Below are 144,179 nucleotides of genomic sequence, written 5' to 3'. Positions count from 1 at the left end.
TGTGATCAATGCGGGGATCATCACTGGACTCACCTCTTACAGTGAGTGTGATCAATGCGGGGATCATCACTGGACTCACCTCGTACAGTGAGTGTGATCAATGCGGGGATCATCACTGGACTCACCTCGTACAGTGAGTGTGATCAATGCGGGGATCATCACTGGACTCACCTCGTACAGTGAGTGTGATCAATGCAAGGGATCATCACTGGACTCACCTCGTACAGTGAGTGTGATCAATGCAGGGATCATCACTGGACTCACCTCGTACAGTGAGTGTGATCAATGCGGGGATCATCACTGGACTCACCTCGTACAGTGAGTGTGATCAATGCGGGGATCATCACTGGACTCACCTCGTACAGTGAGTGTGATCAATGCAGGGATCATCACTGGACTCACCTGGTACAGTGAGTGTGATCCATGTGGGGATCATCACTGGACTCACCTTGTACAGTGAGTGTGATCAATGCAAGGATCATCAATGGACTCACCTGGTACAGTGAGTGTGATCAATGTGGGGATCATCACTGGACTCACCTCGTACAGTGAGTGTGATCAATGCAGGGATCATCACTAGACTCACCTCATACAGTAAGTGTGATCAATGCAAGGATCATCACTGGACTCACCTCGTACAGTGAGTGTGATCAATGCAAGGATCATCAATGGACTCACCTGGTACAGTGAGTGTGATCAATGTGGGGATCATCACTGGACTCACCTCGTACAGTGAGTGTGATCAATGCAGGGATCATCACTGGACTCACCTGGTACAGTGAGTGTGATCAATGCAAGGATCATCACTGGACTCACCTGGTACAGTGAGTGTGATCAATGCAAGGATCATCACTGGAATTACCTCGTACAGTGAGTGTGATCAATGCGGGGATCATCACTGGACTCACCTTGTACAGTGAGTGTGATCAATGCGGGGATCATCACTGGACTCACCTCGTACAGTGAGTGTGATCAATGCAAGGGATCATCACTGGACTTACCTGGTACAGTGAGTGTGATCAATGCAAGGATCATCAAATGACTCACCTGGTACAGTGAGTGTGATCAATGCGGGGATCATCAATGGACTCACCTGGTACAGTGAGTGTGATCAATGTGGGGATCATCACTGGACTCACCTCGTACAGTGAGTGTGATCAATGCAGGGATCATCACTGGACTCACCTCATACAGTAAGTGTGATCAATGCGGGGATCATCACTGGACTCACCTCGTACAGTGAGTGTGATCAATGCAAGGATCATCAATGGACTCACCTGGTACAGTGAGTGTGATCAATGTGGGGATCATCACTGGACTCACCTCGTACAGTGAGTCTGATCAATGCAAGGATCATCACTGGACTCACCTGGTACAGTGAGTGTGATCAATGCAGGGATCATCACTGGACTCACCTGGTACAGTGAGTGTGATCAATGCAAGGATCATCACTGGACTTTCCTCGTACAGTGAGTGTGATCAATGCGGGGATCATCACTGGACTCACCTGGTACAGTGAGTGTGATCAATGCAAGAATCATCACTGGACTCACCTCGTACAGTGAGTGTGATCAATGCAAGGGATCATCACTGGACTTACCTCGTACATTCAGTGTGATCAATTCAAGGATCATCACTGGACTCACCTGGTACAGTGAGTGTGATCAATGCAAGGATCATCACTGTACTCACCTGGTACAGTGAGTGTGATCAATGCGGGGATCATCACTGGACTCACCTGGTACAGTGAGTGTGATCAATGCGGGGATCATCACTGGACTCAGCTCGTACAGTGAGTGTGATCAATGCAGGGATCATCACTAGACTCACCTCGTACAGTGAGTGTGATCAATGCAGGGATCATCAATGGAATTACCTCGTACAGTGAGTGTGATCAATGCGGGGATCATCAATGGACTCACTTCGTACAGTGAGTGTGATCAATGCGGGGATCATCACTGGACTCACCTCGTACAGTGAGTGTGATCAATGCAGGGATCATCACTAGACTCACCTCGTACAGTGAGTGTGATCAATGCAGGGATCATCAATGGAATCACCTCGTACAGTGAGTGTGATCAATGCGGGGATCATCAATGGACTCACTTCGTACAGTGAGTGTGATCAATGCGGGGATCATCACTGGACTCACCTCGTACAGTGAGTGTGATCAATGCGGGGATCATCACTGGACTCACCTCGTACAGTGAGTGTGATCAATGCGGGGATCATCACTGGACTCACCTCGTACAGTGAGTGTGATCAATGCAGGGATCATCACTGGACTCACCTCGTACAGTGAGTGTGATCAATGCAGGGATCATCACTGGACTCACCTGGTACAGTGAGTGTGATCAATGCAGGGATCATCACTGGACTCACCTCGTACAGTGAGTGTGATCAATGCGGGGATCATCACTGGATTCACCTCGTACAGTGAGTGTGATCAATGCAGGGATCATCACTGGACTCACCTGGTACAGTGAGTGTGATCCATGTGGGGATCATCACTGGACTCACCTTGTACAGTGAGTGTGATCAATGCAAGGATCATCAATGGACTCACCTGGTACAGTGAGTGTGATCAATGTTGGGATCATCACTGGACTCACCTCGTACAGTGAGTGTGATCAATGCAGGGATCATCACTGGACTCACCTCATACAGTGAGTGTGATCAATGCAAGGATCATCACTGGACTCACCTCGTACAGTGAGTGTGATCAATGCAAGGATCATCAATGGACTCACCTGGTACAGTGAGTGTGATCAATGTGGGGATCATCACTGGACTCACCTCGTACAGTGAGTGTGATCAATGCAGGGATCATCACTGGACTCACCTGGCACAGTTTGTGTGATCAATGCAAGGATCATCACTGGACTCACCTGGTACAGTGAGTGTGATCAATGCAAGGATCATCACTGGACTTACCTCGTACAGTGAGTGTGATCAATGCGGGGATCATCACTGGACTCACCTTGTACAATGAGTGTGATCAATGCGGGGATCATCACTGGACTCACCTTGTACAGTGAGTGTGATCAATGCAAGGATCATCACTGGACTCACCTCGTACAGTGAGTGTGATCAATGCAAGGGATCATCACTGGACTTACCTCATACAGTGAGTGTGATCAATGCAAGGATCATCAATGGACTCAACTGGTACAGTGAGTGTGATCAATGCGGGGATCATCAATGGACTCACCTGGTACAGTGAGTGTGATCAATGCGGGGATCATCACTGGACTCACCTCGTACAGTGAGTGTGATCAATGCAAGGATCATCAATGGACTCACCTGGTACAGTGAGTGTGATCAATGCGGGGATCATCACTGGACTCACCTCGTACAGTGAGTGTGATCAATGCAAGGATCATCAATGGACTCAACTGGTAAAGTGAGTGTGATCAATGTGGGGATCATCACTGGACTCACCTCGTACAGTGAGTGTGATCAATGCAGGGATCATCACTGGACTCACCTCATACAGTAAGTGTGATCAATGCGGGGATCATCACTGGACTCACCTCGTACAGTGAGTGTGATCAATGCATGGATCATCACTGGACTCACCTGGTACAGTGAATGTGATCAATGTGGGGATCATCACTGGACTCACCTCGTACAGTAAGTGTGATCAATGTGGGGATCATCACTGGACTCACCTCGTACAGTGAGTGTGATCAATGCGGGGATCATCAATGGACTCACCTGGTACAGTGAGTGTGATCAATGTGGGGATCATCACTGGACTCACCTCGTACAGTGAGTGTGATCAATGCAAGGATCATCACTGGACTCACCTGGTACTGTGAGTGTGATCAATGCAGGGATCATCACTGGACTCACCTGGTACAGTGAGTGTGATCAATGCGGGGATCATCACTGGACTCACCTCGTACAGTGAGTGTGATCAATGCAGGGATCATCACTGGACTCACTTGGTGCAGTGAGTGTGATCAATGCAGGGATCATCACTGGACTCACCTCGTACAGTGAGTGTGATCAATGCGGGGATCATCACTGGACTCACCTGGTACAGTGAGTGTGATCAATGCGGGGATCATCACTGGACTCACCTCGTACAGTGAGTGTGATCATTGCAGGGATCATCACTGGACTCACCTGGTACAGTGAGTGTGATCAATGCGGGGATCATCACTGGACTCAGCTCGTACAGTGAGTGTGATCAATGCAGGGATCATCACTGGACTCACGTGGTACAGTGAGTGTGATCAATGCGCGGATCATCACTGGTCTCACCTGGTACAGTGAGTGTGATCAATGCAAGGATCATCACTGGACTCACCTCGTACAGTGAGTGTGATCAATGCAAGGATCATCACTGGACTCACCTCGTACAGTGAGTGTGATCAATGCAGGGATCATCACTGGACTCACCTCGTACAGTGGGTGTGATCAATGCGGGGATCATCAATGGACTCACCTCTTACAGTGGGTGTGTGATCAATGCGGGGATCATCACTGGACTCACCTCGTACAGTGAGTGTGATCAATGCAAGGATCATCACTGGACTCACCTGGTACAGTGAGTGTGATCAATGCAAGGATCATCACTGGACTCACCTCGTACAGTGAGTGTGATCAATGCGGGGATCATCACTGGACTCACCTCGTACAGTGAGTGTGATCAATGCGGGGATCATCACTGCACTCAGATCGTACAGTGAGTGTGATCAATGCAGGGATCATCACTAGACTCACCTCGTACAGTGAGTGTGATCAATGCGGGGATCATCAATGGACTCACCTCGTACAGTGAGTGTGATCAATGCGGGGATCATCAATGGACTCACCTCGTACAGTGAGTGTGATCAATGCGGGGATCATCACTGGACTCACCTGGTACAGTGAGTGTGATCAATGCGGGGATCATCACTGGACTCACCTCGTACAGTGAGTGTGATCAATGCGGGGATCATCACTGGACTCACCTCGTACAGTGAGTGTGATCAATGCGGGGATCATCACTGGACTCACCTCGTACAGTGAGTGTGATCAATGCGGGGATCATCACTGGACTCACCTCGTACAGTGAGTGTGATCAATGCAGGGATCATCACTGGACTCACCTCGTACAGTGAGTGTGATCAATGCGGGGATCATCAATGGACTCACCTTGTACAGTGAGTGTGATCAATGCAGGGATCATCATTTGACTCACCTGGTACAGTGAGTGTGATCCATGTGGGGATCATCACTGGACTCACCTTGTACAGTGAGTGTGATCAATGCAAGGATCATCAATGGACTCACCTGGTACAGTGAGTGTGATCAATGTGGGGATCATCACTGGACTCACCTGGTACAGTGAGTGTGATCAATGCAGGGATCATCACTGGACTCACCTCATACAGTAAGTGTGATCAATGCAAGGATCATCACTGGACTCACCTCGTACAGTGAGTGTGATCAATGCAAGGATCATCAATGGACTCACCTGGTACAGTGAGTGTGATCAATGTGGGGATCATCACTGGAATCACCTCGTACAGTGAGTGTGATCAATGCGGGGATCATCACTGGACTCACCTCGTACAGTGAGTGTGATCAATGCAGGGATCATCACTGGACTCACCTGGTACTGTGAGTGTGATCAATGCAAGGATCATCACTGGACTCACCTGGTACAGTGAGTGTGATCAATGCAAGGATCATCACTGGACTTACCTCGTACAGTGAGTGTGATCAATGCGGGGATCATCACTGGACTCACCTTGTACAGTGAGTGTGATCAATGCAAGGATCATCACTGGACTCACCTTGTACAGTGAGTGTGATCAATGCAAGGATCATCACTGGACTCACCTGGTAGAGTGAGTGTGATCAATGCAAGGATCATCACTGGACTTACCTCGTACAGTGAGTGTGATCAATGCGGGGATCATCACTGGACTCACCTGGTACAGTGAGTGTGATCAATGCAGGGATCATCACTGGACTCACCTGGTACAGTGAGTGTGATCAATGCAAGGATCATCACTGGACTCACCTTGTACAGTGAGTGTGATCAATGCAGGGATCATCACTGGACTCACCTCGTACAGTGAGTGTGATCAATGCAAGCGATCATCACTGGACTTACCTGGTACAGTGAGTGTGATCAATGCAAGGATCATCAATGGACTCACCTGGTACAGTGAGTGTGATCAATGCAAGGATCATCAATGGACTCACCTGGTACAGTGAGTGTGATCAATGCAAGGATCATCAATGGACTCACCTGGTACAGTGAGTGTGATCAATGTGGGGATCATCACTGGACTCACCTCGTACAGTGAGTGTGATCAATGCGGGGATCATCAATGGACTCACCTGGTACAGTGAGTGTGATCAATGTGGGGATCATCACTGGACTCACCTCGTACAGTGATTGTGATCAATGCGGGGATCATCACTGGACTCACCTCGTACAGTGAGTGTGATCAATGCAAGGATCATCAATGGACTCACCTGGTACAGTGAGTGTGATCAATGCGGGGATCATCACTGGACTCACCTCGTACAGTGAGTGTGATCAATGCAAGGATCATCAATGGACTCAACTGGTAAAGTGAGTGTGATCAATGTGGGGATCATCACTGGACTCACCTCGTACAGTGAGTGTGATCAATGCAGGGATCATCACTGGACTCACCTCATACAGTAAGTGTGATCAATGCGGGGATCATCACTGGACTCACCTCGTACAGTGAGTGTGATCAATGCATGGATCATCACTGGACTCACCTGGTACAGTGAATGTGATCAATGTGGGGATCATCACTGGACTCACCTCGTACAGTAAGTGTGATCAATGTGGGGATCATCACTGGACTCACCTCGTACAGTGAGTGTGATCAATGCGGGGATCATCAATGGACTCACCTGGTACAGTGAGTGTGATCAATGTGGGGATCATCACTGGACTCACCTCGTACAGTGAGTGTGATCAATGCAAGGATCATCACTGGACTCACCTGGTACTGTGAGTGTGATCAATGCAGGGATCATCACTGGACTCACCTGGTACAGTGAGTGTGATCAATGCGGGGATCATCACTGGACTCACCTCGTACAGTGAGTGTGATCAATGCAGGGATCATCACTGGACTCACTTGATGCAGTGAGTGTGATCAATGCAGGGATCATCACTGGACTCACCTCGTACAGTGAGTGTGATCAATGCGGGGATCATCACTGGACTCACCTGGTACAGTGAGTGTGATCAATGCGGGGATCATCACTGGACTCACCTCGTACAGTGAGTGTGATCAATGCAGGGATCATCACTGGACTCACCTGGTACAGTGAGTGTGATCAATGCGGGGATCATCACTGGACTCAGCTCGTACAGTGAGTGTGATCAATGCAGGGATCATCACTGGACTCACGTGGTACAGTGAGTGTGATCAATGCGCGGATCATCACTGGTCTCACCTGGTACAGTGAGTGTGATCAATGCAAGGATCATCACTGGACTCACCTCGTACAGTGAGTGTGATCAATGCAAGGATCATCACTGGACTCACCTCGTACAGTGAGTGTGATCAATGCAGGGATCATCACTGGACTCACCTCGTACAGTGGGTGTGATCAATGCGGGGATCATCAATGGACTCACCTCTTACAGTGGGTGTGTGATCAATGCGGGGATCATCACTGGACTCACCTCGTACAGTGAGTGTGATCAATGCAAGGATCATCACTGGACTCACCTGGTACAGTGAGTGTGATCAATGCAAGGATCATCACTGGACTCACCTCGTACAGTGAGTGTGATCAATGCGGGGATCATCACTGGACTCACCTCGTACAGTGAGTGTGATCAATGCGGGGATCATCACTGCACTCAGATCGTACAGTGAGTGTGATCAATGCAGGGATCATCACTAGACTCACCTCGTACAGTGAGTGTGATCAATGCGGGGATCATCAATGGACTCACCTCGTACAGTGAGTGTGATCAATGCGGGGATCATCAATGGACTCACCTCGTACAGTGAGTGTGATCAATGCGGGGATCATCACTGGACTCACCTGGTACAGTGAGTGTGATCAATGCGGGGATCATCACTGGACTCACCTCGTACAGTGAGTGTGATCAATGCGGGGATCATCACTGGACTCACCTCGTACAGTGAGTGTGATCAATGCGGGGATCATCACTGGACTCACCTCGTACAGTGAGTGTGATCAATGCGGGGATCATCACTGGACTCACCTCGTACAGTGAGTGTGATCAATGCAGGGATCATCACTGGACTCACCTCGTACAGTGAGTGTGATCAATGCGGGGATCATCAATGGACTCACCTTGTACAGTGAGTGTGATCAATGCAGGGATCATCATTTGACTTACCTCGTACAGTGAGTGTGATCAATGCGGGGATCATCACTGGACTCACCTGGTACAGTGAGTGTGATCAATGCAGGGATCATCACTGGACTCACCTGGTACAGTGAGTGTGATCAATGCAAGGATCATCACTGGACTCACCTTGTACAGTGAGTGTGATCAATGCAGGGATCATCACTGGACTCACCTCGTACAGTGAGTGTGATCAATGCAAGGGATCATCACTGGACTTACCTGGTACAGTGAGTGTGATCAATGCAAGGATCATCAATGGACTCACCTGGTACAGTGAGTGTGATCAATGCAAGGATCATCAATGGACTCACCTGGTACAGTGAGTGTGATCAATGCAAGGATCATCAATGGACTCACCTGGTACAGTGAGTGTGATCAATGTGGGGATCATCACTGGACTCACCTCGTACAGTGAGTGTGATCAATGCAGGGATCATCACTGGACTCACCTCATACAGTAAGTGTGATCAATGCGGGGATCATCACTGGACTCACCTCGTACAGTGAGTGTGATCAATGCAAGGATCATCACTGGACTCACCTGGTACAGTGAATGTGATCAATGTGGGGATCATCACTGGACTCACCTCGTACAGTGAGTGTGATCAATGCAAGGATCATCACTGGACTCACCTCGTACAGTGAGTGTGATCAATGCAAGGATCATCACTGGACTTACCTCGTACAGTGAGTGTGATCAATGCAAGGATCATCACTGGACTCACCTCGTACAGTGAGTGTGATCAATGCAAGGGATCATCACTGGACTTACCTTGTACAGTGAGTGTGATCAATGCGGTGATCATCACTGGACTTACCTCGTACAGTGAGTGTGATCAATGCGGGGATCATCACTGGACTCACCTGGTACAGTGAGTGTGATCAATGCAAGGATCATCACTGGACTCACCTCGTACAGTGAGTGTGATCAATGCAAGGGATCATCACTGGACTTACCTCGTACATTGAGTGTGATCAATTCAAGGATCATCACTGGACTCACCTGGTACAGTGAGTGTGATCAATGCAAGGATCATCACTGGACTCACCTGGTACAGTGAGTGTGATCAATGCAAGGATCATCACTGGACTCACCTCGTCCAGTGAGTGTGATCAATGCAAGGGATCATCACTGGACTTACCTCGTACAGTGAGTGTGATCAATGCAAGGATCATCACTGGACTCACCTGGTACATTGAGTGTGATCAATGCAAGGATCATCACTGGACTCACCTGGTACAGTGAGTGTGATCAATGCAAGGGCCAATGCTCCACTCACACACAACAGTGAGTGTCATCAATGGAGGAGCCAATGCTGCACTCACACACAGCAGTGAGTGTGATCAATACAAGGGCCAGTGCTGCACGTGCACACAGCAGTGAGTGTGATCAATACAAGGGTCAATTCAAGGGCCATGTGCCTGGCTACAGGCATGGAGCCGGAGGACTGGAGAACTGCTAACGTTGTACTGTTGTTTAAAAAGGGCGAAAGAGATAGGCCGAGTAATTACAGGCCAGTCAACCTAACCTCGGGGGTCGGTAAATTATTGGAAAAAATTCTGTGGGACAGTATTAATCGTCATTTAGAAAGGCACGTGTTAGTCAAGGAGAGTCAGCATGGGTTTGTTAAAGGAAGGTTGTGTCTGACTAACTTGATTGAATTTTTTTGAGGAGATAACAAGGAGGGTCGATGAGGGTAACGCATTTGATGTTGTCTACCTGGATTTTAGCAAGGCTTTTGACAAGGTCCCACATAGCAGACTGCTCAGAAAAGTAAAAGTCCATGAGTTCCTAGGGATCTCAGGATTACCACCAGTGCCACGTGCTAGTGAGTATAGGAGCAGGAGAATAGACCGGATGAATGTGTGGCTGCAGGGATGGTGTAGGAGGGAGGGATTTAGATTCCTGGGATATTGGGACCGGTTCTGGGGAAGGTGGGACCTGTACAAGCGGGACGGGTTACACCCGAGCAGGACCGGGACAAATGTCCTCGCGGGGGTGTTTGTTAGTACTGTTGGGGAAGGTTTAAACTAGAGTGGCAGGGGGATGGGAACCTGAGCGGGGAGTCAGAAGGAAGTAAAGTTGAGAGCAGTAAGAGAGGGGAAGACCCAGGGGAAATTTAGAATACATATAGTACAAACAGTTGTTCAAGAACAAGTGAAAGGGAAAAGCGTAGAGCAGCAGAAAGAAAGTGTACTTTAGGCACTACAGATAAAGTGAAAACTAGAAGGCGTAAGGCGATTATCCCAGCATCAAAGCTGAAGGTCAGGCGAGGGTGTGTGGCCCAACTAAGAGTTCTATATACAAATGCACGGAGTATAAGGAATAAATTAAATGAACTACAGGTTCAAATTCAAATTGGAGGGTATGACATGATAGCTATTACTGAGACATGGCTGCTGGAGGTCAGGATTGGGAACTAAATATATCGGGTTATAAGGTCTACAGGAGAGAGAGGGAAAATGGAAGAGGGGGAGGAGTAGCCTTAATGATTCGAGATGAAATCACTTCAATGATAAAGGAGGATATAACGAGAGGTAAGCAGCCAACAGAGACCTTATGGGTTGAATTGAGAAATAGGAAAGGATCTAAGATATAGTGGGAGTTGTGAATAGGACCCCTGGCAGCAGCTCTGAAGTGCTAGATTGTATAAATGCAGAGATTAGACAAGCGTGTAAGAAAGGCATAGTGGTCTTAATGGGGGACTTTAACCTTCACATAGATTGGGAAAACCAGTCTAGCAACTGTCAGAAAGGTAGTGAATTTCTTGAGTGTGTCCGGGATAGTTTTCTACAGCAGTATGTCCTAGAGGCAATAAGGGGGCAAGCCATACTAGATTTAGTAATGAGTAATGAACCAGATTTAGTTAACAGTTCAACTGTACGCGAACATCTATCCAATAGCAATCATAACATGATCGAGTTCAATGTAGTGTTTGAAAGGGAAAAAAGTGAATCAGCTGCTAAGATTCTAGACTTGGGCAAGGCCGACTTCAATGGGATGAGACTGAGACTGTCCACAGAAAAACTGGGCAAATCTGTTAATGGGTAAAACGACTGATGATCGGTGGGAAATGTTTAAAGAAACATTTAACGTGATACAGAATTGGTTTATACCCCTGAGGGGCAAGAACTCTACTTGCCAAAAAATACAGCCATGGACAACTAAAGAGGTAAGAGACAGTATAAGACATAAGGAAAGGGCATACAAAAAGGCAAAAAATGGCACAGATCCTGGCGAATGGGAAAGATACAAAGATCAACAAAATTCAACAAAACAGATATTTAGAGCTACAAAAAGAGATTATGAAAAGAAACTTGCACGGGATATCAAAACCAATACGAAGACCTTTTATAGTTACATTAGGAAAAAGAGGGTGGTCAGGAGCAGTGTTGGCCCCTTAAAAACTGAAAGTGGGGATATTGTCATTGACAATGTGGAAATGGCAGACATGTTGAACAATTACTTTGTGTCAGTATTTACAGTCGAAAAAGAGGATAGCATGCCGGAAATCCCAAGAAAACTAATATTGAATCGGGGACAGGGACTCGATAAAATTAATATAAGTAAAGCAACAGTAATGGAGAAAATAATAGCACTAAAGAGTGACAAATCCCTAGGACCAGATGGTTTCCATCCCAGGGTTTTAAAGGAAGTAGGTGAGCACATTGCAGATGCCCTAACTATAATCTTTCAAAGTTCTCTAGATTCAGGAACTGTCCCTCTGGATTGGAAAATTGCACATGTCACTCCGCTTTTTAAGAAAGGAGAGAGAGGGAAATCAAGGAATGATAGACCAGTTAGCCTAACATCTGTTGTGGGGAAAATGCTGGAGTCTATAATTAAGGTGACTGAACACCTCGAGAATTTTCAGTTAATCAGAGAGAGCCAGCATGGATTTGTGAAAGGTCGGTCATGCCTGACAAACCTGATTGAATTTTTTGAAGAGGTGACTAAAGTAGTGGACTGGGGAATGTCAATGGATGTTATTTATATGGACTTCCAGAAGGTATTTGATAAGGTCCCACATAAGAGACTGTTAGCTAAGATAGAAGCCCATGGAATCGAGGGAAAAGTACGGACTTGGTTAGGAAGTTGGCTGAGCGAAAGGCGACAGAGAGTAGGGATAATGGGTAGGTACTCACATTGGCAGGATGTGACTAGTGGAGTCCCACAGGGATCTGTCTTGGGGCCTCAATTATTCACAATATTTATTAACGACTTAGATGAAGGCATAGAAAGTCTCATATCTAAATTTGCCGATGACACAAAGATTGGTGGCATTGTAAGCAGTGTAGATGAAAACATAAAATTACAAAGCGATATTGATAGATTAGGTGAATGGGCAAAACTGTGGCAAATGGAATTCAATGTAGACAAATGTGAGGTCATCCACTTTGGATCAAAAAAGGATAGAACAGGATACTTTCTAAATGGTAAAAAGTTAAAAACAGTGGATGTCCAAAGGGACTTAGGGGTTCAGGTACATAGATCATTGAAGTGTCATGAACAGGTGCAGAAAATAATCAATAAGGCTAATGGAATACTGACCTTTATATCTAGAGGACTAGAGTACAAGAGGGCAGAGATTATGCTGCAGCTATACAAAACCCTGGTTAGACTGCACCTGGAGTACTGTGAGCAGTTCTGGGCACCGCATCTTCAGAAGGACATATTGGCCTTGGAGGAAGTGCAGCGTTGGTTTCTAGAATGTTACCCGGGCTTCAAGGGTTAAGTTACGAGGAGTGATTACGCAAATTGGGGTTGTATTCGCTAGAGTTTCGAAGGTTAAGGGGTGATCTGATCGAAGTTTATAAGATATTAAGAGGAACAGATAGGGTGGATAGAGAGAAACTATTTCCGCTGGTTGGGGATTCTAGGAGTAGGGGGCACAGTCTAAAAATTAGAGCCAGACCTTTCAGGAGCGAGATTAGAAAACATTTCTGCACACAAAGGGTGATAGAAGTTTGGAACTCTCTTCCCAAACGGCAATTGATACTAGCTCAATTGCTAAATTTAAATCTGAGATCGATAGCTTTTTGGCAACCGAAAGTATTAAGGGATATGGGCCAAAGGCAGGTATATGGAGTTCGATCACAGATCAGCTATGCTCTTATCAAATGGCGGAGCAGGCATGAGGGGCTGAATGGCCTACTCCTGTTCCTATGTTCCTATGAAAGTGGCAATTTGGATCCAAAATTGGCTCAGTGGCAGGAAGCAAAGGGTAATGATTGACGGTGCTTTTGTGACTGGAAGGTTGTTTCCAGCAGGGTTCCACAGGGCTCAGTCGTAGGTCCCTTGCTTTTTGTGATATATATCAATGATTTCGACATAAATGTAGGGGACATGATTAAGAAGTTTGCAGATGATACAAAAATTGGCAGTATGGTTAATAGTGTGGAGGAAAGCTGTCGACTGCAGGAAGATACCAATGGACTGTTCAGGTGGGCAGAAAAGTGGCAAATGTAATTCAATCCGGAGAAGTGTGAGATGATGCATTTGGGGAGGACAAACAAGGCAAGGGAGTACACAATAAATGGAAGGATACTGAGAGGTGTAGAAGTATGTGAGAAGAGAATGGTGTCAGTTTGTGGAATGAAGAGAAGAAAGGAAGAGGTAAGTGTGCTTGGATTGAGAAAGAGAGGTGTTGGTGTGTACCCTTCTGATTGTATGCTGAAGGATGTGATGGAGGGGAGGGAATTGTTGAGATTGGTGGGGGAGGGGGTGATAGGAGTGTTGTCAGGGGCTGTTGAGAGAGGTGGAGAGGTGAAGAGTTGTACTCACCCTTGCAGCTCTTGTGAGGTCATGAAACATCTTTCTGCAATTGTGCAATTGTGAAATTGTGCAAGTGGGTTGCCCGATTGCCAACACCATCATTAGCCAAATGTTAAAGTTGCCTTGGCCTCACGCCAACGATGGCAAGGGGACATTATGCACACCCGATTCATGCCCCAAATTAAAATCGGCCCTTACATTTTACGATTTAGCACTACTGATGCAGAGCTTCACGCAACGGGAGTGCATACCACTAATTCAGGCATGGTAGTCAGCATGCACAATTTGCAGCCTGCACGATTCTCTGTCCATTAAACTTAATGACCAGAGAATGTCCCTGGAGGACAATAGTGTAACTTGCAGAGGGTGGCAGCCAGGGTCAACACTGTGTACAGTACTTGTGCGACTTGAGTACAGGTATTGAAGAAAATAGTAGATTTTAAGAAAGCTGCCAAGGTAAGGTTACGCATTAGTACCATGTACCAAGTAGGCATGGCACAAAGTGTTGCCTGCTAACCTGCAACACATTTATTGCTGCCCATGTAAAATTGTCACATAACCCTACACCTCTTTCATTGTGCACCATGAATGCCCATATATAATCAAACTGCAATTTACAGCTAAAACTAACAAACATTAAAGGGTTTTTGACAGCAATTCATGTAATACAACCTAACTGCATGATGCATGTTAACTTACTCACACACACCGGGATGAAAGATAGACACCTGTGTCTATCTATGTACTCTTGAAACTTCCAACATCTCAATAATGCTCCTCTGCTTGCCAGACAAATTGGTTCATGTCAGGAGGAAGCAGATCTGCAAGTGAGGAGGGCCCTGCAATTTCAAGCCCATGTGTCTCTTCAAAGAAGTCACACGGAAAGTACCCTTGATGGCAGGATAGAGGAAATGCGGGAGGGTGAAGCAGGGGACTTCCTTCAATCTCTGGCCTAGTTCCATCCTGCTCTTGTTCTCCTTCCATTCCCACTCGCTCACTTACACCCAGGCATAAACTGAAGCGCACACTCAAGTACAAAACTGTCACACATAATATATTGCACATAAACATTCTTGCAGATGACATATGTTGCTCTTCAGTTTTGGTCAGCCTGGAAGAACACCCAGGCAGCAGTACAAAAGGCACAGAACAAGTCAGCACCTCACTGACTCCTTCCAATAAGAAGGCATTAAGCTGGATAGAAAGAAAAGATGCAAACCATGGGGGGAAAATTGGATAGGGCCTGTTCTTGGGCGGGGGTAGCGCAATCCTCTATCACCCCACGCCCAATGGCCCTTGCGCAGGAAGGACGAGACTTTCAACAGGCCTGAGGACTTACCTGCAATCAGCGTTGAATGAGGATTCCATGCAATTCACACTTTCCACCAGCAGGGGGAGCTCCAATCTCTTATAGGCCAGCTGTCTGTTGTAAATCTCTTAAAGCTAGCTGGTACCTGTTATTTGCTGAAAATAACAGTCTGCTGTCTGCATGGAGTCTGAACAACCTTTGCATATAGAAGCATTTCCTAACTTTACTCCTGCATGTCCTGGCTCTAAATGTTAGGCTATGTCTCCTAGTCCTACTATTCAAGTATAGGAGACCTCCAAAAACAGTTACAAATGTCTCGGCAGCCAAAAGCAATAATCCAGCCACTAACCTGTAAATCCTGCATGGTCCCTTTAAATAGCACTGGTGGGGGTCCTAAGACACGTTCAGATGGTCGGGATTAAGACTGTGTGTTAAGTTGAGCGTTAAGTCCCAAATTGGTGTCTATCACTTTAAATCAGCATTGCACACTGATTGTATTCATTTTCTCCTTACTTTACACGCTTCTGGCGTTCATTGTCTGCGTCTGCGCTAACTCCTATACCAAGGTGGCGTCCGGCGCAGCTATCACGCTGGAAACATCCATGCGCAGCCAAGAAGCCATCTTGGCACTTTGGGAGGCCTCATAGCGGCTAAACAATGGTGCTACACAGCCAATTTAGCGCCCCATGTGTTATAAAAAAGGGAAAACATTGGGACAAGAAACTCTAATCTCTCATACACATGCCACAAATAGGGGAATAAATTGGTTGCACTTTGTTTCAATTTTATGCAGAGAGTTTCATTCTGTTGGAGCACAATAATGTAGCAGCACAACAAAGGATGAACACCCTTGTAATTTGACGTAATGCTGTGGACAATATAGACTGATGGTGTTTTGAGCCATTTGATTGTGTTACACATCTGTGTGTGGACAGGAAAATTAGTTGAAAGAACAACTTAAGCACTTATCTGAAGGTCACTTGAATCAGTGTTTGGGGTACTAGTCTTCCTGGCTGCACAGGTGTTTCTGCAGTGACATCCTTTTGATCAGAATCTACATCCTGCTCTGGTCTTGGTTCAAGATAGCTTCATCCTCTTCCTCCTTGATTTGGCCTCTTTGTAACACAGAGTTGTGCAGCACCTCCATAGTATCCTGGTAGCTGCGTGGGCTTTGTTGGATCTATGCTCAGCTTCTGTCCATGGCTTGCACAAGGTTACCATTAGCCAGGGCCTTGAGCTCTGAAGAGCCATCCTTCAAGTCTGTTTTGCTTCAAATAAACCCAGCACTGATGATTCCCTTAGAATGAAAGCATTGTGACTGCTGACTGGGAAGTGGAAATTTCCCTGCCTGATGTAATGCTCCTTTTCACTGACCAGCTGTGCACTAATGGTGTGGAAGTCCTTTCTTTTCAAATAGGCCATGTGTCTCGTGACCTGCATAGTCACTTAGGTATCATCAAGAAACCTCTAAATTTTGGTATAATGTGGAAAAGTTGGGCTATCGCACATTTTGCTTTTGCTTTGGTGTGACAAAGGAGATGCAAGGGGAAATCTGGAACTCTCTCCCCCAAAAGGCTGGGTCAATTGAAATTTTCAAGACAGAGATTGATAGATTTTTGTTAGGTAAGGGTATCAAGGGTTGTGGAGCAAAGTTGGGTAAATGGAGTTGAGGTACAGACCAGCCATGATCTAAATGAATGGCGGAACAAGCTTAAGGGGCTGAATGGTCTACTCCTGTTCCCATGATAAGTAATGGTCCTGCTAAACAAAGTATCAGTCACCTGCTTGATATCTTTGTAGGCAGAAAATTGGTTATTATCGAAGATGAACCCTAACCTAACCTGAAAGGAGGTGGAAGCATAGCAGCTGAGGGCCTCGGCGACCTTGACTGTGACTGACAGTTCCGTCGCTGTAGTGGAAGCTGTCTGCAAATGTCCTTACAGCAGATGGTACAGCTCTGCAGCTGCCTCCATGCTTAGTCAGAACTTGTGGAGGAGCTCCCCTCGATCATTACCAGGTAGATGTACCAGAGCTTGCTACTATGGTTGGTGGCATAACAGCAGCTATGAACATTCCAGTTCTGGTGTTAGCTGAATTATGTGGCATGCCCTCTTTCATCTTCTAACTGTTCAAGTGTCAAATTCCATAGGGCATTTTAGAAGCAAACTCCATCATTAGTCACAAGTTGACTTGACAAGAATTGCCTTCATACCTTTAAGAGCTCCCTTCCCCATTCAGCTTAACTTTAGTAGTTCTTGTGATGGATGGAATAATCACTGGGCAGGACAGCTGATTGAAGATTGCAAAATCCTGTGTGAAATACCAATGGGCTTGTTTGCCTACCTTATGTAAACATTATTAAGGTTTTGCACATTGTGCACCATCGTCAACAGGCAGCTGGAAAATTGAACATGATGAGTTCAGAGCAGTGACCCAGGTGAGATTACAAATTGCTGTTCAAACAAACAACACCTGTAGGAAGGTTTATTATTAATAAAACTCTATTGTCCACTTCTTTACCTTCTACCTTCTCCTTGGTTCTATCATAACCTACAGAATAGGTCTCACTTGATCTCCAACTTGCCGAGGTGCAGCTGTTGAAGAGATTCATTTATCATCTGTTGTCATGTGACTGTCTTATCCTATGGGTTCTGTCTTCATTTACATGTCAATGTAGCAAATGATGTGCGTTGCACCACGGTGGTGAATTGTCCGAGTCTGTGCTGCCGGTGGGGAGCTTCACCCGCAGGCAGTAGAAGTTGGATATTCAAGCAGGCACTGCCCATGATCTAGGAACATAGGAACAGGAGTAGGCCATTCAGCCCCTCGAGCCTGTTCCGCCATTCAATTAGATCATGGCTGATCTCTACCTCGACTCTATTTACCCGCCTTTGCTCCATATCCATTAATACCTTTACCTAGCAAAATTCTATCTATCTCAGTTTTGAAATTTTCAATTGACCTCGCCTCAACAGCTCTTTGGGAGAGAGAGTTCTAGATTTCCACAATCCTTTATTTGAAGAAGTGCCTCCTGACATCAACCCTGAACGACCTAGCTCTAATTTTAAGGCTATGACCCCTTGTTCTGGACTCCCGCACCAGAGGAAATAGTTTCTCTCTACCCTATCAATTCCCTTAATAATCTTAAACACCTCAATTAGATCACCCCTTAATCTTCTATACTCAAGGGAATTCAAGCCTAGTCTATGCAACCTGTCCTCCTAATTTAGCCCTTTTAGCCTGGGTATCATTCTGGTGAATCTTCATTGCACCCCCTCCAAGGGCCAATCTTCAACCCATTAGGGCAGAAAATGGTGTGCAGTGCATCCCTGAACTTTTGATTTCTGCTGTCAGCACCCCACCAGCAGCAGGGACTCGGAAACTCAGTCTACAAGTTCACCCTGATTTGCAGAAAGCAGATTTAACTTTGGAAACATTGGAGCCGGCTCACCGGTTCCAAGCTCCTGGATTAAGACTTAAAAAGATCAATTGTAAAAGGCCCTTCTGTGACTGCAGGACAGTTTTTGCCACCCAGTTTAACATGGGATAAATGATACAGACTGGCAGAAACTGAATTACATAGAAGCCTGAAATATGAAAGTATCCCATTCCCTAGCACTAACATCTCTCACATAAGAGGAGGGAATAAAATCCCCCGTCTAGGCTGCATTCTCTTCTCCAGTTGTAGATTAATGGCCACTGTCACTGATGTTAGACCCAGCAGAGAACAGGGAGAACTGAGTTACCTGCAATAACTGCTGCTATACATGGAGGTTGGGGTTGTCCTTCGGTCCCAAACGGGAGCTAAGGGCCCAGAATATCCATTGCTGGGCTTTTAGAGGTAACCTGGGGTGGGAAGAAATTTATGCCTGCTCTTGCGAATTGGAACAATATGTTTTAGAATCAACAAGGGATAAAGTCATACCAGATTTAGTGAGGAGTAACAAATCAGAAGTAGTTAACAATCTCTCGGTAAGAGACCATCTTGCAAATAGTGACCATAATATGATTAATTTAATATTAGCTTTGAGAGGGAGAAGGGAGAGTCACAAACCAAGCTTTTAAATTTAAGTAAGGCAAACTTTGAAGGAATGAGAAATAAATTAAACCACAGTAAACTGGGCTGAGCTATTAATGGGCAAACCTACAGACAAACAGTGGAAAGTATTCAAATAAGTTTCTGGTACAATGTAAAACCAGTGCATATCCCTAAAAGGCAAAGGCTCCACATATGTAGATAAGCAATCATGGTCAACAAATGAGGTAAGAGATGGTATCAAGCGAAAAGAAAAGATTTACACAAATGCAAGGAAAAGTGAAAGTCCATCGGACTGTGAGAGCTATAAAAAGCAACAAAGGGATACAAAGAAATTAATGAGAGGTGCAAAAAGGGAATACGAAAAAAACTTGCAAGAGGTATCAAAGCTAACAGTAAAACATTTTATAAATATATTAAGACAAAGAGATTGGCAAGGGGAATGTGGGCCCATTAAAGAATCAGGTGATACTATAATTGATAACAAGCAAATGGCAGACTTGTCAAATGAATACTCTGCATCTGTTTTCACAGTAGAGGAAGAGGACAAATTACTAGGAAATAATAAGGGAATAACTACTATAACTATTACAAGGGTATAACTACTATAAGGGAACCTAAAAGTCACTCATGGGGAGGAACTTATTGGATTTAATATAAGTAAAAAATGGTAATGGAGAAAGTAATGGGACTAAAGATAGACAAATCTCCAAGATCTGATGGTTTCTACCCTAGGGTATTAAAAGAAATGGATGGGGATATTGCAGAATCATTATTCATAATTTTCCAATGCTCTGCTAAATTGGGGAATTGAGCTTTTAGATTGGAAAATTGTAAATATACTCCATTAGTTAAGAAAGGAGGGAGGGAGAATCCAGGAAACTACAGACTTGTCAGTTTAATGTCAGGTGTGGGGAAGTTACTGGAATCTATTATCATTGACAGAGTGACTGAGCATTTGAACAAGTATGAGCTGAGCAAAGAGAGTCAGCTTGGATTTGTGACGGGTAGATCATGTCTGACTAATCTTTTTTTATTATTATTCGTTCATGGGATGTGGGCATCGCTGGCGAGGCCAGCATTTATTGCCCATCCCTAATTGCCTTTGAGAAGGTGGTGGTGAGCCGCCGCCTTGAACCGCAGTGCTGTTAGGTAGGGAGTTCCAGGATTTTGACCCAGCGGCGATGAATCTAGTTGAATTTTATTGAGGAGGTCACTATGATGATGGACAGGGGAGTGTCTATGGATGTTATCTATATGGACATCCAGAAGGCATTTTATAAGATTCCACACAAGAGATTATATGCAAAAATAAAAGTGCCCAGAATTGGAGGTAACCTTGTGACATGGTTTGGTAATTGATTGGGAGGTAGGAGAAGGAGATTAGGGATAAATGAAATGTACTCTGATTGATGAGGTGTGACATGTGGTGCTCCCCAGGGATCTACTGGGGCCTCAGCTTTTCACCTTATAAATGACTTGGATGAAGGAACAGAGAGCTGTATATCCACGTTTGCTGGTGACACTACGTTAGGAGGCACAGTAAGTTGTGCAAATGGGAACAGGAAGTTACAAAGGGATTTAGGCCGATTAAGTGAGTGGACAAAGCTGTGGCAGATGGAGTTCAATATGGGGAAGTGTGAGGTCATCCACTTTGGATCGAAGAAAGACAAATCGAAATATTTTCTTAATGGCAAGAGACTAGGAACTATGGAGGAGCAAAGAGATTTAGGTGTCCATGTACACAAATCACTAAAGGCTAGTGCACACAGGTACAAAAAGCAATCAAAGGGGCTATTGGAATATTGGCCTTTATCTCAAGGGGGCTGGAATAGAACAAGGAGGAAGTTATGCTTCAGTTGTGCAGAGCCTTGGTCAGACCCCATCTGGAGTATTGCATTCAGTTTTGGGCACTGCACCTCAGTTAGGATATATTGGCCTTCGAGGGAGTGCAGCACAGATGCACCAGAATGATACCAGGATTTATAGGGTTAAATTATGAGGACAGGTTGCATAAACTTGATTTGTATTCCCTTCAGTTTAGAAGGTTGAGGGGCCATCTAATTGAGCTGTTTAAAATGATAAAAGGATTCGATAGGGTAGATACAGATAAACTATTTCCTCTGGTGGGGGATTCCAGAACAAGGGGGCAAAATCTTAAAATTAGAGCTAGGCCATTCAGGAATGAAATCAGGAAGCACTTTTTCACACAAAGGGTAGTGGAAATCTAGAATTCCCACCCCTAAAAGGCTATTAATGTTGGGTCATTTGAAATTTTCAAGACTGAGTTCCACAGATTGTTATCAGGTAAAGGTATCACGGAATATGGGTCAAAAGGGGGTAAACTGAGTTGAGGTACAGATCAGCCATGATCTACTGAATGGTGGAACAGGCTCAAGGGGCTGAATAGCCTACTGCTGTTCTTGCATTCCTATGTTAAAATTTTTATAAGAGTGTAATGGTAGAATAGGTTATTTTAAATAGCTCTCATTTCTGTATTCCTATAATAGGGGAATAAGCTTACTGCCCAACTTATTTAAGACTCAGCTTTTAGACGAGATAGTGAATTAGTTTTGCAGAATAACATGAAAGCCACAAAGGAAGCCCAGCACAGTACTCACAGGGTTAATCTCAGTAAGTGTTTCATTCTGACTGAACTTTAGGGAATTTTTGGTCTGTGTAGTTATTCATTCTGATGAATTGTCAGAAAATGGAGAATTGCGAAACACAAAAGTTATTTTTTCTTGGACATCAATGAATTGTTGTTTTTTCTATAAAGCCTGAGCAAAGGATATACTGTTTTCAATCTATAGCCTATTAGCCTTGCATCAACTCTTATCAACAGTACTGCAGGAATGTGACTTAATTTCCTGTCACTCTAATCAAACGGCTGGCACTTTCTCTATCATAAGCTCTGTTTAGTTCCTTGGCTGCTCTTATTCCGGAGCTTGGAAAAATATTTTCTTAAGCAAACAATCACAATCAACTAAACAATAGTGTTTAGTTGTGCAAAACATGCAAGGTTATTGTCACAGAATATGGAATGTTACAATGTGTGAAATACGTTCCAGTAAACTCAAGTCAGCTTTAGGCATTATGGAAAAAAACAATTAACTTGGAAGGAAAATATCCCTATTTAATTCAAATTGGTAACAATTCAACTACAAGGTGTTTGTGAAGTACTTGGTTGATCTGTACCTCTGTGACATGCACTATGACTACGTTGCTGTGTGATGATTCAGATGTATCCTGTTTATGTCCATATCCTAAGTAGAGATTAAGGGATATGTTTTCTAAAACCCAGTGGCAGGGCCTTGCATGAAGTGGGCGGCTTAGTGGAAAATCTTTGGGGGCACTGACTGCGATTTTGCATCTTTTGACCAATGGATGGAGAATCTTGGCCAGTGCACTGCGCGGAGTCTCAGGAAATGATTCTGAAAGCCTAGAAATTGTTGTTTGAACCCTATTCAAGGGTTAATTGAGCATTGCTTAAGTTTTTTGAATATTAGCAGAATTTTGCTGGGTTCAGGAGCTGAGATACGACATGCACTCAAATGCCCCTGAGTTGAACATCACTGAATCCAGCAATTCTTTGCTTACATTAAAAATGTAACAGTCGCTTTAACGTTAGTGAATGGAACCCTGCACGTGCATGAACTTCTGCTTTGCCTGACAAGAATGCCTTGCACAGCTGGCAGAATAACACTGTGCTGTCAGATTATATTGCTTTGAAGCAGGGGCTGGCCTCAAACCATTTTCTGCACCTAATGGCCCCGAATTTCCGCAAGGGCAGAGGTGCGCTCCCGACATAGGTCAAATATATAATAGCCACTGTATTAGCTGACATTTCCTGTTCGGCGAACTCCAATGCAACTATTCTATTATCTAGTGCTGTACATAATGCACCTTCCATGGTGTGCCATCTTTCATTCACAACATTGTAAAAATGGGCGTATCATCCTGCTGTCCAGCATTCATAACTTGAAGTCATGCTTTCCTGGTCTTTGTATCTACCTGTACCTCCAATGCACCTAATGTCTGCTATGCTTATGATCTTATACCAGTCATATCCATATCTCTCAAACTCTGATCCAGGCAATCAGTACCACAGCTCGCAAAAAATCAAGGAGCTAAAAGCCAAATTAGAGACACCATTTTTGTTTTTGTGGTCCATTTTGCATGAATTAATTAACGTGAGTTAAATATTCCAGCAATTCTTTGCTTACGTTAAAAATGTAACAGCCGCTTTAACATTAGTGAATGGAACCCTGCACACGCATGAACTTCTGCTTTGCCTGACAAGAATGCCTTGCACAGCTGGCAGAATAACACAGTGCTGTCAGATTATATTGCTTTGAAGCAGGGGCTGGCCTCAAACCATTTTTTGCACCTAATGGCCCCGAATTTCCGCAAGGGCAGAGGTGCGCTCCCGACATAGATCAACCGGGAATACAGCATACCCATGGGAAATTGGCCAGGACTCGGATCCACATGGTCCCATTCCAGGCTGCAAATGTGCACAAGGGCCTTTCGGGAAGGAGCTTCAGTCTGCCCCAAACATGGCCCCTGATATCAGAGGTACAGAGCTGGGAAAGAGAATTTCAATGCTAGGAATTTCTTCAGCCCTGGCCTCTCTACTGCAAAATGACCTGGATGCCAGGATGAACCTGGTGTACACCCATGCTCATTGGTGCAAGTGGATGATGTCAGTGTTGGGTCCTGGCCCGGACCCTCAATAAAACTGCTGCTGTAGCAATAATATTGGACTCCTTGTAAAGGGTACTAATGGGCCTAATGAAAAACTAACCCTACCAGTGGCATTGGCTGCAGTTCTAGTGCTTTTGCCAGTGCTGCTTTTCCCATGTCCCCGTGCCCATCCTGGCACAGCTGCCCACCAATAGCATTCTAATTAAGTAACCCTGATTCCGGATACTCCAACAGGGCCAGGTGTAGAGATCACCACTGAGCCGCACTTCTACTGATGGAACTTCCGTCCGTCTGTCCATCCATTCATCTATCCATTTGTCTCTTAATATATTTAAAACAGCGTGATAATGCATAATTGCTGTCTGGCAACATGCTCTATGGTCATCCTCTGGTGCAAGTCTTTGATTAAACCTTAAAGAGTAGCGTGTAACATAAAAGTCTTTTATAAACATATAAATAGTAAAAGGAGAGTCAAAAGAAGGGTGGGGCCGATTAGGGACCAAAAAGGAGATCTTCTTGTGGAGACAGAGGGCATGACTGAGGTACTAAATGAGTACTTTGCATCTGTCTTCACTGAAGAAGAGGATGCTGCCAATGTCACAGTAAAGAAAGAGGTAGAAGAGAAATTGGATAGGATAAAAATAGATAAAGAGGAGGTACTTAAAAGATTGGCAGTGCTCAAAGTAGAAAAGTCACCCGGTCCATATAGGATGCATCTAGCCACAATCTTTCTATCCTCCTTGGATATAGGAGTAGTGTCAGAGGACTGGAGGGTTTCAAATGTCCGTGATCACAATTGTCGGGGACTGTCCGCAAGGGTCCCTGGCTGCGGCCTCCTGCCGCCTCTCAATTTGGCCGGCTGCTGGACGGGAAACGGAACAAAAAAATTATAATGAGGCCCTACCGTTAAATCCAGCCATACCTCCGCGCTCCCAACCTTTCCGGGTTTCCACCCTGCTATCGCGCTCCCCTGCACCCTCCCCACCTCCCCATAAATTGTCTCTAGGAAAAACATGGGTTAATAAATGAAAGGCAGCATGGTTTTGTTAAAGGCAAGTCGTGTTTGACTAACTTGATTGAGTTCTTTGATGAAGTAACAGAGAGGGCTCGTGGAGGTAGTGTGGTTGATGAAGTATATATGGACTTTCAAAAGGCATTTGATAAAGTACCACGTAATAGACTTGTTAGTAAATTGAAGCCCATGGGATTAAAGGGGCAGTGGCAGCGTGGATACGAAATTAGCTGAGGGACAGAAAGCAGAGAGTAGTGGTGAACGGTTGTTTTTCAGACTGGAGTGGTGCCCCCAGGATTCAGTATTAGGACCACTGCTCTTTTTTATATATAGTAATGACCTGGACTTTGGTATGCAGGGCATAATTTCACAGTTTGCAGATGACATGAAACTTGGAAATGTGGTAAACAGTGAGGAGTATAGTAGAAGACTTCAGGAGGACACAGACAGGCTGATGAAATGGGCAGACCCCACATGGCAGATGAAATTTAATGCAAAAATGTGTGAAGTGATCCATTTTGGAAGGAAGAATGAGGCGAGGCAATATAAACTAAATGGTACAATTTTAAAGGAGATGCAGCTGGAGTATTGTGTCCAATTCAGGGCACCATACTTTAGGAAGTAATATCAAGGCCTTGGAGAGAGTGCAGAGGAGAATGGCACCAGGGATAAGGGACTTCAGTTATGTGGAGAGACTAGAAAAGCTTATTGTTCTCCTTAGAGCAGAGAAGATTAAAGGGAGATTTAATAGAGGTGTTCAAAATGGTAAGAGGTTTTGATAGAGTAAATAGGAAGAAAGTGTTTCCACTGGCAGGAGGGTCGGTAACTAGAGGAAACAGATTTAAGGTAATTGGCAAAAGAACCAGGGAGGAGATGAGGAAAATTTATTTTACATAGCGAGTTGTTATGATCTGGAATGCATTGCCTGAAAGGGTGGTGGAAGCAGATTCAATAATAACTTTTAAAAGGGAATTGGATAAATAGTTAAAAAAGAAAAATTTGTAGGGCTATGGGGAAGGAGCAGGGGAGTGGGACTAATTCAAAGAGCCGGCACAGGCATGATGGGCCAAATGGCCTCCTTCTGTGCTGTACGATTCTATGAACCGTGTGACTGTGCCAAGGACAGGACAAACAATGCCTGCATAAGTTACTGAAACGGAATTATGTGTCAGGACATGTTTGCTTTTCAGACTGAAGCCTCCTCTCAAGTTAATACTGCAATCCCTCTGTGGAATATTCTTTGTCAAAGAACGTGAAATTTTGTGTCCTTATCAGGTGCTCTGATTTTGGTGAGATTCCAGCAAATCTTTAGCACACATAGTACATTTGAATTTCCCTTTTTTCAAGACAATGTCAGATCCTGATGAGTGTATTCCTGTGTAATGTTCCACTTCCACAACAACAGAACATGGGGATAATCTAGCAATCATGTAAGATGCCCCTGTTACCTTTGTGACGTGCCAGTATATACGTGATCATGTACACGAAGGAAGGATTGGAGGAGACATTAGACTGCAGATTTAGTCCACGATCAGTCACCTCCGGTAGAACAAATTTTACAGCAAAATAAAAAAACAACTTAATAAATCAAACAAAGGATATCTCTATAGTTCCAGTCATAAATCTAATAAACCCTCATGTTAATGTTGTTTGGTCAAATTAATAAAAGATATGTTCAAGCTTGGGAACTTTAAGATCCAACTCAGTGATCCCTGTTGAAATGGTATCAGCATTTGAAATAGGAACATGGGAACAGAAGTAGGGCCATTCAGCCCCTCAAGCCTGTTCTGTCATTCTATTAGATCATGGCTGATCTGTATCTTAATTCCATTTACCCGCCTTTGATCCATACCCCTTGATACCGTCACCTAACAAAAATCTAGCAATTTCCCTCTTGAAAATTTTAATTGATCCAGCATCCACAGCTTTTTGTGAGAGATAAGGAATGGGGGGGGGGGAAAGGGACACAGGCACCATTTTCCCAAGATTTCTTTAAGTGGATGAAAGTTTTCTTTTAGTGCTGGAGTAGATGAAATGGCATGACAGAGCTCGTAAGGACCTACCAGTAGCTGTGTATCTGGAGGTGGCAGTTGTGCATCTGGAATGCCTGGATGATAATCAGAGTAGCTGGCCTCAAGGTTCAAGGCACCCTTTAGGACATGAAAAACAGAAGAGATTGTTTGGTTGTGCACACACTGACAATTCCCCTTGAAGAAATAACAGCTGAGTATAAGGACTTGCAATACTTTGATGAAGCTCAGACTACCTATATTGAGCATTAGCCAACTTTTACCAACCTTCTCCTGCTGCCTCATCTCCAACCTCTCAGTCTCCCGCTGCCTCCTCTGTGTCTGTGTATCGTTTGCAGAGCTTCCTCTTCATGTTGACTCAGGGTTGCCAGCAATGATCTTTATCCCTCTGCTGTATTTCCTTGGCGCTGGTTATGAGCGCCCTTTGCCTTTGCAGGTAGATAACACAATATTAAAGAAATGTGAGTGGTATGCGCACTTCTTTTCCCCCACGTCAGCATATGCATCCCATGATGATGAGACCTGCAGGTGTCTTTAAATCGACTGTCCTTCAGGACCAGCAGAACCCCTTGTGGCAGGCAATGTGATTTCATAGAATGGTTGTGAGTTAACATGGTGCTTCACTGTTTTCAGAGGTTGCTTTTTGTGTAAGTCAGTTTCCCTGGCCCCCAGATGACAACACAGAAAGAGCATGAGAAGTACAGAGGTGAGTGAGGCCTCTATCATTGTTATAGAATGTGCTTTGGAAACAATGCCTTGACTTACCTTGGCCACTCTTGTCAGATCACTGAACCTCTTCCTGCACTGTGTGGCAGTTCTTGAGATGGTGGAGATTGCACTGACTGCTTCAGCAATCTCCCCCATAGCACCTGAACCACCCTCTTATACGATTTCCTGGCCTCAGTCCATTCCTTTCTGGTCCTTACTTCAGCCAGTAAAACATCTACGGATATATCTGAGCATTTTCGAGCCCTTCCTACTGCTGACCCGCCCTCCCTCCTTCACCTGAGCACAAATAGATAGAAATCGGTCCTTAGGTGTGTCACGTGAGCTATGCAGCATTACTTTAGGGAAAATAGGCAGTGCATTTTTTTGTCTTCCTGGAAGAAACATTATCACTGCCAATAAACATAAATGGTCGACATCAGACAGCTCTGCCATTTTTTTTAGCCTCAAGAATCAAGTCTGCTTCTTTTAAAAATGTGATCTTGGGACATGGGCAATGTTGGCAAGGCTGCATTCATTACCAATCCCTAGTTGCCTTGAGAAGATGATGGTTGGCTGCCTTCTTGAACTGGGATAGTCCTTGTGGCGATGGTGCTCCCATGGTGGCATTAGGTACAAAATTCTAGGATATTGACCCGGCAATAGGAACATAGGAATTGCTAGACGAAAATAGACCACACTCCAACTAGTTCACCTTCTACCATCTAGTTGCATGGTATGATGATAATGGAGTTGTTGACTATTCATAGCAATTAATCTCTATCAATTAGTCTACAACAGACCCAGAAATGATACATGAAAAACGCCAGTGGTGGAGAACTTTGGGAACCATAGGTCCAAAGAGACCTGTTCCGCCCAAGCATGTTAAACTTAACACATGTCATATCTCAAATTATTCATAAACTGTATCCTAAAATATTATTTTCGGAAATAAATCTATCTAATTTGCATTTGAATGAACCAATACTATCTGCTTCCACCATCTCCCTAGGGAGTTTGTTCCATAGATTGACCACTCGCTCACTGAAATAACATTTCTGCAGATTAGTCTTGAATTTACTCCCTTTCAAGTGCAGGCCGTGTCCTCTGGTTATACTGTTCTGGACGAGGTGAAATAGCTTGTCATGGTCTACATTACTGAGTCCCTTCAGAATCCTAAAAACAGCAATCTTATCAGCTCTCAACCTTCCGATAATGAAAGAATGACAAAACTTGTCCAAGTAAGGATGTTGCGTGACTTGGAGGGAAACTTGGAGGTGATGATGTTCCCATCACATTACTGGACTTGTCCTTCTCGGTGGCAGAGGTCGTGGACTGGGAGGTGCTGTCGAAATAAGTTTGACGTGTTGCAACACTGCTCCGTGCTGGATGGCAGCACCCATCTTGGTAACTGGTGAGTATTCACACTCCTGACTTGAGATTCGTAGATGTGGAGAGGCTTTGAGGGGTCAGGAGGTGAGCTTCCACGATCTCTCATCTCTGCCGCTCCCCTCTTCCGTCTTCGCTCTCTGAAATCCAAATGGTGCGACCTTGACCGCACCTGCACACACCTTTGCCAGCTATTGCCAGTTTTGTACTTGACCACATCAAGCTCTACCGAGCCTCGCGCTTCTCTGCAAAAACTGCTCATTACTCTAAAATCATCCTGGAGGACAAAGATAATCCCCGGCTTGTTTTCTCTACTATCAACAGTCATTAAACCCCTCTCCCCTGTCCCCTCCACCGTCACCTCGAACAACAAGTGCGAGGAGCTCTTAGATTCCTTCTTCAAGATAGAGACCATCTGCTCAGCTGCCTCTGCTGCTTCCCCTCCTTTCATTTTGCCGACTAAGCTAAACCTTCCCACAGTCCCTTTTCAACCCTTGCTCTGAACCTTGGCAGGTGCTAGTTTCATCCCTATTACCCCCCGCCCTCTCTAAGCTCATCTTGTTCATGAGACCCACCTCCTATTCCCTCAACCTTATTCCCACTAGACTCCTCATGACTTAACTTTCATTCTTGTCCCATGCTAGCTAATATTGTAAATGTTTCCCTCTCTTCTGGTACTGACCCTCCCTTCCAAAGCCACCAACATTGCCCTCCTCAAAAAAACATCCTTATTCCCTCAATTTTCACTAACTACCAGCCTATATCCAATCTTCCTTTCCTCTCCAAGGTTTTTGAATGTGTGGTCCCCTCCCAAATCTGTGCCCTTGTCTTCCTCAGCTCTCCGTTTAAAACCCTCCAACGGAATTTCCACCCCTCTCACAGCACCAAAACGGCCCTAATCAAAGTTAACGGCATTTTCTGTGACTGTCACCACAGTGCATTATCAGTCTTCATCTTCCCCAACCTCTCTACAGCCTTCTGCATGGTCAACTACACCATTATCCTGCAATACCTCTCTTCTAGCTTTAAGGGACTGCTCTCACTTGTTTACACTTTTATCTATCTGATTATTGCCAGAGCATCTTTAGCAATGACTTCTTTTCCCACCCGCACAACGTCACCCCTGGAATCCCCTAACAATGCATCCTTGGCCCGTTCCTCTTTCTCAGTTACATGATGTCCCTTAATGACTTTATCTATATCATACGTTAATGATACTCAGTTCAACCTCCACCACTTCCCTGGACCTCTCCACTACATCTGTGTTGTCAGACTGCATGTCCAACAACCATCTTAGATGAGCCTTAATTTACTCAGACAAAACATTAGAAAGATCGAAGCCATGGTCTTCGGAGTCTGACAAACTCTGTACCCTCGCCATTGGCTCCAGCCCCTTTCTTGCCACTGTCTCATGCTGAACTAGACTGTTCTCAACCGTGGCGTCCTAAACCTGAACTGAACTTCCAATCCTATATCCTCTCCATCACAAAGACTGCTTATTTCCATCTCTGTAATACTGCCTGCCTCTGCTTCTATCTTAGCTAATCCACCACTCAAACCCTTATATATGCCTTTTTCACCTCAAGCCTTGATTAGTCCAAAGCTCTCGTTGTCAGTCTCCCATCCGCTCACCCAAAAGCCCCACTCCTAACCTTATAATGGAGAGAAGTTCATTCATGACATAACTAAAGATTGTAAACAATTTTACAACACCAAGTTATAGTAACTAAAGATGGTTGGGCCAAAGCATCATTGTCCTAAGGAACCCCTGCGGCAGTGTCTTAGTGCTGTGATGATTGGCCTCTGACAAACAAAACCAGCTTCCTTTCAGTAAAGTACCAAGCAGGGAGAAGCTCTCAGTTCACTATACATGTCAACAATGTGGTTTTTGCATTTCCGCCCTGTTACTTACCTTCCTATGACATAGGAAAATCCACGGACAGAAAGTGAAAATTGCAATCTCAACTTTTAAGCAAATACCCACTGCAGTTTGAGTCTTATTTTGCAATCTGTTCCGCAATGGGGCGTATTCCAGACCACTGGGAGCCGAAACATATAGAACTGCTTTCATTCAAAGTGGTCCTTAAATAATGGGTTGGAAACGCTTGCTGTTGTAAGAACAAAATGCCTTTAAATCGTTTGAAGTTTGTGAATATTCATGGAGTTCTGAGGAAATATTTGAGATCACGAAGATAATACAGCATTGTGAATTAATGAACATCACTGCAGGGGGTAAACAGCTTGCCTCCCTGCACTGCCCTGGGCGGGTAGCAGTATAATCAGGGAAAAATGGGTATGAGTATTGTGTGGAAATCTAAAGATGGTTTTATTTTGATGGTGCATCCCTAACAGGAGCTGGGTAGTAGTTTCACTTCCAGAGGCACTCTTTAATAAAAAGGACCCAACTTCCATAATCCAATGGCATTAGGGACCCCCACTTTCAGGGGTCCTGTAAGCTTCCTCCTGCATCTCCAGTTAAAGGTGCAGACATGGATTCCATTCCTGAGAATCGTGAGTCTCTGACCTTGATTTGGAGCAGCGACAGAAAGAAAAGTAAATAAGGGAGTGCAGTGCTGGAAGTCACATTTGAGTGGCACTTTCCTGCAAATGCTCCATACTAACTGCTTTTGTACTGTTCTTGTGCTGTGTTAGTGCTACCCGCTCCTGAAATGCAGGCCTCGAGCAGTCGGCGGCAACACCAGGGTAACCTTGTCAGATTTGCAAAGGCTGCCGGCCGAGAAGCTATGTTTCTTTTCAGTGGTGCTTTTGTGTAGGACACGAGCGGCAGCACAAACACAGAATAAAACAATACCAAAGCAGCTGATACGTAAGAGTACCATAAGCCGCATTTATAATGAACTTGTTTGGGTCAGATTCTTGGAGACTGGTATTGGTAAACTGGCTACTAAAGCCAGCTCCTTTATCCCAGTGAAGGAATCCCAGATCTAGTTTTTGCAGGTGGCCTGGAACACAACCTAAACAGACACCAGTATAATGGTAGTTTTAAATTGTCCTTCCCCCTCCAAAAATGGTTAAAGGGAGAGGGGATGGGAAGCATTTTCAACGTAAGGTACTCCCCACGTAAAGTATGTTAGAAAAATTGTGAAACATCTCTCCTCCCCAAGAGGAAATATTTACACTGACACAGAGCCACAAGCAGCTGATGGTGGCCCGGTTGCCCAAGCAAAGAAACCCACTAGGATACGATATCATTGTGTCCCTCTCCTGCTGACTGCTGTTTAGGAGACTTGGGATGGTGATCCTGACATTCACCCATATATCAAAAGCTCAGTAAGAGCTGGATAATTGATTTTCCACCTAACGTGACTCCATTCATAGCCATGTGTGATTGTGCATCAAAAGATGCTTAAGCAGGGTGTTTGCTAGTGTTTCCTGGTGCAACATTCCTCCCTCAACCAACACCTCCAAACAAAACATAGTAACTGGTTATTGATCAAATTTTCCATGGGTCTTTGCTATGTGCAAATTGGCTGTCGCGCTTGTATATATAACAATAGTGACTGCACTTCAAAAGCAATTCACTTGCTGTGAAGCACTTTGGGACATCCTGAGGACATAATAAGGTGCTACATAAATGCTTTCTAAGCTGTGTGTTCCAAGGTGTATTGAATGAATGGTAAACTGTTACATTTCTGCATATGTACAAAGAACTTCTGTAACATTTAAAACAAGAACAATTTGCATTTATACAGCATTGTTGCAAATTATGAGTTTGCCTTCGTTATTTTCTCAGGATCAGTGGCGACGGTCACTCCCGTAGGCTGAAAATAGAGTTTTTTATTGTAGTGACCATTTAGTTGGATAAAAGAAATGCAGTAGATGTAGCGTAAAAGGATTTTCAGAAGGCATTTAATAAGGTGTCGCACAGGAGGCTTGTTAGAAAAATTACTGTACGTGATATAAGAAGAAATATAACAGCATGAATAGAAAGTTGGTTGATGGACAAGAAATAAAGAGTTAGGGTAAATGGACATTGCTCGGAGAAGGGTTGGAAGTGGTTTACCCCGGGATCAGTGCTGGGTCTACTTTTTTTCTTGGTATATAGAGATGATTGGAATTGGGTATAGGGAACACAATCTCAAATGATGACACAAAAGCAGGAGGGTTAGCAAACAGTGAGGAGATCCGAAAAAGACTTCAGGAAGGCCTAGACAAGTTAATGGAATGGGCGGACAGGTGCCACTTGTAATTTAATGTGGATAAGTTGAAGTAATATATTTTGGGAGAAAAAAACATGAAATGGAAGCATACACTTAATGGAAAAACAATGAAGGGTGAGAATGAATAGAGAGACCTGGGGTTCAAATGCATAGGCCTAGAAATTCAATGGCATCGAGCCTGTTTTTCAGGCACCTAAATGGCACCTAAGCATCCAATATGGCAGGCGGAGCGTGCACACTCTTTATGCGTGGAAGTGCGCCACCCACCATATTGGATCAGGTTGCTCCGTAGACGCCCAGGGGTGCACCAGAATTATTCAAATCGCTGATTAAAATATTTAAATAAGGGTCCTACACTTGTCTTAGTGTGTGCGCAACCATCTCCTGCAAGAAAGAACATAACTACATAAGAGATAGGAGCAGGAGTAGGCCATTCGGCCCTTCGAGCCTGCTCCGCCATTCAATGAGATTATGGTTGATCTGATTTTTACCTCAACTCCACTTTCCCGCTTTTTCCCCATATCCTTTGACTCCCTTCAAAAATTTCTCTAACTCAGCCTTGAATATATTCAATGACTGAGCCTCCACTGCTCTTTGGGGCAAAGAATTCCAAAGGTTCACAACCCTCTGAGAGAAGAAATTTCTCCTCATCTCCATCTTAAATGGGCGACCCCTTATTCTGAGACTATGCCCCCTAATTCTAGATTCCCCTATGAGTGGAAACATCCTCACAGTATTTACCCTGTCAAGCCCCCTGAGAATCTTATATGTTACAATAAGATCTCCTCTCGTTCTTCTAAACTCCAATAAATATAGATCCAACCTGTTCAATCTTTCCTCATAAGAAATCCCTTCCACACTCGGAATCAACGTGGTGAACCTTCTCTGAACCATCTTCAATACAAGTATATCCTTCCTTAAATAAGGGGACCAAAACTGTATGCAGTATTCCAGGTGTGGTCTCACCAGCACCCTGTACAGTTGTAGCAAGAATTCCCTGCTTTTATACTCCATCCCCCTTGAAATAAAGGCCAATATTCCATTTGCCTTTCCAATTACTTGCTGTACGTGTATGCTAACTTTTTGTGTTTCATGTACGAGGACACCCAAATCCCTCTGTACCGCAGCATTCTGTAGTCTTTCTCCATTTATATAATAGTTTGCTTTTTTTATTCTTCCTACCAAAGTGGATGACTTACATTTTCCCACATTATACACCATCTGCCAAATTTTTGCCCACACCCTTAACCTATCTATATCCCTTTGCAGACACTTTGGGGGTGATTTTAAACCCCAAAAACGGGTGGGTTGGGGGCGAGTGGGAGTTGAAAACAGTTGTTTTTTGGGTCATGACCACAACCCAGCTTTATTTCCGGGTTTATCGTCGGTGCGGAAAAGTACAGGCTTCCCACTGGGAATGCCAAGTCCAGAAATTTTGCAACTCCCACCTGCCCCCAACCCACCTATTCTTGGGGTTTAAAATCACCCCCTTTGTGTCCTCCTCACAACTTACTTTTCCACCTATCTTTGTATCATCAGCAAGTTTGGCCACAAGACACTCGCTTCCTTCATCCAAGTCATTGATATAGATTGTAAATAGTTGAGGCCCCAGCACTGATCCCTGCAACACCCCACTAGTTACAAATTGCCATCCTGAAAATGAGCCTTCGACTCTCTGTTTCCTGTTAGTTAGCCAATCCTCTATCCATGCTAATATATTACCCCCAACACCATGAGCTTTTACCTTGTGCAGTAATCTTTTATGTGGCACCTTATCAAATGCCTTTTGGAAATCCAAAAACACTACATCTACTGGTTCCCCTTTATCCACCCTGCCCGATACTTCCTCAAAGAACTCTAATAAATTTGTCAAACACGATTTCCCTTTCATAAAACCAGGTTGACTCTCCTTGATTTTATTTTGAATCTCTAAATGCCCTGCTACTACTTCCTTAATAATCGATTTTAGCATTTTCCCATTGACAGATGTTAGGCTAATTGGCCTTTAGTTACCTGCTTTCTGTCTCACTCCCTCCTTCAATAGGGGTGTTACATTTACGGTTTTCCAATCCACTGGGACCTTTCCAGAATCTAGTGAATTTTGGAAGATTACAACCAATGCATCCACTATCTCTGTAGCCACTTCTTTTAAGATCCTCGGATACAAGCCATTGGGTCCAGGGGACTTGTCAGCCTGCAGACCCATTAGTTTGCCTAGTACTTTTTCTCTAGTGATGGTGATTGTTTTAGAAGAAAGTGTATTAGTGACAGTCTTGTGAGGTGTTTAAAGACTGTGCCTGTCATGGATTGAATAGTTGGTATGCAGTGTTTAAGGTGTGACTTGGAGGGGAACGTGCAGGTGGTGTTGTTCCCATGTTCCTGCTGCTCTTGTCCTTCTAGGTGGTGGAGGTCGCGGGTTTGGGAGGGGCTATCGAGTTGCTGCAGTGCATCCTGTGGATGGTACACACTGCAGCCACAGTGCGCCAGTGGTGAAGGGAGTGAATGTTTAGGGTGGTGGATGGGGTGCCAATCAAGCAGGCTGCTTTGTCCTGGATGATGTTGAGCTTCTTGAGTGTTGTTGGAGCTGCACTCATCCAGGCAAGTGGAGAGTATTCCATCACACTCCTGACTTGTGCCCTGTAGATGGTGGAAAGGCTTTGGGGCGTCAGGAGGTGAGTCACTCGCTGCAGAATACCCAGCCTCTGACCTGCTCTTGTAGCCACAGTATTTATATGGCTGGTCCAGTTAAGTTTCTGGTCAATGGTGACCCCCAGGACGTTGATGGTGGGGGATTCGGCGATGGTAATGCCGTTGAATGCCATGGGGAGGTGGTTAGACTCTCTCTTGTTGGAGATGGTCATTGCCTGGCACTTGTCTGCCGCGAATGTTACTTGCCACTTATCAGCCCAAGCCTGGATGTTGTCCAGGTCTTGCTGCATGCGGGCTCGGACTGCTTCATTATCTGAGGGGTTGCGAATGGAACTGAACACTTTGCAATCATCAGCGAACATCCCCATTTCTGACCTTATGATGGAGGGAAGGTCATTGATGAAGCAGCTGAAGATGGTTGGGCCTTGGACACTGCCCTGAGGAACTCCTGCAGCAATGCCCCGGGGCTGAGATGATTGGCCTACAACAACCACTACCATCTTCCTTTGTGCTAGATATGACTCCAGCCACTGGAGAGTTTTCCCCCTGGTTCCCATTGACTTCAATTTTACGAGGGCTCCTTGGTGCCACACTCGGTCAAATGCTGCCTTGATGTCAAGGGCAGTCACTCTCACCTCACATCTGGAATTCAGCTCTTTTATCCATGTTTGGACCAAGGCTATAATGAGGTCTGGAGCCGAGTGGTCCTGGCGGAACCCAAACTGAGCATCGGTGAGCAGGTTATTGGTGAGTAAGTGCCACTTGATAGCACTATCGACGACACCTTCCATCACTTTGCTGATGATTGAGAGTAGACTGATGGGGCGATAATTGGCCGGATTGGATTTGTCCTGCTTTTTGTGGACAGGACATATCTGGGCAATTTTCCACATTGTCGGGTAGATGCCAGTGTTGTAGCTGTACTGGGACACATTGGCTAGAGGCGCAACTAGTTCTGGAGCAACTTGGATGTACAGAGTATAATTTCAAAGTTTACAGAAGATACGAAACTCAGAAATGTAGTAGATAGTGAGGAGGCTATTAATAGACTTCAGGAGGACGTAGACAGACTGGTGAAATGGACAGACACATGGCAGATGAAATTTTTTGCAGAGAAGTGTGAAGTGATTCATTTTCGTAAGAAGAATGAGGAGAGGCAATATAAACTAAATGGTACAATTTTAAAGGGGGTGAAGGATCAGAGAGACCTGGGGGTGTATGTAAAAAAGTCTTTGTAGGCGGCAGGACAAGTTGAGAAGGCTGTTCAAATGGGATATGTGATCCTTGGCTTTTAAAATAGGGGCATTGGCCATGATTTAGACCCTGAGCCAGGAAGGGGGCGGTCGGGGTTGGGGGGGGGTCAAATTGCGGATGGGAAACTCGGAAGTATGGATTTCTCGGATGTCCTTACGATTTTGACGTAAGGACGTCTTTTATTTTTTTTGTTGGCTTCCCGTCTGACTGGCTGGTCTGATTGACAGGGTGGTCTCAGTCGGACGGGAGATTAACCATGGAGAGGACGTGTTCAGGTGAGTCTTTGTTTGTATGGATGGGGGGAGGGCATGGAGGCACGGGGGAGGCAAGGGTGGGCAATGGTTCGCATGGGGGCATGTGTTGACACGGGGACATCGGTGGGCATGGGGGTCATGGAGGGGGAGTCAGTCATTGGGGGAGGGATCAGGGGTCAGTCACAGGGGGGTGTTGGGATCAGGGATCATCATGGGGGCCCGTGATCGATGGGGGGGGTCGGAGATCGGGGTGGGGGGGGGGGTCAGCGATCGTTGGGGGATTGCTGCATGTAGGCTTGATGGGTTTGGGGGAAGCACTCCTGCTCCTCCGGGCCCACAACCTGTGCCAGAAAGGCACATAGCTGTGAGTTTTAGGCCTTCTCGCCCCCATGGGGTTGAAATTGGAAACTCTGGAAAAATGGAGGCCCGCAGCCTCCTTCAAGGTTTTAATCACCAACCCTCCTCCTGAGAGCGGGTTGGTCGCCCGCCTCTCGTCTAACCCCGGTGAAAACCGGAAGTGGGCGGGTTGGGGGCGGGTCCGAAATGGTTGCGATTTTGAATGCCCCCTCGCCCCAACCCGCCAGTTTTTCCCTTTTAAAATCATGCCCATAGAGTACAAAAGCAAGGAAGTTATGCTAAACCTTTATAAATCACTGGTTAAGCCCCAGCTGGAGTATTGTGGCCAATTCTGGGCACCACACTTCAGGAAGGATGTCAAGGCCTTAGAGAGAGTCCAGAGGAGATTGACTAGAATGATACCAGGGATGAGGGACTTCAGTTATGTGGAGAGACTTGAGAAACTGGGGTTGTTCTCCTTCGAGCAGAGAAGGTTAAGGGGAGATTTGATAGAGATGTTCAAAATCATGATGAGTTTTGATAGAGTAAATAAGGAGAATCTGTTTCCAGTGGAAGAAGTGTCGGTAACCAGAGGACACAGGTTTAAGGTAATTGGCAAAAGAACCAGAGGCAACATGAGGAAAAACATTTTTACGCAGCGAGTTGTTATGATCTGGAATGCACTGCCTGAAAGGGGGTGGAAGCAGATTCAATAATAACTTTCAAAAGGGAATTGGACAAATACATGAAGTGGAAAATTTTGCAGGGCCATGGGGAAAGAACAGGGGAGTGGGATTAATTGGATAACTGTTTCAAAGAGACGGCACAGGTGCGATGGGCCGAATGGCCTCCTTTTTTTTCTGCGATGTACTATTCTGCGATTCACCCCTCCAAACATTCCACCTGGCGACCCTCTGTTTACACCATCAATCCTCCTGCAGTTGCTATCCTGGCTCATCGATTAGTGGTTTTCTTGATGTCAATGATGGGTTTTTGGGCCTTGTGGCAGATCCTTTCACTCCTGGAGCTTGCAGCCAAAATACTAAAGCAGCCTCTGGCTTGGTTTGTGGTTTTGGTGAATTTGCTCCTGTTCCAAATATTTTAATAGCTGTTCCTGCTCAAGCCTCTTCCACGGCCAGGTCCAACTCATGCTCAAAAAATCTTTGGTTTCTAAATCTTTATCTCCGGTCATCATGAATCTGCCGACAGTATTCCTGTACAATAACTTACACGGCCAAAGGTTGGATTTTCCTCAGGCTGGTGTGAAGCGGCAGAGTGAGACTTCAGCTGGCCAACATGACGACGTTACAATGCGGGGTGGGTTAGGAGCAGTAATATTACTGCTCATTAGTTTACTGCCACTGAGAGGGAGGAAAACAGAGAGCGTCAGCAGCTAATTAAAGGGGACGTGTCTTTCTGAGAACAGGAGGGACGAGTGGAAGAATGTCTGAGGAACTGCAGTTTTCGGGGTGGGGGCGGTGAGCAGCAGGCAGGGCTCTCAGATTTTCAGATGCATCCACAGATGATTTACTGGCTGAAGTAAAGGCCAGATGAAGAAGGTGTTTTGGGAGCTGAGCCCAGGAAGCCCCCTAAGAGGGTGGTTGCTGAAGCAATCAGTGAAATCTTCACCACTCCAAAAACTGTGCTCTTTTCTGCATTGTCACCTGGGAAACTGACCTACACAAAGGGCAACCTCTGGAAACAGTGGCCCCGATATTAACGGTGAGGCGGGGAGGCTGCAGGGAAGCTCGGTAGCACGGGCAGGGTCTCATTTAAATAAAAGAATGCACACTCCCATCCTCACCTGGCTGGAGAGTCTAGAACTAGGGGGCATAGTCGCAGGATAAGGGGTCAGCCATTTAAGCCTGAGATGAGGAGGAATTTCTTCACTCAGAGGGTTGTGAATCTTTGGAATTCTCTACCCCAGAGAGCTGTGGATGCTGAGTCGTTGAGTATATTCAAGGCTGAGATGGACTGTAGGGGAATCAAGGGATATGGGGATCGGGCAGGAAAGTGGAGTTGAGGTAAAAGATCAGCCATGATCTGATTGAATGGCGGAGCAGGCTCGAGGGGCCGTACGGCCTACTCCTGCTCCTATTTCTCATATTCTTATGTCAGTCGGCCAGATTGACAGCCTGTCTGGTGTGCAGGAATGGGGATTTGCGGCAGGTCCCTGGAGGCTCTGGCCGTGATCAGGGGAAGTGGAAACACGCCACCATCGAGAGTGGGGTAGTGGAACCCAGCACAAGGGAGGCCCAAAGCTGCCTTGTGAGGGCTGGAGGACACTCCTGCCACTCCTGACTCATAAGGAAACCTGAAAAATAAATTTAAAACTTACCTTCTAGGCCTCTTCTGGCCCAGGATCCAGTTCCCAGCAGGTTTTGTCTGATGGAGGAGCAGACACTACCCCCTCGCTCAGGCCTCAGGTTGAAGTTACAGATCGGGTCCTGATGACATACTCGGACCTGATCTGTATATTTAAATCAGGACTCTGCTTCCTTCCTGTGGGTGTCCTGCTCGCCTGTTCAAAAGAGCAGGTTAATACTGGGGTCACGGCAGGAAGGAAACGGGATCGGTGGGGGTAAGGGACTCCCGTTATTTTATCTGCCCCCCCCGTCCAGTTTCTGCCACCGAAGGCTGTTAAAATCGGGCCCAGTGAAACACCATGTTAACTCACAACCATACTATGAACTTACATCGCCTGCCACAGGGGGCTCTGCTAGTCCTGAGGGACAGTCGATTTAAAGAGACAATGTGCTTGTCGAGGTCATCATCGTGGGACACGTGCGCTCGTATGGGGGAAAGAAGCGTCTATGTCATTCACATTCCTTTAACATTCTGTTCTCTCCCTGCAAAGGAAAAAGTCACGTATAAACCATTGCCAGAAAAATGCAACTGGGGCAGAAAGACCAATACTGAAGACTCTGAGTCCGTAAGAAGAGGAAGCTCTGCCGATAACAGACGGGCAAACAGACAGGAGGGGCTGTGGGAGAGGCAAAGTTGCAGGTGAGTTGGTAAAAGAAGATTGGTAAAGGCTCATCATATAGGCCTGTAAATTGCTCTGAGTGGTGATCCAGCACTGCTCGTCGCTCATTAGATTTAAAGTCGCCCACTGAGTTACCGCGTTCTTTTTAGCGGCAACTCCCTTGAAATCCGAGTTCAAAAAACATCAGCGATCTTTCCCGGTCTGTGGGAGTGGTGAAAGGATCTCTAAGGCCACTCAACCAATCAGCTTGAAGCAAGCCACGCTGCGAGAACCAGGACGTGCAGTTCATTCACAAACAGCACAGACTAAAAACCCGGATATGCCCAAAGAGGTATTATAAAATGACATAGAGAAAGCGAAATAAAGGGAAGATAAGATTAAAAGTCTGAGATAAAAGAGAGGGAAGGAAAAAGTAAAAATTTTTTAATTTTAATTTTTTTTATATGTCCAAAAGCTATTAAAATCAGGAGTACTGAGTCTCCACATTTTTAAAAGTTGATTTTTGATGCCACATAGGTTGTTTGGCAGTCATTAAGATTTAACATACTGTTAAAACTTAGTTTAGACCTAAAAAACCGAGTGTATCTGTTTTGTGGCGACATTGGTTAGTTTCCAGCTGGGCAGAGAGCAAGTTGGCGCTGGTCCGTTGATTCTATTGATTGCAGCCGGCGATATACCTTTAAGGCGAAGCTATCAGATGGCCGGTGAACCAGGAAGAGCATGTTCCAGATTTCCGCGTTTTACTGCGCATGTGTGCGGTCGCCGGAACTTGCTCTTTGATTTCACCCTTAATAACGGTGAGCCTAACAGCAATTTCCGGCCCATGTAGTTTCTGCTTTATGTGCTTTCTGAATGTATTGCAGTGTCCTTACACTTGGCGCTATTTCTTCAATGGGTAATAGCACAGTGTGCACAGCTAAACAAGCTCTTCCATTTTTGACGTCATGGGGTATGCTTTGGAAGAAGAGACCAGCCATTCATCTTCCAGACCAGAGACACCATCTCAGGAAAAATAATTACTGAGTCAGATGGGTTTTTTTCTGGGTGAAACACCAAGCACTAGTGAACATGAGGACCTGGGAGAGGAAGAGGAGGAGAGTGCCGCTTTGCCTCGAGGCTGGACAGCACAGGGACCCAGATCTTAGTAACTCAGACTTCAAAGGAACAACGATTTTGGAGCGTAAGTCTCATGTATAGGTAATGCAGATGATTTCATTGCTTATGGTTGAAATGATGGAGAAGTGGGAGGAGTCCACTGCTTGCATCTGGAACGCATTGCAGGAAGTTTCCCATGATACGCAGACCACCTGGAGAAAGTGACAATCCAGAAGATGTCTTGCAGCAACAAGGCGTCAGGAGGAGCTTCGAAAGACACCTATGGCTTCTGGAGCGGCAACTAACTACTCCAAAGATGCTTTGAGGGTCAACCTGAACAAAACACTTTCACAGGGCTGTCAAGACTTGATTGGATATATTCCATCTGTAACGACTCCGACCAGTAGCATTTCTGAATCTGTGCACTGCAGACACCAGGAAGCTGTAATAAGTAGTCACAGATGTCGCTGTCTCTCCAATGCCTGCGCATGAAGGAGCTTCAGACATGGGCCCCACACCCCTTGATACTGTATGAGAAAGATTGCCAGAAGATACAGCCTCTTTGACATCTGCTTCACTAAGACGACAGTCACCGTAGGCCCCTAAGGATCTAGAGGAACCATCTTAATCACCCACTGCTCAACGTTGTCTCGCTTAGGGAGCACCTCGTAGAAGTAGTACATTATGAGCTAGAGTAATTAAGGTTTGCTGACCCAATAGGTAGATATGATGGTAAGAACTATCGGTAGGGTATATTGATATCTTACCACCTTTTGGTAGTAAACATGACTTGATTACATAGACTTCAGAGTTCATGGGCACGATTTTTATCTGGAGCCAGGAAGAGAGGAGGGGAGTGGGGAGATTTTCAGGCGCAAAAGCGGAGTGGATGCCAGGTAAGTCTAACATTGCAGTGGGGCTCGATCATCAGGGGAGCTGGGGCTGGACATTACCGGGGCGGGGGGTCGGACATGGAGGGGCTGGAGAGATCAGGGGCTGGAGAGATCGGAGGAGGGCTGGAGACATCGGAGGAGGGCTGGAGACATCGGAGGAGGGCTGGAGACATCGGAGGAGGGCTGGAGACATCGGGAGGGCTGGAGACATCAGGAGGGTCGGAGACATCATGAGGGGATCGGCCATCGGGGGGGAGTTGTCGGCGATCGGGGGGGGGGAGTTGTCGGCCATCGGGGGGGGGGAGTTGTCGGCCATCGGGGGGGGGAGTTGTCGGCCATCGGGGAGGGTGCTTGGCCATCGGGGGGGGTCTCGGACATCCGAAGGGTCGGCCGATCCCGGGGGTCCGATTGTGGCAGGTAAGCTTGTTGGGCCTGGAGGAAACACTCCTGCTCTTCCTGGCCCACAAGCAGTGCAATAAAGGCCTGATGATAAACCTGATGAACTAGCCCTTCTCGCCTCCTTTTACCTGGCGAGATTCACGAGCCCCGGGAAAGCGACCTGGAGGCATTAAATTTAAAGCTCAGTTAAAATCAATTTAAAAAACACTACTTAACATCTCTTAATGACCTTAATGCCCCACTAAATACCCGCCCGCAGGCACTAATTGGGAACGTGAACTCAGCGATTTGGCTCCGCGCGCACATCCAAAAGCACCCACATTAAACCCGGAACTGGACGTGTTTGAGGCAGGTTGCGGTCAAAAAACTATTTTCACCTCCCACCGGAATCCAACCCATCCATTCTTGGGGGTTAAAGTTCTCCCCATTTATCTGTATGATTGCAACGTTTTTAAGTTGTCTGATGGCACATCAGATGTAGTTTTCAGTCTTCTGAAGGAAGTAGTCAGAAGCATTTCACTGTGAAGGACTTTGTGAGGATAGGGGGGGAAGAACAAGCAGGTGTGAAGTTAAAAAAAAAAACACTACAAATGCTGGAAATCTGAAACAAAAACAGAAAGTGCTGGAAAAACTTTGCAGGTCAGGCAGCATCCATGGAGAAAAGAAAAAAGTTACCATTTTCGGCAAATCTTTCATGATGAAGGGTTATATCTGAAAGGTTAACTTTTCTTCCTTTCTCCAAAGATTTTAAAATTCTTGACAAAAGAACCAGAGGGGAGATAAGGAGATTTTTTTTTAACACAGCGAGCTGTTGTGATCTTGAATGCACTGCCTGAAAGGGTGGGGGAAACAGATTCAATAGTAACTTTCAAATGGGATTTGGATAAATACTTGAAGGAGAAAATACTGCAGGGCTATGGGGAAAGAGCAGGGGCTTGGGATTAATTGGATTGCTCTTTTAAAGAGCAGGCATCTGCACGATGGGCCGAATGGCCTCCTTCTGTGCTCTATGATTCTATGATTCCATAAGATGCTGCCTGACCTGCTGGGTGTTTCCAGCATTTCCTGTTTTTATTTCAGGTGTAAAGTGACCTTATTTGCTGTATCAATTTTTATTTATTGAAAGCATTTTGGATATGATCTTAAACTGAGGCCCTATCTGCTCTCTCAGGTGGACATAAACGATCTTATGGCACTATTTGAAGAATATCAGGAAAGTTCTCACGGTTTCCTGGCAAATGTTTATTCCCCAACCAACACCACCAAAACAGATTATTGCATTATTCTTCTTATTGCTGTTTGAGTAACCTTGCTGTGTACAATCTGTCTGCAGCATTTGCCTACAAAACAATAGTGACGACACTTCAAAAGTAATTCATTGGCTGTCAGGTGCTCTGGGATGTCCTGAGGACATGAAAGGCAATATGTAGAAGGATTCTGGTGCAAATATTTTGGCGGTGGATTTGAGAGAGTAGATCTTACTCTTTCTGCGCCCTAAAACTGCCTGAAAGCAGACAGTAATTAGAAGGACAATTCAGCCCCACGTGTCTCATATCTGCCTTGTTCAGGTATTTTACTGTGAATATTGCTGCTGCCAGATGATTGGATATCTTAAAAAAAAATCTTATTGCCTGCAGTAAGTTGAGACACTGTGGTTTAGAATATTTGGCATTAATGGGTTAGTGGTAAATATGCATTTCATGCTTCCAAACTGTCTGACATTGCCTGTGTGGTTGATACTGAATATCTGCTCATAAATCACTCTTAACCCAGCACAGTGTTTCATGGAAATTCTGAAGTTATTATGCATTTGCAATTACAAAGTAGAAGTGACCCTACTGGTGATCCTATTCCTGAAGCAAGGAGATGTATCCTTTATGTAATGGCCTAGATCGACCCCTTGAAAGATCTGCAACCCAGATATTGTGAGCTCAAACCTCACCATGCCAAGTTGTGAAAGTGAATTCTATAAAACCCAGCAATTTATGGTTAGCACTAGAAAAGATGACCATGCATGCTGCCAGATAATTGTATAAACCCACTGATTCACTAATGTCCCTCAGGCAAAGGAACATAGGAACAGGAGTAGGCCATTTAGCCCTTCAAGCCTGTTCCGCCATTCAATGACATCATGTCTGATCAGTGACCTAACTTTATATACCCGCCTTAGCCCCATATCCCTTAATACCTTTGGTTAACAAAAATCTATCAATCTCAGATTTAAAATTAACAATTGAGCTAGCATCAACTGCCGTTTGCGGAAGAGAGCTCCAAACTTCTACCACCCTTTGCGTGTAGAAGTGTTTCCTAACTTCACTTCTGAAAGTCCTGGCTCTAATTTTTAGCCCATGTCCCCTAGTCCTAGACTCCGCAACCAGCAGAAATAGTTTTTCTCTATCTACCCTATCAGTTTCCCTTAATATCTTGAAAACTTCGATCAAATCACCCCTTAATCTTCTAAATTCCAGGGCATAGAACCCTAGTTTGTGTAATCTCACCTCGTAATTTAACCCTTGGGAGTCCAGGTATCATTCTAGTAAATCTACGCTGCACTTCCTCTAAGGTGCGGTGTCCAGAACTGAGCACAGTACTCCAGGTATGGTCTAACCAGGGCTTTGTATAGCTGTAACATAACTTCTACCCCCTTGTATTCTAGTCCTCTAGATATAAAGGCCAGCATTCCATTAGCCTTTTTGATTATTTTCTGTACCTGCCCATAACATTTTAATGATCTATGTACACTGACCCCTAAGTCTCTTTGGACTTCCACTGTTTTGAGCTTTTCATCATTTAGAAAGTACTCTGATCTATCCTTTTTAGGTCCAAACTGGATGACCTCACACTTGCCTACATTGAAATCCATTTGCCACAGTCTTACCCATTCACTTAATCTATTAATATGTCTCTGTAATTTTATGCTTACATCTACACTGCTTACAATGCTGATTATCTTTGTGTCATTGGCAAGCTTGGAAAAGTAGCTCTCTAACCCATCATTTAAGTGGTTAATAAATACAGTGAGTAGTTGATGCCCCAACACAGATCCCTGTGGGACACCACTAGTCACATCCTGCCAATTTGAATACCTGCTCATTATTCGTATTCTCTGTTTCCTGCCGCTCAGCCAATTTCCTAACCAGGTCAATAATTTGCCCTCAATTCCATGAGCTTCAACTTTAGCTAACAGCCTGTTGTGAGGGACTTTATCGAATGCCTTCTGGAAGTCCATATAAATAACATCCATAGACATTCACCTGTCCACTACTTTAGTCGCCTCTTCAAAAAACTAAATCAGGTTTGTCAGGCATGACCTACCCTTTACAAATCTATGCTGGCTCTCTCTGATAAGCTGAAACTTTTCAAGGTGTTCAGTCACTCTATCCTTAATTATCAATTCCAGTAATTTCCTGACAACAGATGTTAAACCACCTGGTCTATAATTCCCTGGTTTCCCTCTCTCACCTTTCTTAAATAACGGAGCGACATATGCAATTTTCCAATCTAAAGGAACAATTCCTGAATTAAGAGAACTTTGGAAAATTATAGTTAGGGCATCCGTAATGATCTCACCTACTTCCTTTAAAACCCTGGAATGGAAACCATCTGGTCCTGGGGATTTGTCACTCTTTAATGCCATTATTTTCCTCATTACTGTTAATTTGCTTACATTAATTATGGTGAGTCTCCATACCCTGATTCAAAATTAGTTTCCTTGGGGTGTCTGGCGTGCTATCCTCTTCATCTACTGTAAATACTGGCGCAAAGTAATTATTTAACATGTCCGCCATTTCCTTATTTTCATTTACAGTATCACCGTTATCAGTTTTTAAGGGGCCCACATTGCTCTTGACCACCCTCTTTTTCCTAATATAATTGTAAACATTTTTGTGTTGTTTTTGATATCCCTTGCATGTTTCTTTTCATACTCCCTTTTTGTAGCTCTTACTATCTGCTTTGACACCCTTTGCTGATCTTTGCATCACTCTCAGTTGCCAGGATCTGTGCTTTTTTTGTATTTTTGTAAGCTTTTTCTTTTAGTTTTATGTTGTCCCTTACCTCTCTTGTCATCCATGGCTTTTTTTTTGGCAAATAGTGCTCTTGCCCCTTAGCGGTATAAACTGGTTCTGTATCACGTTAAATTCTTTTTTGAACACCTCTCAATGATCTTCTGTCATTTTACCCATTAACAGATTTTCCCAGTTTACTGTGGACAGTCTCTGTCACATCCCATTGAAGTCAGCCTTATCTAAATTTATATTCTTAGTAGCTGTTACGGGTTTCTCCCTTTCAAACACAATGTTGAACTTGATCATATTATGATCGCTATTAGGTAAATGTTCATGCACCTTTAGGCTGTTAACTAAATCTGGCTCATTATTAAATCCAATATGGCCTGCCCCCTTGTTGGTTTTAGGACATATTGTTGCAGAAAGCTGTCCTGAACACACTCAAGAAATTCGCTACCTTTCTGTCATGAGCTCATCTGCTTATCCCAATCTATAGGAAAGTTAAAATCCCCCATTAAAACCACTCTGCCTTTGTTACATGCTTGTCTAATCTCTGCATTTATACATTCTGCCGCTTCACAGATGGTACCACGGGGCCTAGTCACAACTCCCACTACAGTCTTAAATCTTTTTCTATTTCTTAATTCTACCCGTAAAGTCTCCACTGCCTACTTACCTCTCATTATATCCTCTCTTATCATTGAAGTTATTTCATCCTTAATCACTAAGGAGGTTCCCCCAGGACAAGATACTTACCTGGCAGGGAAGAGTCTGTGATCCAAAAGGCGGACCTCCCAGGACGAGTAGAAACAGCTATAACCTGTTTGTAGCTTTGCTGACGTAGAGGTGGATCTCAATGCTGGCCAGGGACCAGTCTAACGCCTTTTTCCAGTAAGGTGAAAATATTTTCTTTCTTCGCAGCGGACATGGTGGCCAGACCTTCTCGAGCACCTGCGCACGGGGTGTGCAACACTGCCAGGCTGACTGCAAGGACGGGTGAAGAACCCTCGCCATGGCAGCGGGATGTCTTCGTGAGGAAGGTTCTGCTGGGAGCCTGTTGATTCGAGGCAGCGGACATTTTCTACCTGCAGGACTTCCCAAGGAGCGGACACTTCGACATGACCTTCAAGAACGTTGAAGGATGCTTGAAGATGCTCCAGGCCTGCAAGGAGAAGGCGAAGCAAGCGCCGTTTTCATTCCTCACCGCCGAGCTGCTCTTCCCGCTCTTGCAGGAGAAGGAACGGACGCTAACAGTCACATGTTCAATCCGCATGTGCCCATCGTGGATGTGCTCATGTTCCTCAAGAGATACGTGGATGGAGCGGATCGGAGCATAGACATCGAGAACATGCACAGATCTGGACCAGCAACAGCAGCATCAAGGCAAAGCTGAGGGCGGATGCCGACAGAAACATCATCCAAATCCCGACAAGTTTTGCGATTGTGATGAGTCATGGGTACGTGGTGTACCAGGGGCAGCGCAGAGTGCATCGATCCTGCGGCAAACCCGGGCACGAGGCGGCCTCCTGCAAGGCAGTGATCTGCAGGAACTACAGGAAGGAGGGCACCAGACACTGGACTGTCAGGAGGCCAAGTGCTGCAACCTGTGCGTAGAGCCTGGTCACCTGTACAAGACTTGTCCAAACCACAGACACAGCTATGCACAGGCAGCAAGAGGTCCCACGTGAAAGAGCCAAAGACCAGGAGGAGGACAAAGACCAGGAAGGGAGAGTCGAGGAAAGCAAACAAAGGCTGACACCCAACCCCGAGAGTTCCCCTGAGAATGCCGTGTCGATGGAAAGCGACCCATGGGCGGAAGAAGGACCGATAACACAGGGAAAGAAAAAGAGGACGTTCCGTAGGACCAGGGATATGAACGCCAAAGGTGCGACCAACAGCATGAGGTACTTAAAGTCACCAACGGACAACAGCGACCACTCCTCGGCTGATAAACAAGGAAAAGGGGGAAACCCCACCTTCACCAAAGGAAGAAGCAAAATGCGATGGTGACCAGCGACACTGACAATAAGTTTCACTCCAGCAACTTGGGAGCAGCAACACCCAGCTCCGGGGCACTGGGAGCAGCGACGTGCCCAGTGCACCCCAACTCTGGGACGCCGGGAGTAGTGACGTGGAGAGCGAGGTTCCCCCAACTCCGGGAAACCGGGAGCAGCACGACGGTCACGTTGAGTGAACCACCAGCGACGGCCACGGAGCTGGACCTCACGGCCGGGGATCTCACGTACACACCACCTCACGAAACCCCGCCGTCGGCCCCCGAACACAGACCCTCCCCCAACGGAGGACAGGCTTCCTTCCTGAGCTGAAGGACCGTCCAGAGGTTCCTGCACACCAAACAAATGCAGAATCTGGACAGAGGGTTCAAAATGGACAGTAACGGAGAACCCGGACTGACGCAATTGTAAGACCTTAATGGTTTTAAAATGGATTTAAAAATTGCATCCGTCGGCGTGCGTAGTATTAAATCGACTACGTGATGTTCTGTGACCCTGAACTACCTTTCCAGGGTCAAGAGGGACCTGCTATTCTTGCAGGAGTATGGGATCCCTCACCTCAGCAACTACTGGCAGTGGTCACGCATATGGGCCCAGGGGCAGTCAATATGGTCAGGAGGTAACGATAGTCGTTCCTCAGGCCTGGGGATCCTGCTGCGAGGAGGCCAATACACCATCACTTGAGGTTAAGGAGGTGGTGGGGGGCCGCCTGCTCATTGCAGACATTCTGTACAAGAACATCCCGCTCCGACTGATCAATGTGTACGCCCTGAACCTCAGGAGCGAGCAGATGGAGGTCTTTCAGCATCTCCCGATGCTACTGGCGACCTCCAGCCGGTCGTTCTCGATGGAGACTTCCACTGCATCATCCATGCAGCTGGACGACCCAGCAGGGGCAGCGGAATACTGGACACCGCGTCCAAACTTCTGATAGAGGCGGTGAAAGACGCAAAACTTCGTGACGTCTTCAGCAACCCTGCAAACGGAGTGCCGCAGAGATTCACCTGGTCCAGGCCAGATGGGTCCGTCCGTTCCAGGATAGACTTCCTTTTTGTGTCCCCAACGCTCAAGATCAGATCCACCAACGTCCAACCAGTGTTCTTCTCTGACTACTGCCTCCTACTGGCCGACTGTCAATCGCAGGAGGACCAGAAGGCGGGCAGGGGGGATATGGAAGTTGAACGTGAGACTGCTGATCCCGGAGAACAGCGAGGAACTGAGCGAACGGAATGCATTGCGAACTGAGTGGGAACTTGAGAATTTGGTGAGCGGGAGACTCTGTTAAAGTAGAGGGTGAATTGAAATTAAAATTTAGTTTAAAATTAAACAGAACTTTAAAACTTAAAGGAAACTGCAAGTCAGTGGCAGTTAACAGTTAATCAGCTGTAAGTGATTGTCTGAATAGAGGGTAATTACTGAGGGCTGGAAGCTGATTGAGCAGTTAACTACTGTTCACAAAAGATGTATAAAGTAGAAGGTTATCTGCTCAAGCACAGAGCGAAAGGAGTGGATTGCGAACAGAGTGGGAACTTGAGAATTTGGTGAGCAGAGGAATTAGGTGTAGAGGGGGAAGGAAAGTGAACAGAGAGGAAAAGCTCTGAGAGCAGTGGAGGCGGGAGCGGGGACCAGATTGCAGAGGCAAGTAAATAAAAGTCGGGGATCGAAGGCCTAAACTCACTTGGAGCAGCGGAGACGGTAAATGTTCAGGATAAATTCGGTGCGATCGGGAAAAAAAATCAAGGAGTGATGTCACAGGACAGCAGCTAGGTGCTTGGTTGGGGAGTATTACTGTTTTTTTTTTCTCTCTAAGTTAGGGCAGGGGTTTAACCAAGAGTTTAAACCAATAACTTAAACTACGTAAATTAATTAGTTAATAAAACTAAGAATGGAGAGAGATTAAAAATTCTAATAAAGTTACTAAATAAATTCTGGTTTGACAAGCGATGGCAGGGCAGCTGATGTGTCGTAACAGCAGCATGTGGGAGTTGGTGGAGACCAGTGTGATCCCCAACAACCACATCTGCCGTAAGTGTCTGCAGCTCGAGGAACTTCAGCTCAGAGTTGTTGAGCTGGAGCCCGAGCTGCAGACATTACGATGCAACCGGGAGGAGGAGAGTTACCTGGACACTTTGATCCAGGAGGCAGTCAAACCCCTTCGATTAGGTAGTGGTTTAGATTCGTTCAGTGATCAGGGACAGGAGGGTGTGACTGCGAGTCAGGCAGGTAAGGGGACCCAGGATCTAGTGATGGAGGAGCCTGAGCCCTTGATCTTGTCCAAGAGGTACGAGGTACTTGCTACCTGTATGGGTGAGAGCAAAGTCTGCAGGGAGGATGGGCAAACTGACCACAGCACTGTGGTACAGGGGGCCATTCAATTGCGGGGGTGGGGGGTAAAAAGAAATGTGGTAGGAGATAACATAGTCAGGGGGATAGATACTGTTCTCTGCAGCCATGACTGAGAGTCCACAAGGCTGTGTTGCCTGCCCGGTGCCAGGGTTAAGGAAAAGAATTTGAAGCATGAGGGGGAAGATCCAGTTGTTGTGGTCCACGTAGGAACCAACGACATAGGTAGAACTAAGAATGAGGTTCTGCTGAGACGGTTTGAGGAGCTAGGGTCTAAAATAATAAGCAGGGCGCCAAAGGTATTAATCCCTGGATTACTACCTGAGCCACGTGCAATTTGGCATAGGGACAAATGGATCAGAGAGTTAAATGCATGGCTCAAAGAGCAGTATGGGAGACAGGGGTTTCGATTCATGGGGCACTGGCACCAGTACTGGGGAAAGAGGGAGCTGTTCCATTGGGACGGGCTCCACATAAACCGAGCTGGGACCAGTGTCCTGGCGAATCGAATAACTAGGGCTGGAGATAGGGCTTTAAACTAAAAAGGGGGGGGAGGGGTCAGGTGAGGGGAAATTTAGAAATCTAAGAGGAAAGTCAAGGCAACAGAGCAGTGTAGTGATTTGGGTAAAGGTAAGCAGAGTGTGGCAGGAAGGGTCAGAGAGTTTACGAACAATAGAGCATCAACAAGTAAGGTCAAAGCAGGAAAAAATGGCAAAAAAGTCAAAATTAAAGACTCTTAATCTGAATGCACGGAGCATTCGTAACAAGATAGATGAATTAGTTGCACAAATAGAGATAAATGGGTTTGATTTAATAGCCAGTACAGAGATATGGTTGCAAAGTGACCAAGATTGGGAACTAAATATTCCAGGGTACATGATGTTTAGAAAAGACAGACAGAATGGAAAAGGAGTGGGGTGGGGGTGGGGTGGGTTGGGGTGGGGGGGGGATAGTCCTAATAATAAAGGATCTTGGCTTCAAAGATCAGGAAGAATCAGTATGGGTGGAAATAAGAAATAACAAGGGGCAGAAAACACTGGTGGGAGTAGTTTACAGGTCCCCTAAAAGTAGCTATACAATTGGAAAGAGTATTAATCATGAAATAATAAGAGCTTGAAACAAAGGTAATGCAGTAATCATGGGGGACTTTAATCTTCATATAAACTGAGCAAATCAAATTGGCAAAGATAGTTTGGAGGACGAGTTCAAGGAATGTATTCAACACTTTTTCCGAGAGCAATATGTCATGGAACCAACCAGGGAACAAGCTATTTTAGACCTTGTATTGTGTAATGAGACAGGGTTAATTAGTAATCTCCCAGTAAAGGATCCTCTGGGGAAGAGTGATCATAATATGGTAGAATTTCTTATTGAGTTTGAGAGTGACGCACTTAAGTCCGAAACTAGAGTCTTAAACTTAAATAAAGTCAATTATATAGATATGAGGGGCGAGTTGGCTAAGGTAGATTGGGAAATTAAATTAAAGGGTATAATGGTTGAAAAGCAATGGCAAATATTTAAAGAAATATTTCAATATTCTCAACAAATATACATTCCATTGAGAAATAAAAACTCTACGGGAAAAGTGATCCACTCGTGGCTAACTAAAGAAGTTAAGGACAGTAATAGATTAAAAGAAGAGGCCTATAATGTTGCCAAGAAGAGTAGTCAGCCTGAGGATTGAGCAAGTTTTAGAAACCAGCAAAGGACGACCAAAAATTGATAAAAAGGGAGAAAATAGAATATGAAAGTAAGCTAGCGAGAAATATAAAATGGATTGTAAGAGCTTCTAAAAGTATATAAAAAGGAAGAGAGTAACAAAAGTAAACGTTGGTCCCCTGAGACTGAGACAGGAGAAATTATAATGGGGAATCAGGAAATGACAGATGCGATTTTGTAACTGTCTTCACAGTAGAAGACACAAAAAGCATACCAGAAATAATGCGGAAGCAAGGGCTTAATGAGAGTGAGGAACTTAAAGCAATTATTATCAGTAGAGAAAAAGTATTTGAGAAACTAATGGGACTAATGGGATCCTGGACTTTATAAATAGAGGCATAGAGTACAAAAGCAAGGAAGTCATGATGAACCTTTATAAAACACTGGTTCGACCACAACTGAAGTATAGTGTCCAGTTCTGGGCACCACACTTTAGGAAAGATGTGAAGGCCCTAGAAAGGGTGCAGAAAAGATTTACTAGAATGTTTCCAGGGATGAGGGATTTTAGTTACGTGGATAGACTGGAGAAGCTGGAGTTGTTCTCCTTGGAACAGAGACGATTGCGAAGAGATTTGATAGAGATATTTAAAATCATGAAGGGTCTAGACGGAATAGAAAGAGCGAAACTGTTCCCATTGGTGGAAGGGTCATGAACCAGAGGACATAGATTTAAGGTGATTGGCAAAAGAACCAAAGGGGAGGAACTCAGAGAGGTGAAGGGCCAGCAAGCCTCGCTCATCACCTTTGAGGCCTCAAAGATCATCTTCCGGTCTAGAGTCTGCGCCGTGGAGCAGGGCGAGAAGTGCTCGCGCTTCTTCTTCCAGCTGAAGCAGCTGTCCATGACCGAGTGTTACCGACTGGCACACTCCAAGGTCCAGGAGTATGTGCTGCGGGACGTACTGAAGCGAGGTGCGATCTACACAAAGGCTCTATGGGGAAAGGCCACCGTGTAAGGCCACCCCACCTTATATTGTACAGCATGTATTATAAGAAATATATTGTATTTGCATTGTAATATTGGGATCGTATGGTGTACGATCTGTATTGCATCGGTTTGAGTTGTATTGGTTTGGAATTGTGATATTTATATTGAACTGTGTGTACCTTTAAATTATAGGAATAAAGTATATTTTGAAATATTTTTAAAAAGTTGTTACTTTCACAGTCACAGGCAGTGAATGACCATGGCCCCAGGTCTTTATCTGGACAAAATCTTCAAAGGATTGACATGGCCAGTAAATTTTTCAGAGGGTAATATCTTCTAGGACATAGGAACATAGGAACAGGAGTAGGCCATTCAGCCCCTCGTGCCTGCTCCGCCATTTGATAAGATCATGGCTGATCTGTGATCTAACTCCATATACCTGCCTTTGGCCCATATCCCTTAATATCTTTGATTGCCAAAAAGCTATCTATCTCAGATTTAAATTTAGCAATTGAGCTAGTATCAATTGCCGTTTGCGGAAGAGAGTTCCAAACTTCAATCACCCTTTGTGTGTAGAAATGTTTTCGAATCTCGCTCCTGAAAGGTCTGGCTCTAATTTTTAGACTGTGCCCCCTACTCCTAGAATCCCCAACCAGCGGAAATAGTTTCTCTCTATCCACCCTATCCGTTCCCCATAATATCTTATACACTTCGATCAGATCACCCCTTAACCTTCGAAACTCCAGAGAATACAACCTCAATTTGTGTAATCTCTCCTCGTAACTTAACCCTTGAAGTCCGGGTATCATTCTAGTAAACCTAGGCTGCACTCCCTCCAAAGCCAATATGTCCTTCCGAAGGTGCGGTGCCCAGAACTGCTCACAGTACTCCAGGTGCGGTCTAACCAGGGTTTTGTATAGCTGCAGCATAACTTCTGTCCCCTTTTACTCTAGTCCTTTAGATATAAAGGCCAGCATTCCATTAGCCTTCTTGATTATTTTCTGCACCTGTTCATGACACTTCAATGATCTATGTACCTGAGCCCCTAAGTCCCTTTGGACATCCACTGTTTTTAACTTTTTACCACTTAGAAAGTACCCTGTTCTATCCTTTTTTGATCCAAAGTGGATGACCTCACATTTGTCTACATTGAATTCCATTTGCCACAGTTTTGCCCATTCACCTAATCCATCAATATCCCTTTGTAATTTTATGTTTTCATCTACACTGCATACAATGCCACCAATCTTTGTGTCATCAGCAAACTTAGATATGAGACTTTCTATGCCTTCATCTAAGTCGTTAATAAATATTGTGAATAATTGAGGCCCCAAGACAGATCCCTGCGGGACTCCACTAGTCACATCCTGCCAATGTGAGTACCTACCCATTATCCCTACTCTCTGTCGCCTTTCGCTCAGCCAACTTCCTAACCAAGTCCGTACTTTTCCCTCGATTCCATGGGCTTCTATCTTAGCTAACAGTCTCTCATGTGGGACCTTATCAAATGCCTTCTGGAAGTCCATATAAATAACATCCATTGACATTCCCCTGACCACTACTTTAGTCACCTCTTCAAAAAATTCAATCAGGTTTGTCAGGCACGACCTACCTTTCACAAATCCATGCTGGCTCTCTCTGATTAACTGAAAATTCTCAAGGTGTTCAGTCACCCTATCCTTAATTATAGACTCCAGAATTTTCCCCACAACAGATGTTAGGCTAACTGGTCTATAATTCCCTGGTTTCCCTCTCTCTCCTTTCTTAAAAAGCGGAGTGACATGAGCAATTTTCCAATCCAGAGGGACAGTTCCTGAATCTAGAGAACTTTGAAAGATTATAGTTAGGGCATCTGCAATCTGCTCACCTACTTCCTTTAAAACCCTGGGATGGAAACCATCTGGTCCTGGGAATTTGTCACTCTTTAGTGCTATTATTTTCTTCATTACTGTTGCTTTACATATATTAATTTTATCGAGTCCCTGTCCCCAATTCAATATTAGTTTTCTTGGGATTTCCGGCATGCTATCCTCTTTTTCTACTGTAAATACTGACGCAAAGTAATCATTCAACATGTCCGCCATTTCCCCATTGTCAATGACAATATCCCCACTTTCAGTTTTTAAGGGGCCAACACTGCTCCTGACCACCCTCTTTTTCCTAATGTAACTATAAAAGATCTTCGTATTGGTTTTGATATCCCTTGCAAGTTTCTTTTCATACTCTCTTTTTGTAGCTCTTACTATCTGTTTTGTGACCCTTTGTTGATCTTTGTATCTTTCCCATTCACCGGGATCTGTGCTATTTTTTGCCTTTTTGTATGCCCTTTCCTTATGTCTTATACTGTCCCTTACCTCTTTGGTTCTTTGGTTGTCCATGGCTGTTTTTTTTGGCAAGTAGAATTCTTGCCCCTCAGGGTTATAAACCAATTCTGTATCACGTTAAATGTTTCTTTAAACATTTCCCACTGATCATCAGTCGTTTTACCCATTAACAGATTTGCCCAGTTTACTGTGGACAGTCTCTGTCTCATCCCATTGAAGTCGGCCTTACCCAAGTCTAGAATCTTAGCAGCTGACTCACTTTTTTTCCTTTCAAACAGTACATTGAACTCAATCATGTTATGATCGCTATTGGATAGATGTTTGCATACAGTTAAGCCGTTAACTAAATCTGGTTCTTTACTTATTACTAAATCTAGTATGGCTTGCCCTCTTGTTGTCTCCAGGACATACTGCTGTAGAAAACTATCCCGGACACACTCAAGAAATTCACTACCTTTCTGACAGTTGCTAGTCTGCTTTTCCCAATCTAAGGTTAAAGTCCCCCATTAAGACCACTATGCCTTTCTTACACGCTTGTCTAATCTCTGCATTTATACAATCCAGCACTTCAGAGCTGCTGCCAGGGTTCATGTACACAATTCCCACTATAGTCTTAGATCCTTTCCTATTTCTCAATTCAACCCATAAGGTCTCTGTTGGCTGCTTACCTCTCGTTATATCCTCCTTTATCATTGAAGTTATTTCAACTCTAATCATTAAGGCTACTCCTCCCCCTCTTCCATTTTCCCTGTCTCTCCTGTAGACCTTAAAACCCGGTATATTTAGTTCCCAATCCTGACCATCCTGCAGCCATGTCTCAGTGATAGCTATCATGTCATACCCTCCAATTTGTATTTGAACCTGTAGTTCATTTAATTTATTCCTTATACTCCGTGCATTTGTTTATAGAACTTTTAGTTGGGCCACACACCCTAGCCTGACCTTCAGCTTTGATGCTGGGATAATCGCCTTACGCCTTCTAGTTTTCACTTTACCTGTAGTGTCTGAAGTACACTTTCTTTCTGCTGCTCTACGCTTTTCCCTTTCACTTGTTCTTGAACAACTGTTTGTACTATTTGTATTGTAAATTTCCGCTGGGTCTTCCCCTCTCTTGCTGCTTTCAACTTTACTTCCTTCTGACTCTCCGCTCAGGTTCCCATCCCCCTGCCACTCTAGTTTAAACCTTACACAACAGCACTAGCAAACACCCCCGCGAGGACATTGGTCCCAGTCCTGCTTGGGTGTAACCCGTCCCGCTTGTACAGGTCCCACCTTCCCCAGAACTGGTCCCAATGTCCCAGGAATCTAAATCCCTCCCTCCTACACCATCCCTGCAGCCACGCATTCATTCTGTCTATTCTCCTGTTCCTATACTCACTAGCACGTGGCACCGGTAGTAATCCTGAGATCACTACCTTTGAAGTCCTGCTTTTTAATTTATCTCCTAACTCCTTAAATTCACTTTGCAGGACCTCATCCCTTTTTTTACCTATGTCGTTGGTACCGATGTGGACCACAACTACTGGCTGTTCACCCTCCCCCTCCAGAATGTCCTGCAGCCACTCCGCAACATCCTTGACCCTAGCACCAGGGAGGCAACATACCGTCCTGGAGTCACGTTTGCGGCCACAGAAACGCCTATCTGTTCTCCTTACAATTGAATCCCCTATCACTATAGCCCTGCCACTCTTCTTCCTCCCTTCCTGTGCAACAGAGCCACCCGTGGTGCCACAAACTTGGCTCTTGCTGCTTTCCCCTGATAAGCCATCTCTCCCAACAGTTTCCAAAGTGGTATATCTGTTTGAGAGGGAGATGGCCCCAGGGGACTCCAGCTCTACCTGCCTAGTCCTTTTACTCTGTCTGGCGGTCACCCATTTCCTTTCTGCCTGCGTAACCTTTACCTGCAGTGTGACCACCTCACTGAACGTGCTATCCACGATAATCGCAGCATCGCGGATGCTCCACAGCGAATCCATCTGCAGCTCCAGCTCCGAAATGCGGTTAGCCAGTAGCTGCAGCTGGACACACTTCCTGCACACATGGTCGCCAGGGACACTGGTAGTGTCCATGACTTCCCACATAGTGCAGGAGGAGCATATCACGGGTGCGAGCTGTGCTGCCATGACTTGCCTTAGATTTACCCTGCGTTCACCTCTCAGACTCTCCTCCCGCTCCTTAAGGAGACACATCTCCTTAAATTCTGCCTCACTCTCCTTTTGTCCATCTTGCATTGAAACTCCTCCATTATAATTGTGTACAGGGACTGTCCATAGGGATTCCCATACCTGCTGCTCAGAACCTCTTACTGTGGGTGGGGGCAAAAATTTCACAATGGTCTCAGAGGTAAGTACAGCTCAATCTAGCCGTAAAGCAAAAAAAGAACACTTTAGAAGCTCGTCTGTAATTCCAGCAATTGCTTTTGAAAGTTTCTTCAGGCTGCATGTTCCAAAGTAAAGCACTTCCACCAGTATCAGCTGATACTGACAACAGGTACACCTCTTTTATTTGGTTCGAAGTTAACCTTGGTACAATGGGAGCGTAACTCACAGGACTTGAGGTCTCCAAAGCTGTTCCTCTTCACCAAAAATAATGATAATCAACTCTCAGCAGCATTGATGAGTGCACACATGTAATATCCCATGCAGTCATTTAGGGACAAAAATCTGGCAGAAATGGGCCCCACCCCAAATTCCAACTACAAAAATGCCTGTATACTCATTTTAAGGCAGAAACTAGCCAAAAATGGAGAATACATTTTGGATGAGACATTAAACCGAGGCCCTGTCTGCCCTCTCAGGTGGACGTGAAAGATCCCATGGCAATATTCGAAGAAGAGCAGGAGAGTTCTCCATGTGTCCTGGCCAACATTTATTCCCCAACCAACATCACCAAAACAGTTTAATTGGTCATTTATCTCATTGCTGTTTGTGGGACCTTCTTGTGTGCAGATTGGCTGCCATGTTTCCCTACATTACAAGAGTGACTACACTTCAACAGTACTTCACTGGCTGTGAAGCGCCTTGGGACATCCTGAATAGGGTTATATAAATGCAAATTCTTTCTTACTTCTACATTTGAGGCAAAAAACATTTCAAGTGTATTTGACTATTATGTCTGCAATTAGAGAGGTGTCACCAAAAGTTCTGCTGCGTAATGTATGAGAATGATAAATGACAATAGTTGGTACAATGAAAAGCAGATAAGATCAGCTTTTTGGGTTCAAACACTGATCTAGGAAATATGTGGTTTATCAATTTTGGTTTCATAGTGCACCAAATGAGTGGTGATAAATTAGGACTTTTAAAATTTGTGATACAAAGTGATTTGCAATGCAAACTGATGGTGAAAATTCTAACCATAGTTCAGCAAAATTCCATTAAAACTAATGAGAGAAGTTTAGTGAACTGTATTTTTTGTTTGAATTCATCAAAAGAGTTGCATAAGGCAATGGGTGTAATGTTTTCCACTGCTACAGGGAGGTATTTTGCATTGCTTTGTCATGTGAAACGTTTTGTCCAAACCCAATGCTTTGATTTAAAGGTTCACCTGACGAAGGGGGAAGCCTCCGAAAGCTTGTGAATTTAAAATAAAATTGCTGGACTATAACTTGGTGTTGTAAAATTGTTTACAATTGATTTAAAGGGACATTGTTGTTATAAAAAGGTGTTTGGCAAACTACAATTCATTTGTTGTGGTCAACCCCTGTAAATGCATCAGCTTGCCTTTTGTGTGAGATGCAAATGATACACTGTTGTTTTGACTCTTTTATCTTCCTAAAGAAAAATAGGCCACCTTTTTTTATCATGAGCATATTGTTCCTTTAATAGCTTTCTTTTTATTTTCAAATTGCTCCTCTGCCTTCTGCTGGTGTGTGTTCCATAGGTGCCAGCAGCCCTAGTGGGGAGTTCTGGCTGAATTTCTCCATCCCTATTACAGGGCACTGGGGCTAATTGTAGCACTCAAACTGCTGCCTCAGCTGGGGTCAGCCAACTTAGCAAAGGCCAGGAATCAAATGTGGAACCTTCTGTTCTGTAGGGCTTGATGCTACACCAGGTGGTTCCTTTACCCACTAGGCCTTTGGGAGAGCTAGTAACCTGAATGCACAGGAATTGCTGGCACAATACAGCGCATAAAAGGGAAGTGGTTCACTACAAGGCAGTCACAAGATAAGATTTAACACAACAGTTTTGAAATTAATTGGAATAACGGTGGTACCTGTGTCACCTTCAATAAAAAATGGCTTCAAAAATCACCAAGAAAATCTCCAGCTGAGATGAGTGTTCCCATATTTCCCATTGATTGTTTTCAGTATTAAAGCCCAATTAAGGTACTTGTACACGGCAAAGAAACTAGAACATTATTTGCTAAAATTATGCAGGACAATGTTATACCAAGTGACACTTTACAAAGAGCAGTTGAATGATACAGCTGTTTTTATATTATCCTCTGGCCTCTGGTTCCCATAGCCAGTTTCTCCCACAGCCAGTTGCCACATCAACATAAAGCTACAGAATCTTTTCTACACCGGCGGCAAGGAAGACCTATCTCTCATCTGGTCTTTCTTGTTGCTACCAGTCTTACTGGGACTAGCAAACTACAGCGGCAGCGCTGTTTCAGTGGTGACATCAGGATATTGTGTTACTATAACATCATGCACAAAGGTATCTATTATCTCTGTGTTTACGTGATGATGTCTACATGCTGGTGAAAGAGTCACACTCAGCCTACACATCTGCTCCCCTTTTGTCACTGGTGTAAAAGGAGACCAACACCATTTAACAGTAAATTCATAGAAATATATAGAAGTTGCAACACGGAAACAGGCCATTCAGAACCATCCAGTCCCTGTCAGCATTTAACTCCATGCAAACAAATAGTTCTAACCACATTTGCCTGCACTGGCCCCATATACCTTCATCCTCTTTCCCTCCATCCACCTAGCCAACCTAATATTGAATGTTAACATAATGCCTGCCTTAACCACGAACCATGGAAATGAATTCTACAGCCTCACAACTCTCTGTGAAAGGAAGTTTCTCTTGCCCTCTGTCTAAATTTCTTAAAATTAACCTTGTATCTCTGGTTCTTTGTTCTAGACCTCTCAACTACTGGAAACAGTCTACTTCTATCTACTCTGTCCCACCCTTTCATAACTTTAAATACTTCTATCATATTACCCCGTAAGGTGCATTGTTCTAACGAAAAAAGACTACATTTTTCCAATCTTTCTTTGTATTTGCATTTCCTCATACCAGGCAGCACCCTAGTGAATCTGTGTTGTACTCTCTAAAACCTCATCATCCTTCCTATAGTGTGAAACCCAATACTGCACACAGTACTCTAACTGAGGTCTTATTAAAGTTCTTTATAGGCTCATCGTTACCTCTTGCCTATTGTGTTCTACACGTCGGGATAAAACCGAGAATTTCATTTGCTTTCTTTTTACGACCTTATCAGCCTAGGGTACTGCCTTTGATGTCCCTCCATACATTTCTCCACCGATCCACATTCCTCACCTCCTTTAAGCCCACCATAAAACCTGTCTTTTTGCCTATGCTTTTAGTCACCCCTCCTAATATCTCCTTTGGTATGGTGTTGAATTTTGTCTGATTATGCTTCTGTAAAGTGCCTTACATTAAATGCGCTATATAAATGCAAGTTGCTGTTGTTGCTATTGTTCGACCAATACCCCCAAATCCGTCTGCTCTTCCACAGCATTAAACCCATTTCCATTCAGAGTATAATTACTGCTGTTGTTATTTTTTGCCAAAATAAATCACCTTGCACTTTTTTCTATTCGTTCATGGGATGTGGGCGTCGCTGGCGAGGCCAGCATTTATTGCCCATCCCTAATTGCCCTTGAGAAGGTGGTGGTGAGCCGCCTTCTTGAACCGCTGCAGTCCATATGCTGTTAGGAAGGGAGTTCCAGGATTTTGATCCAGCGACGATGAAGGAACGGTGATATATTTCCAAGTCTGGATGGTGTGTGACTTGGAGGGGAACGTGCAGGTGATGTTGTTCCCATGTGCCTGCTGCCCTTGTCCTTCTAGGTGGTAGAGGTCGCTGGTTTGGGAGGTGCTGTCGAAGAAGCCTTGGCGAGTTGCTGCAGTGCATCCTGTGGATGGTACACACTGCAGCCACAGTAGTGAAGAGAGTGAATGTTTAGGGTGGTGGATGGGGTGCCAATCAAGCGGGCTGCTTTGTCCTGGATGGTGTCGAGCTTCTTGAGTGTTGTTGGAGCTGCACTCATCCAGGCAAGTGGAGAGTATTCCATCACACTCCTGACTTGTGCCTTGTAGATGGTGGAAAGGCTTTGGGGAGTCAGGAGGTGAGTCACTCGTCGCAGAATACCCAGCCTCTGACCTGCTCTTGTAGCCACAGTATTTATATGGCTGGTCCAGTTAAGTTTCTGGTCAATGGTGACCCCCAGGATGTTGATGGTGGGGGATTCAGTGATGGTAATGCTGTTGAATGTCAAGGGGAGGTGGTTAGACTCTCTCTTGTTGGAGATGGTCATTGCCTGGCACTTGTCTGCCGCGAATGTTACTTGCCACTTATCAGCCTAAGCCTAGATGTTATCTAGGTCTTGCTGCATGCGGGCACGGACTGCTTCATTATCTGAGGGGTTGCGAATGGCACTGAACACTGTGCAGTCATCAGCGAACATCCCCATTTCTGACCTTATGATGGAGGGACGGTCATTGATGAAGCAGCTGAAGATGGTTGGGCCAATGACACTGCCCTGAGGAACTCCTGTAGCAATGTCCTGGGGCTGAGATGATTGGCCTCCAACAACCACTACCATCTTCCTTTGTGCTAGGTATGACTCCAGCCACTGGAGAGTTTTCCCCCTGATTCCCATTGAATTCAATTTTACTAGAGCTACTTGGTGCCACACTCTGTCAAATGCTGCCTTGATGTCAAGGGCAGTCACTCTCACCTCACTTACTGACATTGAATTCCATCTGCTACTTTTTACCCTATTCCCCCACCTTATCAACATGCCTTTACAACATTGTTTGATCTTCTAAAGAATTAACCATATCTCTTATGTTGGCACCATCAAAATTATTGAACAGTGAACAGAAGTGGCCCCAGAACCGAACCCTGTAAAACACACTACCCACTTCTAACGATGCTGAAAAACTGCCCTTGACTCCTTTTCTCCCTTCTAACAATGTTTTAATCCAGTTTGCTATCCTCCTCCTAATTCCATACCCCTTAATCTTCTCTACTAGGCGGTGAAATTGGTCTTCCATGAAAACACGGGACAGGTGAAGGTGAATCTGTAGCCTGTTTTACACTGTGCCCGATTTTCTTTTCCACTGTCTTAAATTGTAATTGGCTAAAAACCTCTTTAATTATCCCTGGCATCCTCAAACTACCAGTGGTTTCTTTTTTTAATAGAATGACCTTATTTGCAATCACATTTTTAAAAACATCTGTGTTGCCCTGCAGCCCTGTGCACCAATTTCTCCTTCCACCTCACCTCATCTAGCTCGCTCCTCATCTTTCTAAAATCAGCCCTAATCCAAGCTGATGTTTAAGTTTTTGAACAGATTTTTTTTCCCTTTCTGGTTATCTCTTTTATTGTGGTCACTAGCCTTAAGGTGCTGATTCACATTTAATTGATCTATCTGATCTATTTCAATACTCATAATCAGATTTAGCAATGCCTCCACGTTAAGAGTCTTTTAGGAGAGTCTTACTCTCCCAAGACCTGACCTATAATATGAAAGGACCTATAATAAAGGTACATAACAGCAACAAAGGTTAGCCAAGAAAGCAGCAGCCAAGTAACACAATCTTATCACGGTTCATTATTATAAGTTACTGTAACTGGTCCTTCTTTCTAAATCAACAGGTCTGTATCTGCAAATTCCAAAAACTTTTCAATAACATTTTGACTAAAGTTCAGAGCTTGCATGCTAATGCCAACAGACAACAGATAGCAGGAGGTATGGAATGTTTTTCTTTTGCATAATTGCAATTTGCCCTGCTTTAACTTGAATATTTGTGTTACATAACACACTGGGGGCCTGTTCCCATCAAGCAAGCCAAAATTGCCCTGGTCTCCATGTAATGATATTGTAGATGTTTGCATGAAGGACTGCACTTTTGTAGGTTTGTACTTCTGATGCAGTTGTAAACGGGTTTTATTTTTTATGTATTCATGGTTCCATTATAAATATCAAAGTTGCTGTAGATCATGATGGGAGCAATTCTCTCCCCTTCCCGGCCCCCACCCCTAGTTTGCTTCTGTCACCTTTCTAAGCAATCTGATTAAAGTAATTCTTAAATTTCTTCTTACAGGAGACTTTAAGTTCATAGGGACCTAAATTCCACGACCCCAGTGGTGCTTCTGTGGTAAAATCCAGTCACAGAAGACTGCAAACGGAGGTGGGATTTCTTGCAGAGTCTGGGGATGTCAGGTCTCTGCTCAGAATCTCGCCAGCTAGTAATTTGAGCAGGGGTCTGGGGTAGGCAGAACTTCCCATCACCCCAAAGATGAATCTGGCATAGAGCTTGTTTAAGCGGCACAAGTGGGCAGAACCTGGGGGACCTAGGCCATGGTCCTGGCCTGGACCCTCCCCACCACCCTCCCCCCCACCTCCACCACCAAAATATTGCAGCATCCTTATTTCTTTCTGACCACCTTGTAAAGGGGGGGAAATTAGGCACATTTAAAATGGGTGTGAAATTGATCTTGGGCAATAGCAAATTGGCCACACATCTTATACCCCTCCCCGATTCTCTCTTCCATTTAAGTCAATGGGAAAGTAAATTGGGCGGGTGGGGGGGGGGATAAAGTTTGCGGCCAATTCACTATCGCCTGCTTTGTGCTGCCGCCCAAGGCCAATTTTACCCCCAACATTCCTGGCCAGTAACACCAACTGCAGCACCAGTGACTGGCTAGCACTGCCTTCCCAATGCCCCACCCGCCCCAGCAGGCAACCCAGGACGCACCCATAATGGCACGGCTGCCCACCGCTGGCATTTAAATATTGTCACCCCCCCCCTCTCCCTGACCCTAGATACCAAAGGACCATTCTGAAGTTCTGCCAATGAAATTGGGCCGAGCACAAAGTGAGAGAGTCCAATCGCGGCTACATTTGAGTTGTCAGTGGCCTTTTTCTGATGTCCATTGCTACCGCATAATTTATTAGCATTTTCTGAAAATAAAGAACTTGCATATTTATAAAGCACCTTTCACGACCTCAGGACGTCCCAAAGCACTTAACGGCCAATGAAGTACATTTACTTAAATAAGTAGATAAAGGAGGGTGGGCGGTGTGATACGCTGGTGCTTTAAGCAGTGTGCCCTGGAATGGTAGGACAAAGGCTTACAGCTTTGGGATTTCTTAACATATAAGCTCTCAGGTTTGGCACTGCAGTTACAGGCAGTGAATAACAGGAGCCAGATATTTCCTAAAGTGGTGGATAAGTCATCCCGGGCCTCTCCTAATCTAATTGCTTCTCATGCTCTTTTATCTGTAGATTGGTGTCCTGTGGTGCAGGGAGAGCTCGAACAAGGAGAGCATTTTTTAACAATTTTAAAGAAATGAGTAGAATTCAGCAGTATAAACAAGGTGCTAGTAGGGGCACGTCCAGCGTCCTCAACTTGGAGGTTACTGCTTCTGGGGGAGCGTCTCCCCCAAGAAAGGCGTTTGAGATGCCCCCAGTGGCCCACTTTGTATGGGGTCGCTTTGAAATAATTAAAAAAGAATAGATTTTTTTAACTTCAGGGGTCGAGGCCACCATATTCCAAGTGAATCCCACTTCAGTAGCATGGTGTACCTGGTCTCAGCAGGCGTACTGCTGCCAGCCAGGTCCTTCTCAGGGCTGGAGACGTAGGAACTCCTCCTTATGCTGCTTGCCTTGTTGGGGATGGGCAAATGCCAATATTCCCAACAAGGCCCACAGTAACCCATGTGCAAGGCCAAGACCTGAGGTCCGCTGGTCTCTTGCTGTAACTCCAGCGGGTCACTGGTGGAACCCCCAGGAAAATGGCAGTTGTGGTAGGCGTCTTTCATTTCCAGGAGTTTCTGACTTGCTTTATAAGGGGTAAAACCTCTACCTGGTCCTCATAAGACAAATGTCATCAGAGGCAGAGCCAGGGGTGGGGATTCCCTACATTGAAGTTCCCACTCCACTGGCTAAGTCAGGAGCCGGTATGTCTCTGGAGGTTGGTACACTGAATGAGTTGAGGCGCGCCCGGCCTCCAGATAGGTGAAATTGGACTCCGTTGAAGGAGTCCGTGTCAAGAAAGTGGCGTGGAGACCCTCAGAGAAAGAGTGCATTTTTAAAAAGGTTTTGTCGGTTGGTTTCCTGATACAGGGGGCCGAGGAGAACTTGGCTGAGGAATGAGAGGGAGGCCTGGACAACCTCCAATCCCCAACGGTGCTGCATTTCCAGCCACACGGCACAGGCGGGCACCCCTAGTGGTGCTTGCGTCCGCCTGCCCCATACAAACTAAGTGCCCTTCCGCTGACCCCGTCAACTCTGGTCGGGTCAGCGTGGTGGGCACAGGTGGGCAGGATCTGGTCATCATCACTGGGATCGTACCTCAAGGATTTTTGGGTCTCCAGTTTCCTGACCAACATTCCTTCCTCAAACAACACTACCAAAAAGTTAATTGGTTATTGATCTGATTGGTGTTTGGAAACCGTGCGGTATGGAAAATGTTGTCGCATTTATCTACAAAATTGCAGTTATTGCACTTCAAGGCAGTTCATTGTACTTTGTGCCTTGGAATGTCCTGAGAGACTTTGATGAAGTGCTGTCTAAATGCATGTTCCAAAATCTAATTTTAAGTTTTAGTAATCTTGTTTGTACCTGTTGAAGTGAAAGAATATATGGGGAGATTTTCTGCTTGGACACTTCTGATCCATGTTGGGAGTGCATCTTGGAAAATTCTTCACTAAAGTCCATAATTTTAATACAGAAAATCTCTCTGGTAATGGGAGGAATTTTTACCTCCAAGAACGGGTGGGTTGGGGATGGGTGGGAAGTCAAAATAATGGAAATTTACAGCGCGACCGTACCCCGCCTCCAATACCCCCACTTCTGGTTTTAATGGAGGCGGGTCGGGGGGCAGGCGACCAACCCGCTCTCAGGAGATGGTCAGTCAGTGAAATCTTTTAAGGAGGCAGGCCCCTGGATTCCCGGCAGGTAAACGGAGGCGAGAAGGACCGGATCCATGAGGTAAGTGCATTTAAATCATTGCTTGTGGGCCAGGAGGAGCAGGAGTGCTTACCCCGGCCCCCCAAATTATCCTCTTTATAGACCCCAAGATCGGACTCCACGGTCTCCGATTTCCCATCACCACCCCCCGGCGATGTCCGACATCCCCTATATCCCCCACTCCCCAAGCCCCCCGATCTCTGACTGCTCACCTCCCCCCCACCCTGATCTCCGACTGCTCATGCCACCCACATCTCAGGCTGCTCACCACCACACACCACCCCCCACAATGTTCGACTACGCACCCCCCCCACCCTGATCTGTGGCTGCTCATACCCACCGTGATCTCCGACTTCCCCCACCCCTCCACGATCAGCAACACCCCCACCCAAACTCCAAAGATCCCGATCTCTCCCCGACCAACCCCCCCACCCAATCCCCAAAGATCCCAATCTCTTCCCGAGCCCCCCCATCCAAACTCCAAAGATCCCGATCTCTCCCCAACACCCCCCCACCCAAACCCCGAAGATCCCGATCTCTCCCCGAGCCCCCCATCCAAATTCCAAAGATCCCGATCCCTCCCCAACACCCCATCCAAACTCCAAAGAACCCGATCTCTCCCCGACCACCCCCCCCACCCAAACCCCAAAGATCCCGATCTCTCCCCGAGCCCCGCATCCAAACTCCAAAGATCCCGATCTCTCCCCGAGCCCCGCATCCAAACTCCAAAGATCCCGATCTCTCCCCGAGCCCCGCATCCAAACTCCAAAGATCCCGATCTCTCCCCGAGCCCCCCATCCAAACTCCAAAGATCCCGATCCCTCCCCAACACCCCATCCAAACTCCAAAGATCCCGATCTCTCCTCAACCTCCCCCAATCCAAACCTCAAAGATCCCAATCTCTCCCCAACACCCCCAATCCAAACCCCGAAAACCCTGATTGCTCCCCGGCTGCTTTCCCGCCCGACACCCAGTCAGCCTGTCAATCTGTCGGACGCTAAACCTTTTGAAAAATTTTAAAACAGGTCCTACGTTTAAATTCAGTAGGATCTGCGGGAAACCTTTACTTCCGGGTTTCCTGTCCACAAACCCTGCCCACCACCACCCCACCCCCCCACCACCCCGCACTCTTCCCGGCTCCAAATTAATATCGGGCCAATATGTCTCTGCTACCTAAATCTAGAAATTGTCCGTTTGGTTATATTTTAGCACAGGATTTAAAATAACGCCAATTAGGCTCCAGTCTCCCAATCAAGCACTCATGGCTTGGGTATAACCAGATGAAAACTAAAACTATCTCTACTCTAGAAACAATATGGCTTACAATCCACCTCGGAAGGGCATCTCCTAATTGCACCAGTGAGCCATATTGTTGGACAGAGTAGAGGAAGTTTTAGTTTGCCTCTAGTTCTAATGCACCTGACAGCCAACCAGTGGCCAGTTTGGTCCCAATTTTATAAAAGTAAATAAACTAAGAATGTCAGAAATCTGAAATAAAAGCAGGAAGTGCTGCATCTAAATATAGCATGTCAATATGTAAGAGGAAAGATTGGTTAATGTTTCGGGTGGAAGGCCTTGGTTAAAACCCTGAGCTCATGGGAAGGGGGGCGAAGCCTCAGCTTCTTGGAATAGGTTTCCTGAAAACTGGCAGAAAGAGAAAACTTCCAACCCATCAGTCGAAAATGGTTTCAAAACCAGAGGTGACAAACCATTCACTGCTAATTCCCTCCCAAACCTCAAGTTGAAGTTGAAGAAAAACTTTCCCCTTTTCCTATTCAACTGAGTGAGCCAAGCTTGACACACACTGAGAAACCCTTTAAACAAAACTAACTTTATTTGATAAGTGCCGGTTTAAAATCCTAACATTAAATGAATACGTGTATTGTTGAAATAAGACGACACTTGAGCTCAGTTTAATCTTTTTATAAATAATCCATTAATACATTCCAAGCTTTTGTTAGGGAACTGCGAGCCACAGTTGGGTGAGTAATCGGGCTGATTACAGAACAAAAGAATGCAAGGTCACCTTAAGGCTTAAAGCATAGGTTTTAGCAGGAACTCAACACCACTGAAATGTGTCCTCTGAATCTGTACGCGGATAAACTTGTTGTTATGTGGAACTTTTTCATGCTTGCGATGTCCTATTTATAATAATGAGGTCCATATTAAACCATAAACCAGTTCCCATTTGCAACTATAAATAGTGAAATGTTATATAATCTAACTTGCTGGTAGGGCAGTGAGGGAAGGAAACCTGCCTTTATCATGGTCATTTTTGCATTCCCAGGTGCAATAAGGAGGACAAAAGGGACGCAGAGCAGTTATGCCAGGTCTCTGCCCCCAGGATTTCTTGGGCTTCTGCAGTAGATGTAAATGGACTGGTGCATGAAGTAGGCACAGTCCCAGCAGTGCTAATAAGGCGGTGTGGGGGGCATTCTCAACCTCCTGCCTCATTTTTCTGTGCATGGGCTCATTAGGCGGACCAATGTCAGGGTTCCTGAAGAACCTGGTCTGCCCCAGGACCCCCGCAGACTGCAGGATCTTCAGGAGTCCTGGGACAGACTGAAGACTGAACAGCTGAAAAAGGTGGAGCAATCTTTTTAACTCCCACCAGGGTGTTCTTTAGGTCTTGGGTCTTCTAGCTGCTGCTGGAGATCTACAGCCAGAAGGTCTCAATGACGATGGCCAGGATGCTACAAGTTGCACTCTAATTTCTTCCTCAATTTTCTGGTGCAGGGCTCAGTCTTATTTTGCTGTGCATACATCTGTTGGGTGTCCCAGTGTAGAAACCTGGTGCAAAGGCCTATCCCTTGAGCCCTGCAGACCAGAGTACCTGCAGGAATCCCAGGGGCAGGCTGAAGAGTGAAGGGCCCAATAAGGTAATAGCCTAGGGCAGGACAATCATGGACTTGTGTGCAATGGCCTCACGTGCACTGCACCTGTTGGGTGCCCAGTAAGAACCATAGAGAAAAATCAGGCTCACTGGCTCTTGCAGGTTGCCTGCTAGTATGTGCATTGATCAGAACGAGATACAAAGGAGGCAATCAGGTGCTGGAGGCAGGGAGAGAAGAGCCACGAGGCTGATCCTGACTGTCAGGGGAAATACTGGAGAAACTGGGGATTTTCAGCCTAGAAAGGAGGAGATTGAAAGGTGATTTTGTGCATTTTCTATGACAGTTAATTGTATGGAAAAGGTAAATATTACTTTAAACTAAATTGTGAGAGGAGGATAAGAAACTACAGGTTCAATCTAGTAAAGGGCAAATTTAGTACTGATATCAGAAATTCTTCTTCACACAAAGGTCTGGATTTTCTTTAAAAGAATTGCCCATTTTCAGGCAGTTTTTTAAATCATTCTTGGGGATATGGGTGTCGCTGGTAAGGATGGCATTTATTGTCCATCCCTAGTTGCCCTTGAAAAGGTGGTGGTGGGCCTTCTTTTTGAACCGCTGCAATCCATGTGGTGAAGGTACTCCCACAGTTCTGTTAGCTAGGTAATTCCAGGTAGAGTGGTGATCTGGTAAGTAAAATGGGGCGGAGAGGCCGTCTGCATCTAAAAATGGCCGCTGCGATCTCCCTCCCATGATCCCACTGTGACTCTGATCTGTTCACCAGAAACGTTGGATTTAAATTAAGTCAATTGCTGCACCCCCTCCTGAAATTCACCTGTATTTCTGCCTAGTTACAGCCTCTGAAAAACATCGCCTCTGTAAAGGTGGTAGTGCTGAGCCTGTATAATGGCTCACAGCTGGGAAGAGATTGGGAATGTGAAAGGCCATACAGGAGTGCAATTCTCCAATGCTATTTTGGCTGGGAGTCACTTCCACTACTTTGAAGCTGCAGTTTCTGAGAAGTTAAAGGTACTTTGTGGTATTTTGTAAATTTAAAGTAACCCCTGTATAATGAAATAATGGATTTCCCTCCAAGTTTTCCATCGTTCTTGTGCATTGAGGGAGAGGATGATGAGGACATTAAGGAGGAAAGGGTGGAAGTCAGGAGAGTGCAGCAGAATGGATGCAGGCAACACAGGACACGTAGTTATCTACGCCACATAGTCCATAAGCCTCAGAGGACCTATCTGGATTTTTCATATAGACTGTGTCTGAGAAAGCTGGGTTTTTCCCCTGACATCATATCAGAGGTATGCCAGCTGCTGGAACCTAATTTGCAGCCTCATTCCATCAGGCACACTGCCTTATCTGTGGCTGTGAAGGTGAGAACAGCACTTAACATTTATGCATCTGGGTGCTTCAGGTGGTTTCAGATTGGAAAACTGCTAATGTAACACCCTTATTTAAAAAGGGTAGTAGGCAGAAGGCTGGAAATTATAGACCAGTTAGCCTAACATCAGTGGTGGGTAAAATTTTGGAGTCTGTTATTAAGGAGACAGCAGCAGAACATTTGGATAAACATAATTTAATAGGACAAAGTCAGCATGGCTTTACGAAGGGGAAGTCATGCCTGACAAATTTGCTTGAGTTCTTTGAGGACATAACGTACAGGGTGGATAAAGGGGAACCAGTGGATGTGGTGTATTTAGACTTCCAGAAGGCATTCGACAAGGTGCCACATAAAAGATTATTGCTCAAGATAAAGAATCACTGGATTGGGGGTAATATTCTGGCATGGGTGGAGGATTGGTTATCTAACAGGAAGCAGAGAGTTGGGATAAATGGTTCATTCTCGGACTGGCAACCAGTAGCCAGTGGTGTTCTGCAGGGGTCGGTGCTGGGTCCCCAACTCTTTACAATCTATATTAACGATTTGGAGGAGGGGACCGAGTGTAACATATCAAAGTTTGCAGATGATACAAAGATGGGAGGGAAAGTGGAGAGTGAGGAGGACATAAAAAACCTACAGGGGGATATAGACAGGTTGGGTGAGTGGGCGGAGATTTGGCAGATGCAATACAATATTGGAAAATGTGAGGTTATGCACTTTGGCAGGAAAAATCAGAGAGCAAGTTATTATCTTAATGGCGAGAAACTGGAAAGTACTGCAGTACAAAGAGATCTGGGGGTCCTAGTGCAAGAAAATCAAAAAGTTAGTATGCAGGTGCAGCAGGTGATCAAGAAGGCCAACGGAATGTTGGCTTTTATTGCTCGGGGGATAGAATATAAAAACAGGGAGGTATTGCTGCAGTTATATAAGGTATTGGTGAGACCGCACCTGGAATACTGCATACAGTTTTGGTGTCCATACTTAAGAAAAGACATACTTGCTCTCGAGGCAGTACAAAGAAGGTTCACTCGGTTAATCCCGGGGATGAGGGGGTGGACATATGAGGAGTGGTTGAGTAGATTGGGACTCTACTCATTGGAGTTCAGAAGAATGAGAGGCGATCTTATTGAAACATATAAGATTGTGAAGGGGCTTGATCGGGTGGATGCGGTAAGGATGTTCCCAAGGATGGGTGAAACTAGAACTAGGGGGCATAATCTTAGAATAAGGGGCTGCTCTTTCAAAACTGAGATGAGGAGAAACTTCTTCACTCAGAGGGTAGTAGGTCTGTGGAATTTGCTGCCCCAGGAAGCTGTGGAAGTTACATCATTGAATAAATTTAAAACAGAAATAGACAGTTTCCTAGAAGTAAAGGGAATTAGGGGTTACGGGGAGCGGGCAGGAAATTGGACATGAATTTAGATTTGAGGTTAGGATCAGATCAGCCATGATCTTATTGAATGGCGGAGCAGGCTCGAGGGGCCGATTGGCCTACTCCTGCTCCTATTTCTTATGTTCTTATGTTCTTATGTCTCTGGTAACATTCATTCAGCAGTTCATTGTTGTATTAGAATGTCACGATTGCCCTGTTCAGGCACGTCGCTGAAATTTATCGGTTCTACATGGACCCAACAAAGCAGAGAGAACCATCAACTTCTTCTGAGTGCAGGCTGCTATTGATGTCACCCATGTGGCTTTAAAATGCCATCTGAAAGCTCCATTAGCTTCATGAATAAGAAGGGATTTCATTCCCTGAATGCCCAGATGGTGAGTGATGTTAGCCACCCCTTATTATACATTCAATGCATGCCACCTGGGGACCAGCCATGATTTGTTTATTCTCAGGCAAATCAGGATACGTGTACTACTCAGCAACGTGACAGGGTGTCTGAATGAGACCAAGAGTACATGTTTCAGCCTTGGCTGATGTCACCTTTTCAAGAATCCAAGGACAGAGGACAAAAACAGGTTCAATGAGGCTTTGAGCACTGCCAGGGTCATTGGGAACAGCCCATCAGAATTCTCAAATTCAGAGCCCTGCAGTATAGTCCAGCAAGGGTTTCCAGAATTGTAGTGGCTTGCTGCATCCTCCGTAATTTTGTCATTACAAAGGGTTTGGACCTTCCAAGCAGAGAAGGTGAAGAGGAAGAAGGTGCTGGAGACCAATCCATTGCTCACAACAAAGAAGTCCAGGAGAAAGAGGAGATTGGCCTGGACAGCCTGCTGCCAACAGCACATGTCATCAAGCAAGAGATCATCACCAGCTTTTTCCAAGTAAGACGCTGCCCTCCATCTGCATGACACAACGGCTGGGAATTTCCTCGGAGCTGATCCCGCTCCACCGCCGCACTTTCGGGGGTTTCAGTGTCGGAATGGGACTAGCTCCGAGGAACCCCCCGCCCAGTAAAACCCTTCGTGGTCCCTTGCCTTGCTCCCAAACAACAAATTAGGAGTAAGAGGTTAGGATGACACATGAAAAACGTTTTAGGTGATAAGGGGCAGCAGTAATAGTAAGACACAAAGAAGGGGCAGGATGGTATTAAATATATTTCTGGCAATTCGGTGTGTTTATGTATGTGTTGCAGGAAGGCCTCTACTATCACATAATAGTGCGCACATGCTGTATGACAGCAGGTATTCATTGCTTACATTACAGGCCCTCCTGTGGCCTTCGGATAAACATGCATCTGCTTTCTTGTCTGAAGCAACACTCGCCCCACAGCAAAGTCTACCAGAAATATTCCTCATTAATTTAATTCTGTTCAATTTTAATTGAAACATAAAATCTGTTTTCCTATCAGTAGAGTTTAATACTATCTATAGTTAGATCAGTGGGGTCAATTATGACTTGAGTGTGAAAAATATCCCTATTCCTGCCATCTTCAGCAAAACGTGAGTTTGCAGGACAGTTGTTGAGCAGTGTGATCTTAAACATCTGATTGGATTTCTGTTCTGTATCTTCGTTTTATGCATTTTCTGCTCCTTCACCACCTCTGCATAAATGGGAAAAAAGTTATTAGTAAACGTCAAATGGCTCACTTCAGGTAGTGAAGGTGTTTATTATCAATTCTGAATGAGTGTCTTGTTTTATTCACCACTACAATTTTTGATGTCATTGTCGTGCATGGTGAATTATATCGATCTTATGCCACTAGCACCAGGCCCATGGGTCATGTTTAACTGGTGGTCACCAAAACCCGAATAAATGACAGGGGTAAATTTTTTCCTCTGCAGAACAGTTGGAAATCCAATTCTCTGTCTGAGGTTTAAGTGATCTTATTTTTCATTTTAACCCAAATAGAATGGAGAACAGTTTTAGAAATAAAAAGTTGCATTAGAAGAAAAAAGTAATTTTACATTCCACAGCCATTTAAAACAGAAAATTCTCACCCAACTTGGATCCTACTCTTTGGAATTCCCTTTTCCCCTATCATCTCCTTTAAAAGCCACCTCAAAAACCCATCTCTCCAACCAAGCCTTTGGTCACTTCTCCTAATATCACCGTCCCATCAATACATTGAGACTTTCAATTACGTTAAAAGTGCAGTATAAATGGAAGATATTGTTAAGCTGTTTTCACATTGCTGGCCAGGTCGTGGAAGACTCACTTAATGTACCCCTCTTTGTAAACCAGCTGCAAACTTGAACCCAGCATTCAGTGCATGTGCAGACTGACTGTGACTGTTTGGCTGGTGCCCATGCATGAAATACTGGTAGCATGATGTCCGTGCAATGTGCATGATGGTTGGGACGGGCCAAAAATGTGGGTTCAGCCCCTGTGTATGCCTGCCTGCTGACCTCATGACATTGTAACACAACAAGGGACGGGTGCTGTATCTGACGGAGCCACATAGACAGGAAGACTTGATCAACCATGTAATAACAGGTTTAAATGTGAGAATCATTTTTTTTCAAATATGGTTTTGGAATGTAAAATTATTTTTTCTTGTACTGCATCATTTTGTCTCTAAAAACATTCCCTTTGCGTTCAAATTAACTAAAGGATCATCTCGACTAAGGGCAGAAAGGTGATGAACATAGATTTCCAACCTCTTTGGACAAAAAGAAGCGCCCAAAGTTCAGCACTGGTGCTGCCGGCGCAGAATCAATGTAAAAGCATCTTTTAAAGGACATTTCTAGTCTCTGACCTAAGGGTAGATTTTCTGAGTCCTCACAAGCACAAGTTACCTGGAATCATAGAATCATAGAAAGGTTACAGCACAGAAGGAGGCCATTTGGCTCATCGAGTCCGTGCCGGCTCTATGCAAGAGCAATCCAGCCAGTCCCATTCCCCCGCCCTATCCCCGCAGCTCTGCAAATTTACTCCTTTCAAGTACTTATCCAGTTCCCTTTTGAAGGCCATGATTGAATCTGCCTCCACCACCCCCTCGGGCAGTGCAGTCCAGATCCTAACCACTCGCTGTGTAAAAAGTTTTTCCTCATGTTACCTTTGGTTCTTTTGCCAATCACCTTAAATCTGATGTCCTCTGGTTCTTAACCCTTCTGCCAATGGGAACAGTTTCTCTCTATCTACTCTGTCTAGACCTTTCACGATTTTGAATACCTCTATCAAATCTCCTCACAACCTTTTCTGTTCCAAGGAGAACAACCCCAGCTTCTCCAGTCTATCCACGTAACTAAAGTCCCTCATCCCTGGAACCATTCTAGTAAATCTCTTCTGCACCCTCTCTAAGGCCTTAACATCTTTCCTAAAGTGCGGTGCCCAAAACTGGACACAATACTCCAGTTGTGGCCGAACCAGTGCTTTATAAAAGTTCATCATGACTTCCATACTTTTGTACTGTATGCCTCTATTTATAATGTCCAGGATCCTTTATGCTTTTTTAATCATTTTCTCAACCTGCCCTGCCACCTTCAACAATTTGTGCACATATACCCCCAGAAATCTCTGTTCCTGTACCCCTTTTAGAATTGTGCCCTTTAGTTTACATTGCCTCTCCTCATTCTTCCTATCGAAATGTATTACTTTGCATTTTTCTGCGTTAAATTTCATCTGCCACGTGTCTGCCCATGCCACCAGCCTGTCTATATCCTCTTGAGGTCTATCACTATCCTCCTAACTGTTCACTACCCTTCTAAGTTTTGTGTCATCTGCAAATTTTGAAATTGTGCCCTCTACACCCAAGTCCAAGTCATTAATATATATCAAGAAAAGCAGTGGTCCCAGTACTGACCCCTGGGGAACACCACTGTACACCTCCCGCCAGTCCGAAAAACAAACGTTCACCACTACTCTCTGTTTCCTGTCCCTTAGCCAATTCTGTACTCATGTTGCTACTGCCCCCTTTATTCCACGGGTCGCAATTTTGGTGACAAGCCTTCTGTGCGGCACTTTATCAAACGCCTTTTGAAAGCCCATATACACCACATCAACTACAATGCCCTCATCTACCCTCTCTGTTTCCTCATCAAAAAATTCTATCAAGTTAGTTAAACACGATTTGCCTTTAACAAATCCGTGCTGACTTTCCCTAATCAATCCACACTCATTTAAGTGACTGTTAATTCTGTGCTGGATTATCATTTCTAAAAGTTTCCCCACCACCGAGGTTAAACTGACTGGCCTGTAGTTGCTGGGTTTATCCTTACACTCTTTTTTGAACAAGGGTGTAACATTTGCAATTCTCCTGTCCTCTGGCACCTCCGCCGTATCTAAGGATGTTTGGAAGATTATGGCCAGTACCTCTGCAATTTCTATCCTTACTTCCCTCAGCAACCTAGGATGCATCCCATCCAGACCAGATGACTTATCTACTTTAAGTACAACTAGCCTTTCTAGTACCTCTTCTTTATCAATTTTTAGCCCATCCAGTATCTCAACTATATTTTGGCTTACTGAGACTCTGGCAGCATCTTCTTCCTTGGTAAAGACAGATGCAAAGTACTCATTTAGTACCTCAGCCATGCCCTCTGTTTCCATGAGTAGATCTCCTTTATGGTCCCTAATCGGCCCCACCCCTCCTGTTACTACCCGTTACTGTTTAGATGCCTGTAGAAGACTTTTAGAATCCCTTTTATGTTGGCCGCCAGTCTATTCTCATACTCTCTATTTGCCCCTCTTATTTCCTTTTTCACTTCCCCTTTGAACTTTCTATATTCTGCCTGATTCTCACTTGTGTTATCAACCTGACATCTGTCATACGCCCCTTTTTTTCACTTCATATTACTCTCTATCTCTTCAATCTCTATCTCTTTTGTCATCCAGGGAGCTTTGGCTTTAGTTGCCCTACCTTTCTCCCTTGTGGGAATGTGCCTGGACTGTACCCAAACCATCTCCTCAAAGGCCGCCCACTGTTCAATTACAGTTTTGCCTGCCAATCTTTGATTCCAATTTACCTGGGCCAGATCTGTTCTCATCCCACTGAAATTGGCCTTCCTCCAATTAGAGTGGTCCTCGTCCTTTTCCATAGCTATTCTAAACCTTATGATACTATGATCGCTGCTCCCTACATGCTCCCCCACTGACATTTGCTCCACTTGGCCTGCCTCATTCAAAAAAGTTATCCTGAACACATTTCAAAAATTCCTCCCCCTCTTTGCCCCTTATATTATTATTATCCCAGTCTATATTAGGATAGTTGAAGTCCCCAGTTATCACTACTCTAAAGCTTTTGCACCTCTCCGTAATTTCCCTGCAAATTTGCTCCTCTACGTCCTTCCCACTAGTTGGTGGCCTATAGAATACGCCCAGTAGTGTAATGGCACCTCGCACACCGTGAGTACACATTGGAAAATCGCATGTCAGCTGCTCGTGATTTTATGTCCATTGATTATGAAAGGTTATGGCAGGGTAAATAGTGATAGATCAATAGAATCATGGATTGTTTCCAATGGTCGATGAGATGGCTACAAGAAATTTAAGATAATCATAGAAAGAATTATAGAGGAAGTGAGAACAAATTTCTTCATGTTGAAGGTGATTAGAATGTGGTGTTCTCTGCAATCAGTGGGGGATTCCCTGGCTGTCTGTGTTTTTCCTCCTTTTCCCTAGACCGTGGATGCTGATGGTCAATGGTTGGGCCCTCAACTACTGCTCCAGTTCAGCTGAACCAACTTTACCAGAAAGCAAAGATTGATCTGGGAATGTTCTACTTTGTAGGGCTCAGTACCAAACTGCAGGTACTTCTAATCACCAAGCTTGGTGAATTCAAAGCCCTAGCCTTTTAATTAAATGTTTTATTTAGTTAATGAAATGAGGAGACACTAAGGACACCAGAGAAGTATTGCTTATTGCTTCGATTCTATTAAAACCTGTATTTCATAGGGCATATCTTTCTAAATGCAAAGAACAGGCATGTCAATTTTATCCTCTGCCTTCTCAGTATCAGCATGCTAAAGAGACACATTTACGCACAGATTTTTTTGTGCAAAAGTGGTGTAGTTCTGGTCCAGGGTACTGGAATTTGGGGTATAAGTCACATACGCCAGAGTTATACCTGTTATAAAATACACGCTAAATTCCAGTAGAATTGGCTGCTGGAAGAAGATATACCTGCCCGCAAAGTGATGCATGTTTGCAAATGACAAGATAATGACAGCAAAAGCAGCCGTCCCAGAAATTCCACCATTTAGGTCAGAATTGCTCTTGACTTAAGTTAAGCCTGTAGAAAAAGAGGCATAATCTACCTACGTGACTTGTTAAAACAGGACATACAAACATACGAAAATGACGGGTAGGAGAAAGTAAGCTGGTCCATCAAACCTGCCCCACACTCATGATGGCTGGTACATCACGACTAGACACTTCCTAGCCCCCTGCCCCCAACCACCCACTCCCGCAGCCAAAAACGAGGGCCAATAGGGAAAAAATACCCTGGAAAATTCATCTCTGACCCCCTCAGGATCAAAACCAGTCCAGGAGATCACATGGACCATGCATTATCTATTAATCCACTTACCTTCTACATGGTATGATCTCTGCCCCAGTCAAGAACCAGTCCAGCTCCCTCTTGAAAACATAAATAGTCAGCACCCACCACATCAGCTGGCAATGTATTCCAGAGGCTCACCATTCTCTGGAAAGAGAGTTGAGTTCACAGGCTTTGAATGTCCCACAAACTTTGTCCAAAATATCAGCATTGACTGGAAAAATTCTAAAAATCTTATTTAGCTGTGCGGCTAAGAACAGATTCTGCCAGCTGCCTTTTAGCAATTTCATGCAGGGAAATCTTTTGCTTCCCATCCTTCTGACATGGAGTCCTTACTATGGATTCACTTTGGGCATTCCCATATATTTCCTTATGGTGGAGACAGAACAGGAGCAGGAGAAAGGAGTAATTGGCAGAGCCACCAGAAAAGGATAAGGCAACACCAAAGGAGAACAAAACAAAATAGGAGGTACTCTTCCACCACAGACTACACCTCTTCCTCGAGAATATCTCTGGCCCCCAACCCCAATCAAACCATCCCTCCTGCTCTATATCTCCATTAGGAGGACATGCAGGTCCAGTTCTCTGAAGTTTGCCACTTGTTTCTTTAATCTGGTTGACACCCAGGTTGCATGCTTCGTCCAGTGCTGCCATGGCCCCTTAAGAAGCAGTAGGTTTTATATCCTGCTACTGTCCCAGGTTTCTGCCTCTTCAGCTATTTTTTGGCCTTCATCCCAACTATTCCCCCTTCCACTTCCTCTCTTCCCAACAGGGTATTTTCTGGACTCTAACTCTAGCCATTCAGGTCCCATTAGATGCCTAATTTCCACCCCTTCACTATTTTCCATCCTCGCCTCCAGAATATTTGAGGTGTCACTGGCTGTATTTTGACAGCCTGCCACCCCACATGTGTAAATTGGCAGAGCCCACGATGTACAGCAAGGTCAGCGCCATGACCTCAGGGCTGGTATAAGTCATGCTTCACCTCAGTTCTGACAGCACACCAGCATCATTGCAATTTCAGGTCCATAGAATTTACAGCACTGTATGGAGGCCCATCGTGTTTGCTAACTTCTCAATTGCAGTTGTCTACTCTAATTGCATTTCCCTGCTATAGAATCGTAGGAATTTCAGCACAGAAGGAGGACAAAAGGGAAGAACTCTTTCAATAATAAGACTTGTATTATAATTTCATCTTCACATAACACTGCAACTCACCTTCCTTTTTCTTCAAAGATTAAGGCCGTGAGCTTCTTTGGAGATACTCCTGCTCCACCACCATAACTCCAGAAGTGCGGCTGAAACCCCATTTATACACTTCCGGTGAAGTTACAATGGTGGAGTAGGAGCAGCTTTGAGGAAGTTCTGGCCTAAGTTGAGCTACATTCATTCCTATCATGAAAAATAAAGTACAGCATAAAGGTTTAATTTTTTTTCACTGTTTCCTTAACACCTGAGTATACTGTAGGAAGAATTTTCCACTTCTTCACTCCTGGTGTGGAGCATTACCCTCCAGGATTGCATGTTGGGAAACCACGTGTGCAGAGCCTACAATTTTCCATCCATGGATGGAACATTGTGGGTTGTAGGTCTGCAATTTCCCAATATGCACTTCTAGCAGGCAAGGAGTCTGCACTGGGAGTACATAGGTGATAATTTACCCTATATACTTAGCGCTCCTTACTTTTATGTGTACTTTTAGTGAAACAAAGAACTGCTTTATGTTAACCTTACTACATTCTCTCTTAATAACAGCCTGAGGAATGGCCTATGAACGGGTTACGTGTTCATATGCTAATATTGCAATCAACAATGTCTAGGCTAGTGTATCTTAGTGCATGAAAATTCCTTTCCCATGTATTATATAATTTGCATAATCCTGTTATTTTCAGTTTTACTACCTTATTTGCTCTCAAGCATGCGTAGAGCCCTGCTCCTCCTGCAGCTACTTTTTAATGTTAGGAGATAGAGGGCAACTGCATCCACTTTTTCATAACATTAAAAGACCCAATGATAAGTTTGTAAAGTGCCCAGGAGATCAAAGGGTTGCCTGAACATTTTTTAAACGTGGTTTCACACCAGGCAAGAGTTATATTGCATCCGGTGCCACGGCCAAATGATATGAGATAGCCTAATGGAGGGGATAGCACATTTGGCTGCAGTGCGCTCAGAATCAAATAAAGGCCTGACTCCAAAGTCAGGTTGTCACTTTCGCGCCTGAAACCATTGCGCATTAATGTGAAAGTGGCACTACGTTTTCAGCCATAATCGTAAATAGATCTTATGCAAGAGAAGCTTCTAAATATGTGTAGAATTAAATCCCATTCCCCACTAGAGAAAAAAATTGCAACTAACTTGAAATGAGTTAAAAAAAAATACAATTATAAATTCAGTGCTGCTCCTTATTTGGGAATGTGGAAATGTTAATGGAATATCAAAGTACGAACTGGATTAACTTGCAGCACATTGAAATTATTCACTCCTTCTCTGTGATTGGGGTACCTGTTGTTTTTCCCCACTGCTTTTATCACTTTTTTAAAAAAATGTTGCCTTTCAGTTTTCGGCCTTGGCTGAAGGTCAGAATGTTGTCTGTTCAAGCCCCACTCCAGACACCTGAGCAAATAATCTAGGCTGACACTCCAGTGCAGTACCGAGGGAGTGCTGCATTGTCAGATGAGACGTTAAACCATCTGCCATCTCAGGTGGGCATAAAAGTTTCCATATCACTATTCAACGAAGAACAGGGGAGTTCACCCAGTGTCCTAACCAACATTTATCCCTCAATCAATAACTAAAACAGATGATCTGGTCGTTTATCTCATAGCTGTTTGTGGGAGCTTGCTTTGCGCAAATTGGCTGCTGCGTTTCCTACATTACAACAGTGACTACACTGCAAAACGTACTTAATTGGCTGTAAAGCACTTTGAGACGTCTTGAGGTTATGAAAAGCTCTATATAAATGCAAGTCTATCTTTCTTTTTTCAGTTCTGATGTAGGATTCCTGCTGACTCACCGGCTGTATATTTCCAGAATTTTCTGTTTTTATTTCCAGCACTTGCTTTTTTTATTTTTTTTAGATCACATTATTTATTGTTTTTAGGAATTGTTGTTCAGAAATTCTGGAAAACAATCAATAAATCAGGAGACAGACACAAAAATGTCTGAATGGAACAGCACTATAGGTCACAGCTGAAGCTGAGCGTTTTGTACCCGGGGCTCTCAATTATAATTATGTATCTATCAACCTGTGAGGGAAGACCACTTCAGCACTGTATGTGTCCTCTGCCAATCTTTACACCTGGGTGCTGTATATGAATTGCATAGTAAATTAGTCATCCTGCCAAACACATAACTGTGTGTGAATTGCAATCATCTGGAGAGTGAAGAGGTAATTTCTTCTGAAGAGACCAAATAATTTGCTGCATGAGTAGGAACTTTATCTGTTTTAAAAGTTTCTGGCAGCTTGCCATTTATGCTCTGTTTTAATCATTAAAATCTGACCCACTGCCCATGCAGACTCCATCCTGTCTGCTCAGCTTGACTGTCAACCTCCATTTAAAATAACATGCACAAATTCAGCAAGCCAGTCCAATTCTGACTTGTATAAACAGTCACACTGGGTGTCTTTCACAATTCCACTCACTGCGTTCACAGAGAATTAAATAACACAATAATACTTATATTTACATCGCATTTTATCGTATCAAAATATCCCAAAGTGCTTCACACAATGAACTACTTTTGAAGTGGACTGACTGTTAGGTAAACATGGCAGTTATTCTGCCGGGGCAACGTCTCACAAACACAATGAGATGAACCACCAATCAATCTGTCTTTTTGATGGTATTGGTTGACAGAGGAACATTGGCCGGGACACTGGGAGACCTACCTGCTAGTCTTCAAATAGTGTCATAGGATCTTTAACGTCCACCAGAACTGGCAGATGGGACTTTGGTTTAACATCTCATCTGAAGGACAGCACTGATGATAATGCAGCATTCCCTCAGTACTGCACAGACGTGTCAGCCTAGGTTATGTGCTCACATCCATGCTTCTGAATCCACATACTTTTATAAGAAACCTGGCAATCATTTCAAATCACAATTTTAAGAATGGTTGTCCTGAGCCCTACACTTTCTGAAGTTTATGGTATACTTGCCATACCATTATCCTTGGGCCTGCATTACCTTGCTGTATAGATGTAGAAGTTGCCTTCCCTTATACCAGACAATCTGTAATTAGATAGAATACTTTTCTTTAGGTGTCATCTATGAGTCAATACAAACATGAAAAAAAGTTTATCATTTCAGAAAAAGTATCACAAATTTACCCATCCTGTCCTCCAATTGCTCCAACAACTAATTCTCTTGCAACCCCTCCTCCAATTTACACATGGTCTGACGCATGCCTCTGAACTTCATAGACATTCCTGACTTCTGCTATACTCTCCCCAATCCTGCGCAGTTCTGTCACCCAGCTGAGGTTCAGTTAGTCAGTCAGGCACACTGGAACTCCCACAAGCCATTGTGGAATCTAATCTCCATCACAATCATGCATAAACAGCACTGTGAGGCTGATATAACATAACCAGGCTACAGTTCCCTTCTCTTGCTTCAGGCCCTGGACTTCCCTGGTCCTGTCTACCTCTCAACAACCCTTCGCTCCACACTTCACTGCTGTCTCTCAGCCTCAAACCCAAACTAACATCACCCTTTCTTACCAAGATTACTCTCCTAATGTACAGACCCTGGTCAATCTGCTCTCACTCCTCATATGATAGCCCCTCCTGCTGCTCTCCCTCCAGATGCTCTGCAATTCTCAACCCAAGGTTTCCTACTATCCCTGCCTCAGCACTGCTTTCAAACTTCACCACTTACTCTCTTGCTTCACTCCTTTCTTTAAAAAGTACAGCGAGCCTATTGATTGTTCAAAAAGAATTTATAATGGGAAACAGGGAAATGGCAGAGCAATTAAACAAACACTTTGGTTCTGTCTTCATGGAAGAGGACACAAATAACTTCCCAGAAATGCTAGGGAACCAAGGGAGTAGTGAGAAGGAGGAATTAAAGGAAATGAGTATTAGTAACAAAATAGAGCTGGAGAAATTAATGGGACTGAAAGCCAATAAATCCCCAGGGCCTGATAATCTGCATCCCAGAGTACTAAAAGAGGTAGCCATGGAAATAGTGGATGCATTAGTTGTCATCTTTCAAAATTCTATAGATTATGGAACAGTTCCTGCAGATTGGAGGGTGGCAAATGTAACCCCACTATTTAAAAAAGGAGGGAGAGAGAAAACAGGGAACTACAGACCGGTTAGCCTAACATCAGTAATTCGGAAAATGCTAGAGTCTATTATAAAGGATGTGATAACAGAACATTTAGAAAATATCAACGGGATTAGACAAAGTCAACATGGATTTATGAAAGAGAAATCATGTTTGACAAACCTGCTAGAGTTTTTTGAGGATGTAACTGGTAGAATAGGTAAGGGAATAGGTAATAGATTTTCAGAAGGTCTTTGATAAAGTTCCACATAAGGGGTTAGTGTGCAAAATTAAAGAACATTGGATTGGTGGTAATATACTGGCATGGATTGAAAATTGGTTAACAGACAGGAAACAGAGAGTAGGAATAAATGGGTCTTTTTCGGGGAGGCAGTGTTTAGTGGGGTACCGCAGGGATCAGTGGTTGGGCCCCAGCTATTCACAATATATATCAATGATTTGGATGAAAGAACCAAATCTAGTATTTCCAAGTTTGCTGACGACATAAAACTAGATGGGATCGTGAGTTGTGAGGAGGAAGCAAAGAGGCTTCAAGGCGATTTAGACAAGTTGAGTGAGTGGGCAAATACATGGCAGATTTTTAAAATTTGTTCATGGGATGTGGGCGTCGCTGGCGAGGCCGGCATTTATTGCCCATCCCTAATTGCCCTTGAGAAGGTGGTGGTGAGCCGCCTTCTTGAACTGCTGCAGTCCGTGTGGTGAAGGGTCTCCCACAGTGCTGTTAGGAAGGGAGTTCCAGGATTTTGACCCAGCGACGATGAAGGAACGGCGATATATTTCCAAGTCGGGATGGTGTGTGACTTGGAGGGGAACGTGCAGGTGGTGTTGTTCCCATGTAACTGCTGCTGTTGTCCTTCTAGATGGTAGAGGTTGCGGGTTTGGGAGGTGCTGTTGAAGAAGCCTTGGCGAGTTGCTGCGGTGCATCCTGTAGATGGTACACACTGCAGCTACTGTGCGCCAGTGGTGAAGGGACTGAATGTTTAGGGTGGTGGATAGGGTGCCAATCAAGTGGGCTGCTTTGTCCTGGATGGTGTCGAGCTTCTTGAGTGTTGTTGGAGCTGCACTCATCCAGGCATGTGGAGAGTATTCTATCACATTCCTGACTTGTGCCTTGGAGATGGTGGAAAGGCTTTGGGGAGTCAGGAGGTGAGTCACTCGGCGCAGAATACCCAGCCTCTGACCTGCTCTTGTAGCCACAGTATTTATATGGCTGGTCCAGTTAAGTTTCTGGTCAATGGTGACCCCCAGGATGTTGATGATGGGGGATTCGGCAATGGTAATGCCGTTGAATGTCAAGGGGAGGTGGTTAGACTCTCTCTTGTTGGAGATGGTCATTGCCTGGCACTTGTCTGGAGCGAATGTTACTTGCCACTTATCAGCCCAAGCCTGGATGTTGTCCAGGTATTGCTGCATGCGGGCTCGGACTGCTTCATTATCTGAGGGCTTGCGAATGGAACTGAACACTGTGCAATCATCAGCAAACCTCCCCATTTCTGACCTTATGATGGAGGGAAGGTCATTGATGAAGCAGCTGAAGATGATTGGGTCTAGGACACTGCCCTGAGGAACTCCTGCAGCAATGTCCTGGGGCTGAGATGATTGGCCTCCAACAACCACTACTATCTTCCTTTGTGCTAGGTATGACTCCAGCCACAGGAGAGTTTTCCTTCTGATTCCCATTGACTTCAATTTTACTAGGGCTCCTTGGTGCCACACTTGGTCAAATGCTGCCTTGCTGTCAAGGGCAGTCACTCTCACCTCACCTCTGGAATTCAGTTCTTTTCTCCATGTTTGGACCAAGGCTGTAATGAGGTCTGGAGCCTAGTGGTCCTGGCGGAACCCAAACTGAGCATCGGTGAGCAGGTTATTGGTGAGTAAGTGCCGCTTGACAGATACAGTATAATGTGGATAAATGTGAAGTTATCCACTTTGGAAGGAAAAACAGAAGGGCAGGGTATTATTGAAATGGTGATAGATTGGGGAATGTTGATGTATAAAGGGACCTGGGTGTCCTTGTACACCAGTCACTGAAAGTAAACATGCAGGTGCAGCAAGCAGTTAGGAAGGCAAATGGTATGTTGGCCTTCATTGCAAGAGGATTTGAATACAGGAGCAAGGATGTCTTACTGCAGTTATTCAGGGCCTTGGTGAGACCACACCTGGAGCATTGTGTGCAGTTTTAGTCTCCTTACCTAAGAAAGGATATACTTGCCATAGAGGGAGTGCAGCGAAGGTTCACCAGACTAATTCCTGGGATGGCAGGATTGTCGTATGAAGAGAGATTGGGTCGACTCGGCCTGTATTCACTCAAGTTTAGAAGAATGAGAGGGGATCTCATTGAAACATATAAAATTCTGACAGGGCTAGACAGACTGGATGCAGGGAGGATGTTTCCCCTGGCTGGGGGGTCCAGAACGAGGGGTCACAGTCTCAGGATACGGGGTAGGACTGAATTTGGGAGAAATTTCTTCACCCAGAAGGTGATGAACCTGTGGAATTCTTTACCACAGAAGGCTGTGGAGGCCAAGTCACTGAATATATTTAAGAAGGAGATAGATAGATTTCTAGACACAAAAGGCATCAATGGGTATGGGGAGAGAGCGGGAATATGGTATTGAGATAGAGGATCAGCTATGATCATATTGAATGGCGGAGCAGGCTCGAAGGGCTGAATGGCCTACTCCTGCTCTTATTTTCTATGTTTCTCAGAAGTTCAGAGACATAATCAGAATTGATGGTGTTACGGGGCAAGGACATCATTTAAAAACAGACACGCAGCTTGCTCAATACAAAGAAAAATGTAATTTTGCACAGTTAAATATATTTTAAAGCAACAGAAGGAATCATAAAAGAAGGATAATTACACTGAGTACAAAAATTAAGTAAGGATTGCAAGGCCAGTAATGGAGATGAAAGAAGACATTTTCAAAATAGTTAGATTTCAAAACAAAATACAAATAATTAGGGGATAGCATTGCAGGTCATTTTTAATATTTTAAATTATTTTTAATGTTCTTGTCTGTGGAAGATCCCTAGTAGTTTGCTCTGTTTAACTGAATGCCAGAGTAATTATTACTTTATATTCATCAAGATTTGGATTAGCTAGTGCCTGATGTGCCATGTCATTTGGGTCATCTCATGTTCCAGCATGCATTGGTATGTTTGGGCCACTGCCACTTATTGTTTCACCGGGGACAAGCAGTCATGCTCTTTTAAGTTTCAGGTTTTGGACGTCTTAATGTTAGAGTATTTACAAAGTCTGAGCTCAAAGGTCAATCCGTGTAATTCTCGCCCGCCCACAAACTTAGCTGGACTGTCGGGAAACATGAATTCCTTCCTGCAGGAGAGTGCAGACTACATGTAATGGTGGAAAGGGTAAATGCTGTGTCCAACACCCAAAGGATCTAGTGTAGGTGAGAAAAGGCTTGTCAGCATCAGAAATTCTGCCAGACATAGCTGGGTGGCACAGTGGGTTGCACTGGCCTTTCAACTCTGGGGTCTAAATTGAAATCTAACCTAAACTAATGGAATTAAAGTCTCCTCTGTTGGCTGGCTCTAAGGATCCTTTTTTAAAAAGTTTGAGCAGTCTCAATCCAGTTCCGAGTAAGCATGGGCCTACAGCACAAAATTGCCCTTAATTAGGCACTAATTGGTAATTGTATGCAGAGAAGTCCCAGGATATCTGGGGGATGATTTTAAACCTCAAGAACGGTTGGGTTGGGGGCGGGTGGGAGTTGAAAATAGTTGTTTTTTGGGTCGCGAGCACAACTTGGCTTTATTTCTGGGTTTAACATCAGTACAGGCTTCCCAATGGGAATGCAAAGTCTGAAAATTTTGCTGTTGTGACCCAAAAAAACAACAATTTTCAACTCCCACCAATCCCCAACCCACCCCTTCTAGGGATTTAAAATCGCCCCCCTGGTGTGGGAAATAATACACCGTTACATTTGGAAGCTCTCTTCTGTGATTGGGGCTGAGGCATATTGATGGGGTAGACTGGAGGGAGCTTTGCGCTGCATATTGTTGTCTAATATGGGAAAAGTTCCATTCCCCAACACTAACATCCTTACCTTGATGGGCATAAAAATTAGAAAAAGATAGCATGGCAAGGAAAGGCTATCTAACATTTCCCTATACCAAGTGGATGGGCAAAATCTACAAGTCACAGAGTCTTTCCTCAACCTACCTTGACTGCAGCTGCATGTGAAACGCTCAGAGAACGTTACCACTCTCGTATACATGCTCTTACTCCAGCAGGGCTCAGTTACTAACTGCAGCTTCAAACTGGAACTATTGTCACATTGACATCTGTAAAGTGATCCTACAAAGCAAGCTTCCAACAAAACCTAGCTGCATGATGCATGTTCATTTAATTACATGCACTAAGATGCAGCATTTAGGTGCCACTGTAGACGCTCCTCAAACTTCCAATATCTCTAAACTACTTTTCTGCTTACAGGACAAGGCAATACATAACAGGATGAAATAAACCTGCATGGAGGAGGGCTTTCTACATTAGGCCATTCAGTGCTTTTGAAGAGACCACATTGCAAATTCTGGAACTAAAGGGAGTGGATCGCAGTGAAGCTCCCCTTGTGCTTTCCTTATTATTTTTTCTTCATCACTCACCCTTCAACACACCCTCGTGTCACACAGTATATAAACAATGACAGAATCCTGGCTGATAAACACTCTTCAAACATATATTTCTGTTCCCTTTCTATACATGTCCCCCAAGAATGCTTGGCAGGCCCCAGTGCTGCACACAAAGCCAGCAACTTACATCACTCACGCTAACCATTGTAAGCACCAGTACAGGCACATTCACCAGTAGAGGAGCAGGATTCTGCTGGCCAGGGGCCAACTTGTATCCTTCCTCAGCTGCGGAGCTCCGGAATTCAGAGTTCATGGGGCCTGCATTCATAATAAGGCTGCTATCTGCTCAGGAATATTTTATGGTGTCATTTGGAGTGTGCCAACAGCTTTCAAGACCTGACCTGAAGGAGCTCCCTACCCATATCTATGCTCTCGTGCATGACTGCATTTTTATACTGCAGTCCACCAACTCTAGGGGCACCTGCAGTGAAGCCCTTAGTGACAAAGGTCCTTTGCACAGTGGAAGTATGTAAGAATATATATAGGACAGCACCCTTGAGCTAGAATTCTCTCACAGGTTTTAATCCTTGCACAGTTTATTCTTATTGTAATTACATAAACTAGGGCACCCCTTAATCTTCTAAATTCCCTGGAATTTAGAAGATTAAGGGGTGATTTGATCAAAGTTTTCAAGATATTAAGGGGAACTGATATGGTAGATAGAGAGAAACTATTTCCACTGGTTGGGGAGTCTAGAACTAGGGGACATGAGCTAAAAATTAGAGCCAGGACTTTCAGAAGTGAAGTTCGGAAACACTTCTACACGCAAAGGGTGGTAGAAGTTTGGAGCTCTCTTCCGCAAACAGCAGTTGATGCTAGCTCAATTGTTAATTTTAAATCAGAGATTGATAGACTTTTATTAGCCAAAGGTATTAAGGGATATGGGGCTAAGGCGGGTATATGGAGTTAGGTCACAGATCAGACATGATCTCATTGAATGGTGGGACAGGCTCAAGGGGCTAAATGGCCTACTCCTGCTCCTATGTTCCTGTGGTATTGCAATGCTTTGTGTAGTATTTTCAATGTATAAAAAGCTGGATATGTAAGTATCTCTATCCACCCATGGACAAGAATTGTGGTACAACTATTAGTTATTTTTCAATGCTGTGTATTGTTGCTGGAGATTATTGTGTATGTATTGCTTGGCTGGGCCCTTATTAGATTGTAGGAGGAAACAAAGAGCCTGGTTAAAGGAGAGCTCTATCAAATATGACGAACAGATGAAATGAGACAAATGGGGCCCGTTGAAGCAAAGTGTATATGTCTATATGTGTTTATGTGAACATCATGTTGATAAAATATAAATCCAAGGTGGTCTTAGGCAATACCAAGAAAAACGTTAAGGGGGTAAGGTGAAAATTGACCCAGAGTGGTTCCACTCAGGTTCAAAAGGAGGGAGATGTAAGAATATAGTTTATACCAAAAACATAGTCAAGTATCCTGACAAACCCCAGGCACTTCTAAGAGAGTGGTTTGCGGAGACGGAGATCCTCATCTCTGGCAAAGACATGTTGGGTCATGAAGTCTGCAGCTAAATAAGGGATGTGATCACTAAGAACAATTGAAATTACTTGGATCATTGAAAGACTGCTGAAGCAGTCTAGCATCATTGAACTGATATCAGCAGAACATAGCAACTGAATAATATAAAAACAGGACATGTGGGAGCCCAATTTTAGAGCTCTCGGGAAGGTCGGAGGTCCACAACCCTACGGAAGCCAAGCTTGATCACCTTGAAGTCCACAGGTTAAACAGATGCTGTTGTTTGATATAACTGTATTGGAACATTGTTCTTGGGTCTGTAATGAAGCTTGCTGTTACAAACACACTCATGTCCAAACCATGTGGAATAATATTGAAAAGGATTAACAACCCTTGGTAGCAGTAATAATGTCTTTCAACGGAGTATCTATCATGAATGCTTGCAGTGTTCGTATGAAGGCCTTGGCCCCAACTTACAAAAGGTTCTCTTGTCATGTTGGGAGCCACAGCAAATCGGAAATGGCTCGACGTGTGTTATGGGCAAGGACCCAGCAAGATCGGTATGTCCTAATTTTCTGGTCTCCACTTAATGTCAATGGGACCATTCCGAACCAATTGGAAAATCTAGCTTTGTGATTTGGGAATTAAACTGCGAAGGTAGGTTGGGCAAAGGCAGATTCCCAGGACTATTTGTAAAAATATTCAGGACCCATAATTTGAGTTTGGATTCTGCGATGAACAGTAAAGAGAATTATTTTAAACATTGAATTTTAATGAACTATCCTATTGGAAAAATGGCCCCAAAATTGTAATTTTTAAAAATCATTTAATCCTGGTACCCGAATGGGGGACAACTGTCTGTCCAATCTTTGGTAATTTGTGGGTAGGGACAGTCTATATATTTGCAATGGCAACGCATCGCAAGATTACAAGATAATTACATATGGGTAAGGCCACTTAGCCCATTTTAATTCATCCATCAAGAATCATCCTCATTGTAGTACCTAATTGTTTCCTGAATGATTCCAAGCTTTTTGCCGCTATTCTATCTTGAAGTCTATTCCACCACTGATCACTCTTTATGTGAAGAAGAATTTCTTGATATCTGTCCTAAAATTATCATTTACTAATTTGAACCTGGGTCCCCTAATTCTACCCCTGCAGTTTAATTTAAAGCAATATTCTGGATTAACCTTTTCCATTCCCTTTGTAAGATCACCTCTCTGGCACCTTCAAAAATTCAAGTTTCTCCAGCCTTTCCTCAACTCAGACCCAAGCACTAGAGATCAGCCTCCTGGATCTTCTCTGCACTTCTTCCAACACTTGAATGTTTCATTTGTTTCCTGGTGACCAGAACTGGATGCAATATTTAAGGTACAGTCTGACCAGAGCACTAAAAACAACACCTCTGACTTATATTCCACTCTTTTGTCCATGTAGTTCAACATTCTATCGGCTCTGCATGGGTCTAATTAGTGATAGTCCAATAAGGACAGACAGATTTCCCAAAGTGATGTCTCTATCTGATTCTACCCAAGTGTCCCTGGTGTAGTTGACACTGCTGTATTAAGACGTGTGAAAAGTGAAAATATCTGTGCCTTTTCACAGTGCTCCATAGCACTCAGTCAGACAGGCTCAGCTACACTGGAAAGAGATGAGAAAAGTCATCATGTTGACTGGAGTAAAGTTTAAACTTGCAGAGAACCCAAATGTCATATTTTCTGAGACTGCCTATGAACCCTGAACATGAATGAACATGAACTTGTATACCTAATATGAGTCATGATGGTTTGTCTGGATGCATGACATCTTGGCATTGTGCATGGGCATGGAGACAATTTTGTGAGTTAAACTATTTACCTTCGGGTTATGAGGAAGTTGAATAATAAGGGCCATTCATTTTACAAAGTAATAAATACTGTGAGCATTACAAATGATTATTTGAAATATGTTTCCTTTATTAGGAAGTATTAATTAAGTATTAATAGAGTGTTCAAAATCACTAGCAAACCCTCAATAATTGGAGTAAGGATACAATCTAATGGGGCTATTTCCTTGGTTGCAAGCATGTGGGGCCTATTTTCTGAGTGTCAGTGGGTATTAATTGCAATCTGATAGTTATGATACTTTGGATGGTAATAGTGCCAATTTGAATGGCCCAGTATGGTTGTAACCCAACTCTAATTTTCTAACATCAGTGACCTGAAATACTATTTATGGCAAATATTGAGGCGTGGATCTAATTATCGATACTGCATATTTTAAACTTTGAAATGATGGGCACCACCAGCCACATCAATCAGATTGGATCAGAAAAATAAATGGTGATGTAGACTGAAAGCATGGCATTTTAACACATAGGAGGAGGGTAATGAGGAGCAAGGTTTAGCATATAGAGAGACTCCATTACCGCAAATGTTATGCCCAGCCCTATTGGACCCAAATACATATGAGGTTCTGGCTCCCTGGAAAGATATTGAGATATGTGCGATGCTGGAAGTCAATTTAAAGGTGCCATTTATGTTTAAACTGCACTGCCTGTAGTTATGACTTTGGATATTAGTGATTGGGTACTGGCTTCCTCCAGCCACCAGGCACTGGACAAGGTAGTGTCAGCTTTGCTCAGCTGGTAGCCACTTTCAGCTCTAAGATATTGGGCTGTGGGCTCAAGCCCAATTCAGGACTTGAGCATATGAGAGCTAATTTTCCAACTTTGTACCTTTGGCAGGGAGCCTCACCTCCTGGACGTACATATTAGAAATTACACTAATGGTTGGAAAATCTTGTGCCGTGCATGCCTGAATATCTGATATGTACTCCCAGCAGGTGAGCTTCCCTGCCAAGAGCATGATGTTGACAGTGCAGTACTGAGGGAGTGCTGCAATGTTGGAGATGCTGTCCTTTCAATGAGACATTAATTTAAGGCCCTCTCTGCCTGCTCTGCTGGATATTAACAAACCCATGATGCTATTTGAAGAAGAGCACAGAGTTCTTTCAGTGTCCTGGATAACATTGCTCCCTTAACTAACACCAAAAAAAAACAGGTTAACTGGTTATTCATCCAACTTGCTGTTGTTGGGACCTTGTGTGCAAATTGGCTGTTGTGTTTACCTGTATAGCAACAGTTCAAAGTAATTCATTGGTTATGAAGCACTTTTGGATGTCCTGGAGATATGATAGTAAAGTGCTGTATAAATTCTAGTTCTTTCTTACTAAGAACTGCATTTTTGTTGTTCTGTGAATTCCACAAGAACATTTGGAGGCAGTTGGAAAGACAGCAAAAATGTTATTCTATTGCTGGTTTTGTCAGAGAAGTGGATGTATGTGCAACTGTCCACATGTAGAATCAAGATTTTTCTGGAGGAAATGAGGCAGAGGAGAGGGTTCCTCTTCAGCACTGAGTGCTCAGACACCCAAGAGAAGAAGCCCAGTGAAATTGGAGGTGAGCACCAGTATCAATGCCTCTTCTACAACACCAGGGGCTCGATTTTAAAACAAAAGCCCGGGTGCGTTGGGGGCAATGAAAATCGGCTTTTTGATGAGCGGGCAGAAATCCCGGCTCCAAAACGCCAAAAAACGTGCACAACCCAGAGTCATCTGGGTGCGCGAGCCGTCCCTGAACCCAAAAGTCCCGCCAGCAATTAAAGCCGGCGGGACGATATTTAAAGCGCTAAATCAACTAGTTAAAGTCGTTAAAAAATGAAGCCAAGCGATTTCAATGCTGCCTCAACGTGTTTCACGTGCTGTGTGAAATGTGGCATTGGGAAGTCGTCGTGTTTCAGCCGGCAGCCATTTGGCCATTTAAATCCCTGTTTGACAGATGGGGATAAAAGGTGAGTTATTGAAGCAGGGCACTCAGTTCTTTCAGACAAACTTTTGGCTGCAAGATCTTTGTGTTTAGATTAATAATTCTTGGTTTTCACTCAGAATTGTTCTGTTTACACATATTTACCAACTTTTCGGACCCCCTCAAACTGACACCATCAGGATGGGGGGTATGATAGCTGCATTCACCAGTACATCCGAGGACGAGGAACATCACCATCCTCACCAGGCACGGTGTGCACTTCCACCACTTGCAGCTTCACAACACAGTGCTGCGCCACAGGCACCTGCACAAGAGCAGAGAAGAGAACAGCAGAGGGACCATCATCACAGGAGGTACTACCCTCATCAAAGGGCCTACAGACCAAGGCTCAGCTTCCTGGAACTTTCTGAGGAACAGTGCATACGGAGACTGAGAGTGAGTCACCAGGTGGTCGCAGACATATGCAGCCTCCTTCATGCCGAGCTATTCCTGACTGGGCTTGGCAATATCTCATTACCAATCGCAGTTAAAGTCGCCACTGCCCTCAACATCTTTGCCTCTGGATCATTCCAGAGTGCCACTGGTGATATCGCCGGGGTCTCTCAGTCGTCTGCACACAAGTGCATAAGGCAGGTCGCCGACAAATTGTTTTGTAGGGCCTCACAAAACGTCAACTTCCCCATGGACGACCTCAGTCAGACGGAGAGGGCAGTGGGATTCCACTCTGTGGCTGGCTTTCCACAGGTGCAGGGTGCAATTGATTGCACCCATATAGCAATCTGAGCATCTCCTCACGAGCCAGGACTGTTCATCAACAGAAAGAGGTATCACTCCATCAACGCTCAGCTCGTTTGTAACCACCACAAAAGATTTCTTCACGTGTGCGCCAGATTCCCTGGCAGCTGCCATGATTCATTCATTCTGAGCGAATCCAACATCCCGGCCCTGTTCCACACACCAAACAGCCTTGAGGGCTGGCTCCTCAGGGACAAGGGATACCCCCCCTGCACACGTGGTTCATGACACCTCTAAGGAACCCCATCAGCGAGGAAAAGCATCAATATAACAACAGCCACATCGCCACCTGGTCTGTAATTGAACATGCGATAGGACAGCTGAAGATGCAATTTCGGTGCCTCGATTGTTCTGGGGGGGCACTTCAATACACACCAGCGAGAGTGGGTCGCATTATGGTAGTGTGTTCTGTCCTGCACAACCTGGTGCAACGAAGAGGGATACTGGTTGATGAGGCCCCATGCCCTCATCCAGCATCCACATGTGCCATGAACACTGAGGAGGAGCAGGAGGAGGAGCAGCAGGAGGAGGAACAGGAGGAGGAGGACGAACCCATGGGCAGAGCAGCGGCTCGCCAGGCTGCTCGTGAGGCCAGGGAGTCACTCATATGTGAACGGTTCTCATAAGATCAGACAGTGAGAAGAGTCCAGTCCTCAGACCACCTGGAAAGAGCAGCGCCAACACCAGCACCCCACCACTACCCTGCACAAAACAGTCCTGCAACTACACATACACCCACTGTAAAGTCACCCACTGGGTGGCATTAAGTCTCGCCGTTCATAATGAAACGCATGATAGGGCCCTATCATAAAAGGCAGTCAAGAATGGGCAAGACGTGGCAGTAGTGGTGAGAATCATAACATTTAATGTGACTTTATCAAAAACCAAATATAAATGAAAAACATGACATTCTGTCAGACACCCTTGTGCATAACCTTTGTGATCACAAATCTTTCGCCTTTCTCTTCCTACTAGTTCTACGTGGTGCATTCCCTGTGGCTGCAACAGGGTTGGTGGCAGGTTGCTCATATTCATGCCCTGACGGTTTAGATGCTTTCGGCCTACGCCCTCTGGGTTTTGGAGTCCGTGAGGGCCCCTCCAAAGACTGCTCCACCTGCACCTGTGCAGGGGCAGACTCGGCCACCTGGAGTGGAGGCAGCATTGTGGGTACTGGTTGAGAGGGGGGCAACGGTTGAGACATGGGAGCACTTTGAATGGCTTCCCCACTTCCACGTCCCCTTTCGTCATCATCCCTCTCCTGGACCAGGCCCACTTCACCCCTACCACCCTGCTGGAGAACAGTTTGGAGGACATGTGTGAAGCCTTGGAAGCCCAGTTGTAAAGTTTCTGTCTGCCTGTTTAAGACGGCAGAATGTTGCTCACCATGAGTCCGCACGGCCGTTGTCAGGGCCTGAATGGACTCATTTGTGAGTCATGCTTGAAGCTCAACGGAGGCTAGCGTTCCCTCCATCGCAGACATTCCCACACTTACCTGTGACACTATCTCAGACATTTCCGCAGTTACCTGCGATAGTATCTCAGACATTTCCGCAGTTACCTGTGACACTATCTCAGACATTTCCGCAGTTACCTGTGACACTATCTCAGACATTTCCGCAGTTACCTGCGATAGTATCTCAGACATTTCCGCAGTTACCTGCGATAGTATCTCAGACATTTCCGCAGTTACCTGCGATAGTATCTCAGACATTTCCGCAGTTACCTGCGATAGTATCTCAGACATTTCCGCAGTTACCTGCGATAGTATCTCAGACATTTCCGCAGTTACCTGCGATAGTATCTCAGACATTTCCGCAGTTACCTGCGATAGTATCTCAGACATTTCCGCAGTTACCTGCGATAGTATCTCAGATATTTCTGCAGTTACACGCGAAACCATCTCAGACAGTTCCTCATGTCTCTGTGACACTATCTGAGAGATTCCCTCCTGTACCTGTGCCACCATTCCACTCATGCAGGAGTTGGACTCCTCCATCCTCTGCACTATTGTGGAGAGTGTGCGTAGCACCTGTTCCAGTACCTCACAAATGTGCTGCTGTCCCTCGATCATTCTCCTTTTAAAGGATGGCCCCCAGGGTTCAGCATCTCTGACCAGCTGAGCAGAGCCTGGAGAGGAGTGCTCCCACCGACACAGACTCTCCACAGCTGCCCCTGCACTAGTGTCTGCTCATGCTTACTTGTGTGTGGTGACTCATCGGATGCCAAACCAACTAACTGACTACAAGGACCCACCGAGGTGTGAGTATCTGCACTGGTGGATGGCTCTCTAAGACGTGACGGTGCGCCCTCAGAGGCCGGGAGCTCCTCTGAGGAATCGCCCTCTCCTGTCACTGCGGTTGTTGAATGGCCTGTAATAGAACAGAAGGCAATATTAAGCTTCATCACAGATGTGTCATATTGTGATGAGAATACTGAGATGTTGAACATGTTAAGCATTGTTAACATCAATTCATGTTGTGTGTGATGAATGTTAAAGTTGTGTCACCAGATGTTTGTGGGGTGCTAGTCTCGGCGTCCCTAACAGACAGGCACTCGAGGGTGCGGCTGATCTCCAGTGCCTCCTCCTCCGCCTCTGTGAGGACCACTATTTGTTGTGGCCCCCCTCCAGTCCTCGCCCTCTTGCGTGCATTTTGCACTCTCTTCTTTTAGAAGGGGAGAAAGTACAGACGTGTGAGTGAGTGAGGTTGAATTGGTCAGCTGATGAATGCATTGCTTTAGGTGAGGCTGACTGTGAAAAAGGTGCATCAGAGGATGAGTAACATAGAAACAAAGAAAATAGGAGCAGGAGTAGGCCATTTGGCTCTTCGAGCCTACTCCGCCATTCAATATGATCATAGCTGATCCTCTATCTCAATACCATATTCCCGCTCTCTCCCCATACCCATTGATGCCTTTTGTGTCTAGAAATCTATCTATCTCCTTCTTAAATATATTCAGTGACTTGGCCTCCACAGCCTTCTGTGGTAAAGAATTCCACAGGTTCACCACCTTCTGGGTGAAGAAATTTCTCCTCATCTCAGTCCTAAATGTTCTACCCATATCTTGAGACTGTGACTCCTCGTTCTGGACTCCCCAGCCAGAGGAAACATCCTCCCTGCATCCAGGCTGTCTAGCCCTGTCAGAATTTTATATGTTTCAATGAGATCCCCTCTCATTCTTCTAAACTTGAGTGAACACAGGCCGAGTCGACCCAATCTCTCCTCATACGACAGTCCTGCCATCCCAGGAATCAGTCTGGTGAATCTTCACTGCACTCCCTCTATGGCAAGTATATCCTTTCTTAGGTAAGGAGACCAAAACTGCACACAATACTCCAGGTGTGGTCTCACCAAGGCCCTGTATAACTGCAGTAAGACATCCTTGCTCCTGTACTCAAATCCTCTTGCAATGAAGTATCAGACAGAAACATCACATTGGATGAGGATTGGGGTGAGTGGTAGTGGTAGGGTCACAAATGGGGAGGTGAGGAAGTGCTCAGGAAGTGAAGGTAAGTTGAGGATGAGCCTTAAGTGGGTGTGGGGTATGATGTGATATTGTAGTTTTGGCAGTGCAGAATGATGTGGCGGAGGTGGGGGTTGTGGGGGGGGGGGGGCGGCGGGCGTGGTGATGTGCACCACAGAATGCAGGAGAATCAGTAAGTGTACTCACTTTTGCTGACCTAGTTAGGTCATTGAAACGTTTCCTGCACTGGACCCAGGTGCGGGATATGTTGCTCCTGCTCGTGACCTCCTCTGACACCTCGAGCCAGGTCTTCTTGGTGGCAGAGGCAGGGCGCTTCCTCCGGTTGGCGGGGTAAAACAGTTTCCTCCTCCTCCTCACACTGGCCAGCAGCAACTGAAATGAGGCATCGCTGAATCTTGGAGCAGCCTTGCCCCTGTGCTGCTCCATTGTGTCTTCTTGCTCCAGCAAAATCCATTGGAGCAATGGCCCTTTAAACACAGATGCTGAAGCTGACAGCAGGTCATGCGGGTGCGCAGTTCACCTGCTGCGCAGCTTTCAGACGGAAAACCCGGAAACAAGATTAATGGCCACCAATTAAGTCGCGATTGTGTGGGGTAAGGTAAGTTTTTATTATTCGCGATTGCCGCGCACCCATTAACCGCCGCCCCCCCCCCCCCCCCCCCCCACACCGCCCCGCTGTCTTTCCACCGCCTTATTAAAATTGCGCCCCAGGTATCTGGAAACTGTGCAGGAATATCCTCTCTGTTACCTCATCAAAAAACTCTATCAAGTTGGTTAAACATAATTTGCCTTTAACAAATCCATGCTGGCTTTCCCTAATCAATCCACATTCTTTCAAGTGACTGTTAATTCTGTCCTGGATTATCGTTTCCAAAAGTTTCCTCACCACGAGGTTAAACTGATTGGCCTGTAGTTGTTGGGTTTTTCTTTACACCCTTTTTTGAACAAGGGTGTAACATTTGCAATTCTCCAGTCCTCTGGCACCACCCCTGTATCTAAGAATGTCTAGAAGATTATGGCCAGTACCTTTGCAATTTCTCCCCTTACTTCTTTCAGCATCCTAGGGTGCATCCCATCTGGACCAGGTGACTTATCTATTTTAAGTACAGCTAGCCATTCTACTACCTCTTCTTTCTCAATTTTTAGCCCATCCAGTCCTTAACTACATCTTCCTTTACCGAGACTCGGGCAGCATCTTCTTCCTTTGTAAAGGCTGGTACAAAGTACTCATTTAGTACCTCAGCCATGCCCACTGTCTCCATGAGTAGATCTCCTTTATGGTCCCTAATCAGCCCTACCTCTCCTCTTACTACCTGTTTACTGCTAACATATCCGTAGAAGACTTTTCAATTTCCTTTTATGCTGTCCACTCTATTCTCATAGTCTCTATTTGCCCCTCTTATTTCCTTTTTCACTTCCCCTCTGAATTTTCCACATTCTCTCTGGTTGGCACTTGTGTTATCAACCTGACACCTGTCATATGCCACTTTTTTCGGTTTCATCTTACTCTCTATCTCCTTTGTCATCCAGGGTGCTCTGGCTTTAGTTGCCCTATCTTTCTCTCTTGTTGGAATGTATCTTGCCTGTGCCCTACTGAGGGAGTGCTGCACTGTTGGAGGTGCTAGTATTTGCTTGAGACTTTAAACCAATACCCTATCTACCCACTGAGGTGGATGTAAAAGATCCTATGGCACCCTTTAAAGAAGAGCGGGGGAATTCTCCTGGCATACCGCAAACAACATCACTTAAAACAGATCTAGTCATTTATCTCACTTTTTTTTTATTCGTTCATGGGATGTGGGCGTCGCTGGCAAGGCCAGCATTTATTGCCCATCCCTAATTGCCCTTGAGAAGGTGGTGGTAAGCCGCCTTCTTGAACCGCTGCAGTCCGTGTGGTGAAGGTTCTCCCACAGTGCTGTTAGGAAGGGAGTTCCAGGATTTTGACCCAGCGACGATGAAGGAACGGCGATATATTTCCAAGTCGGGATGGTGTGTGACTTGGAGGGGAACGTGCAGGTGGTGTTGTTCCGATGTGCCTGCTGCCCTTGTCCTTCTAGATGGTAGAGGTCGTGGGTTTGGGAGGTGTTGTCGAAGAAGCCTTGGCGAGTTGCTGCAGTGCATCCTGTGGATGGTACACACTGCAGCCATAGTGCGCTGGTGGTGAAGGGAGTGAATGTTTAGGGTGGTGGATGGGGTGCCAATCAAGCGGGCTGCTTTGTCCTGGGATGGTGTCGAGCTTCTTGAGTGTTGTTGGAGCTGCACTCATCCAGGCAAGTGGAGAGTATTCCATTACACTCCTGACTTGTGCCTTGTAGATGGTGGAAAGTCTTTGGGAAGTCAGGAGGTGAGTCACTCGCCGCAGAATACCCAGCCTTTGACCTGCTCTTGTAGCCACAGTATTTATGTGGCTGGTTCAGTTAAGTTTCTGGTCAATGGTGACCCCCAGGATGTTGATGGTGGGGGATTCGGCGATGGTAATGCCGTTGAATGACAAGGGGAGCTAGTTGGAGATAGTCATTGCCTGGTACTTGTCTGGCGCGAATGTTACTTGACACTTATCAGCCCAAGCCTAGATGTTGTCCAGGTATTTCTGCATGTGGGCTCGGAATGATTCATTATCTGAGAGGTTGCGAATGGAACTGAACACTGTGCAATCATCAGCGAACATCCCCATTTCTGACCTTATGATGGAGGGAAGGTCATTGATGAAGCAGCTGAAGATGGTTGGGCCTAGAACACTGCCCTGAGGAACCGCTGCAGCAATGCCCTGGGGCTGAGATGATTGGCCTCCAACAACCAATATCATCTTCCTTTGTGCTAGGTATGACTCCAGCCACTGGAGAGATTGCCCCCTGATTCCCATTGACTTCAATTTTACTAGGGCTCCTTGGTGCCACACTCGGTCAAATGCTGCCTTGATGTCAAGGGCAGTCACTCTCACCTCATCTCTGGAATTCAGCTCTTTTGTCCCTTTTTGGACCAAGGCTGTAATGAGGTCTGGAGCCGAGTGGTCCTGGCGGAACCCAAACTGAGCATCGGTGAGCACGTTATTGGTGAGTAAGTGCCGCTTGATAGCATTGTCGATGACACCTTCCATCACTTTGCTGATGATTGAGAGTAGGCTGATGGGGCGGTAATTGGCCAGATTGGATTTGTCCTGCTTTTTGTGGACAGGACATACCTGGACAATTTTCCACATTGTCGGGTAGATGCCAGTGTTTTGGCTAGTTCTGGAGCACAAGTCTTCAGCACTACAGCCGGGATGCTGTCGGGGTCCATAGCCTTTGCTGTATCCAGTGCACTCAGCCATTTCTTGATATCACGGTGGAGTGAATCGAATTGGCTGAAGACTGGCTTCTGTGATGGTGGGGATATCGGGAGGAGGCCGAGATGGATCATCGACTCGACACTTCTGGCTGAAGGTGGTTGCAAACGCTTCAGCCTTGTCTTTTGCACTCACGTACTGGACTCCGCCATCGTTGAAGATGGGGATGTTTACAGAGCCTCCTCCTCCCGTTAGTTGTTTAATTGTCTGCAACCATTCACAACTGGATGTGGCAGGACTGCAGAGCTTTGATCTGATCCGTTGGTTGTGGAATCGCTTAGCTCTGTCTATAACATGTTGCTTCCGCTGTTTAGCATGCATGTAGTCCTGAGTTGTAGCTTCACCAGGTTGGCACCTCATTTTTAGGTACGCCTGGTGCTACTCCTGGCATGCTCTTCTACACTCCTCATTGAACCAGGGTTGATCCCCTGGCTTGTTGGTAATGGTAGAATGAGGAATATGCCAGGCCATGAGGTTACAGATTGTGCTGGAATACAATTCTGCTGCTGCTGATGGCCCACAGCGCCTCATGGATGCCCAGTTTTGAGCTGCTAGATCTGTTCTGAATCTATCCCATTTAGCACGGTGATAGTGCCACACAACACGTTGGATGGTGTCCTCAGTGTGAGATCGTGCTATGTGTAAATTGGCTGCCATGTTTTCCAACATTACAACAGCGACTACACTACAAAATTACTTCAATGGCTGTGAAGTGCTTTGGGGTGTCCTGAGGTCATGAAAGGTGCTATATGAATACAAATTCCTTCTTTCTTAATGTTGTTGACTTTTCCTGTACATGTCGTGATACCACTATGGGGACTGAATGCTGACATTTGGGTAACACTGCATATCACTTTAACAGTTTGAACTTTTTTCACTTCTACTGCTCTTCTTGCAGGAGAAGACAACCCATGGGAGATCACTGACAGGAGGATCTCCTAACTTCAGATTATTAATCCCTTATGAAGGAATGTATCCAAGGCTTGGATTCCAAAGATAACTCGGGAGATCTGAAACAAAATAAAACAATTAGCACTTGCAGGGCAGATAATAAGAGGGCCAGGAAAAGTATCAAGAATATAGGAAATGTACAAAAAAAGAGATTAGAAAGGCCAAAAGGGAAGATGAGAGAAAATTGGCATAAAGTGCAATAAAAAGGCTTTTTAAAGGCATATCAAGGTAGGGGCAGGGCCATTATGATTCCATTTTAAATCTGGAACTGGTCGATGACTTTCGGAGGCTTGGTGCAGTTGGTTAAAGTTTCCTTTAGATCGCCCCCGCTCGTGATACCGAGTTCCTGCAACCCTGAGAACATGGCAAATGGAATTCAATCCAGAGACATGTGAGGTAATGCACTTGGGAAGGGCAAACAAGACAAAGGAGTACACAATAAATGGGAGGATACTGAGAGGTGCAGAGGAACAAAGGGACCTTGGAGTGCATATCCACAGATCCCTGAAGGTGGCAGGACAGATAGAAAAGGTGGTTAAAAAGACATACGGGATACTTTCCTTTACTAGCCGAGGCATAGAATATAAGAGCAGGGAGGTTATGCTAGAACTGTATAAAACATTAGTTAGGCCACAGCTTGAGTACTGTGTACAGTTCTGGTCACCACAGGAAAGATATGATTGCACTAGAGAGGGTATGGATGAGATTTATGAGGATGTTGCCAGGGCTGGAGAATTTTAGCTATAAGAAAAGATTGGATAGGCTGGGGTTGTTTTCTTTGGAACAAAGGAGGCTGAAGGGTGATTTAATTGAGGTATATAAAATTATGACGGGATTAGATAGAGTGAATAGGGAGGACCTATTTCCCTTAGCAGAGAGGTCAGTGACCAGGGGGCACAGATTTAAAGCAATTGGTAGAGGGGAGCTGAGGAGAAATTTTTTCACCCAGAGGGTGGTGAGGGTCTGAAACTCACTCCTGAAAGGGTAGTAGAGGCAAAAACCCTCAAAAACCTTAAAAAGTGCTTGGATATGCACTTGAAGTGCCGTAACCTACAGGGCTATGGACCAAGTGCGGGAAAGTGGGATTAAGCTGGATAGCACTTTTTCGGCCAGCACAGACACAATGGGCCGAATGGCCCCCTTCTGTGACATATCTTTCTATTGATTCGATGGCACCAGGTAATGGACTATGGTACCAGGGTAACCACGTCCAACCCTCACACATGTACCCGGATTCCATCTAACAACAACAGCAACTTGCATTTATGTAGCACCTTTAACATAGTAAAACATCCCAAGGCGCTTCACAGCAGCGATTATCAAACAAGATTTGACACTGATCCATTATAAGGAGATATTATGACAGGTGACCAAAAGTTTGGTCAAAGAGGTAGGTTTTAAGTAGCATGTTAAAGGAGGCGAGAGAGGTAGAGAGTCGGAGAGGTTAAGGGAAGGAATTTCAGAACTTAGGACCTAAGCATCTGAAGGCATGGACACCAATGGTGGATCCATTAAAATTGGGGATGCATAAAAGGCAAGATTGGAGGAGCGCAGAGATCTCGGAGGGTTGTAGGGCTGGAGGAGGTTACAGAGATAGGGAGTGGTGAGGCGATGGAGGGATTTGAAAACAAGGATGAGAATTTTAAAATCGAGGCGTTCCCGGACCAGGAGCCAATGTAGGTCAGCGAGCACAGGTGTGATAGGGGAACAGGACTTTGTGCGAGTTAGGATAGGGGCATCTGAGTTTTGGATGAGCTCAAGTTTATGGAGAGTGGAAGATGGGAGGCCAGCCAGGCGAGCATTGGAATAGTCGAGTCTAGACGTAACAAAGGCATGGATGAGGGTTTCAGCAGCAGATAAGCTGAGGCAGGGGCGGAGATGGGCGATGTTATGAAGGTGGACTTGGTGATGGAGCGGATATGTAGTCAGAAGCTCATCGCAGGGTCAAATAGGACACCAAGATTGCGAACGGCCTGGTTCAGCCTCAGACAGTGGCCAGGGAGAGGGATGGAGTCAGTGGCCAGGGAACGGAGTTTGCGGTGGGGACTCTTCAGTCTTCCCAATATTTACTTGGAGGAAATTTTTGCTAATCCAGTACTGGATGTTGGACAAGCAGTGTGACAATGGAGGGGTCGAGACAGGTGGTCGTGAGGTAGAGCTGGGTGTCATCAACAAGTTAATGTTTGTAGTGGAGAGTGAGGTAATAACAGAAATTTTAAATAACTTTGCCTCAATTTTCACAGAGGAGATAGATCTGGAATTGTACAACCACCAGAGGTGGTTCGCGAAGATTGTTATTCAAAGAGAGATGGCACTACAGAAATTATTTAAACAAAATAGACAAATCACTGGGGCTTGATGGTTGGCATTCAAGGATCCTGAGCGAGGGGAGTTAGGGAAGAATCAGCAGAGGCTTTGATTATACATCAAAACTTCTGTGGAAAGGAAAATTGTGCCAGAGAACTCGAGGGTAGCGAATGATTCATCCCTCTTCAAATAAAAGCAGATAGGGATAAGTTCCTTAAGTTGTTGGTAAGCTGCTAGAGTTTATATTATGGGATGAGATTACCAAGCACTTGAAAAAAGCATGAGTTAATCAGGGCTAGTCAGCATGGATTTCTGAAGGGCTGGATGTATTCCACCAACCTTACGGAACTCTAAAGAAATAACAGAGAAGAGATGAAGGCAATGCAGTGGTTTATATGGATTTTCAAAAGCCACATAAAAGGCTTTTGGCAAAAATGAAATTAAGGGGCATGTGACCACATGGATAGAATGGTTGGAGGGGAGAAAGCAAATGGTAGGAGTAAAAGGAAATGTCTCAGTCTGAAAAGATGTAGTGAAGCAATGTCCTGCAGAAGGCTATGATGGAGCTACTCTTATTTACTGTATATATAAATAAATTGAGGGAACAATATTGAAATTTGCTAATGACACTAAGGGGCAACAATTCTGATGTGCTTGTGCCTGGAGCACACTGGCATTGGCAGATCAGAGCTTTAACTCAAGGGAGTATGGTAAATTATGACAAAAATTGTAAAAGATTACAGGAGGACATGGATAGGCTAGCACGATGGCAGATAGGTGATAGGCGCAGTTAAATGTAGAAAAATGTGAAGTAATTCATTTTTGAAGTAACATTGAGCAAATGGAAAGCAAAGGACATGCTAAGCTTTTCAGAACTACACAATTGATTGCTGTACAACTCAGCACTCCATGCCAATACCACACAATTGGTGAACCTCAGAAAGAAGCACAGAACACCACTCCTTTGGAGCTCCAAGCCTGAAGCGTTCCAATCGTGTCCCAAGTGAAATGGGGATAAGACATGAGATAAGATCAGTGAACCTTAAATTTCATGTTCTAGAAAGGAAGTAGTTAAGACAGAATCTTATTGAGTCATATAAAATATTAAATGGCATAAATAAAGTAAAACCAGAATATTATATATGTATATTATAAGATGGCAGTCGAACTGGGAGAGACATTTCAGGTACTTGCTCCACAGAGCCACCTAGTGGCCAGAACACACAATTATAGTTTGCCAATTGATACAGCAAAATTGAATGGTAAATGTTGACACAAAAGTATTACCAAAAATCATGGCAACAAGATGTAAGGCTTCTGGACAGAAAGCAACATATGTTTTCTATGCATGTTTCTTAATAATTTATAGATACTAGGAAGAATATTTTTAAATTCAAAGTGAGAAATGTTTGCGATATTTTGTCAGGCCAAGTAGGAAAGGCACAAACACTAGTGGAGTTCAGCATGCAACTGGATGCTATGTGCCCTTTGGAGGTTCAAAGTTTGGTATCAGTGTTGACCATTCCTCCTTTTCCTTGGCTTCTTCCTCCTTGTCTTCAGACAAGTTGATAAAATCATAGAATCACAGAAGCATGGAAGGAGGCCATTCGGCCCATCGAGTCCGTGCCGGCTCTATGCAAAGCAATCCAGCTAGTCCCACTCCCCCGCCCTTTCCCCATAGCCCAGCAATTTTTTTTCTTATCCCGTTCCCTTTTGAAGGCCACGATTGAATCTGCCTCCACCACCCCCTCAGGCAGTGCATTCCAGATCCTAACCACTCCCTGTGTAAAAAAGTTTTCCCTCATGTCACCTTTGGTTCTTTTGCCAATCACTTTAAATCTATGTCCTCTGGTCCTTGACCCTTCCGCCAATGGGAACAGTAACTTCTTTAAAGGAAATAGCCATGGAATAAGATGTTCATGAATCATCTGTATAGCCACGAAAGAAGTTATATGACTTTACAACAACTTGCATTTATGTACTGCCTTTAACATAGAAAAATGTCCTGATGTGCTTCATAGAGAAGTAATCAGACAAAAATAGAAGGAGAAATGTATTAAAAGAGGTGACCAAAAGCTTGGTCAAAGAGGTGGGTTTTAGGGAGGGGTCTTAAAGGAAAGGGATATGGAGAGTCAGAGAAGTTTAGGGAAGAAATTCCAGAGTATAGGGCCTAGACAGCTGAAGGCACAGCTGCTACTGACAGGGTGAAGGGAGGGGGATGCACAAGAGGCCAGAGTTGGAGGAACGTAGAATTCTGGGCGGGGGGGTGGCTGTAGGGGTAGAGGAGTTTACAGAAGGAGGCAGCGGGGGTCCATGAAGGGAACTAAACACGAGGATGAGAATTTTAAATTGAAGGCTGGGGGGGGGGGGCAGAAGCCAAATAGGTCAGAAAGGGCTGGGGTAATGAATGAGCGGAACTTGGTTCAGGATAGGATACCGGCAGCAGAATTTTGACTGATTTGAAGTTTTGGAGGGTGGAGGATAGGAGGCTGTCTAGGATGGCATTGGAATAGTAGAGTCTGGAGGTGACAAAGGCACCCGATGAGGGTTTCAGCAGCAGCTGGGCTGAGGCAGAAATGGTGGCGGGCGATGTTATGCATGTGGAAGTAGGCGGTCTTTGTGATTGAGAGGATATGGAGTCAGAATCTCAGCTTCGGGTCGACGAGGATGCCTAGATTGTGAATAGTCTCGTTCAACCAGAGACAGTGGCCATGGAAACAGTGACAAGGTTGTGGGGTTTGTGGTGGGGCCTGAGGCTGAAGGCTTTGGTCTTTCCAATGTTCAACTGGAGAAAATTGCAGCACATCCAAGACTAGATGTCCAGCAAGCAGTCTGACAACATAGAAGCAGTGGAGGGGTCGAGACAGGTGGTGGAGAGGGTGTCATCAGTGTAAATGTGCAAGCTGACTTCATGGGCTCGATGTTACCAGGGCTGCAGGTTCGCGGCGGGGGGCTATTGGGCGCGTGGGTAACGCACCCGGTGAAATCAGTCTGCCCCGCGCGCGATCGCAGCCTAATTGGATCCACTTACCTGCTGTTCCGGGTTCCCCGCTGCTGATCTGCGCGTCGGGCGGGCTGCGCATGCGCAGTAAGCTCTGTCAGCTGGAGGAGCTCTATTTAAAGGGGCAGTCCTCCACTGACAGATACTGCAAGAAATAGGAAAAATTACAGCATGGAGCAGCCCAGCGGGAAGGCTGCTCCCAGTTTAATGATGCCTCACTCCAGGTATCATTAGATGGGGTGAGGAGGAGGGGGAGGACAGAGATCTTCCCCCCGCCGGGTGGGAGGAAGCGGTCTGCCTCTGCCACCAGGAAGGCCTGGCTCGAGGTGGCAGAGGAGGTCACCTGCACCACCAACATATCGCCCACCTGCATACAGTGCAGGAGGTGCTGCAATGACCTAAGTAGGTCAGCCAAAGTGAGTACACTTAATCATTCCCCTACACTCCGTCTGCCACATCACCGCCCCCACCCCACATCTCCTTCTGCACTGCCAACACTACTCTGTCACATCACCCCTCACACCCACTCAAACCTCATCCTCATCTTACCTGCACTTACTCACCTCGCCAGTACTCATCCCGCCACTACCACTCAACCCAATCCTCATACAATCTCATGGCTCTATCTCATACTCACCCTCTGATGCATCTCTTTCACGGTCAGCCTCACTCAACCTGTCACTACCGGTGCTGCAGCCACAGGGCATGCATCAGATATGTGCAGTCGGCAGCGTAAGGCAAACGTGTCGTGAGCATGAAGGGGATGCACAAGGGTGTTTGAGGGTTTGTCATGGTGTTTACTTATATTTAATTTCTGACTAACTGACATCACATATTATATTGGCACCACTACTGTCACGTCTTTGCGAATCTTGTCTGGTTTGTGCAATAATGCCCTTTCCTGAGGATCACAATGAAAACCCACACCTGATGCCACCCATTGTGTCACTGCAAAGTGGGTGTAGGTGTATTTGCAGGGCTCTTTTGTGCAGACGACTGAGAGAAGTCGGCAATGTCCCCGGTTGCACCCTGGAAGGATGCGGAGAAGAAGTTGTTGAGGGCAGTGGTGACTTTGACAGCGACAGGTAAGAAGATGGTGCTTGGGCCAGCCGGGAGCAGCTCGGCATGAAGGAGGCTGCAGATGTCCACGACTACATGTCGAGTGACTCTGAGCCTCCGTGTGCACTGTTGCTCTGAGAGGTCCAGGAAGCTGAGCTCGGTCTGTGGACCCTGTGGCGAGGGTAGTGCCTTCTGCGACACATCTCTCTCTGCGGTTGCCCTCCCTCCTGCTGTGCAGGTGGATGTGTCACAGCACTGTGTTGTGGAGCTCCACATGTCAGAGGTGGACGGCTTGGCCGGCGAGGCTGGTGATGCTGTTCGCCCTCTGAGGAGGTCATGACTGCAGCTACGGCGGCCCCCATCCGCAAGATGTACATCTGAGGGGGTTCTGCAAGGTAGGTGCATGTGTCTGGACCCCGGGGTAAGTGTGCAAGTTGGTGAATTTTCTTGTCAGGAGGAGGGTGGTGGAGGCCAAACTTTGTCCCAAGTGACAGAGTGGCCTCCTGCAATGAGTGAGGGTCTCCCCCCACCTGTCAAATGGACCATTTCAGCTGCCACAGGCTGACAGCTGCAACATGTCCATTTCAACTGGGAGTGTTTCCCCCAGTACGGGAAACAGTCCCAGTTGTTTCTAAAATCCCACCCCTCCTCACATATTCCCTTAATCAGGTCTGTTAATGACCTGAAATACCAAGGTAAATAGTCTCAAGTGGCACCCCGCCGGCTTTAATTGCCTACGGGATTCCCACATGTGGGGGCTGCGCGCGCACATCGGCCCGTCTGTGGGGAACCCGGAAGTGGGCGGGTTGGAGCCCGGCTCCCGACCCGCTCCGGGATTCCCCGATTTTTGGAGCCCCCCCGCCAGGAATGCACCCGATAGCGGGTGCTAAAATGGAGGCCCATGTCTTCGGATGATGTCAACAAGGGGCAGCAACATAGATGAGGAAGAGGAGGGGGCAAGTATAGATCCCTCGTGGGCTCCAGAGATAACAGTGCAGGGGTGGGAGGAGAAGTCATTACTGGAGATGCTGTGACTACGATCTGATAGGTAAGAGCGGAACCAAGTGAGTGCAGTCCCACTAAGTTGGACAATAGGGGAGAGGCGTTGGAGGAGAATGGTGTGGTTAATAGTGTCAAAGACTGCAGAGGTAGAGGAGGATGAAGAGGGATAGTGCACCACAGTCACACTCGTAAAGGATGTCATATGTGACTTCAATTAGGATCGTTTCAGTGTTGTGGCTGGGGCAGAACCCTGATTAGAGAGATTTAAACTTGGAGTTGTGAGTCAGATGGGCACAGATTTGGCAGGTGACAATACATTCAAAAACTTTGGAGAGGAATGGGAGGTTCAAGGTGGTACTTTAGACTCAACGTCATCTCTAGAGAGTTTCTTTTGAGGACATACTTTTTCTTACAAACTTTATGGAATGAAATGAAACATGGCAAGAATCATTAAGTATGTCTTATTTACAAATTAATGGAAAATCATGCAGTGTGTGCTCACCTCTGCACTTAGTTTCATGAAATGTGCAACTAATGCAAAGCTCTGCCCTGGAACATTAATTCATAAAATCGACCTCATCGCATTAGCCTAATTACATGTTGATGACGTTTTGAAAAAAGGAGTGATATGATATAATTCTAAAAATGTAAAATAAATGCTAGACTCTGAACTCTCAATGTTTGTGGTTCCCTTCTCACTCTCAAGGTTGAACATTTTGGTTACTTTCTGCAATGGTCAGTGATTGCTTTTTTGCAACATATTTTTCACTTAACAAGAATTGCTTCAGTTCAAAGAGCAGTAGGGCCCAGTTCCATGAACAATTTGAATGTATCTACAGAAAGATTTAGTAATACACAGTGAGCATCACCATCAAAGGGTCCGAGCACCCATTTTGTTTCCGTGTTTGTTTTTACTTGTTCAGGTTCAGTAGCCTGAAATGCAATGGTAATTGATGCTGGTGAAAGAAAATTTTAACATGGCTACTCATGTTGCCTGTTTGCTTGTCCTACCTTTACTCACTTACATGGGAGACTGACAGCTGAAGTGAGACAGATTAACTGGTGAGACATGTTTTTGCTTGGAATAGGGGACTTCAGTCATCCTGGGAAAGTGGGCTTCTTTTGACAACAGGATGCAGAGATGTGATGAAACCCCGAGGGGGATTTTCAGTAACATTGCATAGAACAGCTTTCTCAAAGTATTCTATGTGGACTTGGCCAATATTGAAGCACTGATCTTTTTCGATGGAAAAGGAGGCGGATTAGCCCACAGATGGGTTCCCTTATAAATGTTTAATAATTCCTTAAAGTTTACAATTCATCAGTGGGCAGGGGGGAGTATTCTACATTGAGAGTACAGTTATCTTCTTTAAGCAAAGTGCCCAAGAATTGACAATTACATTTCTTAGAGACTAAAATTAGTCCTTTCTTTGGATTTGGTACAGTTTTCAGCAACTTTCACAGCTCCTGTGTAGAACTGTGTGCAGGATGCTGCAAAATATAATTTGTCTTCTGCTTAAATATATTCTATTTTAATGGGACCCTGCAAAGTTCACACCTAGTTTAGAACGACATGCCAGACTGATTAACACGACTATACAACAACTTACTTAGTCCTTGCCTTCTGAGGTATTTCCACAAGTTGAAGCTCATATGTCACCAAGGCACCAAGACATAACTATTGTTATGGCATATCCACATGAAATGGTGCATATCCAGTTTAGTTTGCACTACATTCTGGGAACCAATATCAAGCTCCCACTCACTCCTGCATCCCATATACTGTTCCTCCCTCTCAAACCCACCAACCGCTTTTCATTCTCTCTCCTGGACCCAGGAAAAAAAGGGAAAAGAAAAAACAAGAAAGGAAGAAGAAATAACTTAAAAGGGAAAAAAAGGGCTTAAGCATTTCAAGTCGTTCGAAATAGAGGAGTACATGGAGTATTTTTGAGGCCATTGAAATTCTAACTACTCTACACTATTATACTACATTACTCTACTCTACACTATTACTGGATACTATAGTACTCTACAGTACTACTCTGTGCTGCTGTTCTGCACGATACGTGTAGATTTTCTGCTTTAGCGCTTGGGTGTAAAACATCGCACATGCATACAAGAGAACCTGGCTTGAGGATCTCATGCTCATAAAGCACCATCCCAATTTAAATGAAGGGTAAATCAGGTGGGCTGCAGTATGGGTGTGCACCAGTAGGAGTGTGAGATTAGATTCACAAGTAATTAAGATTTTAGGCACCAGGGTTAGACACGGTGATAAGAAATAGAAGTGGAAAGTTCTGATTTTTTTTCAGTAAACTGAGAAATTGTCTGTTAATGTGTGTGCTCGTGCCTTTTTCTGTATCTGGATCCATTTCCTTTATGATGATAAAGTGAGGGGTGCAGGGCGCCCTGAAAGGGTGAAAGATTTATTAGTTTTGGAATAGTGGTCAGTAGTGGACAATCAGTGAGATGCTCTGGGAATAAGATGCTCTTCTTCTCTCTTCTTAATGGTTATACAGAATTTCAGCATGACATTTCCTGAATTCAGTTCTTGATGAATTGCTGTTATCTCTCTCAGGCTGCAGGCATTGGACTCTCGTATGGCACCTCATCTCCCTCATGGGCAACCTCTGCATGCTCTGGTAATGCAGGACCTGTTCCTTTCTTACCCTCACATGGAAGGACAACTTATTTCTTAAGGTGTCAGCCTTAGCTCTGTGGTAGCACTCGCCTCTGAGTCAGAAGGTTATAGGTTGAAGCCCCACTATAGAGACTTGTACACATAATCTAGGCTGACACTGCAATACAGGTACTGAAGGAGTGCTGTCTTTCAGATGAGATTTTCAACCAACTCTCTTAGGTGGGCATTGAAGATCCCATGACACTATTCAAAGAGCAGCAGAGTTATCTTGGCCAACATTTACCTTTCAACCATCATCATTGTTGTCTGTGGGAAAATATGTGCACAAATTAGCTTCCACATTTTTCCTACATTACAACAGTGACTACACATTTCTTTTAATCTTTCTCAGAATGTGAATGTCACTGGGCTATGCTGCCATTTATTGCCCTAGTTGCCCTGAGTAACCATTTTATACAACTGAGTGACTTGGTACGCCACTTCAGAGAACAGTTAACAGTCAACCAGGTTGGTGTGTGACTGGATTTACATATAGGACAGATTGGGTAAGGAGAGCAAGTTTCCTTCCCGAAAGGGCGTTTGTGAACTAGTTGGGTTTTTACAACAATCCAACAACTTCATGCTCACTTTTACAGATACCAGCTTTTTATTCCCAGAATTTTTAAACTGAATTCAATTTCTCTAATTTCTCGATCTGAACTCACATTTTCTGGATTATTCGTCCAGTGATATAACCATTACACTACCATGCTTCATTGGCTGTGAAGCACTTTGGGATATATAATGCTATATAAATGCAAGTTCTTTCTTCTTTAATTACATAACTGTGCAACATGCATATTGCCATGATAATTCTTATCACACTTGCCGGGCTATGCTGCAGGGCTCCTCAAGACCTACTGAGGCACCGGAAGCAGAACTTTACAATCCTGACTGACTGCTCGATTAGTTTGCAAGTAGTTTCAAGAGCTTCATTATACTTGTTCTCCACTGCAAAGCTTGGATGTCGAAGAGGTGTCATCAACTAAGGCTGCCGGAATGTTCCTGGTCTCCAATCAACCAACCAGAACATTTGCTCTGGCTCAACAATGCAGGTAAGGTGGATTGCCACAGTACAAAGGAATGACGGCAGCTTTCAGTGTAGCAAGTATTTATATGCAAAATGAAGTGATTCACATCACACATTTGCTGCATATTAATAGAATGATACCCATTGAGCCTTCAAAGTCACATGGTACCTTAAGCCTGTCGATAAAAGTTGACTGCTTGCTCTCATTGCTTGGCGGGGTCCATTGAGAAGGATATAAATTAAGATGCCCATCTGAATAAGACACCTGTGACCTTCTTAATGCAGTGGTGTATAACAGATTGACTGATGTAACTGAGGTTATCCAATTCTGCCTGAAAGGAACCAGTAGCATAAAAATTAAAGCCTATGGTCATTTTAACTGCCACTGACAAGACTTGTCAGTGTCTTGTTTGTAGTCTTCTCACTCACTGCCTATGTGAGAAATTCAGGAATGATCTTCTAAGTCTGTATACCCTGTGCCATCGGTATTGATGGGTAAGGTGTTGATGCCTTCTATGACACCTCACTCTCCTTGTTTCTACCCTCTCCTCCTCCATATCCAGAAATAAATGCTTTACTTTCCCTAAGATTGTATTAATTGTTAAGCACTAACTCTGAAGTTGGAAATAAACTTCAGTGCCTGAGATATAAGCAGGCTCGAAAAATTGCAGTCCTGTTTCAGTCTGTAAAAGTCCATCAGGTTTGAAACATTTCCTGAAGCTATAGCCCCCATATGCTCTCCCACTGCTGGGATACTATATTGTGGTAACATTGTTTCCTGGGGTGGTAAAGGAGCAGAAACTGAGGGAAACAGATGGGTCCATGTACACCACACCCATCTGCCACCATATTCAGGGAGCAGGCTCAGGATGGTGGATGAAGTCACTGCAGTTCTGCAGATGATAAATCATGTCCAATGGTAAAACTCTGTTTCTAATGCAATAGTTCTTAATTTTTTTTTGGAGGGGGGACATTTTTAACATGGGTTCTCTCTCCAATACTTAGGAGAGCAGAAGATTGGAATTCCAAAGGCAGAGGAAGAGGCAACTGCACAAACTGAGAAGGGCTCTCCTCAATCTGTTTTCCAGTTTCATAGAGTTGTGGTGTATTTCTCTGGAAACTTTGAAAGTTTCAATCAGTTCTGTGTACAAAGTAATTTTCCTACTCAAGAGCCTGTGAAGGAGGCTGATAAGTTGGTAGAATGCCAAGCACTGAGCTAGCAGGCCAAGCCTCTGCATGTTTTGAACCTAAATAGTGTCACAATGGCTGAAAACTGCAAATCCTCTAAAACTCCTTGAAGTGTTTTGTATTTCCTTAGTATCTTGTATTAATGTATCGTGGCTGCCAATAATGACACTAAAGGAAACACAGTGTGTTGTTCTGTTTCCATATCCTTTACATATCAACACCAAATTTGGTGAGTTCAGATATCGTTCTATTGCATGGTAATGTAATTATTTCCCAGCTTATGCAAGTACCATAGCACCATACAATTGCCATTAAATATATAACATGGAGCCTTGAAGCCCCAAAACACCTGCTAGCCTCAGGTAAAGGAATCTGAATCGAAAACAAGAAGCAAAACTTAGTTCAAATAGAACAGTCGGTATTACAGCAAAACATTTGAAAAAGAAATTGAAGTAAGAGCTAATGATTTAACTTCATCATTATCATACAGAGTCAAAGCTGCGTGCAAAACATAACAGATCACACTGCTTGTGTGTGCCAGTAAAGCAGAATGGTTCCTAACAGTAAACATTTGTTACATTTCTGGGAAACAAACAAAACTCTCAGATTTCAACAGTTCAGATAAGGCTTGATATATGTACTCTGCTGACACCCAGGTCTGTCCCTCTGCCTCCTTCATCGATCCAAAAGCTATTTCTACAATTTCCAACTCCCTGTCCAACCTGGATGAGTTACAATTTCCTCCTCTCAATGTCGGCAAAACCAAAACCACCCTTTTTGGCTCCTGTCCTCTGGCCTTGACTCCATTAACCTCCAAAACTGCCACCTCCAATTGAGCCAGGAGATGTGATTCCTTGGTATTGTACTTGACCCTTACCTTAGCTTCCACCCCACATTAATCCGTTACCAAGACAGTTTTCTTCCACCTGTGCAACATTATGAAATCCTAGAGTGTGGCTTCATCCCCTTGAGGCATAACTTCTCTAACACTCTTCTGGCTGGCCTTTCTGCCTCAATCTTCCACATGCTTCAACTCATTCAAAACACTGCAGACCAACTCCTCCCGACACGACATCCCACACTCCCATCACCTCCCTGTTCTCTCTTAACTCCACTGGCTCCCTGTAACCCAACGAGTCCCAAATTCTTATCCTTACTTTTAAATTCCTTCATAGTCTTGGCCCATCCGACCATAGTAATCTCCCTCATCCTTACATCCCTTAATGGAATCTCTGCTCCTCTAACAGTCTACTTCTCCTGGTTCCTCACTCCCTCTGCTCCACCATTGTTGGCTACTCATTTAGCCCCTAAACCCCTGCCCTCTGGAACTCCCTGTCCAGTTCCCTCTGGCTTGCCAGCTCCCTCCCTGTTTTCAAAAACCTCCTCAAACCTTTACGTTCAATCATGCCTTTGGTTCTCCTCCCCCAATCCTCTCCATTTGTTCCTTTTCAATCCCTGCTTAGCATCCACTGTTTATTTTCCCAATGTAAAACACTTTGAGACAACTTCCTGCATGTGAGCAGTATAATAGAAATGCTGAAAAATATTACAGCAATATTTAAATTTTTAGAAATGTATTTACATTTTTATTACCCCTGCACTGTTACCAACATTTTCATCTGCACCTCAGAAGGCAAGGCAGTTTGACCTATGCCCTTCTCCTTGGCATCCATTACTGATATTCTAGCCAACAGTAGGTGTGCTTCCTATAGGACAGGACTTGTATTGCCAATTTGTCTTCCCCTCCAGATGAAGCTCTCTGCCAAAATGTGTCTCGTCCTAAGGCCTGGATGAGAAATGATGTGACACACCCAATACTAGGAATAAAGTCAGACTAGTTAATGACCTAATATAGATACAGGCACTCAGCCACGATAAATGTTGATTGAGAAACATTGGAGGAACAGAGTGACCCAAGGGTGCGGATATGTAGATCTTTAAAGGTGGGAGTGCAAGTAATAAAGGCCTTAAAAAATGCAATTGGATTCTGGGTTTATACATCGGGGCACTGAATGTAAAAGCAAGAAAGTGAAACTGAATTTTCACAAGACATTGGTTTGGCCACAGTACTGGGAAGACAATTAGACTCATGGAAAGGGTACAACAAATCTTCACAGAATGATACCAGGAATGAGAGGTTATATTTACAATGACAGGATCAAAAAATTTGGATCTTTTTTCCTCTGGAGCAAAAAACATTAAGGGTGGAGTTAATAGAGGTTATCAAATTATGAAAGGTTTTGAGGGGATGGATTATGGAAGATTGTGAATTGATAACAAGGAGGCCTAGATTCAGGATTATTATTATGGGAATGAAGGGGGAATTTTTAAAAAATATTTTCACATAGAAGATATTGGAACTTAGAATGATTTTCAGCCAGAAACTACAGCGTACTCCTGATAATTCAAAGACTTTTTGTACTAAAAAAATTAATTATCCAATAACTTGAATTTTGTGCAGGACTTTGTGCAGGACTAAGAAGTATAAAGTTCTGACCCTTCTAAGATGCCCAGTACATTCTGGTGGAAGTGGGGTTGGGCAGAAAGAGCACCTTCCTCCAAAGTGGCAAATGTATGGAAATAATGGAATAGTGAGGGGATAACATAGTCTGTCAGAAATCCCGTCAACTCCTTCAATTCCACACCTGACTCGAACCGTGTCAGTATAAAAAGGATACGAGTTGCCTTTCCAAAACCAAATAAAAGCTGAATTCACAGTCTCTAACGATCCAGAAACCTTGTTTGATATCTCAGCTTTGTTTGGATTTGATTCTTTTTTGTGCTGTGCTGTTAAGAAAGGATTCTACAAGCTGCAGCTTCAGTCAGGAAAGTAGGTTTCTAACCACCCTTTCTTCATTGAGCCTTTATCAGGGTTTCACTATGGTCACTCCCATATCCACCTATATGATGGTGGCAGAACAGGAACAGGATGAAGATGAAATCAGAGAACCACACATGATAACGCCATACCAACTAGGAAATCTACCAACAGAGTCTACAGACCATTCCACGCCTTAGAGCATGCATGAGAAGAGGTTTGCTTAAGGAGGCTGTGGTTCAGTAAAGAGGCTTTGCAGGAACTCTGTGTTCTGTTGCAATCTTTCAAACAATTAGAGCTCTCTCCATCCAACAACACCTGCATTTATATAGCGCTGTTAACGTAGTAAAAATATCCCAAGGCGCTTCACAGGAACGTTATTAACAAGATTTGACACCGAGCCACATAAAGAGACATTAGGACAGGTGACCAAAAGCTTGGTCAAAGAGGTAGGTTTTAAGGAGCGCCTTAAAAGAGGGGAGAGAGGTAGAGATGCGGAGAGGTTTAAGGAGAGAATTCCAGAGCTTAGGGCCTAGGTTGCTGAAATGGTGCGGTGATGCAAATTGAGGTGAAAATCACTACAGTTCACAATTTCTATGCTACAAGGTCCTTTCAGGCTGAAAGTGCTGTCTTCTGCAATATCACTCAATTTGTAGTCCATTGATGTATACGTCAGGTTACTGACACCCTTTCCAGCAGGGCACCCCTACTTATAGCCTTTGGAATGTCAGCCTGGAAAAGACATCAGAAATCTTTAAACTTTTATTATGTGCCAGCATTCCCCAGGGTGCAAGGTGCTAGATACAGCATCCATGTTGCAATAGGGGCATGACCTCAGAAACCCCAGAACTTTCTAGATTGCAAGGGATTCCATTATCTCAATGCTTAGATTCGTAAATGGCCATCACCATTGAATGTTGCATAAATGCCAAACATTCAGGAAGCTGTCACAACACCTTCATCATGAGGAACTCCAGCATCCCTCCTCTGTTCCAGGGAGAAGAAGAGGGGTTTGGCTAACTCCTTGGTGACAAGGGCTAATGACCCTTATCTGTACGCCCTCCACTGATGCAGAAGAAAGGTAAAATGAGGCCCACGGTATCTTGTAAGCATAGGCATTTTGAAGGGACACTTCCATTGCCTTGACAGATTGGGGGAAGCACTGCAATACAAATCCACCAGAGCCTCCAAAATAGTTGTTTTATTCTGTGTCCTGCATAACTTTGCCCTCAGGAAGAGCCTTCCAATGGAGATCTCAGAAGAGGAGGGTGTTCCAGCAGTGAGAGCTCAGCAGCCATTTGACCAGCAACAACAGCAGCAGGAGGAAGAAGCGGAGGAGGCCTCCAGATCTGGAAAGAGACAGATTAGATAATACCGCCTTCTACAACCAACAAATAAAGAGGTGGCCCACTCTTGCAGCCCTTAAACTGAGATGAACACCCTTGTCCTAATGTCAACCCAATACCTTGCCCTTTCCCTTCAACAACTTGCCAAGCAGGGAAGCCCCATTCTCCTTGTCAATCCTCTGTAAATGAAAATCTCCAAAAACACTGAAAGAAAAAACCCAACCAAAGAACAGACATACGTCTGAGCACTGGACTTCAGATCACAAAGAGTTTTTATTGTGGATATTAATACTGACAACAAGTACTTCCCCTTTAACTGTGCATGTTGATAATTTACAAGAAATGCTTCTTCTTCTCACCATGCCTGCCTCTAGTGACCTCTATGCTTTTGTTAAGCCTTACAGTCTAAGTTTAAACTGAGGACCAAGAATGCCAGAGGTATTTGGCCAGTGGTCAATGCCTCCATGTAGGAGGCACTAACTGGTCCACAGCTCTGTCTGTTAAGGGGATAGAGGCAGAGGTTCCCGGAACTGCTGCTTGCTCCAGGTAGCACCGCATCATTTCAAATACATGTCGGATATTGGCACAGAGGATGGCATTGGACTCCACCTTATTTCCCGCCTCCTTCTTCAGTGACTCCATGTAAGTGTGATGTTCATCCAGCATCCTTCTTTTTATAGTAGGACCCTTAAGATCTGAGTCCGCAGGCTCTGAAGCTCTGAAGCTAAAGGCTGAATTCTGCGCCACCTTTGTTCCTCAAACATATTCTGGCTTGCTGCTGGTCCTTCCGTGGCCCTATCCCCCAGCGATTGTTTCCAGGTGTATTCTTTCCTCGAGTGCTGCTATAACCCCATTAAGCAGCAGGTTTTATGTCTTACTATTGCATCGGAATTCTGCCACTCAGTAGCTATCTTCCCTCACTTGACGGCTTCCAGTCAGCATGCTTTTAGGACCAAGTTCCTGCCTCACCACAAAGTTTGACCCCCACGCCCCCCCACCCCACCACCACCTCGGCAGGTTAAACTTGCATTGCCAGTGGTGTCAAATTATTTGAATCGAGCGCATGATTTCTGTTGGTGTCGACGAAAGTCCCTCATCGCCTCACTTCCAACAGTGCAATTGCGCCCCCAGAATTTCTAGGCTGATAGCTCCACTTCAAAATCTAGCACAGGTTCCAGCACAATGGGCCGAGTGGCCTCCTTTTGTGCCGTAATTTCTATGATTCTATGATGTATATTCTAGGGCTTGTTTGAATAATTTCCTTTTGTCTCAACAGAATAGACAGTGAGCATGGAACAAATATTAGTGATGGAACAGATAGTGGGGATAAAACACATAGTGGATGTGGAACAGATAGTGTGGATAAAACACATAGTGGATGTGGAACAGATAGTGGGGATAGAACATATAGTGGATGTGGAACAGATAGTGGAGATAGAACATATAGTGGATGTGGAACAGATAGTGGGGATAGAACATATAGTGGATGTGGAACAGATAGTGGGGATAGAACATATAGTGGATGTGGAACAGATAGTGGGGATAGAACATATAGTGGATGTGGAACAGATAGTGGGGATAGAACATATAGTGGATGTGGAACAGATTGTGGGGATAGAACATATAGTGGATGTGGAACAGATAGTGGGGATAGAACATATAGTGGATGTGGAACAGATTGTGGGGATAGAACATATAGTGGATGTGGAACAGATAGTGGGGATAGAACATATAGTGGATGTGGAACAGATAGTGGGGATAGAACACATAGTGGATGCGGAACAGATAGTGGGGATAGAACATATAGTGGATGTGGAACAGATAGTGGGGATAGAACACATAGTGGATGTGGAACAGATAGTGGGGATAGAACACATAGTGGATGTGGAACAGATAGTGGGGATAGAACATATAGTGGATGTGGAACAGATAGTGGGGATAGAACATATAGTGGATGTGGAACAGATAGTGGGGATAAAACACATAGTGGATGCGGAACAGATAGTGGGGACGCAACTGTCAGTGGATGTGCAATAGCAAAAGCAATTGATGCTGTGGTGATTAATCATACAAAAAAAATCAAGATAGCTATTCACTGAGATGATCAAGATGTTTTGTGGCAGCCAGGATGAGCAGAAAAGCTGCATTATGATTGTCTGATGCCTCACTGGAGGTTTTATTCGAGGGTGTGAGGGGAAGGAGGGAGCAACTGTTTGCCACAAGGTCAAAGGGTATCTCCAAGGCCAGGATGAAGCAGGCATGGACAGAGATGGCTAAAAGGGTCAGTGCCTCCAGCATCACCCCCAGGACCCAGTTTCAGTGTAGGAAGAGGTTCCATGGCCTCACAAGAGTAGCAAGCATGAGAACACCCCTTAATTTCTCCACCTCTCTCAACAGCACCTCTCTTTCTCATTCCAAACACACTCACCTCTTCTCACATGGTACCACTTAGACAACCAATTACTCTTCCCAACACTTCTTCCTCACTTCACATTCCACACACTTGCCTTTACTTTCGTCACCTCTCCATCCTCATTCCAACTTACTTCTTCTCCACCTCTCAACACATTCACTGTACGCTCAAGCCCTATACATCTCCACCTAACTTTTCGATAGCCACTCATTAACTCTCACCCTCTTTCTGCAGGACAAGGCAGCACACAACACGAAGGAAAGGAACAAGAAGCACAGTCAGCATCATTGCCCTTATCCAAGCAGAGCAGGACGTCCTGGAGATCAGTGACCCAGGCAGAGTCATCACCACTGGGGAAGGCGAGACTAGCAGCATAACAGAGCAGGGTGTCTGCATACCATTCATCTCAGCAAAGATGCAGCAAGCTGCACAATGTCAAGCTGTTTTCTCAAGACCATCACCTGCAATTGTCCAGTTTCTATCTCTTTTCCTAACTCTTGTCCCATTTCTCTTTCCTCTAGGTCCTTCTCAGCAGCAAGAAGACACCTCAGAGGAGGGCAATCCTCCCGAGGATGCACCGTCAATGCTTCCTCCCAGGCACCAGTTCAGACATTAGCACATCATCGGTCAGATAGTGAGATCGAGGGGTCTGCACGTAGTGAGTCGCAGAGCACCAGTGATCAGCAGGTACTGGTGGCAGCAACATCGCAGGAGAGAGCTCACCAGAGGGCGAGGTCCTGTCCCAGCTCTGCTCAGGAGGACACAGATGATGACTACAAGGGCCCAGCCATGAAAACAAAACTGTTGGCAAAACACAAACAGCTGTATGAGGCATTGGAAGACCTTCCAAGGAGTTTCACCACTATGGCTGATCCATGAAGGAGTCTGCTTCCAGCCTCCCTGGTGTCATCCCACATGCCACCAGCACTCTGCAGTCCACCCTGTACAGTGTGACCACCTCCAAGGCCACTGCAGCCGAGTCTCACAACAGGAGTCCATGTTCGCAGGCTTTGCAGCTTTGATTGCCATACTGACTCTGGGCTCCAGTGTCGAGAGACAAATGACCTCCTTCAATAAATTGGTGTCCACCCTGGTGGACCAAACAGACAGGGGCTTTGAAGAAGCCACTCATCCTCCGCAGTCTGTCCTCCCACAGATCAGTTGAAGTGATGAGCCCCAGGGGAGAGGCAGTGGTGCGATGGGAGTGGCACGTGTTGCTCTCTCCCAGGATGTCAACACATCTGCTCCTTTATCACCCTCCCAACCAGTAACGCCCATGGTGCCAGCCAGTTAGCTGGGCCAGACTGCCCAGCAGCTGCCAGGGAGCAGCAGTCAGCAGCCGGGCCTTCGCAGGCTTCAGCACCCAGAAGTCAGCGGCCACAAGCAACATGAGGACCAGCAGCCTTCCACCAGCTTTCTGAGTCCACTAGAGGAGCACCTCATTGGAGGAATAGACTTAGGAAACCTTCTTTGCAGAAAAGCGCTATGGGTTAAGCATTTGGGTGAGAGATTCATCGATTACTATGTTTGATTTAAATTAATCAGCTTTATTAAATTTGCCACTTGGGTTCACAGTGTGGTTTTATAGCAGCTTCTGAGTCCACCTTCTCCGTATATCATTGATATAGGAGTTATCTGAGCAGGTTACCGGACCGTTGAGCAATGAGATGATTCCTCACATCTCCAACTGCAAGGCATCGAGGTGGCTCTCCTTCTTCTGCTGCTTCCTCCTCTTCCCCCGGTCTTCCTCATCCGATGAGGCCTACTGCTGCTGCTGCTGCTCCTCTGGTTCCTCCACAGGAAGGCCTCTCTGTAAGGCAAGGTTGTGAAGTATGCAGCACACAGCAGCTATGTGGGAGACTCTTTGTGGAACATATTGTAGGGACCCCCTCCAGACCTGTTGAGATGCCTGAACCTTATCTTCAGCATCCCTACGGTGTGCTCAATTGTGGTCCTGGTGGTTCCCTGGCTTCGATCATACCCATGTTACTCTCAACCTGTTGAGGTTGGGGAGGGGTGTCGTGAGCCACATCTGCACGGGGGTATCCCTTATCCCCCAGTAGCCATCATGACACATTCCTGGGAGGGTCGAATATCTGGGCGGGGGGGGGGGGGGGGGGGCGCGGGGTGGTAGACTGGTGCAGGATAAATGCGTCATGACAGCTGCCTGGGTACTTTGCAGAAACTTGCACGATCCTGTTTGTGTGTTCAGCCACTGGCTGCACATTAATGGAATTATATCCTTTTCTATCTCCGGATGCTTCTAGCTGGTGTTCTGGTGCCCTGATGGCAACGTGTTTGTAGTCAATGATGCCCTGCACATAGGGGAAGACAGCCACTGCTGCAAAACCCCGAGCTCTCTTCTGCTGACTGTTGACTGTTGATGGGGAAGGTGATGTACTGGCCAGCCCAGACAAACAGGGCATTGGTAACCTGCTTAATGCAGCTGTGTACTGCAGACTGGGAGATGCAGGAGATGTCCCCTGTAGCAGACTGGAAAGAGACAGTGGCAAAGAAGTTAAGGGCTGTTGTGACTTTGACAGCCACTGAAAAAGCATGGCCCCCTGGCCCAGCAGCTAGCAGGCCTGAGACAGCCTGCCTGGTAAAGCAATGCCTTCCAAGGTACTGCTCCTCAGTCAAACCCAGGAAAGTTACTCTGTGCCTGTACACCCTGTGTGCTGGGTATGGCCCCCTACAATCAGCCTTCTTCACTTGGTGTCTTCTAAGAGGCACAGCTCCTTGAGGCCCCTGAGGTGGCTGGTACTCCTCCTACTACAACTGTTCCACCATCCAGAACAGACTGGCAACAATAGCAGCCGTGATGTTTGGAGAAAGGTTTCCGAGGTAATGTAAACTGGATGCACTGGGTTAAAATCCGGGCTCAAGAGATCCGATCCCGTCTTACTCAGATGTAAAATGTTCTGATCTAAGAAGTCCCTTTAAAGCTTTGTGTTTTACAGATTGTTTAAAAAGGTCACCATTTTTCAAAATAGTTAATGTTGATGGAAGGAGACCTATCCAATCCAAAACTGTTCCATGCAAAGTATAGAGTTCATCCTCTGCCACCACACCCCAGTGCAGATTTGTGCAAGAGTAAACTGAAACAGGTATTCAGCAGATATAAAGAGCCAGGCTTTCCAGTGTAACATTACCACTTCATTAGTTGCTCTGATATTACATTTACAGAATATGTGCATTAATCCTATAGCACACAAATTTCAAATTACAAGTCAACAGCTGGAGTTCTAAAAGTAAATTGATACAATGTTCACGCATCATTAATAAACTTCAGCAAATCTGCTTGACACATTTTACAGCTTAAGATAGATGCTATCTCCTTGAAGGCTTTGTGGCAGGCTTTTCAAGGCGAAGATCTTAATGTGTTGCTATAAGCAAGTTTTGACGACTGTTCATCAAACAGGATTTGAGCCAGTTAAAGGCCTGTTAACTCGTACTCCTGTACATTCAGCTCCCTGCAGCTAGCAACCTTATTCTGCAAGGGAAAATAGTCTGTGCTGTGTCCTATTTTCTTATCTGTGCACATCCATAGACTTTTATAAACACACTCTTTCATAACATTGTTTATATATCCTTCATTGCATAGTATAAGTGCATGCCTATCCTGTAGAGATGAAATTAAAAAGCACCTAAAAAGAGAAATGGATCTTATTTAGACATTAATTTATGGTATTTTACAGCAGAAATCTCTCTCATTTGTTTGCTGTTCACCTGCCTTCTGACCGGATCATTTGCAATGAATCCTAAAAATACATAATGCAAATGGATAGGGAATGTGAGAATGATCTTTCCCAGCCAGAAACTCTTGCCAAGGTACCAAAGTAAAAATAATACAATTCTTATAATTTTTGGGTAAGTTCTTGTAATTTTGTGTGTTAGTGTTAAGAAGTGGAAGCTAACTTTTGCTCACACTTTTAAAATTGCGCCTGGGTGTAAACAGACGCTGAGTTAATGGAGCAGGAGATTTACTCGCTGGCCTCCTGTCCCGATGTGGCCGACTGCAATTTTAAATTGCAGGCTCCATGGACACCTGCCCGAAGGCAGCGGGATCCTTCATTAAATATGCAGATCCCATCCCAATGATGTCATCGGGACCCGACTGCCATTTTAACGTTGACCTGAGGAAGGAAGCAGCTGCGGCTTTCCCACCAGGTGAAGCAGGCAGGAGGCTGATCACTGGAAGAAGAGGCCCCTCAGGCTTTCTTTGTGGGACCTGGAGGAGCAGGAGTGCTCCTCCCCAAACTTTTAACCACCCCGGAACCCCCATCGCCGCACATATGCCCAGCCGGCGGCCTCCAAGCCGCCCAATTTTAACAGCCGGGCAGGCGCTTCTTGCCAACTTCCCAGCCGTTTTGGTCGGGAAGTCAGGTAAAGGTATGTGACTGAGGCCTGGAAGTTAAAATCAGCAGAGCCTCCCGCTTCTACTCCCGAACAAGCCAGCCGCTCACTAGGCCACTTTCCCACCTGAGCGTTAAAATTTCTCCCAATGTGCTTTTGTACTTTTTAAGCAAATTTGAAGCCCTCCCAAAATGATTAAGGCCGGCTTCAGACAGAAAATGCACGTATGGGAGGTAAGATTAGATAGTGCCAGCACCAGCTTTATTCAGGGCAGCTTAATTTCAGGAAGAGGTTCTGATACTGGCGTTAGGCCCCCCATTTGCATATGCAAAAGTCCTAACGTCTGTTTCAGGGCCCCAGATGCCTCTACTTCGGTCTTTAACAACATGGCGGGCAGATTGTGCATGCATCAAACCACCCGCCATATTGGACCATACCTTTTATGCCTGTAAAACGGGCGCAATATCAATGAATTTCTAGGCCACAATGTCTGCTTGTGATCAGACGATAAACCAGATGAAAGTACAGGAAGGTGCATAAAGTGACATGAAGCAGACATAACCAACAAATAGGGCAATGGGGTAAACTGAGGCAAATGTGCAGAGTGGCAAGGAGACTGTGGAATACCATAGGCTGTGTAAATTGGAAATTACTATACGTGCTATAACCACCCCACTGTGGGAATCAAAGGCATGAGCACCACTGATGTCAAGGCCATAACTGTTTCTATGATAATGCATATCTTTATATGAGAAGGGAGAACTGAAGAGCAGTAGCAGGTGAACTCAGCTCCAAACCTTGTCACAGCCTTGATGCAGCAATGGATGCAGGATATGAATGCCGAGAAGGGGTGAGAGTAGCTACCTTCACTTCAACTGAGAACGGCACCAAAGAGCACTAGAAAAACTGAGATTAATGGGGTTCAAGGGTGAAACCCTCCATGGCTGGAGTTATATCTGACACAAAGAAAGACAGTTGTGGTTGTTGGAAGCCAATCATTGCAGCCACAGGACATCGCTGCAGGAATTCTGTAAGAAGTATCCCCAGCCCAACCATCTTCAGCAGCTGCATGAATGACCTTCTCTCCATCATAAGGTGAGGATTAGGGCTGTTCACTAATGATTCTACAGTGTTCAGCTCCATTCACAACTTCTCTGATAATGAACAACCCATGCCAGCCTGCAGCAGGACTCAGATAACATCCAGTCTTGGGCTGATAAGTGGCAGGTAACACACACATCACGTCAGTGCCAGTAATAAAGAACCCCAGCAAAGCCCAAACACCTTCCTTTGACCTTTAAAGGAACCATCCTTGCTGAGTCCCCCACCATCACCATCCTGGGGGTCACCACTGACCAGAAGCTTAACTGAACTAGCCATAACAACATTGTGGCTACAAGAACAGGGTAGAGACTAGATACTCTGTGATGAGTGGCTTATGACCCCTCAAAGCCTCACCACCATCAACGAGGCACCAGTCAGGAGTGTGATGGAATATCCAACCCCTATACCACGGTGCATTGTGGCTGCAGTATGCACTATCTACAGGATGCACTGCAGCAACTCACTAGAATTACACACAATTTACAGCACAGAAACAGGCCATTCGGCCCAACAGGTCTATGCTGGTGTTTATGCTCCACGAGCCTCCTCCCACCTTATTTCATCTCACCCTCTCAACATATCCTTCTATACCTTTCTCCCTCATGTACATATCCAGCTACCCCTTAAATGCATCTATGTTATTCGCCTCAACTACTCCATTTAGTAGCGAGCTCCACATTCTAACAACTCGCTGAATAAAGAAGTTTCTCCTGAATTCATCAATCGATTAATTGGTGACTATTTTATATTTATGGCCCCTAGTTTTGGACTCCCCCACAAGTGGAAACATCTTCTCTACATCTACCCTATCAAACCCCTTCATAATTTTAAAGACCTCTATCAGGTCAACTCTCAGCCTTCACTTTTCAAGAGAAAAGAGCCCCAGCCTGTTCAGTCTTTCATGATAGTTATAACCTCTCAGTTCTGGTATCATCCTTGTAAATCTTTTTTGCATCTTCTTCAGTGCCTTTATATCCTTTTTGTAATATGGAGAACAGAACTGAGCACAGTACTCCAAATGTGGTCTAACCAAGGTTCTATATAATGCAGCAAAACCTGGACAACATCCAGACTTGGGCTGATAAGTGGCAAGTAACATTCATGCCAGACAAGTGCCAGGCAATGACCATCTCCAACAAGAGAGAGTCTAACCACGTCCCCTTGACATTCAACGGCATTATCATTGCCAAATCCCCCACCATCAACATCCTGGGGGTCACCATTGACCAGAAACTTAACTGGACCAGCCACATAAATACTGTGGCTACAAGAGCAGGTCAGAGGCTGGGTATTCTGCGGCGAGTGACTCACCTCCTGACTCCCCAAAGCCTTTCTACCATCTACAAGGCACAAGTCAGGAGTGTAATGGAGCTCAACACCATCCAGGACAAAGCAGCCCGTTTGATTTGCACCCCATCCACCGCCCTAAACATTCACTCCCTTTACCACCAGCGCACCGTGGCTGCAGTGTGTACCATCCACAGGATGCACTGCAGCAACTCCCCAAGGCTTCTTCGACAGCACCTCCCAAACCCGCGACCTCTACCACTGAGGATAAGATATTGGGAGTACCATCACCTCCAAGTCACACATTATTTTCACTTGGCTATATACCTGCATTCCTTCATTTCTGGGTCAAAATCACGGAACTCCCTACGTTATGTCATTATGGGAACACAAGGACTGCAGCAGTTCAAGTAGAAGGCCCACCACCACCTTTTCATGGCAGATAGGAACGGACAATAAAAACACAGCTTTGTCAACATCGCTCAAACCCCAGGGACAAATAAAAAAAAGTCCACCTTCCTTATTCTGAATTGAGTACAGGAGCTGGCTACTATTACTGTAAGTTCAAGAATATTTGCAACTTCATCACTTTTCCATTACTTGAACACTTTTCAATTCATCCTCATTTAGAATATGAAGCCCTCAATTTTGAACAATCAGCCACACTTCTTAATACACATACACTTATCTACTCGCTTTGTTTGCTGGTTTATTTTATTACAAATACAAGAAATGAACGGTTAATGGCAGCCTAAAACAGCTTCTACATTCTCAGCCTCAGGCCCTCAGCACTTGGCTGAACCTCCAAACAATGCACAATAATAACAAGTTTGCATATATAATTATTATGTAGGAACATAGGAAATGGAATAGGCCATACAGCTCCTTGAGCCTGTTCCGCCATTCAATTAGATCATGGCTAATCTGTATCTTAACTCCATCTACCCGCCTTGGGTTCCATATCCCTTAATACCCTTGCTTAACAAGTGTATAGATCCTGAGATTGTAAGACATCCCTAATATGTACTTGCTCTGTACTTACTTAAAAACTGTTTAATCTTCACCTTCTTCCAGTTCTGATGAAAGGTCATCGACCTGAAACGATAACTTGGTTTCTCGCTCCACAGATGCTGCCTGACCTGCTGAGTATTTCCAGCATTTTGTGATTTTATTTCAGATTTCCAGCATCTGCAGTATTTTGCTTTTAATTGGGTGATCACTTTGCTGAACACCTCCGCTCTATCTACAAACGTAACCCTGATCTGCCGGTCGTTTGCCATTTTAATTCCTTGTCCCACTCCCATTCTGACCTCTCTGTCCTCGGCCTCTTACACTGTTCCAATGAAGCTCAACGGAAACTCGAGGAACAGCACCTCATCTTTCGTTTAGGCACTTTACAACCTTCCAGACTCAACATTGATTTCAATAAATTCAGATCATAACCACTGCTCCCAATTTTATGGACAGCAAGTGTTGGTAATGGTTCTGCTGTTGCCATTTACAGCTCCTCTCGACCCATCTTTTGTTTCTTTACTTGTCCCATTACCACCCTCCTTGTCTTGCACCATCATCCCTTTTGTCATTTAATCACACCTGCCTTTCGCTCTATCAGAGACCTTCCCTTTTGTTCCTTACTCCCCTCTCCTTCCTCCTTCCCCCTCCCCTTTTCCCTGGCTCTGAACTTGCTTAAAAACTGTTTAATCTTCAACTTCTTCCAGCTGTGACCTAAAACATTAACTCTGTTTCTTTCTCCACAGATTCTGCCTGACTTGCTAAGTATTTCCAGCATTTTCTGTTTTTATTATGACAGGCACTATCCAATCGCTATTTTCTTTGTACAAATATAAATTTGTATACTCCGAGCACAGAAAAGAAGAAAGGTCTCACATTTAAATAGCACCTTTCACAACCTCAGGATGTCCCAAAATGTTTCACAGCCAAAGAAGTACTTTTGAAGTGCAGTCACTTCATGTTGGTAAAAACGGCAGCCAATTTACGCACAGCAAGGTCCCACAAACAGCAGTGAGATCAATGACCAGATAATCTATTTCAGTGATGGTAGTTGAGGGATAATTATTGGCCAGGACATTGGGAGAGCTCCCCTGCTCTCATTGAAACCGTTTATATGTTTTCATTAACAGTTTTAAAAACTTACTTATCTACAACTATAAGACACACATGTACTGATGTGAATTGGTGGATATAGAATCATAGGCCGCAAATTTCCACAGGCATTCCATCAGTGTGCTTCTGTGATTCCGGAGGTAGACCAGTGGAACCCCATGGAAAATGACAGAGACCCAGTTGCACCGGGTCCCAGCTATTTCTAAGAGTTTCCTCTCTGCCTTGTAAGAAACAAAACTTCTGTCTGCCCCTTACAAAGAAAATGACAGCAAGGAAGCGGAACCAGGGAGTAGACTCTGTAAGCGGTGAGGTCCCACTCCATAAGTTACAGTAGTGGCTGAGTGGATGGAGATGTGCCGACCTCCACGAGGGGAGTATGTGGTCCCCATTGATAGGGTCTCGGCCAGGCAAGTAGCCTTGACCCCTGAATAATTTTAGTTTTTTAAAGAAATTATTGCAGATCGGGGGCTGGGGGTTGGGGGGTGGGGGCTGGGCAACCTCCCTCCCCATGGGGGTGGGCAGATGCCGGAGTTTGCAGCAATCATGGGCAGGTGGGTACTGGAGAAGCACCCGAAGTAGCGCTCGTGCCTGGCTGATCCATGTAAATAAGGTGCCCTCCCACTGACTCGGGTGGGGTAAGCACTGGAGGGCACCATCAGCTGCAATCCCGGCATAATCACTGGATCATGCACTGAGGAGCTTCAGGGCCATTAAGTTTGCAACACCAAAAGAGGTCATTCAACCCATGGCACCTGTGCCAGTGTTAGCTGTTCAACTGGAGTTATCAACCCTAATCCCACTTCCCTCCCCTTTATATTCTTCCTCTTTAAATATTAATTTTGAATGATGTTATAGTCTCTGCCTGAATAGCCACTGTTGCTAAAGCATCTTATGCCCTAATGACCCTCTGTGTGAAAAACTTTTTTCTAGTTTCCCCCTTCATTCTTTTGACGAAATATCATCAGGATATGTACCCTGGATTCACCAAGCAAAGGAAACAATCTTTCACTACCTATCCTCTCAAAACTTTTCATCATTTTAAAAACCCCTCTTAAGCTTCTCTGTTCCACTGAGAAAAGTCCTACTTTTTCAAGCATTTCGTATTAACGATGTTCCTTGTCAACAAGCATCAACTGAATATGTGTGCACTGTCTTTGATCAAATGTTAGGTCTTTAGGTCAATACTTTTATGCCAAATATACTCTATTTCTGCATCAAATCAAAATGTACCTGCAACAATGCAGCTGAGCCACTTGTTAAGCTGCTGACCATGCACATGAACATGCACAATTCTCCTGGATACCTTGCACTGATTAGCTCAGGTAAAAATGTGGGAAACCCAATGTTCCCTGAAGAGCCTACATTACAATCGAGCCTTTCACTAATGATGGGCTGAAATTTTCAAATCTCCACATGTACAAAGAAGTGACTGACAAAGAGGAGTCATTAACCAGCAAAGATTACCAATGTTAATTTGGGGATTACTTACCATTCTTTGTGTCAACTGGATCTACCAGGGTCACAGCATTCTGAGCTTCTTTTGGGACAGATAATCCAAAGCTGGTTATTTGTTTAAAGCTGCCGGCCTGACACACAATGGCTGCAATTCCTTTGGAGGAAAAAAGACTTAATTTGTGAAGAATCCCTGCTGACATTCCTGGAAACCTTAGATCGCTGAAGTTCACTGACCTGAATGTAAGGAACTGACACTTTTAGTCTAATCTTTTATACTGTGATACTGCTAAAGACTAAAGGTCAATGGAGGCACCATTTAGCTATGGTAATTTTTCAGATGTGACTTGCCTTTAGCAGAGTTACTGTAGTCTCTGTATAAACCGTGACTGAAGGAATTTGACTTCGGTCTCTGATATTTGATCCATTTCATTGGTGTTCAGGTGAAAAGACAGCATTCCTTTAGTGTAAACGATCACACTAATAGTTCCTCTGCGGGACATGAACTTCCTCAAATGCAACCTACCTCGTTTTAGGCTACTTTGTCTCAAAAACTTTATTCTAGAGAAAATTACTCCCCAGAGATTGGGTCCCAACATTAGACAGCCACGAATCAAACTCCACCCCCTCCTAACCCTATTCACACTGCACAGCTAGGAATCAGACAACTTACATTTATATAGCACTTTTTAACATAGAAAAAGGTCACAAGGTGCTTCACAGAGACGTAAGGAAAAAATGGAGGCTAAACCAAAGAAGAAGATACCAGGAAGGATTACCAAAAGCTAGATCAAAGAAATGGGTCATGAGGAAGGTCTTAAAGGAGTGTGTTTAGGGTTTGGGTTTTTATAGTAAGGGCCAAGAAATGTATAAAACTTAAAAAAAGCTTAAATTAATTTGCATCTTTCCTTCTTTAACTAAATATCTCAACAACAGTACTTACTAAAAGGCGACACTTAGGGTTAATTCAGAGGCCTTGAGAATCTTTATTGCTTGTCTGTTGGTGTAAGTGCAGTGGAGCAAATAGCACTGACCTCTGCTCCTGACCCTGCCGGAGTACCTGGTCAGCTGATTTGAATATCTTCAGTGGGAGAAAAGACGGGAAATGCAATATAGGACGGCCATTTGGGGGTCCACTGGAAGGCCCTATCCAAAAGTGCAAAGCATCTCCACAATCAGCGTTTCTTTAAAGGGAATCAATATTACAGATGTGATATTACAGCTGGCGGGTTTCAGGGATCAGGCCTGGCCTGGCTGCCCAGGTGGGCCCCACTTTCACCCTTACGTCGGGTTCCTCCTGATGGCCAGATCTCTGAGCAGAAGGGAGGCAAGAACCTAGGGAATTCCTGGCGTGAGAAAGCCACCTCTACCATCAGGGGCCATTTTTGGGGTGGACGGACGTTCTGCCCAGAACAGATTTGCAACAAAGAGTCTTCTAGGTGATGACCCAGCATCTACGGGGCCCGCTTGATTTTCTGTGCTCGCCGGGACCCCAACCTTTGATACACTCCACCATTTCGCACACGGGCCTGCGGATTTTTGGTCCCAGATCATTCATTCATAACTTCCCTCCAAACTTGAATAATATTCGTTTTGGAATTTCCACTGTGTATATTATTTTTTTTGCTGGTATTTTTGAATTATGAGCCAAACATAAATTGCAGTTTGTGCAACCACTTCGAGCATATTGCAACATATAGAGACTGATAATACAATGGTCAATGATAGCTGTGTTATGGGTTGGGTGCAGGTGACCCTTATTATCAGGCATGGTGGCCTACAGCATGCCTGTTGTGCAAGACATGGCATAATGTGGAGGGGAAATGGCTGTGGTGCCGAAGGGGCTGTGTGCCAGGTGATCATTCTGATCATTAAGGCATCAAAATAGGTTAAATGTTCAGCACCTGAACAGTGCTGCTGGAGCTCAATGTTCATGCATGGTTGGCCTGTTTAGCTATGTTGCTTACTGCTCTGCACCACTCGCCTCCCCTCCTGGTTGCCTCACCCCACCCCCTCCCCCTCAGAGACCAGCCGCTCAATGCCGGGAGACCAAAATCAACCCCATTCTGTGTGATTATGACCTGGGTTCATTATCCCTCCTTGACCACTCTGCAAATTTTTGCAAAATTGACCTTCTTCCTCCACTGTCTTTCCTCCACGGAATTGCTGTTCATGCATGGTTCCTGTTCTATCTGTCTTTCCTCCATGTTATTGCTGCTCACACACGGTTCCAGTCTTATTTGTCTCAATGTAGTCAGCACATGTCCTATAAGGGTTTCTCCCCCTGTACTCATACAGTTAATCTGTTATATCACCTCCTATTCTTCATCTGTGTTGCCCTTTGATGATATTATCCGTAAACATGGGATCAGCTTTCATATATATAACGATAATACTAAGCTGCCTCTCTCTACCTCCACCCTTTGATTCCACGACCTTCATTGTGCTTTCCAATTGCCGGTCCAGCATCAAGTCATGAATGAGCCAGAACTTCTTGCAGCTCAACATTGGTAAGACTGAAGCCACCCTGCTCTGTCATTGTCAGAAACTTGATTCTTTAGCTCCTGATCCCATTCCTCTTCCTGGATACCCGCTTAAGCTCAATCCAACCTCAGCCTCCTTCTTGAGCTGAACTTCAAACTCCTCATACATTGTATTACTCCCAAACTGTCTACTTTCACCTCCAAAACAGCTTCTGCTCCTGTTCCCTCACTCCTGATGCCCTCATTCATGCTCCTGTCAACTGAATATTCAACTTTTTCAATGATCTCCTCGCTGGTATCTTGAGGCCCTCCTCACATAAACTCCGACTTATTCATAACTCCACTGCCACAAAAAATCCCACTCACATATCCCTCAATCCTTGCCAACTTCCATTGGTTCTCCATCCCTTAGTTCATTGATTTCAAAATGCTCATCCTTATCTTCAAGTTCCTCCTAAATCTTGCTCCTCAGCACCTTGAGACATTTTGCTATGTTAAAGACACTGTAAATATAAATGGTTGTTAGCGATTATTTTTACACAAGTGAAATAGGTTGCTCAGAGAGGCAGATGAGTACATCATCTGTGCTTCATTTTGTGGATTATACTGTGAATTGAAAATGATTGTTTGGATGAAGATTTATTTATCCAGTTTGATGGGTAAAGGAAACACTAATTAATTATTTTGCAAGAAACAATCAAAAACATTTGCTGCACTGTCTCTGGCCAAAGGTTTTCGAAACTTATTTCCAAATTTTTTCACTCCTCCACTTCCTTTCTGCAGTAAAAGGCCAATTTTAACTCAGGGCAGCAATCGCGGGTGTGGGGGGCTGAAGCGGACGGTGAACCACCCGGCCCCCTGGAGAGTGAAGCCCGGGAGATTTTAACTCGCAGATCCCAACTCTGACACCCACCTGAAGCCAGCAGGAATGACATCACTGCTGGCAGGCAGGAGTCAAAATTGGTAGGGTGGAGGGTGGGGAGTGGGGGGGGGATTCAAGTCCAGAATCGGGGAGGGGGGAAGCCTGGGACAGGGGAGTCCCAAGGTATCCTTGTAGGGTGAGGGGAAACACTCTTGTTCCTCCTGACCCAAAAGGAATCTTTAAAAATTACTTTAAAAAAAGGACTTGCTGCCATCAGCTTTTCTGGTGGGCCAGAGTGCGTGCAGGCTATAGTCGGGCCCGTGGTTAAGATGGCATGCGTGTCCCAATGACATCATGACGCTCCTGTGGGGCGGGCGGCCTTCCCGCGCCTTGAGTCAATGGAAGGTGTCATTGACAGTGCAATCAAGCGGCACTTACTCACAAATAACCTGCTCACCGATGCTCAGTTTGGGTTCCTCCAGGACCACTCGGCTCCAGACCTCATTACAGCCTTGGTCCAAACATGGACAAAAGAGCTGAATTCCAGAGGTGAGGTGAGAGTGAGTGTCCTTGACATCAAGGCAGCATTTGACCGAGTGTGGCACCAAGGAGCCCTAGTAAAATTGAAGTCAATGGAAATCAGGGGGAAAACTCTCCAGTGGCTGGAGTCATACCTAGCACAAAGGAAGATGGTAGTGGTTGTTGGAGGCCAATCATCTCAGCCCCAGGACATTGCTTCAGGAGTTCCTCAGGGCAGTGTCCTAGGCCCAACTATCTTCAGCTGCTTCATCAATGACCTTCCCTCCATCATAAGGTCAGAAATGGGGATGTTCGCTGATGATTGCACAGTGTTCAGTTCGATTAGCTACCCCTCAGATAATGAAGCAGTCCATGCCCGCATGCAGCAAGACCTGGACAACATCCAGGCTTGGGCTGATAACTGGCAGGTGACATTCGCACCAGATAAGTGCCAGGCAATGACCATCTCCAACAAGAGAGAGTCTAACCATCTCCCCTTGACCTTCAACAGCATTACCATCACCGAATCCCCCACCATCAACATCCTGGGGTCACCATTGACCAGAAACTTAACTGGACCAGCCATATAAATACTGTGGCTACAAGAGCAGGTCAGAGGCTGGGTATTCTGCGGCGAGTGACTCACTTCCTGACTCCCCAAAGCCTTTCCACCATCTACAAGGCACAAGTCAGGAGTGTGATGGAATACTCTCCACTTGCCTGGATGAGTGCAGCTCCAACAACACTCAAGAAGCTCGACACCATCCAGGACAAAGCATCCCGCTTGATTGGCACCCCATCCAGCACCCTAAACATTCACTCCCTTCACCACTGGCTCACTGTGGCTGCAGTGTGTACCATCCACAGGATGCACTGCAGCAACTTGCCAAGGCTTCTTCGACAGCATCTCCCAAACCCGCGACGTCTACCATCTAGAAGGACAAGAGCAGCAGGCACATGGGAACAACACCACCTGCACGTTCCCCTCCAAGTCACACACCATCCCGACTTGGAAATATATCGCCGTTCCTTCATCGTCGCTGGGTCAAAATCCTGGAACTCCCTTCCTAACAGCACTGTGGGAGAACCTTCACCACACGGACTGCAGTGGTTCAAGAAGGCAGCTCACCACCACCTTCTCAAGGACAATTAGGGATGGGCAATAAATGCTGGCCTTGCCAGCGATGCCCAAGTCCCATGAACAAATAAAAAAAAAGGACATAGACAAACTGGTGAAATGGGCAGACACATGGCAGATGCAATTTAACGCAGAGAAGTGTGAAGTGATGCATTTTGTTTGGAAGAATGAGGAGAGGCAATATAAACTAAATGGTACAATTTTAAAAAGGGTGCAGAAACAGAGACCTGGGGTATACATACACAAATCTTTGAAGGTGGCAGGACAAGTTGAGAAGGCTATTAAAAAAGCATACAGGGTCATTTATAAATCACAAGTTAGGCCCCAGCTGGAGTATTGTGTCCAATTCTGGAGACCACATTTTAGGAAGGATGTCAAGGCCTTGGAGAGGGTGCAGAGGAGATTTGCTACAATGGTACCAGGGTTAAGGGAATTCGGTTATGTGGAAAGACTAGAGAAGCTGGGGTTGTTCTCAGAGCGGAGAAGGTTAAGGGGAGATTTAATAGAGGTGTTTAAAAGCAAGGGCAATTAGGGATGGGCAATAAATGCCGGCCTCGCCAGCGACACCCACATCCCATGAACGAATAAAAAAAATGAAGAGTTTTGATACAGTAAATAAGGAGAAACTGTTTCTGTTGGCAGAAGGCTCAGTAACCGGAGGACACAGATATAAGGTAATTGGCAAAAGAACCAGAGGCAACATGAGGAGAATTTTTTTTACTCAGCGAGCTGTTATGATCTGGAATGTACTGCCTGAAAGGGAAGTGGAAGCAGATTCAATAATAATTCAAAATACTTGAAAGGGAAAAATGTGCAAGGCTATAGAGAAAAGGCAGGGTAATGGGACTAATTGGAGAGCTTTCAAAGAGCCAGCAGCGGCACGATGGACTGAAGAGCTTTCTTCTGTGCTGTATCTTTCTATGATTCTATGATTGTGCATCACATGATATAACACTCCTGTTTTCATTAAACAGCATATCCTCTGACTTATCATAAACAAAGCTATTTTTATTTGTAATTATACCTGTAGAGAACTAGTAACCAATCTCAGTTGTTGCCTATACCTATTTCCTCTGATCCAGAAGCTCTCTGGGGGCTTTGAAGGCTGGGTCTTCACCACTATGTCTTCTTTTTGAAAGGTGTTCCAACTAAGGACAGAGAGTTGCAGTTGCAAGCAATTCCTGCAGTGGCAACACTAAGCTAAAACAATGTAATGATGTTGGGTTGCAATGCTTACTAACTGTTGTGTCATGCAGCAATGAATTGGGTCCTTTATATTTTAGAATATATGTTTTCCATAATTTTTAAAGAAGTATGTAAACATGCTGTTCATGAAAAAAATTTATTATGAAATAACCATCCGTGTTTGAGGCTAACCAAATATTTTGCAGAACATAAATCCTGCATGATATATTTGCAGCATGGAAAAGTTCCCAAGATCCTAAATAACTTCTGTGATATTTGCAACAATCTGGGGAAGGGGTGAGCATGGGGAGTGGGGCCAGAGCACACAATTCCATATCATTTGTGAACCATAGGGATTCCACTCCATCAATGTGCAGGTAGTCAGTGACCAGCAACACAAGATCATGTAGTGGGGGCTCACTTGCTGGAGCAGTCATTACACCTTTTTAAAACAATCCTCTGTGCCTTGACTATACGAAGGAGAAGGCAAAACAGCAAGAATGGCCTTTGAAGAACAAAGCTACCCTCATCCGCCCTGCCCCAAGACATGATTGAGACAGCCATGAACAGCAGCTGAATAAAGGTACAATGAGGTCCATGCAGCCACTAGGGTCATTCCAATCACACTAAAGACATCTTGAAGCGGTGTTTCAGTTACTTAGTCAAATTATTGCTATCCAGAGGAGCCTAACAAGGGATCTGATGGAAGATGGGGACAGTCACCCGCAGCCAAGGGCAGAGCAAGACCCTGATGATCAGTCAGAAGACATCTCTGCTAAAACACTGTTGCAGGCAACAAGAGTCATAGAATTGACCATCAGTTCTACATCCACCTAAAGCATTAACAGTTCTCTAGACGTGTGCACAATGCAGTGTCCCAGTAAACGTTTAGCAACATTGGCTCCTGCACTTTCTCTAATTTTGACCTGGATGTTCCACTGGATGATAATACCATTGATCTATATTGTAATGGAGTTAACTGGTAAAAACTGGATTCAACTGTGTGCTGAAACTAGCAGTTGCCTTACTGATTGTGGGCTGGGGTGGCATATGTTAATCAGGGCAGATGAACTGAATTACTAGTGGGTGTGGGTGGAATAGCCTTTATTATTGCACTGGACATCAGCTTGGCTCAGTTCATTGTAGTCTTGCCTCTGAATCAGAAGATTGCAGGTTTGAGCCCCACTCCAAGATTCAATGCGTGTAATCCAGGTGACATTCCAGTGTAGTTCTGAGGAAATATTGCATTGCTGGAGGTGTTATCTTTTGGATGAGATGTTAAAAGATCCAATGGCACAATTTGAAGGGGAGAAGGGAATTCTCCTAGTGTCCAGACAACATTCCACTCACAACCAAAACCAAACTGATCATTCATTTCATTTATTGCTTGGATCTTGTGTACAAATTGGTTGCTGTCTTTATCTATATAACAGCAGTGACTATAGTTCAAAGGTAATTCATGTGAAGCACTTTGGAATGTGATAAAGCACCAAATGAATGTAAGTTACTTCTTTTACAGGTTATTTTTTCACTGTGGAAATTGTTGGAGTCGCATCCTCAGAGAGTCCTACATTGAGTTTTGATGACAATGGGAGTTTATGAAGTATGATTGGCCCTTTCATTCAACCTACACTTTGCTTTTGGGAAAGGAGTTCCTCTCTGTAAACTGATGATCTTCACCATTACAGATTTTAAGACACTTGAATGTTGTCAGTGAATAATATGAATATTAAAATAATGAGATGACCACCCAAAGGGCAAAATAGCTGCAGATGAGTTGAGGGGTTGGTGACTATTCTTTGTTCCTGGTAACTTCATACTCCTACACAAAGTAAAATGCTGACTATAAAACATTTTGACATATATAAGGCCGCAGATTGGTTGCATTAAATAAATCAACTGGCTGTGAAATATAAAACCTAATCGGCACAATTCAGTTGTCAGTCTGGTTTGCCCTTAATCTGAAATCTGACTGCTTTACAAATGTTCCTTCCCATTGTCTTTGATGTTCACCTTCAGTTTGGGTTAATGTTGGTTGTGGGTAGGACCCACATTGTAAAATGAACTGTTTCCCTGTGCAATGCAACTTTGAGTTTGGAACATAACTTAAGTGAAAGAATCTTCACACAAACCATAACAAAACACATAATCAATTATTAACATGCCAAACATCCTGAAGAACACAATGGAAATGCTGGGTTCAGGTACAAACACATTCCAGTGTGTAACAGATACACTGGAGCACACAGACTAGAAGACCAGTTAGTAACAGTTATCATTGGATTGGACCACAACAGGCTGCCTGCAAGCTGTAACACGATACACACTGACTGACTGTAAAACATAGATTCACCTGGAAATACTCAATTAGGTGAGATTTACCAAGGAACAAATGGTTGAATTCTATATTAATGTCCCTCAGTGCATTTCTCATGTGTATTAAGTTATGAAAATAGAGTCTGAAATTTAAACAAGGCCAATTATGTAGGTACGAGGGGTGAGTTGGCAAAGGGAGATTGAGAAATTAGATTCAAAGTTATGACAGTAGAAAAGCAATGGCGAACAATTAAAGAAATAATTCAAAATTCCCAGCAAATATACGAATAAAAACTCCACAGGAAAAATGATCCAACCGTAGCTAACTAGAGAAGTTAAGGATAGTATTAGATTAAAAGAAGAGGCTTACAATGTTGCCAAAAAGAGTAGTAAGCCTGAGGAGTGGGAGGGTTTTAGAAATCAGAAAAGGATGACCAAGAAATTGATAAAGAGGGAGAAAATTGAATATGAGATTAAACTAGCAAGAAATATAAAAGCAGATTGTAAGAGCTTCTATAAGTATATAAAAAGGAAGAGATTAGTGAAAGTAAATCCAAGTAATGGATCCCTTAGAAGCAGAGACAGGAGAAATTATAATAGGGAATAAGGAAATGGCAGAGACGTTAAACAAATATTTTATATCTGTCTTCACAGTAGAAGACACAAAAAACATACCAGAAATAGTGGGGAACCAAAGGTCTAATGAGAGGGAGGAACTTAAAGTAATTAAGATTAGTAAAGAAAAGGTTTTAGAAAAATTAATGGGACTAAAAGCCGACAAATCCCTGGACCTGACGGCCTACATCCTAAGGTTTCAAAAGAGGTGGCTGCGGAATTAGTTCATTTTGATCTTCCAGAATTCCCGAGATTCTTGAATGGTCCCTGTGGACTGGAAGGTAGCAAATCTAACCCCGCTATTCAAGAAAGGAGGGAGAGAGAAAACAGGGAACTACAGTTCAGTTAGCCTGACATCACTAGTAAGGAAAATGCAAGAATCTATTATTAAGGACATAGTAACAGGGCACTTAGAAAATCATAATATCATTAGGCAGAGTCAACACAGTTTTATGAAAGGGAAATCATGTTTGACAAATCTATTAGAGTTTGTTGAGGGTGTAACTAACAGGGTAGTTAAGGGGAACAAGGGATGTAGTATATTTGGATTTTCAAAAGGCATTCGATAAGGTGCCACATAAGAGGTTACACAAGATTAGGGCTCATGGGATTGAGGTTAATATACTAGCAAGGATTGAGGATCGGTTAATGGACAGAAAACAGAGAGTAGGAATAATCGGGTCATTTTCGGGTTGGCAGGTTGTAACTAGTGGAGTGCCGCAGGGTTCGATGATTGGGCCTCAGCTATTTAGAATCTATATTAATGACTTGGATGAAGGAGCCGAGTGTAATGTATCCAAGTTTGCTGTTGATACAAAGCTAGGTGGGAAAGTAAGCTATGAGGAGGACGCAAAGAGTCTGTAAAGGGTATCGACAGGTTAACTGAGTGGGCAAGAAGGTGGCAGATGAAGTGTAATGTGGGGAAATGTGAGGTTATTCATTTTGGTAGGAAAAATAGAAAAGCAGAATATTTTTTAAATGGTGAGAAACTATTAAATGTTGGTAAATGTTGGTGTTCAGAGGGATTTAGGTGTCCTTGTACACGAAACACAGAAAGTTAAGATGTAAGTACAGCAAGCAATTAGGAAGGCAAATGGTATGTTGGCCTTTATTGCAAGAGGGTTGGAGTACAAGAGTAAGGAAGTCTTCCTGCAATTTTACAGGGCTTTGGTGAGACCACACCTGGAGTACAGTGTGCAGTTTTGGTCTCCTTATCTAAGGAAGGATATATTTTCCTTAGCGGCGGTGCAATGAAGGTTCACTACATTGATTCCTGGGATGAGAGTGTTGTCCTTTGAGGAACGATTGAGTAGAATGGGCCTAGACGCTCTGGAGTTTAGAAGAATGAGAGGTGATCTCATTGAAACATATAAGATTTTGAGAGGGCTTGACAGGGTAGATGGTGAGAGGCTGTTTCCCCTGGCTGAAGAGTCTAGAAGTAGGGGGCATTGTCTCAGGATAAGGGGTTGGAATTTTAGGACTGAGATGAGGAGGAATTTCTTCACTCAGAGGGTCATGAATATTTGGAAATTCTCTACCCCAGAGGGCTGTGGATGCTCAGTCGTTGAGTATATTCAAGACTGAGATCAATAGTGAATAAGGCAGATGAGCTGAGGGCACAGATAGACACGTGGAAGTATGATATCATAGCTATTACTGAAACATAGCTTAAAGAGGGGCAGGAATGGCAGCTCAACGCTCCTGGTTACAGGGTTTTCAGAAGAGATAGAAAGTGGGATAAAAAAGGAGAGGGGTGACAATATTGTTTAAAGAAACAATTACAGCTGTGAGAAGGGATGATATGTTAGAAGGATCATCAAATGAGGCCATATGGGTTGAGCTAAAGAACAAAAAAGGGCAATCACACTGCTGTGAGTGTACAACAGACCCCCAAACAGTCAGAGAGAGATAGCGAAGCAAATATGTCGGCAAATTTCTGAGAAGTGCATTAACAATAGGGCAGTAATAGCAGGGGATTTCAACTACCCTGATGTTAAAGGTATAAAGGACGCAGAATTCTTAAATTGCATTCAGGAGAACTTTTTTAGCCAGTATGTAGTAAGCCCAACAAGAGGGGGGGCAGTTCTG

This window comes from Heptranchias perlo, chromosome 2 (genome assembly GCF_035084215.1).
Source record: "Heptranchias perlo isolate sHepPer1 chromosome 2, sHepPer1.hap1, whole genome shotgun sequence".
NCBI classification, from domain to species: domain Eukaryota; kingdom Metazoa; phylum Chordata; class Chondrichthyes; order Hexanchiformes; family Hexanchidae; genus Heptranchias; species Heptranchias perlo.
Note: the sequence above shows the minus strand (reverse complement) of the source record.